The sequence below is a fragment of the Diorhabda carinulata genome, chromosome 2 (genome assembly GCF_026250575.1).
Source record: "Diorhabda carinulata isolate Delta chromosome 2, icDioCari1.1, whole genome shotgun sequence".
Classification (NCBI taxonomy): domain Eukaryota; kingdom Metazoa; phylum Arthropoda; class Insecta; order Coleoptera; family Chrysomelidae; genus Diorhabda; species Diorhabda carinulata.
The window spans coordinates 5,374,603-5,496,498 of NC_079461.1; the positions used below are offsets into that span (position 1 = coordinate 5,374,603).

The following is a 121,896-nucleotide window of genomic DNA, read 5'->3' on the forward strand; positions in this document are numbered from 1 at the left end:
AACTAAAAAAAAATGTTTGGATGCATTTTTGAAGGATATTAGATAGGTAGAACCGAATTGGAGTGCAAAAATACAAAATCACAGCCTGTGGAGAAGAATTGTGGAATCAGTTCAAGACCGATGAAAAAAGAAAAATAACTCATACACCTTAAATGCCTATAGTACTGTGAATATATTCATTGTTGAGACATTAGAAAAAAAATTTCAAAGCGGCTAGTGAGACCAACATGTGAAATTGAAGGGAAACACAAGGATAATGAACGAACAGCAAAGTGTGAAACTGAAACAGTAGAAAACGACCTTCCTTGTTCTTTCTAAAGACACCGTACATCGACATTACATTAGGGAAGGTCTATAATAGTTGACGAATAGTGCCACACGTCTTATTATATCAAATTATTTTAACGCTATATCGTGTAGTATCGATAGATTACTACCATATATTATAAGACTTGCTCGCAGAATCTGCAGTTTTCGTCATCTGCCATACCCTTCATTTTAAGGTGGTATTTGACGGATCAGTGACCTGTCAGAAGACCTACCGCCAGTTTCATGTCATTTCTGGTCATCACGAGTTGTTATTCAGACTTCTTAACTGATATGGCTTTGAATCTTTTGTATTGTCTTAGGCCTGGAGTGTTTTTCCAGTAAGACTCCTTCTGATTCTGGTCAATAGTTAAATTCGTTAGTGATGTGACACCTCATGAGGCCACAGTAGAGTTCTGGTCCAACATATAGAGTCGTTCCCCTCTAGAGTCGTTGTTCTCTTTTTGGCAAGACTATCTGTCCTGAGCACATTTGTTTATTGCTAGCAACTCTACTTGAAAAATGGTAAGTGATGTTCCTTACTATTTATTCACATCCATGCCACGGCAATAGGAGATATTAAAAATATTGAGGCTATTTCAAGGTAGACGCAACGTCAAAGCAAAAATATTGATCAAGACTGCAAAACTGCGAAAAATAATTATGTTAGTAACTCAAGTAGCTCTGTTCTTGAGACAGTGTTGTCACTGCAAGTCGGTTTGTGCGAGACAATAATGAGTTTGTAATAACCAATTAAGACTCTATCGTCTGATGGTGCTCCTAAACCTGTTTTAAAATAATCATAGTCAAAAATACTTAAAAAATTTCAGTAACACGTTTTTATTTGCTCCGGATCTTTCGCTTCTGTAGGAAAACAACAATTTTCCCATTCTCGCTTTCAAAACAACTGCAACTGACCAGCATCCACATAATTTATCTCTACCAAATATTCTGTTTTCCGTCGTACGCCCACATTTTTTTCATACAAAAGTTAAATGAAAAAAAAAAAAAAAAAAATAAAAACAATATATGCGGTTCTGGTAGCTTTCGGACTTGAAGACAACTGCGATTGCTTTTATTTTCTATCAATCTAAACATTTTTTGCGACTTTACAGGTAAAGATGCTCTTCCAAGTCACACTTATCATAATTTAAATCAAATCTTGCATCTCAAAACTTGAATTATTTTTCTAAAACGTTTTTAAGGGGTGCTATAATCAACGCAGCTTTATATTTTATATGCTTTGTGCATTTTCCTAGTATAGCCAATTAAAAAATACTCAAACAGTGTTGCACATGAGTAGAAAAAGAGCACAAACAATAATTAACGATGAGTATCTAAAAAAAACAACGGAAATAAAACTAATCCCAGGAATGTTCGGTGCAGACCTGTTAAACATAATCGTAAACAAATTAGAGACAGAAAAATATTGCATATTAATTCATATTTTGACGTAAAATACCCTGTTTGTATTTCTGTGTAAAAAATTATTATAAATTAACATTTATCAAATAATCTCCCTGTAGAATAAAACTGTGTATTTTCCAAAGCGTACAATTAAATCAGTGTTAAAAGGCTCCATGCTAGAATCTTGTTTCTGAGAATCTGCAGACGTTGATACATGGTTCGCCAACAGTCTCCTCTCTTTGATCAACAACTTATCTAAGCATTTAGCTACGATTCCACCATTCTACCTCATTAAATCACCAGATATACATGTGCTCCTTTCAGTGTCACTTCTTTTAAAAATGCACTCGTTGGTTAAAATGTTCGTAGTCTATGGTTCGGTTGCTAGGCGGTAAAAAAATTTCTATAGTAAGGGAGCTTGAGAGAATAAAATATTTAGCAAAATAATGAATCATAATCATAGATTCAATGTCTAATTAACAAAAAATGGTTCACGGTATTTAGAAGTACTTGTTTCTAGTTCGTTAATTCAAAAGAGACAAATTTTTCAATATATACTTAGGAAGAAAGTCCCTATACTGATTTTTGTTGTACGTACTCCAAAATGAGTTATAAGTCAGTAAACGTTAGTTCCATAGCAACTTTTGTTAAAAGGAAACATACATAAAAAGAAAAATCAATGTAAGCGGACATTACGGCTGAATTTTTAATATCTACGTCTTATAGAGGATGTCCCTATACAGATATAGGTTGTGGAAGTTTAACAATAAATTATCCACAAACCTTTATTATAGGAAAACATGAAAAATAGAAATGTTTCTTAAATCAAGTTCGAGAAGTGTCTCGAACTTCTCAGTTTTAGCAGAATATGCCCAATGCTTTCCACTTCAAATAGCGATCTATGTTGGATTCCACGGAATTTGTTGCTTACCAAATGTGTGGAAAAGTAAATAACTACTTTTAACGTTATCATCATCTTGACATTTATCCATGTCATCAAAAATAAGCGAGGCAAAAACCTCTATCCCCCTATAGTGCTTGCTTAATACTTAAAAGGCCCCATACACACTTACAATGAGAAACATCTACTAATGAGGTTAACAAAAGAGATATAAGACGACCTTCTTTTCAATAAAGAAATTCCAACAATCAAGAAGATGAAGACGACATAATTATCAACGAAAATTGAGAAATGCCAGAGATATGCTTTAAAATTATCATATAACGAAAGATGTTCTTGAATGTTCATCTACAATCGCCAACAAGTAAATGACATTCACTTATAGTGACTCATATAGTGACATTGGATTTCTGGAGACAAAAAAAACATCTTACCAAATCGACGAGTACCTCAAGGATATTACTGCGGATCGCTTCAAACATGTATAAAATAATATTTTGAACCGTAATCATCATAGAATATTCTAAATATTCCCGAACTGATGCTTGAAGTACAATATTTTCATGTGCCAATAATGTAGCTAATTAATTTAGTGTTCGAATGACCAATTACTAATAACAAGACGTATTATTAATCTTAGAAAATTAATTCTATCAATGTTAAGCATTTTTCTGCACCTACCTGTTTTCTAGTAAAAATAAAACATTGCAATTATGTCTATAATTGGTCACTAATGAAATCTTAGCTGACAGATCAGCTTCACAATGAGAAATAAATCAAAGATTAAACATTGTGACACCACCATATTTATATCCATGTTATTTCTCATTTAAAAGAAACCCCGCAGAGCCGAAGTGTAGGAACTACTATTGTTTTTCTTTAATGAAGAATAGTGAAAAAATTAATGAAATATGACTCTCGGAGCCGTTCAAGACGGCCATAATTATTTCTTTGGTATAAACTAAGGACTATTATATGACAGGATATCTACATCAAAGATGCACAAGCACCTTCGCCATAATTGAAGACCGTAACGTTAGATATATACAGGTTTTTCTCAGAAACCTGTTATTTCAAACATGTGCCCGCATGGAAAGATTGTTAAAACCGAACTAACCACACACCCTGATGTACCATATTTGAATCTCAAATTTTTGAGAAAAAATGGAAAATTTGAAACTCTAAAAAAACACAAGAGAAAGGCCGACTGAATAACAGCCGAAGAGAAGCGATTAAATATTGTTCCGATGCAGTTTGTTGATTTCCACTAAAGGATATCAGTTACAAGGATATATTGAGAAATTATTAGCCTACTATAGAACTAAATTTCAATGTCAAAATATTTTATTACTCAACCTATTCTCCTCTTAATTTGATACATTTATTACAGTGAACCTGTACGTCTCTAGACCTTTAAAAAAATGTTTCTTCTTGTTCTGCAAACCAGACCTCCACAGCTTTTATTACCTCCTCGTTGGAAGAAAATTCACGACCTTTTAAACCTTCTTCTCAGTTGAGGGAAGAGATGATAGTCGGATGGAGCCAAATCTGGTGAATAAGGGAGGTCTTCTAGTAATTCAAATCCTGAATCACAATTTTTATGCATGGCAACATGAGATTTGTGTGCAAGGGCGTTGTACTGCAAAATCAAAATACTTTTGGATAGCTTTCCGCATCTTTTCTCTTTAATTTTTTCTCGTAGATTGGTCAGTAATGTTGAATAGTAATCTCTAGTTATTATTCTACCCTTATCCAAAAATCAATCACGATTGGCAATCCCAAAAAACTGAAGCAAGAACTTTTCCAGCAGATTTTTGGACTCGAAACTTCTTAGGTCTTGGAGAACCAGAGTGTCGCTATTCTATTGATTGTTACTTTGTTTCTGGATCGTAGAAATGTATCGAAGTCTCATCCATAGTAACAATTCGGTTTTTAAGAAGTCTACATCGTTTTCAAATCGAGCACAGATCGATGCATCTACCCTTGCGCGCTTTTGGTCAACATTTAAATATTTGGGGATCCATTTTACAGCAATTTTTCTCAGGTCCAAATTGACTTGAACTATATGATGAACGCGTTCTTATGAAATATTAAGTGCTTCAGATATCCGTTTTAGCCCAGTTCGACGGTTTGATAAAATCATGTAATAAACTGCATCGATATTTTCGGGGACTGACAGAGAAACTGACCTTTCCGATCGGTCATCATCTTCAATGGAAAATTTACCTCTTTTGAAGCTTGCAGTCCAAGTTTTCACGGTCGCATACGAAGGACATTGATCACCAAGGGTATTAAGCATATTTGATTTATTGCGTAGCTCTGGTTTACTTTTTTGACGTCAAACTTTACACTGACACTTCTAATAAGTTATTGTTGGTTGCCATGGTAACGCAATATTTTATTTATGCATGGAACTGGTCTAGGCTAACTAGATATCAATATATTCTAGTAAATACTAACGACTGAAATGCACCGGGAGTTAATAATATCCAAAACTTCTGGTATAAGAATTTCCCGAGCGTACATAGGAAATTAGCGAACCAATTTTCTCACCACCTACTGAACCCAGAAGATATCTCAACATTTCTAGCTCTGCGTTCCACTCATTTGATTCCAAACGGATGACCCTACTCAGTACAGAAAGGTTGTAGAAGAGATAACCAAGAGTTCAAAGAATAACTTATGTAAGTGGAGTATGTAAGTGATACTACAACAAGCACCAGAATATACACAATGCTTCCGTAGATTACAAGAAAACGTTTGATAGTGTACCTCAGTCTTAGCTACTGGAGGTCTTGCAGATTTAGTCCACCCAACTATTGTAAGTTTCTTTCCAACAACGATGAAAGAATGGCGAATAAACCTACATCTGCAAATCGGTCCAAACTCCCTCAGTACTGACGAAATACACATTGATGGTGACTCCTTGAATCCGTTATAGTTCTGCCTTGCAATGAATCCCTTAACTACCTCTAAATACTTCTCTACATGGACGGTATTAAGCTATACATGATATAACACAACATTATGTAACAAAAAATCTAAAAATTGAATCATTCACATGCAAAAGTTTATTGATCTTAATGGAGAATGTTTTGAAAAAACGATAAAGCCATATCCAATTATAAATATTTGTTTTTATTTGTCTTTCTCCAATATTAAGTAGCAATCCTCGTAGTATCAATGTTGAAAACGTCAGATAAGGCAAATAAATGATAACTAATAACGCACAAGAAGAAAAAAAGAATAATTAAAAAGTGAGAGGTCCCATTAAGATTGAAATCTATTGAGATCACTGTCGTCAACATAATTGATGCTGTACAATATTCAACTCTTTGTCTGGCAGTCAGTTTCTAATTCTGTTAAACCATTAGATCTATACAATTGAATTATTAATATCAGCTGCCTGTTATGAAATTATTATACAACGGTAAGGTAGTTGTTCGAACTATATTCAACATGAGTAACGTTTAAAATATCTGGAGAAATTTCGAATTGAATTATATGTAGATTTGCAGCAACCACGCACGTTACATAAACAGTCTGTTGATCTGTCTTTTGTACAGGGTCATCCACTTCATGTCAAATGTTACAACATACTTTTAACATGAGACATTCGTTACGATATTGTGACTAATAGTTGGACGTGAAATGGTTTATACACAATGGTTCAATTAATGATTACTTCTAGTTTTGAAAACTGAGAAATTTTGGTCACACCCAACTTCTCTTAACACAATAAGACACTTCAAATGAGGTTCATATAAAATGGATAATAGATACATAAGGATTGAGTTTTAAGAGGCTTTGTTTCACTAGAAATACGAGGGGGTTAGTAAATTTTCATAAAATAATAATTTCTTCTGTTAAATTTTATCGTCGCTGTTAAATCTTTCCCCCTTAAGGATTCATTGATTTATCCAACAAAGCTTATGAAGTAAATACTGGGAGGTGAAGAATCTGGAACAGAATAGAGAATAAGTAAAATATAAATATATTATCATAACCAATTTACGAATAAAAAGGCATAATAAATGCTATGAAAAATGAAGGAATGCGGTAGTTGGAATATCTGGAATTAAAGGCTCAAATACAATGAAAGTTGGATTCAGTACCAAATGACGCAATTTTTTCACGTATCTGGGAGGACTGAAATATTTACCTTTGCTCCATAAATCTGACCAAATTATTTGAATATATAAAAAGAGGGATTACATAGAAAACTTTAATAAATCGCAAAGCTATTCGGTGAAAATGTAATCAAATTACTGACAAGCTTGTTTAATGTTATTTGAGAAACTAGTGTTGATTGAAATTCACTGTTGCGATCATTCCGAAAAAGCAAAAGGCATCAGATTGCAGAATTATGAGTCTTGTGAGCCACGTGTAAAAAATAATTTTGTTGCCGAAATGGATTGAGTACGTGAAAAGAACTGTTTACAACACAACTGCTGGTTTGAAGATGTAGAATAGAGAGATAGGATCTACGAAGTTATAATCATTGATTTTTTAAGAGGTGTAGGATTTAATTTTGGAAAAAACCACAAAAAATTTTAAAAAATTGATGAAATCTTTATTGGAATCGATAGAACGATCAGTATAATTTAATGTTTGGAAATGATTTCATGCAAATGTTGGCCGTGGCTCCGCTTTAGATAGCCCATGCGCAAGGTCCAATTTTGGCACACTCTCTCCAACATATCGGCCGGTATTTCACCAATAAATCCTTCAATTTTGGCTTCCAATGCGTCAATCGTTGCTGGTTTATCCCTGTAGACATTAGCCTTAACATAGCCCCACACGAAATAGTCCAAAGGCGTTAAATCACACTATTTAGGCGGCCAATTGACAGGCCCCAAACTGTTCATCGAGGGCGGTTCTCAATTTGGCCATTGTTTCACGTGCCGTGTGGTATGTGACACCGTCTTGTTCAAACCATATGTCAGGCATGTCAAATTCTTCCATTTTGGACAAAAAAATCGTCAATCATCACACGGTAGCGCTCGCCATTCACAGTAACGTTCCGGCCATCGTCGCTTTTGAAGAAGTACGGCCCGGTGATGCAATCGGCCCATAATCCACACCTAACAGTGACTTGTTAAGGATGCATTGGTAGCTCTTGCAATGCTTCTGGCTAGTCTTCACACCAGATGAGAGATGAGTTTCGTCGCCGAACACAATTTTACGATAAAAAAGCGGATGTCCTACCAACTTTGTCAGCCAGCGTTAGACGTTGTGGGAGATCGTGTGACTTGAATTCTTGCAACAGCCGTTTTACACCCAAATCCTTTCACAAATTTTCCACGTAGTGGAGTAACAGAGGCCCATTTGCTGAGGAAGGCGGCTAATCGACATTTCACGGTCATCAGTAACACTGGCGGAAACAGCCGCAATATTTTCTTCGGTTATCACTGTACGTTTGAGTGTTAGTGGTTTAATGTCCAATAGTATGAACTGGGTTCGAAATTTAGTCACCAACTTCCGAATAGTTCCCTCAGTAGGCCGAACAAACTGCCCAAGTGCGCGAATCACTCTCTTAACTGAGAATGAATTTGGATACTAAAATTCTTTAATTTGCAAGCGTTGTTCGTACCTTTTAAAACTCAATAAACTGAACAATTTTTCAACTTTGGACCTTATCATTTCTCAACAAAGAACCCAAACCCACTGAAAATAACAACATACTAAATGAGATATTAGCGCTGAGGTATAAGCAAGAATAGTCGAAGCGAGAGCAAGTTTTACAAATTACAATGGTAATATGATGAGCAACCCTGGAAAATACGATTTTCTACACTTCGTAATGAAGAGCAAAATAATGGGTAGGAGAAGCAGAAAATCAACAGCTCAGGTGTTCCGAGCAGTACTAAATAAAGCAAATGATAGTCAAAGTGTAAGTCAACGTAAGAGTCAAAGATCAATAACGGTAAGGAACGCGTGGAATGAGAAAATAGTCGAAACTATGATAAAAGAAAGATAAAGTGAAACAAAAGAAGTTAGAGATATTCCAAACCCGACTAGAGGGAAGCGCAATCAGCTCATTTTCAGTTGCCTTGGTAGTAGACAGATCAATTGAAGAAGTAGAGTTTTATAAATACTGACAAATAAAAAAATAGTTATACCAGAGCTTTATTACGCGTGTGAATTGGTAATAAAATGTTGAATTCATTGATATTTCAAACTATACCAATTTTTAGGCTAATATATAAAAAGCTAGAACTAGAATCATCTATTAAGCTTCTAACTATTTCACATATTTTGTTTCTCCATTCATATTTGTGTATATAATAAGTTTTTTAAACAGAGTTCATATTTTGTACAAACGAGTCACAATCTTCTGGATGGTTTTGGTGACAGTAATCTTTTAGCCCCGCCCCAGTTCTGCTTCTGCATGCATATGTATGACTTGAAAGTGTGCACACTAATATATATAATTTATATAATAGCCCTTTGTCATAGACAAGTTCAATGTCTGAGAGCAGACATGCTAAATGTTTCTTGAAGAGAGATATTGCATTCCTTTTAGTTAGTTTCTTTTGTTAAGCCACCGTTCGACGTGCATACGCACACAACAAGAAAATAATGTGTAAATAAATGAAAAGTATTTTGTAATTTAGTAGCCATATACAATGTGAAAGTTTTTATTATGCGGATAGGTACTAAGACGATTGCGGTGGCGAGATTAAAATGCAACCAGTAGAGGCACGTTGGAATGGAGAAGAAGAAGAAGAAATTTTACAAACAACGCACATAATCTACCAACAAATAATCTTTTTCAATATTTGATTTATATCCCTTGGATATAGTGAAACAATTGGAATATACAAAATATCAACTTTAGAGCTGGAAAAGGAAATTGTTGAAACTAGCTTCGACTTCAATGGATTATATCTTTCATTCATTTTGTGTTTTATAAATTATAGTTTTATTAAGGATAGCGGTTTGATAAAAAAGTGATTTTTCAATGCGAAAGTTACTTTTAATTGTTTTATTTTTGAACACACATTCTCAATTCGGTGAACCTTACAAAAAGTAATTTTTCTCAAGCTCCTCGAAATACGCGTTTATCTCTACAATCACCTATTCGTTTGTGTGAAATTATTTCTCAACAAGCCATTTATTTTAATTTTAAGAACAAAAAGTATCTAATCGGGAACAAAGACGAATATATTATAATTCATATTATGAGTTCTAAAACTGTTAGATTTTGTAAAATATTGGGAAATGGTATGTCGGAATCTGATGATATAAATTATTAATCTAATGAATCGTCAAAATCGGCGAATACAAATTCAAAAATGGTCGTTGGTAAACAAATGCTTCTTAAAGAAATGCGATTTAGTTGTTTTTTTTTTCGACTATGCAATTTTGTTTTCCGTAAGGGGCAAATAAGTCTCAAAAGCAAGTATATTATGAAAAATGAGCAGGACTCCGTCAACTCCACCTTGAGCTTTAAGCTTATCCTAATATTTCTCAGCTGCCACTAGGTTATCACTTTGGAACCTTAAAAACTACTCACTCATGTTTGATAAACTTGAACGGAACAGTGGATATTAATTTCCAAAACTTAATATTTTAAATTTTGTTCATTGCCCTAAAACTTAACGGCAAACTGACCGAAAAAACTGCAAAAATATTCGGTTTCCGCTATAATAATGTCACCGAAACAGATCTAAAAATGATGTGTGAAGTTCTAAAATGGGTATATATGAGATTTTTCACTCCAGCTGTTTTCTTAGTATTCTTATTGGAAGTAAAAACCACTGAAAAGTCACTCTTCTATCAAACTGTTCGCGTCAATGATAATGATTGTTTTTTTTTCTACAGTGATGATGGTTTCTTTCGATACTTGTACTGTAACTAGTTACTACTCGATTTTTTACAATTTCTAAAAAAATTAGTGGAGTGTTCTAGTCAGCAGTTTCTCTGCTGCTTCGAGTGCAATCTTCGGATAAATATTTTTGTTTTTAACGTTATTGACTTTCCAATCTCGAGATAGCTACTTAACAAACTAGAAGGCACAACCTTGAAAATTAGCCCCAAACAGAAAATTGGACAAAATATAGCAATTATTCATCCCCGTTCTATTTAGACGAGTTATAATTATATTAAAAGCAAAACACTGACATTCAATACTTCTGTCAAAAAGTTACTTTTGAATATCAAATATAGGAACAATTTTGATCCAGAAAAACATGAACTGATCAAAAGTACGCATTTAATCATCAACACACGGTAGATTCAAGCGGTATATTTAAAGCGTTCAATGACTATCTTGAAAAAAGAAAAATCATCAACGCTGAGTATTATGCCAACGGCCGCATTTGGCTAAGAAGAAGTGTTGTTTCATCAAGACAATGCACCAGCTCACAGATCCGTTATTACAATGGCCATTAATGAATTAAAGTTCTAATTGCTACCTCATGCACCCTATTCACCAGATTTAGCCCCGTCGGATTAGTTTCTGTTCTGTGGTAAAAGATTTTCCAACAATTAAGAGGTGATATCGGCAGTTAATGGATATTTCATGAATCTGGATGAATCTTATTATAAAAACAGTATTGAACTTATGGAACATCGATGGGAGAAGTGTATGGGGCTAAAAAAAGATTACGTTGAAAAATAAATTTATTTTTTTGTAATTGAATATGATGCGCAAAATGTAATGAACGACCGCATATTTTTAAAATAAAATTAATAATCGAATACCTCAGAGAACTTTATTCTTTATGGATATATATCCTGAGAACTATCAGTCTAAAGCAGTGATCGCCAAACAGTCGATCCACCGATGGTTTGCGGGGTAGTTTTAGGTAGCTCGCGGTGACGGGTTGGCAGCACTGAGTGTCTGGGAGCGCTGCGGTCAATTAGTTATCATCGGAATAACACGTTTTTGCCAGAGTGAGGTTATGTCTGTGTCGTATGTGTTTAATTCATGTGTACACGTTTAAGCTCTTTCCTTGATTGTTTTTACTATAATTAGTTCAAGCAAAAACCGAAAACCCTTAACTATCATGTAGAGTGGGAAATTGATTACTGTTTTATGTAAGTTAAAGATGTGTGTGTTTACTTTGTAATGTGAGTGTCACTGTTGTAAAGAAAGACAATGTAAAGCATCATTTCAAGACAGTTCACAGGGGAATTGAAAAAGATTATCCGTTGAATTCTGGCCGAACTGGAAGATTTCACATGGCTACAAGATTTTTTCTTTCTCACTGATATAACTGAAAAAATGAATGGCTTAAACTTGCAACTTCAGGGCAAGCATCGGTGGAATGATTTCAGATGTAACATCATTTTCAAAAAAGCTCGAGTTGTGGGAACAGAATATAACCCAGTTTGAAAACAAGCACTATCCTAGTTTGAAGCAGATTGTTGACAAACAAAATCCTCCACCACACCACGTGGAAATTTCAGACTTATGACTACAATTTGATCAATGATTTCAAGATTTTAAAAACATATTGATTGTAGCACAGTTCCTCTCCCTTTGTAAAGATCGATGCAGAAAATTTTTCAGCTTGTGTTGTAAAAAACATTTTGGTGGAGATCAAGCCGCCGTTGAATAGAAGTTTTGGATTTTCAGAATGACCTGTATCTAAAAACTTTCTCTACCACTGAAAATATGTGGCCCCAAGTCCCCAAAGAAAAGTATCCAATTGTGGTTCAATTGCATTGAAATTGAAAGTTATGTTCAGTTCTACATACTTGTGTGAAGCATCTATTTCGAGTATGAAATTAATAAAACACAAATATAGAAACAGACTGACTGCTGAACATTTGGACAACTGTCTCAGAACGGCGGCTACAACATACTTTCCAAAATTCAAGAGTCCATTGAAATGAACTTTTTTTTGTTACACTTCCTATATATTTTGATTAATACTAGAAAAAAATGTTCGTTTGTAATAAACTGGTTTAAATTCAATTTTGTGTACTTTCGTTGGCCCAATATTCTTAGGTGTTCACTAAAAGACTTACAAATGGTAAGATGCTTACTACCTCAAAAGTTTTTTCTTCTCCTATGTAGGATTCTACTTCACTGTTATAAGGGTATTATACTTTCCCTATGAACTTGGTTTTTTATTAGTTTTTAGTGAATATAATCATAAAGATGCAAATAAGAGAGACATGCACAACAAAATAAAATCATTACTTGTACAAAGTCTATAGAATATTCATTTTCCTTTATTTGCTGCATAGAACGTAAAGTTTTTTAATATTTGTGAAATTTCATTCATTTTTTGTATTCAGTACTGCCACGCTTGTTCTCCTGTTTCAAGTTTATTATCTTTAGAATACGAAGATGTTTGCGTTTGGGTGTCAGCTAAACATTGAGCTTGAACTCAAAACAACGCGGTCTAAATCGAGAATTGACTCTTGTACATGGAAATTTCAACTAATGAATCTGTGAAATAATTTTCCAAACTTCTAATTTGAAATACCTTATTAATTTCCATCGACTGGATTTAATCACGAACTTGAATAAGAAGTATTTACATAAAAAATGGAAAAGTTTATTGTTTGAATGAGATTTGCATCAATAATTTTGTAAGGATTCACTTCAAGATTCAGATAGAACCGCTACTGAGTTGTTGGTTATTATACCTACTTTTTAGTTGGTTCTTTCATAGTAAGGACATGTACTATACAAAGACATTGTGAATGTTAATATTTAAATTATAAAATATGCATGGAGCTATTATATACTAACGATATCATTCAAAAGAGGTTGAAATTTTATTATATATATAACTACAATCTTCTATAAATACCGGATGTATGACGAATTATAGCAGTTGATTAAATTCATTCCGGTCATCCTAGAATGACAGTTGTGCTGGAAATGTGATAATAAATGATATTGTGACTCCTGGTGATGGATGTGAATGGTTGAAGATGTGTTATCAACAAAAGAGTAGCGTTGAAAAGCATTGTTATGGAGGCCAAGACCCATGCCGGGTGTAGTTATCTTAAGTTTGACTTTTTAATAAACATCTACTTGCTTTGTTTCTTCAATATCACTGAAAAAGTAATATAATGGAACTATAAAATTCTGTATAAAATGTTTTCTGCTGCAATTTGAACTAGTCTCGTAATAATCAATACTTTGATTATAATAGTTCATATTTTGGACAGTCAAGTAGTACTTTTGTAGACTTGGAGATTGAAAAAACCTGTACCTAATTTCGTTTTCATTTTTGGTATCTCGAAAGGTGAAGATACTTTTGTGGTAATGGTTTATTTTCTTTTTTGAAGCCGAGAATTACTACACGAGGGAATTAAATATCGATGAAAAAATAAATCAATACGAAATTAACCGCATCTTGACAAGCAACGTGTAGGTTTGGTTCCTGGAAAAAATACTCTTTTAAATTCGTAATTCGACTATAGTCCGAGAGCAAAGTTCTAGCTAAACAAAAAATATCAAATGAAAAACAATTTGAACGTACTAAGAATGTTATAATAAACCTCATAAAAACACACACAAGTTGAATCACTATTATTTCCAACAACTCACGAACTTACACAAGTTGAATCAATCATTCATCGTTTCTTTTTTCCATTTCAAATATGGCTTCACCGTTCAGTTCGGTTTATTTCCCGCTTCTTGAATCCTCTTATTGTCCTCAGTTCCTCAATTCAGTATTTCCATCTTTTTCTTGGTATTTTTCCTCGTATAAATATTTCTTCTCACTTATTTTTTTTTCACGGATCTATCTCTCGTCATCTTTACCATATCTTTATCGATTCAGCTGTTTTTTTCTTATATTTTCCATGATCTATTCTTGCTTTACTGATTTTTCAACATCTCTTATGTTAATAGGTTTCTTTCTCTTTCATATTTTTATATACAGTGTATCTATAAAGTAAAATAAAATTTTTCGATTCATTCTAGATTTACAAATTTTATCAACATATTTGTTAAGCAGTGTAGATTTTCTGAGGTTTGTATGGTGTAATAAAATTATAAAAACAACGGCGAAAACCGCATCATTTTACATTCAATAACTCCAAAGTTACGATTGGATTTAAAATTTTCAAAACATTGTTTACATTAATAAAGTAACAGATTTTTCTGTCATCATGTAATTAGGTAACGGCGCTCGTAAAAAAACGTATTCAATTATACATATCCAAATCGTCTTAATACTGATCAACCAAATACCAAAACTAATGATAAAAAATTTTTGAACGTTGACCAATGTTTCATAAAAGTTCCTTATACATTCATCCAGTATCCGGCTCACAACAAGAGCCTACATCCTACTACAAAAATTCTCCAAAGATAAAACTGACTAGTTTCGTTTTAATTTTTGGTATCTCGAATGGTGAAGATACTTTTGTGGTAATAGTTTATCTTCTTTTTTAAAGCCGAGAAGTACTACACGAGGGAAATAAATATAGATGAAAAAATAAATCAATACGAAATTAACCGCATCTTGACAAGCAACGTGAAGGTTTGGTTTCTGGAAAAAATAAGTATATGGAATTTTGTCATACCATGAAGTCACGTCTATGTTAAATAATGAGTTAATAGCAACAATTGTAGATACTAAATCTCGATGGATACGGACACATTATACACGAAGCGCTTCAGTAGTTAATATTATCTTTAGATAGATTTGGTTTCTGCAGGATGATGCATCATCATACTTTATTGTTTCTGCTTGAAATTACTGAAATGAAGATTTCGAAGAGGAAGGCTCGAGAATCAAAACCAGAAATATAAGTATCTTCATTATACCGGTTCATAAAGTGATTGATTCTATTAATTAATTTTTTATTGAAGTTTAATTCTTGGTCGTGATTACGTGGTTAGCTCCCAGACTATAACTTCTGAAGTTACAACACGATCGCTGAAGCACAAGGACAAATATTTTTGTAAATCGTTTTTCAAAAGAATAAACCTCTTAGATGCAATGCATGCATAAAATGCTTTTAAAAAAATAAATGTCTTAAACTTGAAATGTTACCCATTCAACTAAAGGTTGTTCAGTTTGATGTGGTGAATTCTAAACTTAGCTGCCAGTTACTTTTTTGACATCGTTAAAATGTAGTACTAAGGTACTACGTTCGAGATGTGAAAAAGCGCGTAGGATTCTTGTATGAGCATTTAAATTAAGTTCAAAAAAAGATTTGTAACTTCAACAAATGCAAATTAATTAGATAATTATTTTTAATGTATATTTCTACTAATAGCTAATTTCCCTGCATTTGCAACCCATAATGAGGTTTTTATATTTTCCATTTCTATTCCTATCATTTTTTCTATTTCGTTATATCCCAGAATTTAAATTCGTTTTTTTAACAAGACAGGACATAGCAAACCAGACGCTTCATGTATTGAACTCTTAGCTATAGTTGTTGTTTCTGGGATCTTGTGCCAAATTATTATGTCCAGTGATCAGCCAAGTGGTTCTTTAGAGTTGCTGTTGTTTTTTCTTCGTTGATCTTTGGATATCGTGCCATCACTTAAGCAAATGCTTAATTACCGGAGAGATTTTTCGTTTTAATTACTGTTGTTTTTAAAACTGTCTGGCTATCTGTGTAAATTTTTGTGCTTCTGTTTGATTCACTATTTTCGCTTAGCAGACTATCAGCTCTCTTAATTGCGTAAATTTCCGCCCGGAGGTCAGTTTTTAGTCTGTACGATTTTTGGATCTTCAGTTCTTTTGAAAACACACTGTATTCTGTTCCACTTTGTGTTACGATGCCGAAGTCTGTTTTTGTGATCATTTAGTTCATTTTTTGAGCTAATAGATCCTATATTTTTTTTCTATTGTTTTACCCATTTTCTGCGTGGTAGTCGTATATACATAATAGTTGTTCTATCTCAACTGGAATCCGCTTTTTGAAGCTAGACCTGTTTAAACATTTTTATAGGCTGCTGCAAGCTTAAGATTGCTACTAGTGCTGCTTGTGCAGAAATTCTCATGGCTCCCGTGATTCTCAATGCTACTATCTTCTACACCTTCGTGAGGTTGTTCTTGGTCTGTTTTTTTCATGAATTACCACCGTACTACTGAGCGGTGTATCATAATAGGCCTTATAATCGCTATTTACAACCAATATATAAACTTTAGTTACAGCTCTAATTTTTTGTCCAGATGTAGGAAGGATTTTATGCATTATTTTTATCAAAAAACCTAACTTAACTTAACCTGACCTAACCTAACCTTACAAAAATTAAAAAATTCCCATTTTATCTACTGATTTTTCGTGGAAATCATGCATTTGCATACTTTTTCCACATAAACTCTGCTGTGCATATGTCAATCATCACGACTTTTCACACACACACGATAGATCTTGATAAGATGTATCGAACAAACCATCAATAGTCTATGTATAGAGTTTCATGATGATCGTTGACTTATCATACTTGCGCCAAACCTATTTACTATTTCAAAACTAAAATCAATTCTGAGCTAATACAAGTTTTCGGGATTTCATTAGTCTTTTATAACCATTAGTTGTACAGAACAATAGAAAAAGTTTTGACCTGTCAAAATAAGAAATGCTTCATCATTTTATTACTCTCTCATTCATAAAAATAGACTATAGTATAGTCAGGGTAATGAATGCTGATTCACATTACTAGAGCATGACGAGCGAATGAATTTCAAATATCTGTGGAAAGACCCATGGCACATTTTCACATATCCAGGCAAATTTTGATCCGTTATATGGTAGTGAAAAGCTGTGTTTGCAGTTTAACTGTGATAGAAGGTTTTGTATATGTAAGTAGAGCATCTAGAATCCTTTTGACACATGAACATTTTTAAAAATTCTATTATTTCGTATTGCAAGATCGACGAGCTTAACAGCTGCATACCAGGAAACTGTAAAAAACATTCGTCACAATCAGATGCGCTTATTTTATTTTTTTATTATCAAAATTACTTGAGGCAATAGAAGAAAAAAGTAAGGGGAAGTTGGTGATCTATTGCATAAGTATAACGGACCCACTTTATCTTTATAACAATCGCAATACCTGAAGCAGTCTTGAATTAGTTGAGCAGCCACTATATTTTCCAGATTTGGTCACAAACAATCACCAGCTATTTCCAAAACTGAAATAACACTTGCTTGGTAAACGGTAAATTTTCTTTTGAAACGCATTAGAAATACTAGAGCTTCGATGGAAAATTTGTCTCTGGTTTGATTGAAAATTAATTTAAAATAACGGGTAAAAATTGAGGTTACGACTTATTTCCATCTTTATCAAAATGTAATGATATATTTTTCAAATTTTCAATTAAACTGAGAATTTTTATCGACGAATACGAGACTTGTATTTCGGTATTAAAAATATCTATCTAACGAGACATGAAAAATTCGGACCTCCTATAAAGTCCTACTAATCATATCATCGCGATAACAACCAGTGACAATTATTTATTTCAAGTGCTTTCCATTAATTTCCTTTTAATTCCAATAAATACGAATCAGGTATTCATAAAAGTCGACAAATTTGAGACAACCGGTACTTCTACTTCAATTATAAACTAATTGAATCATTCAAAATCAGGAAATGGCGTTGCATTTCATATAGGTGTATAGTTCAATATCGAAATTCGATTAACATATATGAGTAAAAGTTGTGCCGTTTCATTAACATGCATAGAAACATTGATTGCGGAAGAGGCTTGGAAATACATCATCATAAAATTTGTATACTATCGTTGGATAAGTCGACTTTAACAGATACAGATAAAACATTCTAATACGGTATGTGACATCTACGATTTTATCTTTCCCGCCCATAAATGCATTTAAACGAAATCCTATTTCTCCTCCAAATATATATATATATATATATATATATATATATATATATATATATATATATATATATATATATATATATATATATATATATATATATATATATATATATATATATATATATATAAACTCCAAATTTAGACATAAAACTACCGTTAGTACGTTAAAGGCTTCTGTTAACGATCAAAGATACAGTCAGAAATGTCAGAAGAAATAAGTTTTATTTAATTATATGATATCATGATCATTTCAATAATTAAATTAATCTGTAGTTTTGTTTATTACGTTTTAAGTTGGTAAGATTTCTGATTTCCTCGTCTTAAGATTCGCCATATAACATATATTTGTGAAAAATTAACAGGGTGAGTACCAAAATCCGATTTTTCGAAACTAAAATGGAGCTACAGTCGACTCTCGTTAATTCAAATTTGCGATAATTCGAACCTCTCTATAATTCAAATTTTCCCTACAAAATCTCTTCATATTTCGAATTAAATCAATATATTTTTATGCACTTGGAAATTCGAATGAAAAAAACATAGTTATATAACGAAACGACGCGTTAATTCGAACTCATAGGCGTCCAATACTCAATTCAACAATTCAAAGAGAGAAAAAGAGACGGAAAGATTGTAAGTACATTTGGCGACAAGTTCAAACTTAACGTGCACGAACCTTTGTTTTTGTTATGATTAGTGTCTTTAATTATGATTTAGTTAATTCTACTTTTTCGTTGGTATACAGATAAAAAGTTTGTCTTAGTTATGAGCCCTAGAAAGTATAAATGTTTGACGATTGCTGTTAAGAAGAAGTTAATCGTGAAAGTAGAGGAAGATGAGAAGAAAAATGATGTTGCAAAAGCATTTAACATTTCTACGAGTACTCTCTCAACCATAATAAAGTACAAGGAGAACATTAATGCTGCTCAAACTCCTGAAGTATAGAACAGAACTACTAAAGATGAATTCCTCATCTGGTCATTTGGCTAAGACAGTGTAGAGGACAAAAAGCGTCTATTAGCGGAAACTTGTTGAAGGACAAAGCAAAAGAGTTCGTGTCTACTCTAAGCATCAAAAACTTTGCGACAAGTGAAGGGTGGCTTACAAATTCCAAAAAGAGAAATGAAGTTGTGTTTAAAAAAGTTTGTGGGGAAATTGGAAGTGTTGATGATGCATTTTGTTTAGATTAGCATCTTGATGAAAATATGGACGGATCGGAAAAACTTAACCCTTAATGGGGACATGAAACGACAAAAGCGGAAAATTTTAGTATTTTCAGACAATTGCACTGTCCACAACAGTCCTCCTACATCGTCCAACGTGAAACTCCTATCTTTATATTGGTTGGGCGAATAATCCGGTCAATTTAGACATTCGAAGTTAAATAAATTCCCATCAAGCTGAAAATCAATAAAATTGTTTAATATACAATTGAACATAAAATTTGAATGTTCCTCATCATTTCCTTATATGGAAAAAAGTTTTATTCAAGGTCAAAGATCCAAAAAATGAGTTTTTCGCAATTTTCAGCGAAACGGTGAGTTTTCTCATAAAAATACCTCAGACAAAAATTGTAGATCATAAAATTATCTATAAAAAACGGATGGATACTTTTCTCCTACGAGCCATTGTTTCTGAGATATAGTGATTCGAAAAGTTGTAAAAATCGTCGTATTTAATAATTTCACCAATATATTTTTAGATATAAACTTTTGTTACAACATTGAAATGAACCGACACAAGTTGTGAGTATTTGCAAGAAATTTCTGTTAACTGTGGTGGGAACTGTCATAAGTTCATCAAATAAATTATCAAACGACGAAGATGATGCTGAAGTTCGAGGATTACTATTTCTCGTGCAATCATTATATCTCAGAAACGGTAGCTCGTAGAAAAAAAGTATTCATACGTTTCTTGCAAATAATTTTATGATCTTCAATTTTTGTAGAAGGTGTTTTCATGATAAAACTTACCGTTTTGCTGATAATCGTAAAAAACTCATTTTTTGACCTTTGACCTTGAATAACATTTTTTTCATATACAGAAATGATGAAGAACATTCAAATTTTATTTTCAATTGTACATTAAACATTTTACTGATTTTCAGCTTGACGGGAATTTATGTAGCTTCATTCTTATTTTTTGGTCTAATTTGGACTGGACTATAAGGCCTTTCAAATAAAAGTTGTGGTGTTTTTAAACAAATACCGCCATTTATAGGTCATGCTAGATACATCTGGGACCGTCCTCGTAGCTGTACAAAATACAATAAAAATATTAATGATAATTATTTTGTCACATGAATAATTCAGTTTTTTTCCTATGGTATTTGAATTTCATCTATTGTAGCTAACAAATTTTATATTTAATTTGTTACACTATAAAGAATAGCGACTGAAACTATTAACATCTCGATTTTTTTAGTTCCCACCTCTTTCTTGTTCATACATGACATTAATTGAAGCTAAATACAATATATTTGCGGTATTCTGACATGTATGTATATGTTCAAAGAAATTCTAGTTCAAATTCCGAATAACTTTGTCTCTTCTATTGTTTATTAGTCGAACTAATTTATTGTTTCGTCGTTAAACGAGTCCGTTAATTTTTACTTGACAATAAATGACAATGTGATAGGATCATTTCAAAAAAAGAGGTTAATATATGATTAACGGTTCTTAAACAAAAATAGTTTATAGTGATTAAATCAAAATTACAAATTTTTTTCAGTATGACTGCCATTTTAATATCATTATACATATCTTTTGTTTTGTCAACCATCCAAAATCCAAAGCGACATAATCAGATTCTTAATATAATTTATTTTGTTGTTGGTTCCGAGCATCTACGTTTCAAAAACTTTCTTATTTCTGAATCAAAGTTTGTATATGTCATTACCTATCCTATAATGTTTAATTACAACTAGTGGATGCACTCGTACATATTTATGGCATCCTAAGTCCTCGGTCTCTTCTAGCAATATACTTAAAGGATACTTGAAAATAAATTTATCATATGGACTCGACTTCAGATCCCATTTTGGGTTTTAATAATTATTTATATAAATATTTCCTTGGAAATTGAAATTATCATGAAACGGGATGTTCTATACAAACGCAAGTGTATAATAAGGATTTAAATAATTACATGGGCAAGCGTATTGTCATAAAAGCTCAATATCATTCTCGCTTCATCCGTTAGGTACTCTTCCATCCTTCTAGGAGTGTTATTTCTATGCTAATTGACGGGTTCGAAGGAGCTCGAAACAATGCTGTAATGCGGCGCCTAAGTTCGTCGTGGTTATGCAAAAAATTAACTATCAAATTATAAAAACTACTATTCATCATCCCCTTGTATTTATGTATATTTTATCTTAATAATAAGCCGGCCAGTATTCATCGAGTTCAGGACCTTATAAATCATGGTTCACCAACTTTCTTTGTTGAATACGAATTCCAATTATCATATGATCGAATTGTATGAAGCATGCGGAAGATATATTATTAAGTAGGTATTACGTGTGAATATTGTAAAATCTAATTTGTACTTCTTGTTTAGTCATCCATAGCTAATTTCGATGGAAACTGTGTCCTCGCGGTCGTTGGTAATACGATGTAATATAGTTGAATCGAAAAGATTGGCAATGGTTCATTTTCTAATCCAAATTGATATGGTATAAGAACGATGAATATATACATTTTTCTTTCTAGAAGAGTTCTTAACGACACAATTATAATAATAACACAAAAAATGTAAATACACACCATAAAATTAATCTTTGATTCCATTTTCGAAATTTATAAAAAAAACTGTAACGTTTCTCGGGCAAAGATTCGTTAATAAGATTATACAAGACCTAGACCAAGAATAGTCCCGCTCTCACTAGTGCGTGGTTCAAACATATAGGCGAGCCAAGGTGCCTGATTAACTTTTTTTCAAAGTACTTCTGCTTTTGGTTGTTTCAATACCTATCAGAAGGACTATGTGCTAACTATCCCTTACAATACCCCCTAGAAATTATTTATTTCTTGCTCTGTGATGGCATGTGTTGATTTAGATTCTTTTATGACTATAATGGAAAATATCATAATTTAAGTTTATAATTGTGAACTTATGGAAATAATATCTATTGTTGTGTTGATGTGTGAGATGAATTTCTCGAATTAATAGAACACTAGCTTTTACCTGCGGCTTCGCTCGCATCATATCCATTAAATAAGTATCAGAAATCATTATAATAGAAAAGAACGAACTCTGTAGCTATATTAGAACCTGAGATATAGATCTTTGAATGTAGAAAAATTGCCAAAAACCTACAAAAATCCATAACTCCTCATTGAATGTCCGCGCCTAGCTCCTCTCCAACTCAACCGATTTAAGTGTTCAAAAACTCAAAAGAAAGAAGGTGTTTCAGCGAGTGTTCTTAACCCAAAACGAAGTCTCTATCTTGAATAGAACCTAAGATATTGAGGATAGAACGTGTGTATGTGAAAAACTCCCATAAGTAATATACAGGGGGAAATCGCTTTTGAGTATAACTTGAGAATGGTGAAAATTAGATGAAATCCGATAGTTGATGGCTGATCTGTGCATCAATACCTTTCATTGAAAAAAAAAAAATTAAGCAAATTGGTTGGGTAGAACGCCTGAACGGACTCGGAATGGAAATCTACAATTTTTTTAATGTATAAGATAACTAATTTAAATACTAAACATTTATATATATATATATATATATATATATATATATATATATATATATATATATATATATATCTAGGTACACACCATGATGAAAGCTTAAGTTTGTGTATTTTGTAAATTGAATGAATTTGTTTGCATCGAATTAATTAACACGTTCGTTAAAGACAGTCATTAAAATCCATGTCAAACATAATTGCAACAAATTGCTAGAAAACAAAACTGGTTTACCAGGATTATTAAATAAATATCGATATTTTCACAAGTAGTTCAAGTATTCAATATAAAATAACGGAAATTACTTGAATGAATTGAAGTAAATTACCTGATTATTATGACCATGATTATGGTGGGAACCAATAGAAACTTAAGATGCACTTTAAACCTGTTGGGTTAAATTCAAATGAAAAAGGAATAAATCTTTTGACAGTGTAATTGAAAACGACTACATACATACATAAAAATTGAATGTCGATGTCAAAAAAAAAATAGTTACAGAAACGTTTCCGTGAAATCAATATTCAAGTACGAGGTAGGTAGCTCTAACACATTCGCCCAAAGACTTCAATAGATTTCCTATTAGCAGAAACAGGAAGACTCTTCGTGAACACACTTCTAGGTGCTTAGTATGGCGATGAAACTCTCGGTTCCAGATTAGTCTTATAGCACTCATATTGTTAACAAGCAACGTCGGTAACCGATACAGGCTTGTTATTTTGTTCAGCAACCTACTCAGAGACACAACTTATCATTTACGATATCCAAAACCTTTTGATGCTTCAGCAGTAATGTGATTTGCAACGCGACCAGTTGCTTTGATCCTCCAGTTTCTCAATAGAAGCCTTGAAATCAAGTGATCCTGACATGATCAATATCAACTATCACACTGCTGCACACCAGTTCCCAAAACAAACTTTATTAAATTCAAATTATTCAACCCCTATAGTTCGCGTAAATTTAGGCCCATAACCTCTTGGGTTGAATTGAAATTAAAAAAAAATAGAGCTTTTGTCAGTGTGATTAAAAATGACTAAATACATACATGAATACAAACTGAACGTCAATGTCAAAAAAATAGTTACAGAAACGTTTCCGTGAAATCAATACTCAAACGGTAAGTCCATTGTTGTTGTCTTGTGTTTGAACAAGTACGAAATCATTTATAACCAAATTTTAGAAGCCAGTTAATATAGAAATGAAAATTTAGTATATTTCGAATTTGATTCGAAAGTGTGATTGAAAACTTGATGAATGAATTTTTATTCTCTCTTTCAAATACAGATTAAAATATTGAAACAGGCTTTTGACCATAGACGATTGAGCACAAATAGACAAAAAATTGTATTAGTTAAAACATACTGTAAAACAGAATCCCTGATTTTTATAAACGACGTAATAACTGCAACGGAAACGGACTACTTTGCACCATAATTTTGAAATGTGTAACATGCCAATCGACCTCTATCACCGACGCTTAAAAAGGTAAAAAAAGTGAATTTGTAGTGAAACTGTTCCTTATATAAACTGATTAGTTTCTCAAATATCTTTTTAAATGTAGTGCTTTCAAAATTTCTTTCATAATTACTGTAAAAATAATTTTAAGCAAATTTTTTGTACTCAGCTCCAGGTAAATTTTTATTTTTCATTTATATTTTAATTATATTGAGCTTAGTTTTTATATATTTTACAGCATAAGCTCTTTTATATCCAGATCTATTCTACCTACTCGTTCTTTTCTCAGTAATTTCCAAGTGAATTCTCGTTATCTTCTTCATTTTTTTCCTTATTTGCAGTCCTCAACTGGGCTCCAAGTTGTTGGAGGCTGGATCCTTGATTACAGCTAAACTTCATCTTGACAGCTACAGTTAATAGGCCCAATGGCATGTTACAAACACTCATTTTTAAGCGTGCTGATTAAGTATTCGAATTGCATATTCTTTTCATTTCGTTTCTTAGTCGAACTACTGTTGAGTGTCCAACGCAGCATGTACTCTTTCTTACTATTAACCAGAAGATCTTTTTTATTTTGGAATTCGGGATAATGAAGAAGCTGTCCAACAGGTAAAAGAAACAAGAGGAAGCGATAAGACGGTTATCGTATAATTTTACATGAAAGGAAAAGAGGTTAATTCGTGACAAAATCAGTGGCTTGATTCAAAAGAGAAGTTACATGAAGTGGAACCTTGGAATAATATAACAAGTACTGTTGACAAAATTAATGATAATTCAAGTTGACTCATCAACATCTACTTGTCAAGACTGAAATACCTGAGTATGTGTCAAGGAAATAACAGTGAGACATGTTTTATATGTTTGAGTGAGTGAGTTATATTCATTAGATGAAGTCACTGGAGTTAACTGAAAACTAATTAAAAGCTTGAATATTCTGATTGGAATTCTATTTTTTTTTTCAAGTAAATAGATCAAAGCAAATTTTTGCAAAAAATTTATAAGTTGAATTACAAAATCAAAATTTATAATAATACAACAAACATTCACACAGATATGATAATGAAACTCGAACTTTTGAATCCAGTGAATATTATTGAGTTGGAATAAACCGTTTTACCTTGTTTTCAATAAAATAATTCACCTTATTCTTTAATTAAACCTCGTAAATTTATCTAGAAGTTTATAACTACGTTCCAACTATTTATTACACTATTTATTACAAGAATCCAATTACCTATAACGAAACTGTTTCTTCTATTATTTTAATAACCACCTAGAAAACTTTTAAAATTAACAAATGGAGCATGGAGTCGATTTTTAATATAGAAGGATTAGTTAGGAGTAGATTCTAAATAAGAATAAGTAAATAACCAGCTTAATAAACGAATAAGAGATTGTTTTCACATTTTAATTATTATTTTCTATCCATATCATTCATAGTTATTAATAATTTTTGTTACCAGTTCAATATTCATATGTTGTATTATATACTTTTCTTGACTTTTCCGGCAATAAATTTAATGTGGCCACTTCAGCAGCTTCTCTAATTTCTGACGGTGTTAAAGAAAAGTTTAATTTCCTGTATTTAGTCTCAATTGTTTTTCAATAAAATTTAACACAAAACTAGCTTTTACCCGCGGCTTCGCTCGCATCGAAAAAATTAAATAAGTATCAGAAATCATTATAATAGAAAAGAACGAACTCTGTAGCTATATTAGAACCTGAGATATAGATCTTTGAATGTAGAAAAATTGCCAAAAACCTACAAAAATCCATAACTCCTCATTGAATGTCCGAGCCTAGCTCCTCTCCAACTCAACCGATTTAAGTGTTCAAAAACTCAAACAAAAGAGGGTGTTTCAGCGAGTGTTCTTAAACCAAAACGAAGTATCTATCTTGAATAGAACCTGTGATATTGAGGATAGAACGTGTGTATGTGAAAAACTCCCATAAGTAATGTACAGGGGGAAATCGCATTTGAGTATAACTTGAGAATGGTGAAAATTAGATGAAATCCGATAGTTGATGACTGATCTGTGCATCAATACCTTTCAATGAAACAAAAATTAAGCAAATCGGTTGGGTAGAACGCCTGAACGGAGTCGGAATGGAAATCATCAATTTTTTTAATATATGAGATATTAAAAAATCGAAAAATCTAAATACACAATAATATTTACAGGTTTGATTCATATTAATATTATTTGAAAGAAACTTCAATCCATGAATTGTTTCAAATCATGATATATGAATGTCGCTGTTCAGTGTTAATGCTATGAGCCTCCAAAATCCAGGTCCTGGGTTCGAATCTGATCTAGAAAATTTTTTTCATATGTGGATGTCACCAACTGTTAGAATAATTCATGTTGAAGGTTTAGGTTGATATTATGTCTGAATTTATTAAAATATGATGATAATGGATTTGAAAAATCACAGCTTATATCACAAAAGCTTCCTAATCTATGTGAGATAATAACAGTGAAATATATGTTGAGGTATACCTTATTTTAAGGAAGTCTGCGATCGGATAAATATTATACCCATTATTCCTTCTGAATAAATGATCGTACAAAAAGCTATTTCAACTTATAAACAGAAAAAGTCACTAAATAGAATTTGAAATTTGGATATTTAAGGAGTTGTCGCAAAAAATGATGTTTTCCTGGCGAAATTGTGAAAAATGACAGGTTTATCTCATTTGTCAAAGCAAACGTTTATTTTTATGACGCCATCTCATTACAGTCATTAGCTTCTGCTTCATCTGAGAGCAAAGTTAATTGAATTTAGACGCAAAGTGAAAACCTTTGTTTTTGGTAGTCCATATCATTATTATTAATATATTTCAATCTGCATATAAGTAAAATGGATACATTGTACTAAAAACCTTTGGTTCGCTAAATAAAAAAATGTTTTCTGAGCAAATTTCTCTCTGTTCATCATTTCTTCGAGGAATCAATACTTCTCTAACCTTTTTTTGGTTGATATTTCTTTCTTTTGAACCATTTTTTTGACTTAAGAATTGACAGTAATCTCTGGGAACCAAATTTGTAGAATCTGTTTGATTAAGAAGCAATTTATTTGATACTATAGTAGAATTTACGACTCGCATTTTACAGAGAGGTTTTCTGAAAAAAATTTCATTTCATTTCATTTCGTTTGAGAAGGACAAGCAAAAACGCATTTTTTACTGAGGGGTTTTAGGTGACTTTGCCTCATACACTTTTAGAAAAAAATTTCTTTTAGATGTTCAGACTTTTTGGTATACGGATAATGAATGGCACGATGTATCTTACTTTGAATTTCGCCGCTCTTTTGAGCTTTATAGAGCCTTTTTAAGAGGATCAATGTCTTCGTCTTCTCACACCTTTAGCTTGTTTACTTTCTCTTTCCATCTCTTCTTACCTATAGCCATTTGTTTCCAGTTTCTTACCATAATTCTTTTTAAATCCATCCGAACATCTCGTCCTCGGTCTTCCACTTCCTCTTCCACTCTACCACCAGTTCCAGCTTAAGGTCCGGCTCTCAATATGTCTCAGCCATATTACTATTGTGTTTTTGAATCATCTTCTCCACATTCTCTCCCTCTCGCACTACTTCTAATCCTTTATTTGTTCTTCCGTAAACGTTATTTCATTTTTACTGTCTGATAGCAGTATGCATAAGTTTTCTTTACATTCTTAGCATTATTTCGGCATTTTCCTTTATTATACTCAATGGCTCTGTGGTATAAGCCAGTCTTATTTTTTTGCTATTAAATATTTTTCAGTTTGCACCCAATGGTTTGTTCGCCACTTGCACACATACTAGTTAGAAACCCTAATAGGAGAACGGAGACACAACCACCTAAAGCTACAATAGTAAAGCAACTTCTGCGTCTGAATTAATTAAAAGTTTAAAGTAGTTCTAAATTTTATAATGAAAAGAGGACTGTAATATTTATAGCCATTGGTTTACGGAAGGTTTTTCACGTTTTAATACGAGAAGTGTTGATTATTTTTAAAAATGGAGCGGTACCTTCCATACTACGATTCTGTTTGACCACAATTAGAACAATTTATCTGGTTTCTGATTTCATTATCTATGCGCTAGTGGTTACTTCTGTGATTCTACATCGTTTTGTTCCACTGATTCGTTCTATGTGTTTACTAGTTGTTAATACAAAATTACACACAACGAAAAGTATCAATGAATATTTCATAAACAACAAACTGTTCATTAAATTGTTTCACGATGTGAAATGATTCTGAAAGTTTGAGAAAAATTGCATAATGCGTACCTTAACCTACTAGATAATCGAACAAATAAAGTTAATGAATAGTTTCTCGATAATAACAAAAAAACTTGATAGGGGTGTGGAATATTATCAATATTTTTACAATAAAATAGACTGAGATCCAATTACATAAATAGAATAATGTATGCGGGCGACCTTATATTCACCGACACAAAAGAGCTACAAAACAGAATAGAAAAGTGAAGTAATGAAACAAAACAGATGAACATATAAAAGACAGAAATAAGGAAAATATAAAACACACCATCAGAATGCAAGTACAAGAACAAGAGAAGAGAACAAGCTAAAGTATCAAGTGAAAAGGGTAAAGAAGAGAGTAGAAAGTATGATAGCAAAAAGTACAAGTTCTACTGTACTAGTGGTGATCTATTAATTCCAATCCTGTGTACTAACTAACAAATTGAAGTAGAAAACACAACCCATGAAATGAGAATACTGAGGATAATAGCGGAGGTAGAGAGACAAAAAAAATAAGAAACGGTACAATTGGACGTGAAGTGAACATTGCGAAAAACATCAGTCTATCCCTCTCGAATCTGATCCTTCCTCCTCCTTAGAGCAAAGTTTTAGCAACACCTCAGCAGCGAACGTGCTTGTTGCTATCCAAGCAGTCTATACATAGCAGGTTTTAATCTTCTTCCAAGTACCGCCTTCCAAACCTGACGATGTACGTTGCAGCGTGAGTATACGAAGAATACGAATACACTTTCTTTGATGATTGTACAGATTGTCTTCAATATAATCACTATATATCATCTCAAATGTTTCGAAATTTGATAATTGGTAGTGCGGATAGAGCCAGAGAAATTTTGCTGCAGTGTCAACCAAGAGATTCCGAACGAGAAGATACTACATTCCTCTGATGAGATTCATGACATCGGAACACGTTTTTGAATTATTAAAATACAAAAAAATGGTTGAGGAGTAATAATAGTATTCTGATATAATTTTTCTAAAAGTTTACGAGTTTACATTGCCCTATAAAATGATGATGAATACAATGCGGTCCATACGTATGGAATAAATTCAATTTTAGCGTTATCATGTACTATGTGAAAAATAACTGCTTATGATTCATAGGAAGTACTGGAGGAGGTTAATATTTTCAATAAATTGTGTATTTAAGAATAAAAATAGACGTGTTTCAGGTTTTTTTTACGTAATACGTAAAAACGCTGAATTTATTCCATACAGATGGACCGCATTCTATTGGATTAAATTATTCTAATTTAAGACATAATATATAGAAAAAGAGGTTTTTATTTATTTATTTTTTCATGTACCTCGTATATGTAAAATGTTTCTACCTCATTACATATCATGAAATATTGCATAACAACCGAATAATTAGAATGGGACGTCAGATTATAATTGTGGATAAGTCGATTTAATTCAATGCAGTAGCGATTGCATACAATTTCAAACAGACTGGTCACGCATATACGCGGTTCATGCACTTGACTGTTTCCGTAAGCATTCTCGGTTTAAATTGAAACTAAGGTTACGGCAATGAAATATATGATGTGTTCTATAGATTTAAGTCGAAATTTAGGTGGTGGACCGATCCATTTAATTACAAAAAAAGTTTCGGGTTCATGATATTTATAAGTTGGAATTTTTGGAACCGTTGGTGATATTCATACTGAACACACTGTTAAAACCATCACTACACCACTACTCACAATTACACTGTCTGACGCGCGTTTCGATAACCAAGTTATCGTCTTCAGAGACTGAAGGTGGAGTCAGACAGTGTAATTGTGTGTGTTGTTGTAGTGGTGGTGTAAACAGTGTATTCAGCATGCTATTTATCTTAGTTTGTTAGACATATTCTTTCAGAAACTTAATTTATCATTTTTCTGAAAAATACCAATTCAATCACGACTCTCAATTTACTCCGAATACATCTGAAATCGAATCCAATGTTCCCAAAGTCCCAATAATAATCTATCTCTTCAAATATTAATAAATAAACTTCAAATACATGCCGAAAAAAATTTTATCACATTTCGTCTGTCTTGGACTATTATGTCTTGGTGATTCACTATATTGTGCTTCAATAAAAATAATAGTAATTTATTCAATTATGTTTTATAGCATTCTTGAAGAATATATAATGCTACTGTTTAATATATTGCTCATATATAACGGATAGAATCCGTCAATAAGTCATGAAATTAACACCAAGAGTTATATTTAAGCTGGTCTTTTCAAACTAAATGTGTTTTATTAGACCTGCGATGAAAAATAGATTTATCGTAACAACCCGAATGTGTAAAATCAGTGGTTAAACAAAGGACAACTACCAGAACCCGTCGCAAAGAGGGATCAATTTGAACAGAAAATCTTGTGTGTCAGATGTAATTATGAAGGTTTATCGCATTTTAAAATCATTCCAGACGGACGAGCCATCAAAGACGTGGTGCCGGAAATTTATGCAAAAAATTCGGGTGGGTTGATTACGTGAAAATAATGCTCTGACATAAAAATGTTTTTCTCATACAACATAGGCATTCGAAGTTGCAAAACCAGAACTTATATTCGAACTTACATTCGAACCTTATGACTTTTCAATGGATGATTTCGTATGTATACACTACTATCTGATGGCCAGGCGCGGCCCGTGCCCAATAGTTAATTATCCGTAACTTTTATTGGTACAACCTGTACAATCTATCTATCTAATAATAGCAAAAATGAATTTTTTAATCGATTTTTTATTTTTACCCTTACTCTTAAAATTAAAAAATGCAAGCGACTTGATTTGCCATGTTTGTTTGCTGTCAATCTTTTCAATAGCGGTCATCAATAATTATCACATCGTATTTAAACTTTCAATATGATATAATTTACCTACCGACATGCATTTGATGTATGGTTTGGCTTGTGTTAACTCGTCAGAAGCCAGAAGGTTGTATACTGAATGCTTTCTGGGCAGAGCTGTACCCTATGTTCAACCAAAAAAAGGTGGAAAAGGTTAACAACAAACTATACGAACACCATATTTAGAGCAAAATACATTAAATGCAGCTGATGATGATCCCACAACTAGCATACGCAATTTAACGCATCAACGACAAATATTCATGGGAGTCTCCAAGAGCAACTTCTTTACCCCTTCCACATCCAAAAAGTGCATGCTAGTAGAGGATTGTCCAGCAAGACTGGCCTACGCTCATTTCTGGATAAACAACGAGTTGATAATACATTTGATTTCACACGAGACGGTTTTATTGAATCCCATAATTTACATTTATGGGCAGATGATAATCCTCACGATACAAATTCAAACATAGAATCAGCATCGATTTTGTGTTAATGCGTGCGCAGGAATATTGAGTAATAATTAAGTAGATCCACATTTTTTTTATAATAACCTAAATGGTCAGCGATACTTATAATTTCTCAAAAATAATTCCCCACCCATGTTATGTGATATTCCTATCGACATTCGCACGATGGAGTCCCTCCCCATTTGCTGAATCATCTCAATAACATTTTTCTTAATGGGTGAATTGGTCGGGGTCGCATGGTTACACGTTCCCCTGAATTAAGTTCAATAGATTCTGCAGAATCCAGTCTGGGAATCCCTGGTCTAATCTATCTCACTACATTCTAATTTCTTAGATTCACAATATCCTGACTTCTCATTCTATCTCTGATGCTCACTGTTTTAGCAACGTCTAAAACAGATAAAAATATTCTTGAGCGACTGCAAAAATATTTGCAAAAAAGGAGACCCAAAATTGGAGATAAACATTTTTATTTCATTATGACAACCTTTTTATTTATCAGTTTTTCACAACTAAATGGCCATCTGTTTCTGGCTAATCTAAAAAATGGGAAATATGCTAAATTGAAAATAATTTGATACAATTTTCGAAGTTGAGGAAACCATGACAGAAGTTATTCCAAAAGAATTCAGAAATCTTGCGATAAGTGCAATACTATCAATATCCTTTTAGTAATTCATAGATTATGTGCTGGTTGTAGATGAAATTTCATATAACCCTTCCTCCCTCTGTAGAGAAATAAAAAAATACACTTCATATCAAAGTTAATTCATCTGCATTTTTAAAATGTCGATGTTACTCAACAACTGTGAAAACCGTTTATCAAGTAAGCACTTGGCGACAAAAAACATTCTAAATTGATCATGTCACAAAGTAACGTTATCGTCAACCATGCTCCAGTTGTCATAACACCCAGTAGACGAAGATATATTAGTGGATTAGGACAAGATTGTGATAATAATAAATCATAAATAACCGTTAAGGTTACGATAGCAAATTTTGTATAATGATTATCAATACTTTATCTTAATTTAACGAAATGGAACCACCCATCCAAAATTCGAACTGTTTCATTAATTAAAATTTGTTATTTTTTTTCTTGTCGTAACAGGATGAAATTTCAGATGTATTCGAATTAAAACGAACAGGTTCTCATACTTGCGTCACACGCATGTGTGAATGGTTTTTTCTTGATGATGTACCGAGTTTTTCACTATTAATTAACAAATCTTCACAAGTTCAACCAAGTCAACTGATTGTTTTAAAAATTATTTCATAAACTGAAATATATTGCTCAATATGTTGAACGCATATTCATCGTTTATCTGTTACCCTACATATTTTTCTATTTTTCGATAGTTTTAATATATATGAAGGCCATTTTATATATTTTGAGATATCACGAAATTAGTAGAGTAAGAGCTAGTATACTTCTTATTTTAGTATCACCATTTTTAAGTAGCTATGATCTACTAAGATTTCAAGGTCAGTTTGATTGAACATCATAGTCTTAAATGGTTGGTGATAAAAGTCATTCACGAGCTGGATTATTGAAGGAAATCAAGCTTGACATACACTTATAGTAAACTAGTACAATTTTATTCTCAATATATTCAAGACTCTTTCTATTATTAGAGTTAATTTTCTTCTCCTGAAATGGTCAAAAGATATTTTTGAATCTGGAGTATATAAGGCCTTAGGCAGCATCTATTTTATGTTTATATGTAGTCAAACAATAAGGCAACACAAATTTATTATAAATAATGTAAGACAATGTTAACTTCCATATTATTTTGATATCCTTTAATTTTCATTGTCTTCTATATCAGTTTTTTCAACAAGTTCTTTCTCTTGAATATTTCTAAAGTGAAAATAATAATTCATTATGAAATTCAAGGCATTAGGGACTTCTTCCAATATTGACAGAATTCTACGCGTGTTATCTTTTTGCTTTCTTTATGATGTGTTTGTAGTATTTGTTTAGACTTAATTGCTTATTGAATACCTTATTTAGAATTCTTATCATGATTTTTTCATGGACATTCCTGATTTTTTGAATTATTTTTATTTCTTCTACGTTGTACGGGTGTAATCAAAATCAAAAATAACATTTAATTATAGTACCACCTTCATAATGACAATAACTCCAGTTTGTGTTTTTTATTCTTTCCAAGATTATTCTCTCAAAACTTTTACGCAATTGTGAATATTAGAAATGTATTCTTAATTGAAAGCAGCACAGTATATTACCTTTTTAAAGCTTTCTTATTTCGTGTTATAATTTCCTAAACGATCAATAAAGATTACCTTGAGAACCCCGAAACTCTGTGGTCATGACGTTATTTTCCGAAACTGGTAATTGTTTTATTAATGCACTTCCTAGATAAAGTCCATTGTTTGTGAGGCAACAATACATAAGTTTTATCTACTGTGACAGAAAATTGACTTAGATCACGTATTCAAACATTATTTTGACTATTCAATGTGTGAAATGTGCTTTTGATCAGCATTAAGTAAATCCCGGCATCCAGCTTGTACCTAGTTTTTACACATGTATAAGAACACGGATTTTATTAACTATTTTTTTATGATCGTATAACAATTTTGAAAGAAGATAAACATTTGAATATTATTTATTGGAACGAGGCACTTCCACGTATTGTTTCCTAGATTTTATTTCCACGTTAAAAATAATTTAATCAAAATTGAAATGCTTTTTTCCAATAATTATTCACAAATTAAAACAAGTTTGTGTGAAATTTTGACAGATGTATGAGGAAACACGAGAGTTAACAACAAATAACCTATTGTTGTTGACAAATATTGTATTTGAATCCATGTATTTGTAATAGAATAGTAAAAAATTATATAATTTTCTGCACCTTTCATTGATATTTTAAAAAGGTGATCATCAAGATAATGCGAATATTTTATTCACAAGATAATCCGCATTATTCAATTTCTTAACTATTAATCTTAAGCTTCATTTATGTAGAAAAATGAAAATTAACATAAAACTAAATTTTCTTCGTGTTAAATGTTTATGTAATACATCTATATGGACAGTTTCCGACTAGGTCCAGCTCGATTCTGCGCATTATCAAGCATGCGCTGTATAGATAAAGCGTCTCGAACGAGCAAGAAAATGAATATTGTCGGCACCATAACGTTGGGCCGTTTTTTCCCATACCAACTGTCCATATAGGAGTATTACTTATATAGTTTATGCTGTATTCATTATAAATTTCTGGTAAGCCAATAGAAATCACCTGTCAGTTGTTAGTTGTCATTTGAAAACTAGGTTATGTTGTGTTGTTTATATCAGTTTTATTTGATATTCTCGAATTGTTTTTCTTTTCCCTTTGGAAAATTAGCTAAATAAAAAACGGACAACAATGAGTGCTGCACTATATCAGTCTCAATGGGTCTGTTAATCAAGTTCGTGCTCAAAAAGTTTTTTCAATAATTCAATAAGCAGTATGTTTTTGAAAGATCGTGACAGCTGTTTCGATACGCAAGAATTATGCTATATGTCATTTTTCACTGCTAAAACCTCCCGTTGAAACTAGTTTACCCACATGTTTTGCCAACAATCATCCCTATGGTTATCCAGACCTTTTATTGTCTTATTCTATTTTTGTAAAATGAGTTTTTTTTGTCACACAAATGTGAAAAACTCCTGACACTGTCCATCGCCTGGACATTGCTGACTTTCAAACATTTTTGACTTTCTGACATTGCTTTTCCCTATTTTTTTGATACTAGTCTTAAAAATAAAACAAAATGGCGGAAATCGGCGCAATAACACGAATATTTTCCTAGACAAAGAACAAAAATGTTATTAACAAAAGAGTACCACATATATAGGCCGACCTGATGTACTCATAACCTCACAAAATGAACTCTCAAATTTAGTGCAAATTTTCCGCATAAACTTAGTACTAGTAATTAAATATATTAGTTTGATATTAATTTTCAATTTTGGCTACATAAACCAAGCTTTAACTATAAAAACGTGTAAATAATATAACTATCAAACAATTCCAGCTGTTGTCCTCAACAATTTCTCATCTAAATAGTATTTTTAATAAATTACACAAAAATTTGTGATTCCTAGTATTATTAATTTGAAAAACCCAGTTAAAATCACATCTTTTTCGCTGAAGTGTTTTGTGAATTGGACTTGCATTTTTCGAATCGATTCATCTCGTTTAATAAATCGCAACCAAACTGCTTAATGTTTTTCTCGGTATTCCTTACAATATCTGATATCGGAGGTGGGTCCTCAGAGTCGCCGTCGTCTCCTAAGCACAAGAAAACGACTCCGGTACAATCAGTATGGCCCAGACCGCCGTACAGTGTGCAACGGTATGCCGACAACATCTTCAACTTAAACAGTCAATTACGTACTCGCTGAAAGCGCGAACCCGCAACCATGGGTCCTAAATCTGTGTTTTTTGGTGAAAGAACTAACAGTGAAACGAATGTTAATAACGCCACTATAGCTTTAGAGCGCCGTTTAGAAATGAGTACCGAGTTTTTTTTAGTGCCAAGCAGTACTACCCCTAGTACATCAACAGTAAGTTATATTTCTAAGACAGCTTGCGCCGGGTGTCCCGTGGGAACTGAAAAACTAGTGGGTGTTTTTAGGAATGAAGTTTGGGTCATTCCAGTGCTAGCTTTATCCGCAATTACTATGGTGTTGATTTTAGGATTTGAAGTGTTTGTTTTGTGCAAAGCGTGGAGAACAACCCCCAGTAGAAGACACCTCTTCTTAGGACAAATGTTATTATTGGGGTTGTTCTGTTGCGCGGGACTTTCTGCTGTTTTCGCTGCATCCCCAACACAAGTAACTTGTGCTATAGTGCGGTTTGGTACGGGGGTAGCTTACACTATCGTTTTCGCTTCTTTACTTGTTAAGTGCGTATTTCTAATAAGTTTAAACGGGGGTGTTTATTTACCAGCACCTTATCAAGGACTCTTATTACTTTTTGCTATACTTATTCAAGTTGCCATAGGGGTTCAATGGTTGGTAACAAACCCTCCTTTCGTAGACGACGTCGCCGTGGATATGATAATAAATAAAAATAAATACAAACTTTTACTCACGGTGGAAGATATCAATACTCCCGTTATTATTCCGTTATGTCGTACCGCTTACATCGATATGCTTCTTTCGCTTATTTATGTGACATTTTTGATTTTATTCGTAACAGTTTTGGCTGTTAAATCGAGAGGAATCAGAGATAATTATCGGGAAGCTACTTATATCGCGCTTTCGGTAGGATGCAGTATTCCCACGTGGTTGATTTGGACAGTTAGTGGCTTATTAGTTAACGAACGACATAAAGATGCTTGCATAGCTTTCGGACTTGTCACTTCGTCGGTTATTATATTTCTAATAATGTTTATGCCAAAGGGGAGACAGTTAGCGGCTATTGGAAAGGAAGGAGTTTATGTGGAGGATAGAGAAGATCGTTTGAGTACTTTAAGTAGAGCATCTGGATATTCACCTTCGTTTTTCCATTTCAAACCGATTAAATATGGATTGAGCCATCATGGAACGTCACATAAGCATCATAGTTCTATTACCACTTTGGGAGGAGGTAAGGTTTCTTTTTGAAAATATATACTAGTCTTTGATTATTCATTCATTTTGATAATTATATGTTAGAACAAATATCTTACTCAACTATCATTAGACATTTCATTTTCATAGATATAGAAATATTTATGTACGGTCTACAGACTCATTTGTAATGAGAACATTATTGTCAAAATTTCACAAAAATAATATTTTAAACAAACTAACGACCATTTAATGTTAAGAAATCACCACCTACATCAATGTACTTTTGTAACCAAAGTTTAAACAACTTAAAGGTTTGCAACTGTCACTTTGTAATACTCTTGAAACTTTAAAGAATAATCAGATATCAGACATGTCAAAGTCAGGTGAATAGGGTGGACAATTGTCCGCTGTACAGTGTTTTGCAATGGATTCATTTCTTCATAATTCTTAAATCAATTACAAGTGGAGGAAAAATGTTCAAAGTAATATCAATAGTTGAGAAAAGAACCGATTTACAATAAACATTAAAATAATATTAGAAATAAATAAAAATATGATGAAAAATTTTATTTCATATTACATTATTTAGTCCAATACATATGTCTTAACGCTTACAAATATTTCAATAACATTCCCCAGTCTCGATTGACAATTCTTACGCAAATTTTGTTTTTGTCCTTCACAAAGGTTTGGTAAACTTTTTGTATGTTTAGTTTCCAGACTTCTACGGGTTTAGGTGAATTCATTCAGTTGTTTGCCTTATAGCTCTGCCGAATTAACTAATTGATACGCAAAATTCGTTTTTACAAATAAAACTTTATTTATATTCAAAGTAAAATTATCAATATTCAAAGTTACGATATTTCTAGGTTTGTGATTACTAATTTACTAAATTAATAATTACTAATTGTGGAATCATATATTCTAATACGTCGTCAAGAAGCTTAGCCCTTTTCTTTTCCTTTTCCCGAAATTTTAACCCGCGAGTTAAATCGATGGATATTGGGATACAGACAAAAGCTTCTTCTGCTATTATAATGTAAATGAATACGGTCTAAGCGTTGAGTGTATGAGATATCTTAGTTAATGGCGCAACGGAAAATCTACGTTCGAAACGTAAACTTCGATATATCCTACTAACTGCGCGATTTGATTAATAGGACGAAGTTCGTTTTCAAAAACATTTATTTATTTTTCATGTAAAGTTCTAATTCATTGATTACAAAATAATTAAGCAATAATCTTTGGAATAAAAATGTTTTTATACCACAACACCACAAGGTTGGCAACTTCTATTATCATCCAACGCGTCGACAACCAGGACTGAGAAAACACCCATCTAACTAGACAACTACATATATTTAATTGTCCATTAATTGGTAAATCATGAATGATAGATATTTCACAAACTTTTATTTGACTCCAACAAGTTTGACAGTACATTTTTGTCCTTAATAAAGGAAGAACCTTCAAATCGTTCGTTAAGTGTCATATCATGAACAACAGGCCTATCAAAAAGCCTATGTGCTTATCGGCTATTGGTTATAAAAAACATTCCTAGAAATTATTTAATTTAATGTAATAAACTGTCTTCTATAATAAAAAGTTCATCAAAGGCGCGTCCGCCATTTATAAAAAGCAAATCAAAGGCGTCGCGCGAATTTGCCGAATGTTTAAATTTAATTGTAGCTGGACAAAGCCGCCTTAAAGGACCCAGTTCACGAGCTTGTTTGCAACAGTATCAATTCTACGAGTGATGATGTGGAAACAAAACCTGAGTTTGATAGAAAAGACAACCTTTTATTGAAGAGTAGTAAATCTCCAAATCTACATAGGAGTAGACGATTGCCTGCTTACAACGGCTTCACTCAAATTTTGGATTCAATGAGACGGCTGAACATAATCCTACGTCGTGCATCAAAGAAGCTCTGGATGCAGCTAAATTATTGGAAAAGTACCAAGATGCTTCATTATAGCAAGATGTGAAAAGTAAAAAAAAAATAATAAAATTACTTGTGCAGCAAAATACGTCAAACAAAAATAATAAACTATACGCAATAACGTGCCAACATAATTATTATTACTAGTTTGAATAAACTTTTGCTATCTCTAAATTCTGATTTTTCTTCTTTCCATTCAAAGATATTTCTTTAACGCTTTAAGATGCCCAGTCCCCACAGTGTCGTTTCCAAGTGTTTAAACTGTATATTATTTTTGTGATATTTTTAATCTAAATAGTATGCTATTGTAGACTTCGAAAAATTATCGTTGAACGCCCTGAAAATTGGACAAACATTTCATATCTGATTGTCAACTAAATATTTTATTTTATATTAAAAATGGTCGGAATCCGTAAATAACTTAATAACTAAACTAAATAACTAAATAACAGATTTTAGATTTAAGATCTAAATAAATCATTCTGTATACGTCATTTCTCAATTTATTAACGAAATTTTGAATATACAAAGTAATTTTTTTGTTATCTTGAATAGTATCGGACGTTTAATTTTGAGAAATACAGTGCAAAGTTTCAATAATTACAAGACTTGCTGTTTTTAGGTTGATCGGCATTATCTGCTTTAATTTATATTTTTCATGATTTCGTTTCTGTTCAATAATGAAATGTGGACTTTGGAAGCATAAGAGGATGGTCCATGAAAAATATATATTTATTTTTCAACGTAATCTTCATACACTTTTTAAGACCATGTTCAAGAAGTTCTTTACACTTTTTAGAATAAGAATAGTCAAGTTCTTCAAAATAGCCATTAATTGCCGACATCACTTCTTCATTATTGAAAAATCTTTGACTACTGAGCCATAAATTCAAGTCTGGGAACAGATAATAACCCGAGGGTGTATAAGGTAGCAATTGAAACATTAATTCATTAATTTTGGCTATTGCAATAACGGATGTGTAAGATGGTGCATTGTCTTAATGAAACAACACCAAATGTGGGCGTTTTCGCTTGATTTCATCGCTCAAACGTTGCAATAAGTTCGTATAATAGTCGCCGTTGATATTATTCCCTTTTTCAAGATAGTCAATCAAAATTATCCCATGCGTATCCCAAAAAACCTAGTCTGCAGATGGAACGGTCTTTGCCTTCTCCCTTTTCATTACATTGTTTTGATTGTTCTCTTGTTTCATCCATGGTTATGTAGCGGCGAAAAAAAAATCGTCTTTAGTTCTCTGAAACATTGCCAAACACTCGATGGAAACATCTTCACGACGCTGTTTTTGTTCAATTGTGAGCAAACGCGGCACCCATCTTGTGCACTCATGTCAAAATTTTCAGTTAATTTTCAGCTATGTCGCACTTTTTGAAATGCCTACTATATCTACTAGCTCATGAACTTTCAGTCGACGTTCATCCAGTACCAGCTTTGTGGATTCTCTTCAACATTTATGGAGTCGTCACCTCATTTGGTTGATCACAACGATGCTGGTGGTACGTCCGCGTTTAAACTCTAGTACGCAATATTTTACTGTTGATAAAGAAGGAGCATTTTCATATTGGGCTAAGACTTTTCAAATTAAACTATTGTTTCACATAACTAATTTTTTCATGTTCACAAATTCACTGAAAATGTTCACTATTGGTGGATACTAGAGAACGCGTATTCGTGTTTTTCAAGCAAGAACCGCTATACCTAGGTCAGCCCAGGTACTTCTGGGACCATCCTCGTATATATAAAGATTTGTCTTCAGTTATTACAGGTTTTGTGCACTACTTTTTTTCCTAACATATCGACATTAGACCTTGTAATGAGTTTCCTGTAAGGATATAAATCATCATAGATTATTTCTAATTGAACGAGTTTATACATTATCTTAATGGATTATTTTAACATGGACGGATATGATGTGAATTTACATAACTGTTATATAATTGTATTTAGGTATTTTTAAGTCTAACATATACGAGGTGATTTGTCAATAAAAAGTAACTCCATTATACCGATGAATTCTATTCTAATTTTCAACATAATCTCATTTTAACTCAGCCTAGAAGGTTTCCAATTAAAAACAAATTATATTTGTATATGAGTATTGGAAATGTATTTGGTTACGGTTATCAAATTAAACAATTGAGTGGTAGTTGAACGTTTTATAAATTCGAGTCTCTCAGGTCACTCTTTGGGAAAAATTATCCCGTACGTGCCTTTACTCAAATTATCCGTCTTAAGCATCTGGCAATTTTAAGAATATAATCATGAACAATATCCTACCAGATGTGAACAAATTATGGGGAAAGAATATCAGAAGGTGTTGTAAATAATTCTAAGACTATATTTATCTTATTCATTTTCTTTTTATATTTCAACAGCAAAATATTTGTGGTACATCTTCATTTGTGTAACATCATTTTCCAACAAACCATTTTGTTATGTTTGAGAAAAGAAAGTATATTCGCAGAGCCAGTTTTGGTGAATATCTCTGATGAGGGGGAGATCGTAGCCCTGAAACATTGGAATGTACTAAACTTTTAGTATTTATTATTTAAAGTCCTGCTATTGGAAAAACTAACTCAATAGTGGTTTTGATATACAGAATATTTTGAGAGTTTCAGCTCTGTTTTCTACTTCTATCAGCACAAAGTCTTATTATTTAATATTGTGAAAAGTCAGCTCCATCAAAAGGAATCAATTGTTGTTGGTTTGCTGAATTTAAATGTGGCCGTACAAACACCGATGATGGTGAACGTTCTGGTCGTCCCATTGAGGTGGTTACTCCAGGAGACATAAAAAAAAGTCCGCAAATTGGTTATATCTAATCGTAAATTGAAATTGCATGAGATAGCCGAAGCACTGTGTTTACAATTATGTATGAATATTTTACCATGAGACAACAATAACGTGTTGATGATTCAGAGAAGTAATTGGCCATGTTTACACGTAATAAATCGAGTTTTTTGGGTCGATATGTGAGAATTGATGAAACCTAGACTCATCAATTCACTCCGGAATCGAAACGATCATCATCTGAGTGGACTGCAGCCGGTGAACCATGTCCGAAGCGTCCAAAGGCACAAAAGACAGTTGAGAAGGTTATGGGTATAGTATTTTGGGATGCGCATGGGATGTTTTTGACTATCTCTAGCTCAGTGACGAATATTACATAGAGTTGCTGGATCATTTGAATGCAAAAATCAAGAAAAAACGGCCTCATATGTCTCAGCAAGAAAATGCACACACAAGTCGATGGCAACGATGGTTAAATTTAACGAATTACACTTCGAATTGCTTCCTCATCCACCGTATAGTCCAGATCTAACCCTCAGTGACAGTATATTTTGAAGCAAAAGACAATTCTACAAGAACGGCATCGAGAAGCTAAAGAATGGAATAATTGTATTGCTCTTGAACAATACTTTATTGATGAATAAAATTGATTTGAGGCAAAAAATGTGTTTTTCTTAGTTAGTTAGTTAGTTAGTTACACATGATGTTATAAGTAAAAGGTTATTTGTTTTAATACGTTATATAAATTAATTTTTTGTTCAATTATAATTAATTTTTATATACGTCAATTTGTAATAGTTTAACTATTCGCAAAAGACGGGGAATAAACTTTTAGAAATAAATCATGTCTTTTGATTATGCCCAAGCAGCATGAGTATATTGTTATTGAAATTTGCACATTAGTATGGAGCGATTAATGAACGTTCGAAGTAACATAAACTAAGCTATAAAGTCGTTCAAAGATAAAAGTTATTTACTGAAACTCGTAGTCTATAATTTATAAATTAAACTGAAGTTATAAGCTTGCCAACCCAATCCTGTTTTCTTGTACACGCAATTTCTTTTTCATCTTGATTTATGCGCTTTTTGTTGGTCTATTGTTATTCATTGTTTGTACATATAGGGAAGGTAAAAGTACCTACCTAGGCGTGGTTTAAATGCAAACTTATTACTTTATGCTTTTTCGGTATATGCTCTTCTCTTCTCGCGGTAATCAATCTTCTCAGCATTTTCATACGAGAATTTCATTAACGGGCATTAATCACTATCACATTCTCTTGTGTTCGGTTTTTCGATCGACAGTATACTCGCGAATTTGATAATCCGAGTATGTGTAGGTAGATCCCGGATCCAATATCATTGGGTTGTTGTAAAGAAATCAAAATAAGAATTATTAGATTTATATACGAGGGTTTTTTTGCCACTTCCTGTGGGCTGTAAACACTTTCTCCACACTTTGCACTACCCTCTTCATTAAATGTAGATTGGAAGTGAGTTGTGACGGTTTCATTGAGCTCCACGTCATTTTAGAAGCCTTTTCAAACCACTAGTTCACTTCAAGAAAAATTGAAAATCACTCGGTGCTAGATCGGTACTGTAAAGTGGGTGTTAGAAATTGTTGAGGGAATATTTGGGTTACACGTGGGGTGGGGCATTGTTGAGGATCAGTACAATTCCATAAGTGGGTATACATCGTAATCACCTTTAGGCACAACACACTTTTCTCAGCCATGTTTATCAAGTTCGATACCCTTTTTATAATAAGAATCGTCGAGCTCCTCAAAATAGCCATTAACTGTCGACATCACTTCTTCATTTTTGGAAAACCTTTGACTCCCGAGCTATTTTCTCGGAACAGAAAATAATCCGAGGGGGGTGGGTCAGGCGAATAGGTTGCATGAGGTATAACGGGCATAACGAAGCATAACGGGTGTGTGAGCTGATGCATCACTTTCTTCTTAGCCAAATGCGGTCTTTGCTTTCTTTGGAGTCGGTTCTCCCTTTTAAGTCCGTTGTTTTGATTGTTCTTTTGTATGAGGTTTGAAGTGATGGACCCTCGTTTCATAAATGCTTTTACTGTTGATAAAGAAGTTAGTCTCTCTCAGAGTAGAATATCTAATCCAGCTTTTATATTATTTGTGCTAATGCAATACACATAAAAGTATTGTCTCAAATAACGATAACCAATTTTTTCAATGTTACAAATTCTTTGAAAACGTTCACTATTGATGGCTTCCTAACAAATACAGAACAACGTGGCGTCTCCAAACTTGAAACATATGCTGTATAGATTGTGTACTTTATAAGTAAGATTTATAACTCCAAGCAATATTTTTTATCAAAAAATGGCTTAAGTGAGTTCATTTTGTTCGATAAATGCTTATATCTTTATCTAGAATTGTCCACTACGACATGGATTATCTGTTGATGTATTATTCAGAAGGGATTTATGCTCACGCGAGCCGCGTGCTATGTGACTTGCAAATTGTTGTTCTTCATTCAGTCCGAGTTCGTGGAGACAAAGAAAAAAATATTTCTAAAATTTAGGAAGTAATAACTTCCCTTCTTGTATTTCAATTGTTGCCTTAATCGAATGGAGAGTTTTGAGGGTTTATATCGTTCCATTTCGACCTTCATCGCTTATCCAGAATAACTTGTGAAAGTCCTTGCCACATTCTAAACTTAAAAAAATCGTTTCAATTTAGTACCTGGCACTTGTTAGTGTGATAATATAGAACTATAGTTTATTTCAGAAAAGTATAGAGTCATAAAATGGGGAATTCCGTCCAGTTCGGCTCAATTTCGGTGTTGGACATAGGTGTAGGTCTTGAAATAGTATTGTTTGTAATATTAAAATTTCAAGTAATTGCGTAAGAGAATTAGGAAAAGTATGTTTTCTGCCCTGAAGTATCAATATCGAAATATTGTGATTACTTAGGTAATAGATTTTACAGTTACGTTTTCCGTTTAACAGGTACTGTTTACCCTTCTATTAGTGCCTCTGCCTAATTCCAACCTTATTTCAGATTCGGATTTTCTTTTTACGAGTATTCTACCGGCAGGCCTTTGGCACACTATTTTCAGTGTTTGTGAATGGATAACAATAGGCTAAACCCATAAATTGACCCCAACCCGAGTAGTACTACTTGCACTTCATAAAAAGAACGAATTTTACAATGAAATCAATGCCAAACTATGAAAGTGGCTTAAATATTCGTTGAGTCACTCTGTGATCCCTTTGCATACCTAATAAGGTTTTATTACTCTATACCTTTCTGAAATAAACTATAACTTCATCATACTTCGTAGATTCATGCAAGAAATTCTAAGTTAGTGCTACGACTGTCCACTGAATCTCCTTATAACAGCGATTTTTATGCTTTCAATTCGCACTTCTACCGTTTTCCATTCCACTGATTTTCTTCAGCGTGTTGTATCTATAACATTACCTAGTTAACAGAATGCATGGGCCGAATACGTGAGATAAAATCCCTTCACGACGATTGGCCTTTGTTGCTTGGATTCTGTTGTACCTATAGTTAATAAAATGCTTTGCAGGTGGAGTACAATGGTAAACTAGACAACCAGTCCGGCCCACTTTCTTGACTCCCATGGCAGCTTTAATTTCCGCACCCAAGTAGGTTGATAACCCCCATGATTAATTTGTTGATGTGTAACTAACTATACCATTCAGTACTCCTTGTATACAATAATGTTGAACATTTTTTATTCTTTCAACAACATAAATTTATATTATGGACATTCTTCTTTACAGGAGAACCTTGAAATTGCATCTGCATGTTATTTACATTTTTATGCCATCAATACTCTTCAACTTCTATTACAGTTGAGTGATCTACGGTCATTTAAATTCTAAAAGTGTTTCAATGCCCAATAAACGCCGCGTTTTATTCTTTATATGTATTATTCACACTTCGGAGTTGCGTGGTATTAGACGTGCGGTGCAATGCGAGGACATTGTTCATTTTTCACTCTCAATTGTACACTTAGTGGGTGTCATTTGTAATAAAAGACATAAGTATTGGCTGTTATGGTTAAGTCAACAATAATTCTAATGCTTTGAAATCGAGTAACTACAATAGAGCGCCTACGCGGAAAGTTGTTATTGATAAACTTTATGAAACATAAGCTTTCAGAAAAAGCTACGTGGTGTTTTGTTGTTGGTCATTCAATACTATATTCCATTGTCATGGGGCACTATATGAATTAATGAACAGTCTTCACTTTCATCATGATTCAGATGTAAAGATTCTAAAAAATAATGTAGCATTCCTCAATTCTCAGTTTTCTTTTTGTTTGTGATTTTGTTTGATTTCAAGTAGTGTGAAGAAGAGGGATTCTTGATAATAAACGAAACAAATATTTCAAAACGTTATTCGGTGATATGACACACAACCCTTTCATAAGGGCAGCGTAACCACATGAAATTAAATCCTCATTAAACGGTATCACTGAATCTAATTTTAATACAAAACGATCATAAAGTATATCTAACCTAACATAATATAAAGTTAAATTAAATTAATATAAAACTGACTAGAAAAATTTAATTCTATGTTGATAGTAAGAAATAAGATTTTCGAACCGTCAATCTAGGTGACCAAAACCTCTGCTCCTCGTATAATAGTCCAGGAAATAAAGCTCAAAAAAAACCTCGCAATTTTGTACAAAAAATTGGGATTAGGCTCATTTCACCCTCTAGTTCATTTTCTATATTGTGCCGTTGTACGCTTTTTGTTTTTTAAGGGTGAAAACTACACCTAATCGTAAAAAATTAGAAAATTTTAAAACTTAACATAGTCAAAATTTGGCTTAGTTAACTAAGGATTTTTATATGCTATAGGATACAATTTCATAATATTTCAACCCTTAATAACATAGCAATTTTCATAATATAATTAAATTGGTCTAAATCCACAAAACTAGAATTTAATATAAAAAGATATAGAAATTTACAGATCTGGCTGATTAATTTTATCTACATCAAAGTCGATGTCGTCTTCGGCCTCTTCATTTACTGGTGGACGATTATTGCAGTCTCTACCAGAAACATAACAAGTGAAATTGCAACATAATCCAAGTTTTCAGCACCTGCTTAAAGTGCCGCACCCTTTTTTGCATTGGCAGGCTCATCAGGTGCAGGCGGCTTTTTTTATCCGTATTTTTTATTGAGTATATTGATAATACATATATAAAGAGAATCACAGAAGGGTGAAGGTCTATTTTTATTAGGGGCGGTAGTTAGGGGGTTGATTTTACTGATTTTTTAGTAGAAAAGGGCTGGAACCGATTTTATTTTGATCATAAATTGCTCAATTTTCATGCTAGAGACTTTTTGTTTGATTTTAAAGCTGCAATTATATACTACAAAAAATATTCTATGAATTTCTTGAAAAATACAAAGTTTTCCCGTTTTTTGGCTTTGAATATTTCAAATCATGCATTTAACAAAAAAAACTAACCATTAACAAGTCGTATCTTGGTTCGTATTGATCGTAGAAAAATTATAAAAAAATGTTGTTTGTTGTTTCCGAGTTATTCGCCAAAGAACCTTAAAAAATGTCGAAAAACTATTACTTTGAACCACAAATAACTCGAAAAATATTAGTTTTACAAAGAAAACGAGAGAGAAATTTTTTTCTTTTCTCAGATTTACTTTTTCCGTTAATTCCTGTACTCAGAATGTAAAAAAAATCCACCCACGAGAAGGGGTGGCAATCACTATCAATGATTGGGAACTAATATTATTTATGAAGCATACGTTCTGATCTGGAGGCTGTTTTAAAAGGTAAAAGTAATTAATTATAGCTTTTGTTTCTTTTTTTCGGCAAAAAAGATCTTCAAACTTGACTCTTAACAAAAACAAGATCATCCAAGGAATGATCATCATTTATATTTGTTATTTGTCTTTTTAGTGAAGTTCGAGTTGAGATTTCAAAAGCTCTTTTGGTTTGTGATTCTATCCTTGTAAACGTCCGAAATCATAGTTAAATATTAATACTATAAAATTTTCTAATCACCGTTTTTCCAATATCTAAAATATATTTCTTTGTTTTATTATAATGTAAATATATGCTACTGTCAAAAACAGTACCCTTTAGAATCTAATTCTGCCACGCCACTACTTAACCTAGAAACCTTGTTGCATAATTACTCCACACTTTGTTCATTATCAACATATATAATTCTAAAATTTGGTCAGTAAGGTTCGATAAAATACCATAAAACGTAGCTGGAACACCATCTGGTAGACATCTAAGAGCTTTGTTATTTACTAACATATTCCATAATCTTGTTTTACTTTTTACTTTTTAGTCCAGTCATTATAGGGAGTTCACCTCGGAAAATCGACATACCCAGTATATTACCACGTAAAAACTTGTATTCTCAAAAGTCAGTGGTCAAAGATCGTGAAACTCGATATTTTCGCAAATATCTCGACTTCTATGAGTTTTACGCTATTTGTACTTGTTATTAATATTGTAGAGAATTAAATTCTCTACAACTCTTATGATCAACATTTTTTTATACCATGAACTGTTTTCGAGATATAGAGCGTAGAGCACGCGATCAGAGAATAATTATCTAAGGTCAACTGGTAGTATCGATCAAAAACTAATGTTAATGTTATACTTAATTGCAAAATATATAATTATTTTTTTATCAACTTTTAGATTCAATCTTTTTTTCTAATAATTCTAAAATTTATCAATTCAATAATCTCTTTCGGTAATTGAAAAATTACTAAGGGATACACTTGAATTACGTTGTAATTATATTCTCATTTACACTAATAGACTTTGAGAAAAAAATTAAGTACATCTTATTTAAAATCCATAAATTTACTGCACCATTTGAAGAAGAAAACTGTCCGGTTCAGAGATTATTTGAGAATGTAATATAACCTCATTAGCAGTTTATAAGGCTTCGAAATCTGTGGATAGTATAGATCATCTCCGTCATGCACTATACGTCAAGTCATCAAAATCGAATAAACCTGTGCAGTTATCAAAAATTCCCCCAACGAGTGGAGCAGCTAACCAATATTTCAATCGCGTTTATTATCAAATTCAAACTTGGTTAAGGCATGATTAAGAGCCCCAGGAATAGGTTTGGACAATGCGTAGCGAATTCCTGGAACCTATCATGAATATTTTACCACCTGCACCAGATGAATTTCTCAATACAATATTCTGTAAATGCAAAAGTGGCTGTGGCTCAAGATGTAGATACAGAAAAGCGGATTGCAGTTCTCTTTAGCACGCCTCCAGAGTAATGGACAAGCTCGTCTCAATGCCATACCATATCAGACCGATATTAATGATGATGGAATCTTTGACCCAGATATCATGAATGACTTGTAGACAAATGTCGTTGAAAGAGAAGAAGAGAAACTTCTGCGGCAGAGGGACGATGTCGACGATGATGAAAAAGAGGGAAAAAAAGAAGATGAAGTAGAAGAAGAAGAGAATTGAAATTAGAACTTGTTCTTAAAATTTTTATTAATTTTAACCATAATAAATCTATAAACCTTAATATTACGAGTTTTTGATCGGGACTTCCAGTTGATCTCAGATAATTCTTTGACCGCGCTCTCTACGCCCTTTATCTGGAAAGCAGTTCAAGGTATAAGAAAATAATAAATACAACAGTTGTACAGAATTAAATTCTCCACAATATCGATAATGGTCACGAATAGCGTAAAACTCATAGAAGACGAGATATTTCAAACTTTCAAACTTGCGATCATCCAATTATATGTGAATTTTGAGAGACGATGACTGGACTATTATTAAATTTAGTTTCACTCTCGTATCTCGCTGAATTGAACGTAACCATACTTTTTCAACGTTTTTTTTTATCAGACCAGCATTGCCGAAAGGGCAAATGTATGGGACCAATGACTTAAGTGACAACACATTCAAAGTAAAGTTTAAAATGTTGTTGGCCTTTCAAGTCGCCCGCGGTATTTGGACGAAAGATGCCCGTCATTATCATATCAACGATTCCATTCGTTTAAAAATTAATTGAAGTCAATAGCCAGTGATTATTATACAGGGAATATAGATGGGACCGTTGGAGCTGATATAAATATATCAATTTTTATTTTAAAAAACATATACTAAAATAACTTTTCATATCGCTGCGTGTGTTACTCTGCAGACTGAATACACTATTTACCATTGTTAGGTAGACTAATACTCAACAGGATCAGAAGCAAGTTTCAATAACCAAGTTAACGCCTTCAGACACCGAAGGTAAGCTCACAAAAAAATCCTCAACTTATAGTAAATATTAGAATAGAAGCTGATTTCTTTTGAATTCACCTTATACCAGTATTTTTACTGTAGCTGTCTCGAGTGCAGGTGCAGCTATTACTTGGTCGTCAAGAATTGGTTGCTGATTCCACCTGGGAAACAGAAATTGTCATTACAAATCTTAGTTCAAAAGAAAACCCAGAATTTTATTTTCGTACTGAAAATATCTTTTCATTCGAGATCGAGTCAAGAAAGAGATGCTAGCTATGGAGCAAATTGGAACCGAGAAACTTTGGGTCTACTTTCAGATAGCGCCAGCTATACAAATAAGAAAGAGTGTTGAAGAATCCCGACTCTACGGTTATTTTTTAGCTGCCTGCGAAAACTCCGGATTTGCGTTCAGAGTGGTTGGTGGCCCTTCTTGTGTCATGCTGTACTGTCATTTTGACTTAAGTGAACTTCATCTGTGCAATTATGTCCCCCTATTTGTTAATAACATATTATTTAATAGAAAAGTTAGTAGATGAAATGAGATTGACGAAATATGTGAAAGTTTTTGTTGCAGTTTCAACAAATACTAACATTATGTTAGTACATATCTAATCTGATTGTATTAACTAAGAAAAATCCTTCGTCTCTAATTGTGGGAAAGTTGAAATTTCTCTGTTTTTTTTTTTAATCCACTATTATGTCCAAAGATATTGTAATAGACTCAGTAATTTGTTCTACAAAATATTTATGTCTAATAATCTTTTTCATAAACTCAACCGACAGGAATTTGGTAACTTCAGGAGTGAATTTCTAAAAGAAACTGTAAATCTCCACTTCAGAAGTGTCTCTTCGAATCTGGAACTGAAAATGGATCTACGTTATCCAAACTATCCCCAATGCTTTCCCAAACCTTTCTATTTTCTCTTTTTTCTCGTTGACTCTGGGCGGAGTTTTGAGAAATGGTAGAATGTCCATTGCTGAGACAAAGTTTGTTGATAGTGGATTTTTAATTATCCACTAGATGGAAACATATATCCACAATTAGACGATTTATTTACTTATTTACACATCCACCTCAAATATTTAAAATGAAAATAGAACCGGAAGCTTACTCGAGAACACAGCGTAGATTACATAAAAATGTTTGTACTACACAACACCACCGTGGTACAATCAATATCATTAGAGTACGAAATAAAATGTATATTACAATAAATAATGTATTTTGGATTCAGCTCTATACATTTTTTCCACCGATGTTCAATAAGTTCGATACCCGATATCTTTGAGTACCGAGCCGTTTTCTCAAACTTCAATTCATCAAATGTCTTGATGAAAAAACACATTTTTTCACTTAATACTCACCGTTGATTGTGTTTCCTTTTTCAAGTTAATGAAAATTATCCTAAAAAACCGACCTTGCCTGCAGATGAAACGGTCTTTGCTTTCTTTGGAGCCGGTTCTCAATTTTCAGACTTTGATTTCGGGTGTGAAACTTTGAACCCACGTTTCATCCATGGTTATGAAACGGCAAAAAAATTCGGCTTTATTGCCAAAAACTCGATGGAAACATCTTTACGAAGCTGTTTTTGTTCTGTTCTGAGCAAACGTGGCACGCATCTGGCGCACACCTTTTTTCAAATGCCTACTATGTCTGTTGTTATGTTATTTGGTCGCGCCATTTCAATTTACGATTAGGTATAACCAATTTGTGGACTTTTTTGATGTTTTCTGGAGTAACCACCTAAATTGGACGACCAGATCGTTTACCAACATCGGTGTCTGTACGACCACATTTAATTTAGCTAACCAATAACAAATGGTTCTTTTCGATAGAGCAGAGTACGGATACCACTTTTAAAGTCATTGATGAGCTTGTACAGTATTTTCTGTTTCATCAAAAACCAATGATAAATTAACACACGAAATTGTCATGAATCCATTGTTTTGAAAATAATAAAAGTAGCTTGACTTAAATTGCTGTCTTTTTGAAAGTTGGTACTACCCAAACGTCATATGAATTTAACAATGGCAGCGCCATCTGTATGTCAGTCACACGAATTATTGAGTGATGTAATAATTTGTTCCAAATGATTATCAATGTCATTCGTGATTTTTCTATTAACTCTAAAATTTTCTATAAATTGTCAACATTATATTTCTGAATTTAATTGTGAGGATTTGTCTGCGTTTAAAATCTTCTAGTAACAATTCACTTGCATAAATTCATAACTATCTTCAATTCCATCTTAATCTCAATAACAACCCGATAAAGCACGATACACGATCTAAAATATATAATGATATGCGCGAATCAAAATGATTGAAAATTTATTCAAAACATTTCTGCTGGTTTCGATTTACTACTGAAAAAGTTCAATTTGTTGCTGGAACGGGAAACTCTTTGTTTATTATTTGAACTTGATATTGTGGTAACGCGATTTTCATAACGCGAATAATCAAGTAGTTATCAGTCTGCTGAAACAAACCTTTTGTTATATCATGCAAATTAGAATTAGTTTGACAAATAGCCTTAACTAATGCATATATTTTTTTGAAATGCGGTTTAAATCTTCATTATATTCTCGATATTTCTTGGAAACTGTTGTAAGAAAACGTTTCAGAAAAGAACTTTGAATAATGAAATTTAACGTACGCCTGATTCCTACAGAGCAGATGTTTCGAAACATTTTTTACAAGCTTAACACAATAGCCCGAGAACAAAAACGGACTTTAATTTTACGACTGCAGCAGGACTGCTAGTTAAATATTCCATTAGCGATCAACAAAAGTATGAATCCATGTTAATTTTTTTCCGTAAACGCAATTTGAAAAATAATGCACCTCATAAAATCGGCAGTAAAAGTTAACCTCGTCTGAAACATTAAAGAAAGAATGAACGTATTTATGAGTCAAGTGAAAAAGCAAAAGGTTTTGTCTTAAACGTTGTCTGCTAACTACGGGTTATTTGCCAGGAACTATGACTGCAAGCACAAACCGCGTTAGCTAGAAATATACAGGGTGTTACAAAGTTTTTATAAATTTAACATAAGGATAAACAATCATTTGTCCGAACGGAACAATCTATCGATATAACTTTATCAAAGTATCAGAGAGATTTCAAGGAATAGTGGAACAATGAAAAACTAATCAAATTTTGACATATTGGCTGTTATAAAGTGGCCTACTAGTGTCGATAAGTCACGTAATCGTCACAAATGACGTTTTTTTTAATATTGTCACCCATACTTATGAATGAGATAACAAACGACACGTATTTTGAAATAAATTAACTCAATGATACGAATATTGTTTGTGTTAATGCTAATTCAGAATAATTAAATCAAAAATTCAAGTCGAAGTTCCTCAATAATCTCACGCCGTGAGAGCTTATTTGAGTGAACTGATTTGTAAGTTTTGAAAAACAACGGATAGTATAAATGCAAAAAGATATGGCAGACCACAAATTTCTTGTAGTTAAACCTATTTATTCAATAACCCAGGTTGCGTCTACCTGTAAAGTCGGTCAAAGTACTGTTCATAGCAAGGAAAATTACATTTCTTCTCATGTAAATTTCATTTATTTTTTATCTGCATATTACCGTTAATCGAATTACACTGGTCAATATAAGATTTGACATGACTTTAATATAAATATATAACAAATAAATATGTTTGTTATATGTTATATAAACCCCAAATATAGTCACCCGTCATGTTTTCCCTTATTTGAAATTCTTAATCTCCTTATGGAAGCGTTTTCCTTGCTCTTCTATATACGCACACATGTTGTTTTCAATTGTTTCTTTTTGAGCACATGTATTTTGATGACATCCTGCATCCCATGATCCTAAAAATATGAGGGCCATTTTTTTTCAACCTCCGATAGGCTATAAATAAAAGTTATTATAAAACAATAATTTTATTACCAAAAAATTGGTACACTTAGGGTTGCTTTTCGACATAATTACCGAAGAGATTAAGACATTTATCATATCTGTGACAGCTTTTCAATATCCTCCTCAAAGAAAGTTGCCGCCAATGAATTCAAGTAGAGTACAAAACAGACTTTGAAACTTCTGGAAATTCCGTAGACAAAGCAGTAATTTGTGAATCTGCTGTTTTCTTTAACGATTCTGTCATCTCGTTAAACCAGGTCATCTGAAACGACAGATTTGCGTCCTTGGTCCCCTTCATCATGCACATCATTAAGGTTATCTTCAACTTTCGACACAGTTTTTTCTATACACACTACTCATTCTCCGATTGATTTTTGTATCCCTTTGGTCTTCAGCCTGTAGAAAACGAATCACACGTCGCAATTCACACTTGGCGGGAGTATCAATAATGGCGGACATGTTTACGTGACTGTAGCACAACGCCGACTGACGCCTGATGATAACAACGGCGGAGTGTGTAGTGCGAAAGATCGCAGTCGCTTACAGCGCAAGCCCGCTTTCTTTTGCCTGCGTAGCGTCTGCACGGAGCGATAGAAGGTTGAAAAAAACGGCCCTCGTACTTCAGCCTATCCTCAACTAACTTTCCAACTGGTTTTTTTTTAACAATTCAGCAAAGTTGTGAATATATTCCCTAAAAAATAATAATTTTATTCACTTTTGCTTTAACAAATGTCGTTTTCCAACACTAAGATCTGTTTGTACATGCCTTGACCGTTGAATATAGTACATTTGTCATTCATGTACTCGCTCCATAGACCCTGTACAAATCCCACCATTGTGAAATCTCCAATTTGCTACCAGATATATCCGCGATACAGATTTAAACAAAATTTTAACACTGTCATAAGGTGTGCTAAATCAGTGATTCGAAGAGATGGGAATTTATTTCTGTTGTGTAATAAAACATTTTTCAAACTTTTCGAAGAGCTGCCAATGAATAAACGCAATTCGCTTGGATCACAGGATACGCCAATTTCATCGAACATAGGAGGATAGTCGCAGAAGTACCTGGCTTGACTTAGAGATGGTGGTAGTTGCTTGAAAAATACCAATGTGCTAGAAAGTACACAATTCATACAGCATATGTTTTAAGTTTGAAGACCCCACCTTAATTAGTATCTGTGTGGCAGCCATCAATAGTGAACGTTTTCAGTGAATTTGTACACATGAATAAAATTGGTCATAGTTATGTTATTAACTTTAAGGTATTAACCCAAACAAGGCCGTTCGATCTGCGTAAACCAGCATCGCAGTGGTCGACTAAATGAGAGGAGAACTCAAGAAATGTTGAAGAATATCCACAAAGCGGTACTGGATGATGGTCGATTGAAGGTGTGCGAGCTAGCAGACATAGTAGGTATTTCAAAAACCGCGTCGAGAAGATGTTTTTATTGAGTGTTTGGTAATATTTCACAGAAATAAAGCAGAGTTTTTGCGCCGCTTCGTAACTATGGATGAAACTTGGGTCCATCACTTCACACCCGAAACAAAAGAACAATCAAAACAATGGACTGAAAGGCAAAGACCGTTCCATCTGCAGGCAAGGTCATGGCGTCCGTTTTTTGGGATGCGCATAGGATAGGTTTCATTGACTATCTTTAAAAAGGAAAACATATCGAACGACGAGTATTATGCAAACAAATCGAGGAAAATCGGCCGAGAAAATTTTGTTTTATCAAAACAAAACACTAGCTCACACATCCGTTATTGCAATGCACCCTATTCGCCATATTAAGTTCCCTCGGATCATTTTCCGTTCCAGGACTTTCAAAACATGACTCAGTGGTCAAATAGTTTCCAATAATGAAGAGATGATGTCGGCAATTAATGGTTATTTTGAGGAGCTTGACGATTCTTATTCTAAAAAGGGTATCGAACTTACTGAACATCGCTGGGGAAAGTGTACAGAGCTAAAAGGAGGTTACGTTGAAAAATAAATATATTTTTTTTCAAAATTTTTGTGGGGCCAGGAACTTCTGGGTCCATCGTTGTACTAATATATATTATTGCCTAGTCCGCTGATCTATGATATTAACATCTTCAATCAAATTCACGCAATATCAAACATTGACATGGTGTTTTGATTCTATCCAGATTCCTTCATATTGTAAATTCCATGGACATCTCACCTCAATATCAACCTATAATATAGAAATAAAAATTGTTGTTTATTATATTTTATTCACCATTTAATTCAAAGTTGTTTACCTTCCGAACATATTCTACTATAACTTAACACCTGAATCCCATGACTTGTCGATGTAGAACAGATAGTGAAAATATTTTTTGTAGGCTTCACATAGAACGTGAGAGATTTCATTTTTAGTCTCGAATTTATTAAATTAACAACCACATAAAGACAACAAAATGAATTTGCGTATCTACGAAGCGCGTGGTATATAATATAATCTATAAAAAAGAATATTATTATCAAATCTTTTACGTAGTAAACCAAAAAGGTTATTGCTTTCCATTTTGGTGCATAATTCACTGAAAAATCATAAAATAAACTTTACGACAAAGAATGAAATTTTTTTTGTAGAAATCTTGTTATACTTTCTAGTAGAGAAACTATTGTACAATTTATTATTAATGTAAGAGACAATTTTTATTAACAACTGTCTTGTTGACATCCCAATAACAAACGTGTATATAGGCAACAATAAAATTGCTTTGGTTTAACAAGACTCAGCTGGGAGGTCAACAAAATTACAAATTGTTTCGAGAATTACGCAATCGTGGGAATCACAGGGGTTTCACTTTTATTTACGTGTATGCATAACAATGGAACTCCTTTTAAATGCTAATTAGAGAGTCCACATGATTCTATTTACATTTTACATGTGTGTAGGATACGGTAATAAGATTATTAATTTCAATAATACAGAACAATTTCTCACAAAAAAACTATAACATTATAAGACAAGTTAACATCGTCGATCTCGAATTATCTCAACTATTTTGTTTGCTCACCTCTACTGCAAGAAAAAATTTGTATTTTTTGTAATTTACTCGTAAGATTGTGCTATATCACGTTATATGTTACAGAAAGTTCTTCTTCATATATGTAATTCCTACAATTCCTCTTACAACATTCTTTTTATAGCCAATACATCATTTTACGTCCGTGCATCATTAAAATGAATCTTTAATGTTGTATACTACCAATTTTTTACAAATTCTCCAGCACAAAACTAAGATTCGGAAAATATAGTGATTACTGGTCGATTTGAATATTTATAGCAAACATCATTGTTGTTTCAGTATTCTATCGTCTCCATCTCTTCTAATACTATATAAATAAAAATTTATTTATGTCTATTATATTTTATTAACCATTTAATTCAAAGTTGTTTACCTTCCAAACATATTTTACCATAACTTAAGGCAACACCTGAGGCCCATGCATCTAATGATACACAAATTAACAACGAATTAAATATAAGCATTTGCAGTGCCTCATAAACTCATTTTTGATCTGAAAACAAAAATTCTACGAGTATTTTATTAAAACAACTCTTATTACTTTTCAAAAACAATTTATCAAAGTATACTTCAGCAAATTATGAAAAAATCGTAACAAATATGAGAAATGTTGATCTAAAATTTTGAAAATATACAGAAAAGGAGCTTGAATAACTTATCTAGATCCACTTTGATTGTGAGGTATGTACATTCAGTAAAAGTCCAATATTTCGTGTGACTTTCAAATAGATGGCGCTGCCATTGTCAAATTGATGTGGCGTTTATGAAGTACCAACTTTCAAGAGACTATGTGTAAAACTTCATGATATTTCCATTTGTCATGTCAAAACGACCTCTTATGTCGAAGAAAAACCATTGTACGAATTCGAAAATATTTGTTTTGAAATAAAAATGCTTCATTCTCGACAGTTTAGCAGTAAATTCTCAATAGTTATATTCACTTTTCTAATTAATCTTTAATAATTTCAATAAACAAAATTGTTCGTTCTCTATGCTATCATCATACCAGGCATTCATAAAAATTCTGTCACCATTCTACCTTATACAGCATCACCGGGACAATATTTTCGGGGCTTAGGCTGCCAACAGTCTTCTCTACTTCCTGTCTCAAACCTCTCCATTGGTTACATGCGGAACTACATCCCAGAACTTCCTTTTGGTCCACAGTCCAACGTCTTTTATCAGTCGTCGCGTCAATTCACCTGATTCTTCTTCTGTCCACTGCTGTTGCTATATCTGTTTTATTCTAGTGAGTTCGACGGTTGCCGCATCCTCTGACGCTTGAAAGGCAGGAGATCCACGCGGGGCCACTACTAGAACAGCGTGAGCAGAGACAGTCCGGTAGGAGCTGACGATTCTCAGCGCATCTGCCTAGACCTCCGCCCCATACAGAAAGTCGCCATCCACAGCAAGCGGCTCAAGGATGCCGTTGTCTCGACTGCTCGTCACATTGTCCTGGCCGTGTTAAAGGCGTTCCTTGTGTCTATGTTGCCAGCAGTTCCAAAAAAGTGTCGACCACTTTCTGGAATGTTACGATTGTTGATCGGCCTTCTTTGAAGCCGACGATTACACTAATTTCAAACATTTAAAATGTGACTTCAACCGGTATATTGTATGAGTTTCATACTCACCAACTATCACTGTACTTTTTAGTTTTCTTAGAAGAGATAATAATTGAATTTGCAAGTAATTCCACCTACAAAAATTAAGATTTGGTTCTTTTGTGCTCTTCTAATTTTTTATTGAAACAATCGTTGCAAATCATCATCTACATTCTTTTCTTTAAACCACTCAAATGTTTAATAATAATTATTGTATAACGCTTATAATCAAAGAAAAAACTACCAGATAACGGAGTTTCTTTATAATATAGATTCATGAAAAACATAATGACTCAGTCTTCGAAGAATAGCTGAAGAATTACAACATGTATAGTTTTTTCTTATATCGCCAGGAGACATATTTTAATTCCTTCTTGTTTTTTTACCGATTTAATAAGTCTAAGGTCTAAGTCTAAGGTCACAGCTTCGAATTTTAAACACCCAATTTGGATGAACGTCAACACCTGATTTTGATTACATTTATTTACAGTGTGATTTAAAGAATCCGATATGCTTCAATATAATATGGGAATGTATACGACCAAATGGAATAAATTCCTTAGTAAATAAATGGGGGCGTCTGGAGGAAAATTTATCTTCAAGTTGCCGTTAAAGAAAATGGGATCTACAGTAACTTTTTCAGAATGCCGTGTATTCGATACAATACAAAGCTGTATGTAATGAATTAGAGTTTGAATTGCTACCTCATGCAGAGCTACCTTTTTGCCAGATTTAGCACCCTCGGATTATTTTCTGCTTTCAGACTTGAGAAATGGCTCGGTTAATGGCTATTTTGAGGAGCTCGATAAATATGTTTGTTTCCAGAATTTTTGTGTTTTCTTTTTTTGCCCAGGTACTTCTGAGACCATCCTCGTATATTATCCTGAAATGTGATATCCTTAATAGTAAGCAAAGGAATCCTCGTAAAATATAAAAGTGATATTGTAATTAAGTTGAGTGTTAATTTTAGTCATTTATTTTTGTTTTAATTCACAAGTTATGAGGTGACAACAATTTTATTTCTTTGTTTACAGATACTAATTTTGTAGAAAGTTATGAAAAATGTTTACATTGTTTGACCCAGAAAACTTGGAACTTATGTATGCAATATAATAATATAATAAACTCGCGTACACATTATTCTATTATTTAAATACATAATGAGATACTATAGTCTAAAAGAAAACATGAATTTGATGATTCTCTATTAGATTTAGTATTAGATACCAGGCAACCGTCCTCCATCTCAGTGGTTATTGAAGAAAAACTACAAACTACACAATAAATAACCTCCAAAATTGTCTCGAAATATAACTCGAAAATATGAACTGTTATTCCTCAAAAAAAGAAAACTACTCGCTAATACCGCTACGAATATTTAATTATTTTTATCGATATCTACATGCCTAATAATACTATTGTTAGGAGACTAGTTTTGATGTTATTGCGTCTCATCAGAGCGGTACAGCAGCCTCTTGTTGTAGAATTGGCCAGGAAAGTAGTTCCCCTTTGGGGAATGACTAAATATATCGAACTGATAATCAATGAGAGTAAAGCGCAAATCGGAGTCTACAGAAGAACAACCCACTGCTAAAATGAATATTGATAAAACACCCATTGATTTTATACCGTGGTGAAACATGGACAATGACAGTATCGTAATGTCTGTGGACCTTTCGATATCGGCACACCTAATAGCTCTCTTTTATGACGAGACTAATTTCGACGTTATTACGTGTCATCAGAGCGATACAGCAGCCTTTTTTCGCGAAATTAGCCGGGAAAGTAGTTGTTTCCCCCTTTGGGGAACGAATAGAGAGATCGGATGAGAATAAAGCCTTTAAGGGAGTAATAACCTTCAACTGTATTGTGAATCTGATAAACAAAATTCAAACTGCTCAGCATCCATCTAAGAGCGAATACAAGCTCACTATGCAAATCTGAGTATACTGAAGAGCAACCCACCACTAAAATGCAGGAGTATTCCAAAGAAAAGTCATCAGGAAAATATACGGAGATATAAAAGTGGGAGAATACTGAAGAATCCGATAACTCTGAGATGACCGCTATCCTACAAAACCAAGACATTGTTCGGTTCATCAAAAAATCCATAAAAGACTCCCGAATGCTAAAAAAGTGTTCATTATTATTTATGAAATATTATAAAAAGATTTAATCTATAAAATTTTTAATGAAATTCCATTCTCAGCGAGGTGCAATCGAAAAAATCCATTCAATTACTACGGAAAATTACTATTTGGTTTTTCAATTTCTTCTAGGTATACATTTTTATTACTTAGCTAGTAATTGTCTTCGCATACTTTTGCTGCGAATACTTTATTGTTAGACATTTTGATGCACTTGTTGTGATTGGTTTTTACTCCTTTCAACCTCAACATTATTGTTGCCTTATTCATAAAACTGCCTGATAGATTAATTGCTCATAGCAAAGACGTTGTGGTAAACGTTAATTAACAAAACAATAATTATTTATAGTCGGTTGGAAAGAGTATATATAGGGTGTCTCATAATCATAGAGGAAATTAAATCATTTTTGATTTCTCGTTTTACCAATATAAGATTTAGAATACTATCAATAGTGCAGTCTTCAAGGAAGTTTGATAAGTTTCGAGAATTCTTGTATATTTGAATCATCTATTTTAATTACACTCTAGGTAACATGTTTTCAACTAATGGTATCCGTTTTTCCAATTAGTTGAGGTACGGAAGCATTAAGAGTTGGCAAACATTACATCGTTTAATTGCGGATCTAACATCATGTTTTTTATACAGACTGTATCACGAAGAGTTTCGAACGTTGTAATGATATAAAAAAAATGGAATTTCTAAAATTTTTCATTATTATATTACAAGCGGCCAAGAATTTAACAAGAAAATATTGAAATATTTATTCCTAAACGATAAGAGGTGGCACTGTTTGTCATATATTTGGAATGCTCTTTCATTGTTAACTTTAAATTTTTACTGTAATAGCCGTGATTTTGATAACTATCCGTTGATATAGCACCGAAAAGTGATGAAACTGATGTTTATTATAAAATTAATCCGAAAATAAGAGCGCCGAAATATGAGCGCATTCAAAGTAAGTCATTAACATAGTAACACTGTAAACATTCTGAAAACCCAATTATTTGCGATGTATCGGCGCAATCTGTTGACCTTTTTCGAAATACATCAAATACTTCGCGATAAAATACTTGATGTTCATGTGAAACGAACTTATCTTATCTATCAAAGAAGCGATTGAGCATAGTTTACACTTTCGACTTGCTCATGCAAGCTTTTTTTGGGCTTGGATCATGTTGGAAAGGCATTCTATGTTGTTTTTACTTTTCTGATACGGTTTCGGAATCATTTTTAAACCGACCACTCTTATCTGCCTAATAGTGTCGCGAGTGATCTTTAGTTTGTTACTATTAGAACTTTCAATCGACAATCTTGAAGCATTAGTTCGTGCTCGTATTAGATTTTGAAGTTTTTAATTTAATAGTTATTTGTATACCAAGGACTGAAAGTGCTACTTTGTTGGACAAGTCTGACGAGTCTAACAAAGTAGAAGTAGTATTTCAGCCGCGGTGTACACAACATTTTCTATTACACTGAGGATAGAAAATAAATAATAGAGAATTATAAACATTCTATTTATTGAACAATATAATGTAATTAATGATATTTGCAATGTCATTATTTGCAAAAAGTAATGTTGATTGTACCTCCGGGACAATTATTAATATTTATTGGATTGGATGCAGATGGAATATGTATATCTCTACTAGATGTTGATGAAATCTCTGTAGATGTGTTCGTGATTTCGATACAATTCGTAGATGTGTTTGTGTCTTCGATAGAATTTGTAGATTGATTCGTATTTGGGGTGGCAGAAAGTATTCGGTTAGCAATTTCAATCTTGTTTGTTATTGAGTCATTTATATAAGCTTTAAGGTTATGCAAAATCATCGAAGTGAAACTTTCAACTGTCAAAATTGATGTGGCTACTCCAGAGCGTCCCGAAAGTGTTTTGCAGTACGGAACTGTCACTTTCACTACATAGAACACTCAAAACGCAACTTACGGTATGTAAATGAATACAAAACAAACAACTTCCAGATGGCGTCGTCTAAAAAAATGACTCCCGACTTTATATTTGTTTCAAATAGTTAGCATAGAAATCAATGATTGGGAAATCATTTAAATTCAATAAGTGTTATCCTGAATCAATAATGTATCACTTTCCACTCTTTGATATTGCCTTTTATGGTCATGCCGAAAGTTCAGTGATATGATGAGTTAAATATGTCGGTATCCATCTAATGGGCGAAGAAGGGTAGATTATAAATAGACTGTCTCAAGTTCTCTAAGAAGGATATTTATCTGGGATACTTTGTCCCACTCTCGAGGTTTGTCCTACTTTTCCGATATACTTCCGATATGGTTTACTTGCAGAATATGCAGTGGCTATCCTCTTCCACACATATCGCCTTAATGTTATATTTTACGGAACATGGACTTGCCAGATTAAAACTACCGTTTTAATGTCGTTTTTGGAAATCGCTTGAAGTTCCCCAGACTTCTTACCTAACACGATTATGAATCCTTCAGTTGTTTTTCTAGTAAGACTGATTCTTTACCTATTTGCTCATTCCGTTGTTAATGTGACAGGTGACAAGTCACTCTTTATTGGCAAGGCTTCCTCATTGTCTGGTATACCCTAGGGGTCTGGTAGCCTCATTAGGAGTACTTTGTTTCTCTTAGCTAGTAATTTTAGAGTTTGTTCATACTTCTACGCAAGCCATTTAAGGTGTGTCGGCTATCGGAAAGAATTTGAATAAACTTTCTAATGAGATTTATATGTAAACGTCCAAAGATACTTGTAAGAACTAAGATAGAATATTGAAGTGAGTATTAGGAAACAAGGTTTGATTGATCCCCTCCCGCCTTCCGTTCTCAAAGCCTCTTATATACTACAATGGAAGTACAACAACTCAAAGATTGTGATATTTATTGCGAACAACGAAATATGAAAATTAAAATTAAATATTGTTATATTGCATACTGAATTCAACATACCATTTGTATGATAATATTTATTTATTCAATAATAAAAAAATACTTAAGTTGATTTATTTTGTCTGAAAAAACTATATTTCTGCTGATAAGAATCAAGTGAGGGTGTAATATGTCATCTTCTCACTTAAGGTACACTGTATTTTTTCTACGAATGCGTTGTTTTTAACACGCTTTTATTAGTTTCACCTGTATATTTGTAACTGACTTTTTGGGTCTCGATTTTTACGTACTTTGAGCCATCAGATTCAATTTAAACGTTGAACATTTGTCAAAGACTAACAACAATGTAACATTTCCATCAAAATATCTGATTAACCTGATTAGATTCGCCAGGATTCACTTTTTATATCCTTCGCTTGAGAATAAGAAAAATCTAGATGCAACCATTAACAAATCTGTACATATTAGATGGTTTAAAATAGCAAATTGAGAAGCGAAAAAATGAAATACAAAAAAACACACTTCTAGATTTGATTATACTTAAAGGTAAAAAATAAATTATAGATTAAATCAAACACCACCGAGCCATTTCGAACTTATGTCAAGTGAATGATTTTTCGTCCTCAGACTGGAAATTACACTTAGATCTATTAAGAAAACGCAAAGTTAGTGTCAAAATGTTATACAAAGCATTGTTTTTTAGTTTGATTATTGCTAAGAGTGTGTTTTTTAAATTTTCTAAATCATGTGTTCAAAATACATATTACAATAGCTAATTGACGGTAATTGAAAACTTGACGAAAAACCGTATTGAGCTCACAAACCTTGTTGTATTCAGGTTTAAATGGTAATAAAAGCTCAATAAATCCTATTTATACTTCTTAATATTTTCATCTTGATATCAAAATTGTCCGCGTTGCGTGGTCAACATGTAAAACGTGCCATATTAATTTGACATGTAACAATTTATGATTGATTTAGATTAACATAATAGCAGTAAAATTTTATACTAAAATGGTGAATATTTGACATGATAAATTCTTTGTTTTAAACGTATGGAACCGACAAGAAAGGTGGAAACTTTTTTTCTCTAGAAATAATTCTGGACTTTTTAATATTTTTCGTCATTTTTTTTAAATCTATATTTTCCGAACGATAAAAATTTAACCAATAGTTACTGTATGAAACGATTTTTTATACGATGTTGATTTCCTTTGTGATTTGATTACGTATTACTCTTAAGTGGAACTAAAAAAGGTTTCACGGTTCATGGAGCTTAAACGTTGTTTGCAATTAAACCGCATATTTCAGGGCTATATTTAATACTCGCATTGTTTCTTGTAAAACAATTTGAATTTACTATTAATATTGATTTTTTTTTTCTAATTTTGTAATTTGTGTTGAAAAATGGTCAACAAACAATAAACTCGACTGACATCGATATTTGTAACCTTCTTCCAAATATATTAGAGCTATTTTGATACGCAATTTAAACCTATTTCGTTTTTTTATTGAAACATAAATAAATATATTGCTAGGGGCCACGTAAAAAGTAAACCTTGACAGATGTTGAGAAAACAATGGAGATTATAAATTCGTGAGAACTGAAAAACAGACACAAAAAGTTCTTACATCATGAATAAATATTGAAATTATTTAATCGTAAATATGAGCATATAATTCAAATTTTACGCTGAAATAAATAGAATAATTTTAATTATATATATTATTATAAAAAAATATTCATATATTTACAAATAAACATAAGTAATACAGGCCCTTGAGGCCTATGATATCATCGATTTATTTTTAACTGCTTTAACAATTCTGTTCTCCATCCCTAATATCTTCCGAAACTGCATCCAACCATATTTTCTTGGATCCCTCTTTTCATCTTATACATTCTTACCCTGCTTCAATTACTCTTTTTGCTACTCCACTTTCCGGCATCTTTAAAATACGATTCAATCATCCCACTGTTCAAGCTTTCAACCGTTCCGTCTGCAGGCAAGGTCATAGCGTCGGAATCTTGGAATACGCAAGGGATAATTTCCATTGACTATGTTGAAAAATTGTTAACGGCGATTATTATACGAACTTATTGCAACGTTTGAGCGAAGAAATCAAGCAAAAACGGCCGCATTTGGTTAAGAAGAAAGTATTTTTTCATAAAGACAATGCACCAGCTCACAAATCTGTTATTGCAATAACCAAAATTAATGATTTAAATTTTGAATTGCGATCTCATGCATCCTATTCCCCAAATTTAGCCCCCTTAGATTAATTTCTATTATCTCGACTCATATAGTTCGGTATTCAAGTGGATTGACGATTCTTATTATAAAAAGTTTATTGGAGAAGTGTATGCACCTTAAATGAGACCACATTGAAAAATGACCATGTTGGACCAGATACTTCTGGAACATTAAAGGTATTAAAAACAATATGTTGGACCGAATAAAGTTTCTATATCTCTAGTGACTTCTGTTTGTTTTTATTCTATTCCTGTATCATTGGTGAAATATCAGTGTCGACTATTTCAATTTACTAAACCTTATTGAACTATTTCTTCGAAAAACTGTGGTAATGATTGATATTTTCAAATTTCATACTATTTCTTTTTAAGAAATTTGGGTAATAAACAACAAGACACAAAGTGTAGCAGACAAGAAATAACTAAGAAAAAAGATAGTGAAACAAACATAAAAATAACTAAATAAAGATAAAACAAATGAAATAGAATTTCAATATACAGAATGAGACCATAATGAGTAACTAAATTATAGGTAATAGTAATAGGTAATAATTAGTAAATACATCCATAGCAAAAATTAAAACATTATGCAGCATGAACAGAATTAAATATTATTATTAGAGTAGAAGTCGTTTACAGAGTAGAAGGCACTTTCCAGTAAATATGCCCTCAAATTTCAATTGGCGAATGGTTGTGCACTTTTTGCATTGTAAAATATTGAGCCCTTAACTAATTCTGAACATGCAGTAGGTAGGTAGAGGTCGTGTTCCGTATTCCTAATGGTGGGTCCACACGATACAGAATTTTGTTCGTACAGATATCTGTACAGACTATGAAGTCGGAGTAAAGCATTTGGATAGAATGTCTGTACAGACTCTTCATTACTTCTCGTTCGAAAATACAAATTAAATTTTTTAGCTAGGATAAATACGCAGACTTACGTGTATACTCCGACTTTTGGATCGCATCGACATTTGTCTGTACTGTCTAGTTTGCACAGACAAAATTCTATAGAATTCTATGAAAGTCTGTATCGTGTGGACCCACCATAAGTGGATAGCCTGAAATTGGAGAAGCGTGCTTACGAATTAGGCAAACGGATTCAAATATGAATAAGGAAAGAAGACTTATTAATCATTTAAAGAAGTCCCCGAAGGAATTATAGTGAAGCTCAAACAGGAAACAAAATAATAGAAAGTTTTAAACTGGTACGGGAAATAACACCGCAAAGTCTGATAAGAAAAGTGACAAAATCAACAAGACTAAACAATGTAGGAAAGGATCCCGGCTAGAAGAAGTGTCACAAGAAGGAGGAGGAAAGGATAAAAACGATACGACAGGTGGAATGAATAACGAACCATCGAAAGTACCTATACTAATAAAATGATAATGGACCAAATAGAACAAACCATTTCGAACGGCTAAACATGAAATGAAAACGTGAAATTTACTAAAAAGGAATATCATGAGATAATCTGGCGATAAAATTCTTCGGCTGTCATAGAATAATTGCCAATTGATGTGATCGGATTAAAATTCATATTGAATCAATTGTTTTGTTCACTCTATATAAATGCACATTCTACGATGCCGATCGAATTAATTGCTTGATTTATTGTATAAGATTGCCGCCAGTGGTGTATAAGAATGATACTATAGTTAAGTATTTTAAAACGAGAATAATAGTCGACATCAAGTCGCTTTGTTCAGTTATAAGCGAGACTGTTATATATATAACAGTACCTATATAAATTGACCGAAGCAGAACAAAACAGAAATTACGATCAGACATAAAACTAACTATCACCTTAAACAAGATATTCAGAAAATGTCGTGCTGGAAGTTTGTTTTGTATTGATTACCGTAATAACAATGTTTAGATGGAATTTGGATACAAAACAAATTGCACATAAAATTCTTATTATAATCTTATTGAGATAGGGTCAACTGCATACTAAGAGAAGAGTTATTGGAGATATCTAATCTGTAATGAGCAAAGGCAGAGGATTTTCTGATTCTTGTTACTAAATATCATTACTGTGGTTTTTTCTGCCAAATGGTTCAACTGTTTACAAATAATTGTGATTTCGTTTCTCAAGTGTAAGAATTTGTTAAGAAACATGAAGTTTTATCAAAATTAAGAACAAAACATCGTATTATGTTGTGGCTTTTTATGGATATTGAATTCCGAAATTCCATATTTTTGTTTGGTTAGATTATAGTTTGTTTTCTCATTGTGGAGGGTCAAAAGGCTAATACTTCATTTTTACCATTTTTAGTGTAGCCACATTCCCCAAATGCAAAAATAAATACCAAACCTAAAGTATGTTTAACCCCTGGAAAGTACAAGAAGTTATTTGAAAGCAGACCTGATTTAGGATTTAAGAAAGAAAATAGAAAGGAGAAAAAAGAAACGTGAAGAGAAGAAGGTGATATAAGAATAATTACGGCTCACCAATAATCAAAATATGAATAAAACGGATTAGTTTTGTGAGGTATATCTTCAAAGATTTATAAAAGAAACGCTCTACTCTGCATTAACTACTAAAAAATGTTTCATCATTCTTGTACCTGCACACAAAGATCATACATGAAACCATAAAGATTAATATTTGTGTCATAATTGTTCCAAAGAAGACTCAGATCATAACGTAGAGGAAAGTAAGGAGACGTTGAAAATCTTTGCACGAATTTTTATACAAAAATAAACAAATATGGTTATTCATAAGTTTTTCCTTGGTTTTTTGCTTAGTTGTCTGATAATATTCCACGGATGAAGATATTCCTCTTCAATGATGAGAGTCTAGATTTACCGGCACCTTTTTGAAACTTTTAGTTTCAATGTTCCTCTTCAATGATGACCGTTAGATTTCTCTATAGCACGCTCTCGAACTTTCAATTATTCTTTATATTGACGTGATTTTTAATCTCCTTAAGTTTTCTGTTTCTTTTCAATATCTAAGAGCAGTGTGGAGTTTCATTTGAACTCGAATTGGTTTCTAAAGCCAGACATTACAGTTAATGCTCCAAATCTGGCATTTCATATTATTGTAATCATCAATTATTACGTAAGTACAACTAAAAATTTATAACAATTAGTTTAAAGTGCTTTCTCATCTACTTTTCGATACCTTGATTGTAAAATCCCTCTTGTGGCTTTGAAACTGTCACTTTAAGGATCTACAATCCTCGCGTATTATGCCCTGGACCCTGTAATGTAAGCATCACACTTTTTTGGCTCACTGAACAGGTTTGAGGTTCTTGGAATCTATCCTATGGTCATCTAGAATTAATGTTTCCTTTGTCGATGTCGGGTGTACAAATTTAATAACTAAATTCGAATAAATATAACTAGAAGGCATAATATCTATCAAACAACAAGGTGGCGCACTCATTACAAATTTGAGTATCAATTGTATGAAAACATATTTGGGTAGCTTACTGTCATATGAATGAATCACTTTCTGTTTGCCATCCTATTTTTGAAGCCGTTCAGTTTTTCAAATTCTTCTGTTAAATTTGTGTATTGTAGACAGAACAGTACCCAATGCCCTTGATTATAAGCTTTGAAACATTATCAATTTCATTCAGATCTTAGTTTTATATTTTATATTGAATGAGTCCAAGTGAAGAAACCAACACATAAGTAGAATTTAATGAAAGTATTGCAGATTGTCGACATAATGCTGTTGATGAAAACAGACTATAGCTAACGAATACAGAAAATCGCCGGACGGGAGGAGAAGTGTCGGTCGACCTCGGAAAAGATGGAGCGATAATATAACGTGAGAGCATAACAAAAGGAAGAAACAGGCAGTATTGTCTATAGAAAAGATAGAAGAAGAAGAAGAATATAGAAAATTCTATGATAAAGCTTATCCATAAAACTCACATGGAACTTCCAGTGAACGAAGATCTTTAATTTTGATAACCAAACATCTTGGATAATTTCAAAGCGTTTCAGTTTGACAGTATAATGAGGCGTTCCCTTTTTACTCTAATACACCATTTCCAGAAAGTTTACTAGGCGTTGTAACAACATTTTTGAAAAGCTATGAATAGAACCTTCCACAGCACACCACAGCTTCGGACTGACATCAGATATTGAATTTACTCTTCTAAATTTTCTGGATCCATTTGCTTGACCATGTTGTGGTTGTTATTTAGTTTGTTTTTTATCTTACGAACCGTTAATTAATGATCTCGATTCACTAGGACCCATACACGTTGCGCGTTCATGTCAGTGCTTCCATCTTTAATACTAACCATAAATAAAAGTCTCTTTACTTTGCTTGTATTTATTTTGATTCAACGCGAGTATGTTTATTGATATTGGTATTTCAAAAATAAATAAATTGTCGATGTTCAATTCTAGAAAATTTACACCCCATATTGAGAGATTTTCAATTCAATGTTTATTTTTCGCAGTTGAACTTTCGCTTGTAAGGATTGTAAATAGTTAAAATAAACAATTTCCAATGGCGTATTTATTTTTCGAACCGACCAATTAACACATCAAAAACGCATTCCGCAGATATTAGCGATACACTTTCACAATATGTTTCAGTAAATAATTCTCAGCGGTGATTTACACCCAAGTAATGGTAACTTGAGACTTATAAACATTGAGTAAATCCATTTGACGCCATAAAAACCACAAGCATGCCTATATATCCATTAGAACACACATTCATACAAGAAAGGAAATTTGTCTTTAGTTGATGTTACTTTTCATGGGATCGGGTCGTCGGAGATCGAATACAAATAGAGCAATTTACACGCGTAGTTGAAGTACTGCGAGGAATTTCAAACGAGCTACGAATGACATAATTTCCAGTTTTTTTTTCCTCATAGTTTCACTTGTACTGCGTCAATTTATAAATATTTGCAAGGTCGATATCTAGCAAAAGGATTATTTTAGTCTAGCATATTTATCGCAAAACTTGGCACGATAATTTTGAAAATAATTACTGAATAATCTTAGTATTTCTTAAATGTATCTAAGCTAATACAAGTTTTCAGTCTTCTATAACCACAACCTGTACAGAACAATAGATAAGGGTTTGGATAGCCATATCATTTTTCACAATAATTATCTATTTGAGAATAAAATACATATCGTTCTATTTTAATTCCTGGAATATCTTCCCAATAACTTTCACCGAAGATACGTTTTTCCATTTAATAAGGTCCAAGTTGTTTATTTATTGTTAACAGTTTATTAATTGCAGCTTGCAATTCTTTAAAAAAATGTCCCACAGTAGACAAAGCTCTTGTCACAGTTAGAGATGATAAATATTACTCTGAACTGAGACGAACCATGGTATGGAATCTTAAAAAAATAGGTTTTCGCTGGAAAAAGTATTTCAGAAAGTCTACGTTAACAGAAAGAAAAAAAAATTGGAATCAAAGGACATAGATCAACGAGGGAGATACATAAAATAATATATCTACTTATAATAGTACACATCGGCAGTTTAAACGGTTTGGTTACAAATATGTTTTAAGGTTTAAGTTACCCCACGAGACTTCTAGAAAAATTGTCCTCAACCAAGTGATAGGAAGAGATTTATAGAATTGGCTAATTTCAAAGATAATTAAGATCCATCCCGGTTCTGTGAGAGAAAACTTTGTTTTCTTTGTATTCCCTCTATGAAAAGATATTAAAAAAAAAAAAAAATTGATGAGTGTTGGTGAATTCACCACCGTTTCATAGCCATCTAAAACTGTTTTATTTGGAATGGGCACAGATAAAATAAGTGGTTGTTTTGTCAGTAACGTGACGCCCGAAACTGGGAATAGGATCATACTATCAAAGAAGAAGGGAAAATGTGGAATATGGACGATATTACTGATGGAATGATGGAGGCACTACTTGTAAATATTGATTGCGATAGTTGATCTCCCGATTTCGATTCGTAATGTTATTTAAAAGTTCAAGTTAAAACCTTTATACCTATCCTAACTGTATGAAGCAATATTCTTAACAAGAGTCACTTTAAATAGTTGAAAGGCTTTACGCTTTAAGCGTAGAATTCCAAGATGTTTAATTCTCTCTCATATATTTTCATTGGAATGAAAATAGAGTTCATCACAACAAAGTAATGAAAATATGATGAAATATATACTAGAATTATGAGTATTAAAAACAACAAGAAACAAGTCCACATTCCAGTGTTTGAGATAAGTATTCGAAATTGTTTGAAAAAGGAAATTTGGTTTTTATGCGGAAAATAATTAAGTTTTTATTCAGTTCAGTGCCAGTGTCAAATCGTACACCTACCTCATATACAGTTGATTCAAAATAATTAAAACTTCATGCGTGGTTAAATGCGATAACCACACAGCTTCATTGTAATTATTTTTAATTCAAATGAAAACAAATTACGGTAATTCACGATACAGTTGTTAAGTTAACACGTTTTCTTTTTGTAGGGTGACATTTGAAAACATCTACTTCAAAACTATTATATAAGAAGCCGACGAGGCGTGAAAAAAATTGTGTTCAGAATTATGATACCAATCTTTGTTTTTGATATATATTCTACTAATTTTGGGAATTTTTTATGTATTTATTGAAAACATTAAAGCCTTTATTTAACTTTTAATAGTAAATTCAGTTGATCAACTAAAATATTGAGACGGTGATACCACATAACTACTAATTAATTGAACATATGGTCTCGATATTGGGTCCATTTCAATAGATAATTGGTTTCTGCATAGAATTTATGTTTAATGTTTCTACCTTCGGTTGTTTTCAAAACATCTGACATTAACAACTCCAATAATTATATGATATCAAATAAAATATTTCTTCTAACCATATGAAGATTTTCTGTCGTTAATTAGCAAAATTCACGTTCTAATTTTGATACAAACACTTGGATTATTTTTATAATATAAGTATTTATGATTCCATAATCTATTTTCCAAATAATGAGGTCATCGTTTCATGTAAACAGCATCATAATTATTACAAAGAACTCATATATAATATGATTCCTTCAATATCAATAAATTTTGGTTTGACAACATCTAAGGATCTAATATTTGGGCTGCTCTATCAGTCAAATCATCATAGTTCAGTCATTATAGGAAAATCGGCGTATCCAATATATTACCACGTGAAAGCGTATTTTGGCATCCTGAAACTATTCTCAAAATTCACATATAATTCGATGATTAAGTGGTTAAAGGTCATGAAAATCGATTTTATATGAGTTTTACGCTATTTGTATTTATTATTAATATTGTATAGAATTCAATTTTCTATAACTTTTGTATTTAACATTTTTTATATCTTGAACTGTTTTCGAGATATAGGGCGTAGAGCACGCGGTCAGAGAATAATTGTCTAAGATCAACTGGTAGTACCAATCAAAAACTAATATTAATATTATAATTTATTGCTAAATATATAATAATCATAATAAACTTATAGATTCAATCTTTCTTTGTAATAATACTAAAATATATCAATTCAATTCAATAATCTCTTTAGGTAATTGAAAAATTACTAAGGGATACACTTGAATTACATTGTAATTATATTCTCATTTACACTAACAGCATTTGAAGTAGAAAATAATTAAGTACATATTTTTCAAAATCCGTAAACTTGCTGCAGCATTTGAAGAAGAAAACTGCAAACCTCATTAGCAGTTTATAAGGCTTCGAAATCTGTGGATAGTATAGATCATCTCCGTCATGCACTATACGTCAAGTCATCAAAATCGAATAAACCTGTGCAGTTATCAAATATTCCCCCAACGAGTGGAGCAGCTAACCAATAATATTTCAATCGCGTTTATTATCAAATTCAAACTTGGTTGAGGCATGATTCAGAATCCCAGAAATAGGTTTGGACAATGCGTAACGAATTCCTGAAACCTATCATCATTATTTTACCACCTGCACCAGATGAATTTCTCAATACAATATTCTGTAACTGCAAAAGTGGCTGTGGCTCAAGATGTAGATACAGAAAAGCGGATTACAGTTCTCTTTAGCACGCCTCCAGAGTAATGGACAAGCTCGTCTCAATGCCATACCATATCAGACCGTTATTAATGATGATGGAATCTTTGACCCAGATATCATGAATGACTTGTAGACAAATGTCGTTGAAAGAGAACTAAAGAAACTTCTGCGACAGAGGGACTATTAAGTTTAACTATAATAAATCTATAAACCTTAATATTACGAGTTTTTGATCGAGACTTCCAGTTGATCTCAGATAATTCTCTGACCGCGCGCTATACGCCCTTTATCTCGAAAACAGTTCAAGGTATAAGAACATGATGGATACAAAAGTTGTAGAGAATTAAATTCTCCACAATATCGATAACGACTACAAATAGCGTAAAACTCATAGAAGACAAGATATTTGCAAAAAATGTTAAAAAAATGGATTTTCGTGACATTTGACCCCCGATTTGCAAACTTGCAATCATCCAGTTATATGTGAATTTTAAGAATAGTTTTAGGATGCCAAAATCTTCAGTTCCAACCAACTCCTATACTGAGATGACTATGTCAAAATTTTATACCATTTCTTCATTTGTCTGATCATAGCTTTTGTAAATAAATTTTCCGTTGCGTAATTTTTAATAGACAATCATAATTTTTCAAAAAACTCCTAGACCTTTTCAATAATGTTCCTGTTAATATGAATTTCCAGTTAATCACTACCTATGCTTCTATTATTCAACACATATCTGTGAATTGCTTAATAAACTAGTTAGACTTTCAGAGTTGACAGCAGAAACGTGTAAACTTTTACATAACGCAATATGATGAACACTTCAATCAGATAAGGATAATATAAGTGAAACAACAGTAGTACTTAAATTAGCTGCGCATTTGTTTATTACTAATGCGACTGAAACGAGTGAAATTAACGACGTATCTAACAATAAATCATTATTCAAACTATCTATCTTGTTTATTATTTGACACAACTAAGATGCTTTAAAGACATTATGTAATTCCTTCTTTTAAATTAATATATTCTACACATTTTTACGTTACTTACCATACTTTCATCTACTTAAACTGAGTTAATTAACTGAATGTATGTGTAAAATGCATTTGAATTTATGTCATATATTACTGTATATTTCAAAATGTAACTATTTTTAATATCAGGATTTGATCACCGCGCATTGCTCGACACGGTCCATTTTAATACTGAGATGTGACTCTTCGAATTCGGATCTACAATCTACACTTTACACTCTACACAACAAGTTTAGACTCGAGAGTTTATACTTAATAGTTTAAAATGTAATGTGAGGATAATTGTTTTGATATATAAATGAGACAAAGTTGGGGCAAAAGTATCAACCCTCGTACTCACTGGAATATACTGTTAATATACGAGGTAGATCCACAAAATAAGTTTTATTTGGTTATATAAAATAACGTGTATAGATAAAAAAAATATATATATTGTAAAAAAATCTGGAGCTCTTAAACTAATTTTCTACATAGCTTCATACATTTTGTGAGCACTTGTAATAGCATAGCCTTCGTAGAAGATTACCACCCGTGATTTCAACCATGCTCCTTCAGCTCGTCATCATCGTTGAAATGTTGACCACCAAGTGAAAAGTTTAGTGTGAAAAGAGATGAAAGTCACTAGGAGCGAAATCCAAATTGTACGAAGTACTGAAACACGTTTCAACCAAATTCCTATAGGAGTTTTTTCGACATAATCTCGTGTCGTCGAGTATTTTCGTGTAAAAAAACAAACATTTTTGACAATAATCCTCGGCGCTTGTTCTGTATTGCGAGGCGCAGTTTTTTTATAATTTGCAGTAAACATGTGTATTGATTTTTTGGCTTCGTGGTAAGAAATCAATCGTCACAATGTCTTTCTTGCCCCAAAAAATGGTGCGCGTGAATTTTCAAGGTATCAAGATTTGCTTAGGCTTAACTTATGTTAGGAACGAAGTGTCCATCCTTTCCATCAATAAATTAGTTCAGTTTGTGGGATGTCATGATATACCATCCTTCATATCAGAGAAAGAAAATCATCACTGTCTTCATTATATCATGTTTCGCCCACACGTTGTTTTCTGTGCTAATCAGTGAGAATTTTGTATACCTAATATGACCAAAGTTTTCAAAATTTCGGTCTTTCAGTAACAATTTTATGAATTAATGCTGGTGAGCTTTGCGGAAATTCGATAGTAACTTCCAGTTTTGTTCAAGATCATCTTAAATTGCGTGAACCAATTCATTAAAAGACAGGCGTTCAGATCGTTCTAACTCGTGCACTTGATCACGTCTTCCATTGAACTATCTGACTATCTTAGAATCATTGTTTCACTAATATTTTGTCCGTAATTTCGCAGATTTTCCAGAAGATTCCACTTGATTTAATTCTCTTCGCATGTGGAAAACGAATCACAGATTTAATTTCATAAGCAAAGGCATTTTCAATGAAGACTGATGTAATAAAGAAGCACTACAAGGAACACGTCGGCAGCAGCAATTTGAAGTGTACTTTTCTTCTGTTTGAGATAAAGTAACTGCGGCGCATGATCGGAACTACCATATGAATAGATATGGAACTTACACTATGAACATACTTGGAACATTAACGTTATTGTTTTTTTCCTGTCTCATATCAATCAATTACTTTATTCTATTTTATGAAAAATATCGTTTTGTTTTTGGGATGGCCCTGACAAAGGAATAGTTTCCTCTGAAGGGATGGAAACTAGGGAAGTATTTGCTTGTTACATTTGACAGGCTGAATTGAGAGCTAGAAATTAAAGAATAGAAAATGGTTCGAAGAAAAAAGCGTTAATGAATTAGTGATAGTAGACAAAAAGATGGGTACAGCTGCAACTATTCACTAGATTACAGAAAAACTGCAGAAAACCTGTAACACTGACGAGTGGAAATTTCAAGTGAGGCAAGGGAATTTTTAAGAAGCTGTAGCACTCAAGGAATAATAGAAAATATTTTTCAAATATCGGTTATTTAAAATCGTATTTTTGTTAAAGTTGCTTTTTCACTTTACTGGAATTATTAGATTTGCTACCGATTCTACGAAAACGAAAACGTGACATTGGCAACGCTGAATGCTGCTTCTCGAATCCAGTTTTAGTCTTATTAAATATTTATTATGTGAAACAAATCCATACAATTTAAATACTGAGGTTAACTAGTATTTATAGATCCTTGACTTGCATTAGGAATATAACAAGAAGTTACTACTGGAATCAATAAATCATATTTATAGAACATGATGATCAACTTTATAGACCAGTTCTTGCAGTAAATTTTCTATTTTTCTTATTAATTGGTGTTACCTATTAAATGAATAATAATAATTATGCGAATTTGTACATCCTTTGTATCTACATTGGCCGACACATTCTTTATAATATATTTTGTCCAGACTGGACAACAAAATCGCCGTTTTTAATCTTATCACCTTGTGAAGTGATTTTGAAGAAGTATCTTTCGAACGACACTATAAAAAATTTAAAAATTAACTAACTAACAAATTAACCCTTGAATAATTCGAGTAATTTGCCAAATAAGTTATTGGGTAGTCACAAGTTTCACAATGTGACAGTAGTGACAAATAATTGAATATATAAATAGATGCTTTCGAAGATTTAGAAGATTTGTTTGATGAAGAATTAACTGAAAAAATACAGCAAATACCAGGAGAACGAACTTATTCCGTTCGACATAAAATTTATCATTACAATTTTTTGTCCACGATTTATTGTTTAAAAAATAAAACAAACTTTACAAAATCGAACAAATCGGTGAATTGATATCCTAATAAATCTTTCTATGGATATATTTTTGTAGACATTTATCAAGAGATGTCTCACCAATGAATGAATTATTGATAACTTTCAAATTTCTGGCTACAGGTAGCTTCTATTTTGTTCTTGGCGACTTTAGTGGTATTAACTAATCAACTGTTTTGAAAAATTATTAAACATTTGTTCCCGCTTTATGCTTTTTAAGAAAAAAATGTATAAAATTTTCTTCGACTAACGCGGAAAAAGTATTGAGGAAATTTATGGAATTGTGGAATTATGGAAAGTGTGAAAACTACTTACATCTTTCTTTTTAATAATCTGTGATGCTAAAGTTGAAAATATCAAGTATTGTGGCAATACGGCCAGGATCCAATCACGACAGGCACAATTTTAATAACTCACAAATAAAAATGAAGTTTGAAGCTGGCGAAAAGCGTGAAGGTATACTGCTTGGAGATAGTGGATATCCCATGCGGCCTTACTTGTAGCTCTATTTCCCAATCCACATAGAAAAATTTGTATAATAAGTCACAAATAAGTGCAAGAAACTGCATTGAATGACTCTTTGGAGTGTAGTACTACTATATTATCTACAGCCATGAGGTGCAATATTAATTAAAGAGAAGACCATGAAATAATCCAAGAAAATCATATAAACACATAAAATATTATTTGAGTAACCTTTTATTGTTTACATTGTTTTTGTTTTCAATGTCAACTCTACAAGTAAAATTTTGTTTTCGTATAAAAGCATTCTCTTTCTATATTCCCAATATACCCTCTGCCTTTCTAAAGATTACTTCTCTTCTACAAATGACAGTTCTCTCTTCTTGCAATAGCAAATTGGATATCCACCAACTTCAGTCGAGAATTGCTTATTTTCGAAGTTTTTTGTTTTTTGGGCACTTGCAGCTTTGAATTATTCGTACGACGTAAGGAAGTTGGTATCCATTTATCCCAGTTTTTAGAAGGAGTGTTAAATTACATCATATTAATTAGGATAACATTTTAATAACAAAAATTATCTTTATCTGCGATCTTGAGGGTCCATTTTCAAACCCAAGTGACAACATTAACCTTACCAAAACACTAAAGAGAATTAAGTACTGATCGTTTTCACAAACACAATTCACAAACCGCTTATTTCTTTCCTTATCAAAAGATGGATGATTGCTATACAGGCATCTTTCATAGTGTTTCCAACCATACTATTTGTTAAGCACATATAAAATCACAAATACTTAGTAGTTAGTTCAACTACTAGGGTTAAAAAACTGTAACATTTATCTAACAATTAGAAGTTTCCAGTAAAGTTTTGAGGCTAATAATTATTTGGATTAGAATGTGAAGCAACTGGCCCTGAAATATGCTTCAAAATTTACAATGGAATAGAGATATTGAGAAGATCAGTTCAGAACAATCACGAGTTTACAATTTCATTTTGTTCTATATTAATATAAAACTCTTCATCGGATGTGAAGAATAAGTAAGAAAGAAAAATAAGTATGAGTAGGTAAGATGAATGAAGTTCTTAACAGATGTTCTTCATAAACTGAATAATATTTATTTCTATAAAATTCATATAATGAATCTACAAATATTGTCGGTAGCTTAGTACCCAACTTAATTATTGTTATCCTACCAGACTATATTATAATTGCAACAAAAGAAATAAGCAGATATGTACCATCCAACCGGTCAGTACAATAAGCAAACCAATTAATTTAATCATAATAAACGCCGGAAGGAATTGTTCCGGTTCGTAATCGTAATGGGTACATTCTTGTTGTAGCTGCTACCAGTTATATGGAACCAGAAGAATTTAAAAATATTGACCAATAATAGATATTGTTGGTTTTGGAAGAGGAGGTGATTAATTTCAACGTAATGCATCACTTTTCCATCTGCTAAAACCTCAGAGTAACAACATTTATATAATTATAAACACTGTTTGGAAGTTTCTTAATAATTCAACTGCATTGTTCATTTTGTCGTAATTGTTCACTTATTTTTTCCTTATTCTTTATTTTCTTTATTTCCGATTGGTCTTAGTATTAACGTCTTTTGGCGTTTTGTACTTGTACAATATACATTATCACAACCATCTTATTTTCAATTTTTAGATATTTGTATCTACTGTTTACTCTTAAATCTTCTTAGGTGTTTTTGTTCTCATATTCATTCTTTTTCAATACTCTCTTTGCTTTCGTGAATAGAAGGTGTTTATATAAAAAAAGGACCGAAAAATTATGTCGCATTCCTAAATGAATTCCAAACGGTTGACAAGTTTTTATTTCTAGTTCATTATTAACAATATATTTGCATCTGGGATATAGAGTTTCAGTATCAGCTGATAAAAATCGATTATCTTTTGAGTAAATTATCTTGAGATAACATTTTGGACATGATCACAATTTTCAAATCTCTTATTACTGAGAAAATATTATAGCGATAAGAATTAATAGAAATCTAACGATGTGATATGGGGCGAGTATGGAGGGTGAAGCAGTACCTCCCACCCCAATTCAGTTATTTGTTTCAAGGTTCGTTTTGCATTGTCGTGGTACAGAATAACACCGTTTCTATTCACTAATATTTTCGATTCGAACAGTTTGTCCATCCAAGTTTGAAAACTTCAAAATGTCCAATTCCGCGTATATTCTACCAATCACAGAAATGCGCCATATTGAGATGTAATCCTGGCTTCATAGTACTTCGTGGTGATTTATTTATTCATTTGGAAGTTTAGAGTATGATATAGGATTCATTTTTCGTCTCCAGTTATAGAAAAAGGTTCTTAATGGTGTTATTAAAGCAATTGCTGCAATTACTTGTGGTTAAACTTGTATTGACACCCCTACATATTCCACAAATAAAAATGCGTCTTCTAAAAAATATTGCACCGGAAAAAAAAGGAAAATGATTCCTTCTCCAGTTGTTTCAAATCTTAGTTCTGAAAAGCTGACATTTCACTGTAATTTCCTTCTTGGTTTAATATTTCGTACCGTCTATGTAGCACATCAAAAGTGAAATAATAAACCTCTGGCGATACTATTTTTTTTTTATATTATACAATTATTCTTGATGCTTGAAGATTATTTATAAATTATCGAATTAATTATTACAGACAACTATCATTTAAAATATAAACTGGTCAAACACGTTTCCATAAAAAAACTTCAACCTAGAAGCTTCTCTGTCGCTCCAAATCAACTTGACAAAATCTAAGAATCCAAAGAGAAAAAATATTTATACCTGACTTGTTTAGACCAAGAAATTGCAATAATTTCCTTATAAAACTGTTGATGCGTGTAATAATTACTGCACGCGATAATTATGGACATTTTAGAGAAAAAGATATCGCGTGAAAGTAACACTTTAGATGTTATTGATAAGAAATACTTACGCTAGGAAATATTTCAATACATAAATTTTTTCAATTTCTTATTTATAGACCTTTTGGATATGTTTATGCTTTTAAAAGTTCTGGATTTTAGGACTCTACTGATTCAAAATTAGTTTCTTTCATAATTTTTTAAAGGCAGATAAAAATTCAACGTTTCGACTTCTTTTAGTCTTTATCAAAATATAACCCAACCAATGCAACTTTCAATAGAACATTGAATTAATTTGTTCTTCAAAAAAATTGGTAAAGAAAACATGATCGTAATAAATTATGATTATTTTGTCCTTTAATTTGTTAATATTAGTAGATTTTTCAGAGGCAAATCTGATGTGTAATGATATTTTTATTACTTTTTTTATAATACTATTTTTCTCATAATTTGTTTGTTCACATTTCTTGAAATTAACATATTTCTGGTTGGGCGCAGATGTAAATGAACAACCATCAAAAGCGAGCTTAACTTAAACATTTTCACTACTTTCTAGTATAGTGAAGAGAGAATTTACTACCAACGTTGGTATGTTGGAATTGATTTGGTTAAACTGTTCAAAATTATATCATTTTAATCAAAATTCTTCATTTAATATTTTATTTGATAATTCACAAAAATCACATCGAAGAAATGTAGAAAAATCTGAGTTCCTCTCTTATTCAAAAGCAGATCTTTTCACCTTGGAACTAAGTAATGGTATGAGGAAACCTGATTTCTTTTCTTTATTTATGCTGAGGATTTTTTGAGGTTGCTCTTAATATATCAGACTTGATTTGAAACGTGAAACATTTTCAACCGATCTGTTTTGTTCTGAAGCAAAAACGAATATTCATGAGTGTCTTTCTCTTATTATAAGTTTTGTTCTTATTTTCTTATTTAATCCAGCTTTAATCTTAATTAATACAGCTTTCAATACCGAATTACAACCTTTACAACCACCGAATATTCGACAATATCCATCATCATATACTTCGTTCTTAACCACTCGATCACTGTTATCACGTTTGCAGCTAGTAAGTCTTCCTTTCATTATCTATCACTAGCCAAATAATTTCCTTCTTTCTTTCAATTTGTTCCGTTTATTTTTTTTTTGTTTTGAAAATGTGTAAAGGATTAAGTAAGATCTTCAGTTTCGAATTAACAATATTACTGTTTATATTTTCATATCACTTCCCAAAAGTCCATAATCGTTCTGATTTATAAATGTACTTCAACTTCAACATATTCAGCAATTTTTTTGGCCCTGATTAGTTGCAATTAAATCGTCTACTCGCCGTATCGAACTACTGGCTATAGGTAATTGTAATGTTACTAGATGACATATTAATTAGCACAAATATCGAAATATTTATTTGTACAAACCTTAGGCATTCGGTGATTTATGATGTAGCTATCACATCTTCAACATTATTTAATTTCTTATATTTTGAGTTAGGTTTCAATTATTGTTTTCAATGCAATTCCAAATTAAAAGTGCTATAAAACTACATGTCTTCTGAAGCTGTATTCCAGGACAAAGTTTTGGCAAACTTGTTTCGAAGTGTGGATATTTCTAGATTTAACTAGTTTTATGTTATTTTTCAAATTATATAATCAGATTTATGAAAAATTTGATACCCAATTAAGGATTATTATACATCTGTTCAAAGGCTCGATCTCTTTGAACATGTACGCCAGGTATGTTCGTCCTTGTATCCATGTGATATAAAAATGCTAATAAATGAACCATCATTATTCTGCCGCTGAAAAAACCCATAAAAGTTCTTATATACGGTCTATGAGCGTAAATTGAGTTTATCCATTCGAAACAATCCATACTAGCATGACAAAACATAAGTGATCCCAAAACACCGAATGCTATTCTATTTACTGGAGATATGGGTCTCATAGATGGTCTGGAAGATATCAGTATCGCTATTCCATACAACATAGTAACCCAAATATAATAATAAGGATCAATATGAAATATCGACCTCAGTATGTGTGGATTCACTGCATGTACTGACATCAAGAGGTAAGCCACACCACCTTGAAAGGATGCCGCAACACAGAACACTTTCAAGAAGTCTTCTCGGAAAATTGAGTATGATGCGTTGGTATCATTATTTGACGTCGTTACTGTCTCACTCATTATTACATAGGTTGAGCTTTTCACCAAAAGTGTTTTGAATTTTATCACACAAACAGAATTTGGACTTGAAACATGACATTTAGAAAAACGTTTCCTTCAAAATCACGCGTGCCATAACGGTCAAATTAGAATTATAATAATCACTGTTATTACCAACTTAACGGATAGAAAAATTACAATTATTTATTATGGTTTCAACTCCATAGAAATCAACACAACTCGTGGTGTCACCCAGGAATCAGTTCTTATCAGTCGTTATTACCTCCAATATTTTAAATGACATTGTCTTGAGGTTACATTATAATATAAATATATAAATATAAATGTCATTTACTTCAATCTGATTTAGATTCAATGTATGAGAGGTAGTATATAAATGCACTCAACATTTCAAAATCTAATACTAATATCTCCCACTAAAAAACTTCTCCCCATCCTTGAAATATCTGCAACATCCAAAGATTTTATAAGAAATTCAACTTTGTTGAGCATATTAATATTATCCTTGATGATGCCTTTAGAAACCTGGAATTTGTACTTAGAAACTCAGGCAGTTTACTGAAGTTAAAACCGCATCTTCGATTTCTAATGCATTCGTTTTTCCAAAACTAGAATATGCCAATCTTATAAAGTACCTAGCTACCAAACTCATAGAAAAAATGTTGAGTATATGGTGGTTCAGGTCTGATAATATTTATCATCTACAGATTTGAGTCACATCCGACTCACATCTTTCTAAATTTTGATTTTAATCCTAAGCAGTAAGAGCGGTAGTTCCTTGATGTTTCGTAAAATAATGAATGGGAAAGCAACAAATTCATTTAGTTTGTTGGTGTTCTAGTTCACAATTTATTTGAACGGATAAGTATTGTGTCATGGACGTTCACAAAAAGGCTTAGAAGGTGAGAGGTCAATACGATCTAATAATTTAGATTATATCAAGTGAGTAATTATTTAATACGTTTATTTTGATCAATTAAATGACCTTTAACCGGATACCATATACAACAAACAAGCGGATAGAATAAAAACAGTTGAAAATTAAAACCAAGTAGCTACTATTACATCGTTAATGAAAATATTTTCTTTAATTATATATTCCGAATAAGTGTTTTATGAATATGGAATTTTTTCTCAAAGTTTTGTATCAAATATTGTACTTTAAATCTTGTATAATTAAATCGCAAGGCATGGGTTTTTTGTAAAGTTGATACAAGCCGTTAATTTCCAAATGAATATTGACTTAACATATCTGACGAAACATTACAATAATCAGATACGTCGATTTACAAACATTTTATTAAAAATATTGATAACAATAATATTCAAGGGATAAATCCAGGCAATAGAAATTGTCACTATGGTGTAGTTGGAGTGTAAGACCAGGAAGGATTGGACCGAAGTGAGGTTAGGTCGTGTTAGGCTAGTCCGCGATTTTCTGATTCCTGCCTTTTGAAGTACTGAAAGAGTTTACTAAGTATTTAGTAATTATAGAAAACTCCTTGAGTTCCCATTGAAATTGTGCTGGGAAAATGAGATTATTCGAAAAAAACAAAAGTGTCCTGATGCCACTTTGTAAAGAAAATCTCATTTTATCTGGAAAACGTCAATGTAATCCCAAGGATTTTTGTGTCGCAAACTAAGTTCAGAACTGGATCCAACTGACATCCAAAATTGGAAATACACCTCTCGGAAAGCAATGGTAAATCAACGACATTATAATGCCTTGATAGCCTCCCAACATATTAGGTGCGCTGAAAAATTCGTAAATATTTTTAGACCTGTTTCATTGGACCCAATACAGCTGATACTAAGTATTTTTGCAGTATTCTTAGTCAGTCTGTAAGTATGCTCTCAAGCAATTCACAATTCTATTGGGGATTAATTTCCATTGGTGCAATGAAGTTTATCAAACTTTTTAAGGTTGTTAAATGATGAACCAATCAGATCACAAAGGTACAAGGATAACCTTATAGCTTTACCTGAGTTTAAGTTAACCTATTTTCATTAGATGAAAAGAGCTTGGTCAGACTTCACTAATTTCCAATAAACTTCCTTTCCAGGCTAAATCAACTGTTTACCTACAAAATACTGTCTACTCGAGAAAAAAAACGTGCTTCTTTGAGGATATTTCGCAAGTTTTCGGAAAACATGTTTCTTCGACGGACATTTTCCTATCTGCTCTTCATAAATACAGTTTTCTTGAGAGTTGTTAATCCGCAAATGATTTATACTCAATACATTGGTCAAAATAAAATCCGCATTGTTTATTGACCAATTTGACGTATTTTTAGCGATAAATCCAATACTGATACGACGTCCCAATTTAAAAAAGAGCAGCAGCTCTGACATGGTATGAAATTTTTGCTAAACTTACTTACTAAAAAATGAAAACGTGGTAAAAAATTGATGAACAGCATAGAACATATAAAAATTCTTTTAAAATAAACCAGATGATAATAGCAGCTTTGGTTTCCTATACGAAACAGGTAGACTTCACGCACAAGAGGTGCGTGTAGTTGCACCACAAGTATTGGTTCCAAATTCGTTTCAATGCGGGTAAAATAACGATTTTAATGCATTGGAAGCATCGTGTGGTAGCGGCTTTAGCAAGTCAGATACTGATATGTCGTGGTAATTACTTTGTAAAAGTTATTCAGTAAATTTATAATCATAGTGGTGAAGTGACATTTCTATATAGTAAATAGCAGCGCTTTTATAACCTAATTTATATTTCTAAGCCCTCGTCTACATGATTACTGTATTCGACATTTTTATTTCATTATAATTTATTAAATGCAATATAACTGCTTCCAGTATATTTATTGAATCTGTCTGGAAACAGATTATCATATCATAAATCTATTTTTTCAATAATAAATATTGACAGATTTTAATTGCTTCTGTATTGATCGTATGTCTATAGGTTGATTGTATTCTCAGCGGTACTTCAATTTGAACGTGTAAAGAAAGCTCCAGTTACCTAGTTCTTTATTAGTGCAGTTATTTGTCAATAAGAAATATTGTTTGCATATTTGAAAGTTCAATATGATTTGTGTGCTATTGAAAGTAAAACAATATAATTATTAAAAGTCTATTAATTTAAAAAATCTATAATAAATTGTACGGTTTCTTCGAATGATTTGACATTCTGTATACGAAGTATTTCCACTCTCTCCTCCTGCTTCCAGATATTTCTTTTATTTCTTCCCTTTTGTTTTAGTAGATTATAGTACAAGGGTCAATCGAATATAACAAATTATCCAAAATACGAGTTGGTTAAAGTTTTCATCCTCACTAGGTACTTTGTATGTTTGGAAATAGTTTTGAAGCTTTAACGTTTGAAAAATTATCTTCCTCATAAATATTTTCCAAATTATTTGATGTGATAAAACACAAAAATTATCACTAGGCATAAATCTATAAAATAAAAGAGGATATAATGATATAATCAGGAAACTTAATGCAGAAAAACAAAAACAAATATGAGTAAATGAATAATAATTATTTAAAATATTGTATAGAGGCAATAATATTCTGACATTCAATGTCTTTATCAATATTCTACATACTCCATACTCCATAAATGATTTGATTATTTCTTAATTACACACATCACTAAACCGCAATCAATGAAATGGAGCGACACTTCGTTCCTAACGAAAGTTGAGCATAAACTAAACTTGACACCTCAAAAATTCTTGTGCACCGTTTTTATTTTGCTGATTGGTTTCCTACCACAAAGCAAAACAATCAATGCACATGTTGACTGCGAGAGCTTTAAGAAATTGCGTCGCTAATACAAAACAAGCACTAATTAAATGGAGGGACACTTCGTTCTTAACGAAAGTTGAGCATAAACTAAACTTGACACCTCAAAAATTCTTGTGCACCGTTTTTTTTTGCTGATTGGTTTCCTACCACAAAGCAAAACAATCAATGCACATGGTTGTTGAAAAGTCGATACATCCACCAAGAGTGACTGTTTGGTGCGATTTATTGGCCTGCGACGTCATCCTTCGAAAATGAGGTCGGCCAAGCAGTTACCGTGAATGGTGTTCGCTATCACGAGATGATAACGGTCTTCTTGTGACTGGAAACTGTGGATATGGACCCGGACGGTATGTGGTTTCAACAGGATGGTGCCTCTTGCCACACAGCCAACGAAATTCAATGGTCGTGTTATCTCACGTCGTGGCGATGTTATTTGGCCGCCACGATCATGTGATTTGACATCGTTGGACTCCTTTCTTTGGGGATATTTGAAAGAAAAAGTCTACGTCAATAAGCCAAGAATAATTCAAGAGCTAAAGGATGAAATAATTCGGCATATTAACGATATTGAACCTCAATTATATCTCAGAATCATTGAAAATATGGACCATCGGATAGAGGTATGCCACCGAAGCCGTGGCGAGCATTTGGCCGATATTTTATTTCACACATAATTGTCATACATCTTTCTATCATTATAAAAAATATTAAGATAATTCTCTGAAAGCTTTTTGTTTTATTTACAATTAACATCGTGCGTTTTGGTTGGATCACCCTTTAGCTTTGTTTTCGCGACCTGTCTAGTTCTTTAGGACTATTTGAACATAATAACAATATACTGTAATATAATCAAACTTTTACTAGGTATGTTTTTAAAGGAAATATCACAAAACATTTAAAATTTTTCACCACGAGTTGCCACTGTTAGCGATACTACCGGTAATATAAAATGGTAAAAGAATATTTTATAAGTGCGTGCTCCTTATTTTACCTTCACCTTGATATTAATATGATTACAAAATATATGCATGTAAAAGTTCATTCTAACGTCTTATATTGGATTATAACGGAGAAAGTAACGTTAACGAGACGTTTAAAATAAATTAAAATCATGTAGCGAAATATGAGCACCAAAAAACCAAAATCTGTGTACCTGTCAACCTAAAACTTGTCTAGAATTCACTGTATTTTTATTTTATTATGCAACTAAATGATAACTAAATGATTGATACGGTATTTATTGATGATATCTACGAATTTTGGTTACTTAATATGGACAGTGCTGGTGGTAAATTGTTTTCAAGTTAATTGCCTATGGCTGAAATTAGTTTATGTGGCAGTTATGATAATACATTTGAATTATAAATCTTTCGTTAGATATTAGCTGCAGGATAAGTTGTGCATCTCTAGCAGGTTAATTATTAGTTACTAATTTTGGAGAATATTTATTCTCTAATCAATGAACATTCTATACGTCAATAGTGGGACGTATAATGAGAGGCGAAAAATATGAATTATTGACGATAATAATGCAAGGTAAAACAAGTTGCTAAACAACATTCGGTATTTTACGATTCAAAGCTCTTAAAAACTCACATTAATGAGTTTCATAGTATTGAATTATTTTCAGACTGTAAGAGAAATTTATTTAGAATATATACTTGACGCCTATCAAAACAAAATTTGTCGTCACATCAAAATTGGGTAATTTTGCAAAACAACCGTCGACGTTTATTTTTTCAGTTCGTATTGTCTGTCAGACAGTCAGTGTAAATGTGAGTGTCGGCGTAGTGTTAATGAACAGTGTGCGTTCACAAATAATTTCTCGATTGAGCAATCTGCGGACGTCGTGGATGCAACTCCAAACATCGGAAATTCAGTTAGTGAAGTGAAAAAATTCATTGTAGCGTAAAGCCATTGAAATAATAAACACTTAATACTCAACAGACCAAAACACACTTGAGTTTAAACTGATGAAAACCACCTGTAAGAATAAACAGATTCAACAAAAACCAAAACAGTATAAGTAACCAGATCAAATAAAAAAATATTTTTTCATTTTATTGTTTGTTGTTGTGTGGTAATTTGGTTAAGATAATTACGGACACACCGCGCAATCTGGATTACTGTGACACTTTCTATCGAGGAGGAAAATTCATTCGAACGTTTTAAACTTTCACTTTATGTTTCTATATTAGAACGTATTTATTATATTTAAATATCCAATGATACTAATAAATATCTATCCACTGAGAAAGTGGTATACATTCGCATAATGTGAATACGTTTTTTATTTTAAATATTCCATTTACGAGACATTTATTCACACGATATCTTACTATAGCATAAGTACATCATATAGACTAGTAACGCCTTCATTTAAAGCATTCCATGCTTTTCATATACACAGATTGTTCTCCTTCTTTCTACCCTCAATACAATTGTGAAGACGATTCGTTGTGTAGATATTTCTAAAAATAAGAAAAAAATAATATGGGGTTGGAGTTAAATTTTTAATCTTAAATTCGAAACGCCTTTGTAATGGGTAATGCGGGTGCGAGCCCCACACAGCCCATGACAGCATTGCACATCCCAGCTGTCGTTGACACCCGGGGAAAAAATACTCCTATGCAAATTGAAGAGGAATGAGACACATCACTAAATGAGTCGTGTGACTCTACCCAACTCAACTAAGAAAAACAATCGATTCTATCCATCAATGTAATCTCCTTCAAGAGCAATGCAATCATTCCAACGCTTCCCTAACTTCTCGATGCCGTGCTTGTAGAAGGTTTTGTCTTTTGCCTCATAAAAGCCTTCAGTTTCGGCGAATGCTACTTCATTTGAGCTGAATTTCTTACCGGCGAGCATATTTTTTAACACCAGTATCTAGCCAGTACTCTCTGAGGACCAGATCTCTATCTTTTGGATTAATTGTCTCTACCTTTTGGAGATATTTAATGAACAATATTCCATGCGTATCCCAAAATACTGAAGCCATAACCTACTATTGTGCCTTTGGATGCTTTGGACGTATTTCACCGGCTGCAGTCCACTCAGATGATGATCGTTTTGATTCCGGAGTGAAGTGATGGATCCATGTTTCATCCATTGTCACATATCGACGCCAAAAATCTGATTTATTACGTGTAAACACGGCCAAACATTGCACTGATCATCAATACGTTGTGGTTTTTGATCGACTGTGAGTAAACGCTGTCTTTTGAAAGTTGGTACTTCATAAACATCACATGGAATTTACAATGGCAGCGCCATCTGTGTGTCAGTCACACGATTTATTGAATGACGTGAAACGGAGAGTCAAATGAATATTTTCCATGCTTTATTGGCGCAGTTTAAGGGAAATGAATGAAACCTGGATCTACCACTATACTCATCAAATGAGAAAACAGTCAGTAGATTGCAAATAGTGATCATGCTCCGAAAAAAGCGGTTTCATCGCCCAGAAAAAGTGTAGTCATGGGAATATGCTATCTCAAAGTAAAACAATAACAGGAGAGCGACTGCATTTTGAAAAAAAGTGATTTTCCTTCAGGATAACGCACCTATTCTTACTTCTGTGAACGTTATGGCTATAATTCCCAAATTGCACTTCAAGTTGTTTGAACATCCACCTTATTCACTAGAAGTTCTACTCGCCACCAACATTTTCCTGCTCCACAACCATGAAGTTTAACTTGCAGGAGAGATATTTTCATAAAACAAGGACGTCAGCCCCTATTTTGACGGAGAAATTGGCAAATCTTATTGGGCTTAAGGGTTTAAAAGATTATAACATCATTGGACTAAGTATTAAGACTCAAAAGGAGACTATGCTGGAAAATAGAAATTATTATGAAGAAAAATGTCTTGTTTTCTTGTTAAGTAGAAGCTTTTAAGACAACCCTCGTATACGCACATTTAAGAACGTATAAATACTCAGAAATACTGAAAATTTGATGAATAATTATCATTTGTTAATTTCATATTACTCTCTGATCTTCTAAAATAACGAGAGTTTATTTTTTGCCAACTATTATTATTGAGAAAAAAAAACAATTTTGTCTGCATCCGGATAAAATCTATTATAAAATATATATGTGTATAAAACCTTATTTGCATATTATACTATACCACATTGTATATAGTCTGCACAATGCTGTATATATTTCAGATCTGGCGACGTATCCTCCTGCCCCGCCGAGTTATACTCGTCTGTATCAGTACCATTGCTACCCGCCGGGGTACTACTCTACACGGTACCTACCAGGTCTGTAACATATGCATGTTCATTGTTATGCATGAAATCAAGTACCATTTTTTAACTTTAGTTTTGTTGTACATATTAAAAACTTTATATTTGACAGTAGGTACTTTTATCCTTTACATCTATCTTTCAAACATTTTATTTATACATGTTGTTGAGCTCTTTGAGATTCATAGATAAATTTAATGAGAACATTTAACGCCCTTTCCTGACAGAAATCTCCTTTTCTGTGACCTATGATTTAAAAATATATTGGGATATGAATATTTGCAACGCCAAAACTATAGCCTATAGAAATTGTAATCTGTATATAAACTTTACCAGGAGGTTGCTAAATAATAAGGAAGACTTGAAAAAGCAATATACCACTCAATATTTCTAAGGAAACACTAATACTTGGTATACAGACGGTTCTAATACCACCACCGAAGCTCAAGCTGGAATTTGGGGCTTCACTGCTAGGATTATGTACAAGCATTTATTCTGTGTTTCTGATCAAACAGAAATAACCGAGAAAGAAGCAAGCAAAACTAATGAACTTATTGGCCCTGAATCTTTCTGTGATGTAGAAAAATGTTGCTAGAAGAAAGTGGAAGATGAGATGGAACAAATCGAAAGACATCCACTCTGACGGAGATTACGAAAAGTTCCTCCGGCTCATTGATAACTCTAGATTCAAAAACTATTTGGAACTTAGTAGAGGTAAGCTATACTCCTCACTAGTTTCCGTACAGGGCTGTGTAGTAATTAATAATATAGGGTGGGGCAGAAGCTATGCAATTTAACTCTTGATCTACATCAATAAACACTACAATAGTGGATTATAAAAAACGTTGGGTTTCCTGGATCAATAAGAGAGGCTGAGATACAATGAGATTTCGAAAAATTAATCCAGTGTGAATAAAAAACTATTACTTTATGTATTGTACACGTTCTATTTGTAGCATATTTTTACATACAGGTCTTGAAACGAAGGTAGGGGGGGTGGCTTAGTTAACTCATTCTGTGGCCACCAGGTCGACATTGTGATCGCGGGATAGGAAAATTGGATAATCAACTTCAAATGACTTATAATAAATATGAAAAACACGAAATAACTTACTCAGGTGACGTTCTCCGATTTTAGGTTGTATGCTCTATATCCAAATTCCTATCTCTACCCTACCAACACCCATCCATAGATAACAGCACCGCGCAATGGTTGTTTCAAACACTAAAAAACTGGACAACATGAAAACGACGCTGCTCTTTAGAAATTAGTGTCGGTTTCAAGACCTGTTTGTAAAACCGTGATTTGTAAAAATTAAATTTCCTACAAAAAATTATACAACATCAAAAGAACGACGCAAATGAATTTCAGAAAAAGGAAAAGTTCTTGCCACCCTCCATCGGTTTATGGCTGCTTAAGACGACTTCGTACATGTATCAAGCTCATTCGAAAGAGCTGTTGCCTGATTTTAATTTAAAACTCTACTTATTTTATTTATCTGTGTATTAAAATTTGATCGATTAATCATATCATCAATTGATTCAAAATTGATTATTTACTTCCCTGTTACTGTCCTAACTCATACACGAACGTAAATCTACGACTTCCCTAATATCTTCATCTTCCAACAAAGCAGCTCGTTTTTCAACTATCTCCTCAGATACTTGTCTAGAATTATTTTTTCTTCATATGAACTATTTTTCTTTCTTTTATAATTTTGTTGGTATAGGTAATGGTGAAGAATTTTCAAATCTCGGGAATATTTTCTTTAATGAGGAAATAATTAGACTAAAATTGGGTTTGTTAAGCAGCTTCATAAAAATCTCAGTTTGACGATTTCTAAAAACATTGTTAACTACTTTGAAATAATGTGGATTTCCGTTATGCCGGGAATTCAATGGCTTTGGTTTTCATCGGTAATATATTTCAAAGAACTATTTTTCTGACCAATTTTTTAGAGCCGATGATAACAATAAAGTAGCTTATCAGCTTTATTTAGATTGATTTAAGGTCTTTTCAGTGAGCTCATATTGTTTGCTAATGTGAAAAACAAGCAAAGCATATATTAGCAAATATTGAAGTTAATTTAATAATAATTTGGGTGAAAAAACAGTTTTATTTCTATGGGATGAGCACCCCTTCAATAACCTCATAGTGCTTACGAATACAAAAAGCAGCAATGGACTTTATCTATACCGAATATCGAGGTTAATATAAAAATATACTTATGATAAAATCTTTTGCTCAAAATAAATCCAACAATCATATACAAGAAGTAATAATAAACTACGTGTTTTACAGTTATCATTAGCTAATTTGTAGCATATTTTCTTTATAATAATATTATTCAATAATTTGAGCTGGATTATGTTTTAAAATAACTTGAACTTATTCCATGAACGTGTTTTTTATTGGTGCACATTAAAACAAAGAACATTTCATCATAATAATCCGCTGGTCAATTATATTTTATATCCTGCTCTGATCTTTTGTTGTTATCACCAATAAAACTACCTTAATCAAATAAGTGTCAAATTACTAGGTTTATTATCTATGAACCAGTAACTGCGCTGACTTGAAGCATGTTGTCCCTAAGTCCCTACAGATCTCTAACCGTAATCGTTCCTTGGATATGCTTGTGACGATAAAACATTCTAAAAGTAGATGAAATTAGTTTTTTCTCCACTAGATAAAATCTTCACTCATAAACAAGATTCTAAAAAGGCAATTTTAAAGTGTTAGCCTGGTTCCACTGAAATTCAAATGCTTTACAGTAATTTTGTTCAAGTTGTGAAAGGAAAACTTTTTGCAGTGGAATGAACCTTCAGAGGGTTTTGGTTTACCAATTCTGTTTCCTACACTTTTCTTCCTTCATCATCGATATATTTTTCAAACAATTCGATATTTGAATAAACTATTGTTATAACAATTCAAACTAAACTAAGTGTAAAATTACTTCATAATTCCGATTGAAAAAATATCTAAAGGAGCAGCTGGTGTTTTGCTGTGCCTACATAATTATTGGTTCATAAAAATTACACTCTCGAATCTGCCGTTTCACTCCTTCGCTATAAAATCCATAAACTTTCGAAAAATGTTTATTTGTTTAACCATATATCGGTTTTAATTTCGTTCTAGTGAATCATAAAATAATTGCATTAATGAATTAGATTTTATTTGCAATTATGCAGGTGCGTATTTAAATCTATAAACAATGCCTCTTTAATAATCACTTAAATTATTGTTTGTTCTATTAAAGTTTCAAAAATATTCATAAAATGAAATGATAATTTATTCGAATTATTCTACTAAATTTTCCCGCACATGAAATGGTAATTTTTACTAATTTTAAATAATAAACAATGACGAAAAAGTCTTCTGGTTTATGTATTTATTAGTCGGTGTCACAGAAAATGTTTTTAATTTAAAAAAATTCAAACCGAAATAATTCAAATCATTTAACTGCTTTTCACAATTGAAAATTCGAGGTTTTCGATATTATTTTCTTAAGAAATTAAAGGAAACTATAGAAAATGCTAGCTTTTAGTTTTCTAAATTATAATCTACTTCAAAATCCCCTTAATTCGATTCTGCTTTTATGTGGTTACCAGTTCATTCACCATAGTAATTTATGTATTAAAGAGCTATTTAAATAATTGTACAACCCGCTGAGATTAAAAATACAAGACAAATTAAATAACGTACCTTGTAAAATAAAATTTGAAAACGAAACATAACTCATAATTCAAATTGCCATTATTCAGAATGGCAATTATTACTTTCTAAACAAATTAAAAGAGTACAAAAAAGTATTGATTGGATAATTTATTGGTGGCGATGTACGCCAATTTCCAGATTCCGTAAAGTTTTTTCTATAAACTCCCGTATTTCTAAAACTACATTTTCAGTATATATTATTATAGTTGGCAACAAAGTAATTTCGATTTTGTAGTATAAAATAGAACATTTTTTTTAAACAAGGAATAGTTTTTAATCAATTATATATTTTCCATTTTGCTCAATGACTTTCTGCCATCTTTCTTTCAGCTTCATGATTCCGCGCTTATAAAATTTCTGGTCCTTATCAGCAGAAAACTGAACTAGATTGAAGGTCATCGTCATTTGTAAAAGTTTCACCAATCAAAGAATTCTGCAAACTTCGAAATAAATGGGAATCAGATGGTGCCAAATCAGGGCTGTATTGGAGATGTGGTATTACTGTCAAGCCAAGCTTCAATAGTTTCTTAAGAGTTGCCAAAGGTGTGTGAGGACTTAAACCTTTCTGATTTCACAATTCTGGCCGTTTTTCTTGGATTGCTTCATCCAGTTTCTTTAATTGTTGACAGTAAACATCAGAATTGATCGTTTGGTTCCTTTGAAATAGCTCAAGAAACACAACATCTTTGTAGTCCCACCAAACTGACAGCATGTGCTTTTTTTGTTGTTTTTCAACTTTCGATGTGGCTTGTGCTGGTTCATCGTGTTTGCTCCATGGTCGTTTTCGAACTATGTTACTGTATAGGACCTATTTTCCACCACCAGTGAGAATTATTTTCAAGAAAGGGAGGGTTGGTTTCATTTCGCTTAAGGTGCATCAAATGTTGATTCTTTGTATTGAATGAATTTCTTTCAATTCGTGAGGTATTCAAATATCTAGCTTATTAACTAGCCCAAGATATTTTAAGTGTTTTCAATTATTGTGTGCGATACAGTTATATATCTATCCTCTTCAATTGTGTCTTTGATATGGTCATCATCCACTTCAGTAGGCCGTCCAGAACGTTGCTCATCTTTAAGGGGAAAAACTCCAGAACGGAATTTTTTATACCAATTCTGACACAATTCTGTTGAGCAATCAGTTCTTGACGGTGACCAAGATTGCGGCTATTCTGCTAATATGTAATTAAAAAACCAAACGGAATTTTAATCTTCATATTAAAGATTAGCAATTGAGCTAAAGTGAGTTCGGAATAACAAAAATTGACTTTTCTTACACTTTTGAAAATTATATTATATTTATTCCTCATTTTTTCGCTCGTAGTTAAAAATACTTGAAGCAATCATGATATTCATAGTTCAATCACTGACTCAAAATATAATAATGACATAAAAGATGCTGTATAAATATCGTGGTCACCGCTTGGCAAAATAGTTTTACGAGAATAACATTTGAAAGTTCGCGCATGTGATTTATACTAGAAATTTCATCTCACCGTAAATCGTCTATGCCTGGATCATACAGTAGGCATTCATGTTCTTCTTGGAAGTCACGCGAGCGGCTTCTTCTTTTTTTTTCGCGATTTGGACCTGTTTTACATCACTCATGCGTCTGAACAGTCGACCCGAGAGCTATCACGCTGTTAAACGTATCCTTTAGCTTGTTGGCAGATTTTCACTCTCACGGTTCCCAAGGTCTTCAAAATAAATTTGAATCCTTTTAGACAGCAATGAACGTGGTGATTTCAACCACTTTTGGCCCAGAATAGAGGTGCTTCGGAGCAAAAGTATAAATTAACGAATTGAGCGACTCAGTCAGTAATTATTGTGAGTTTCCGCTCTCAGACATCTGCTTAACAATTATTCTTTGGATACGCCTTTATAAATTAGTTTTATAACTTTTTGAACTGCTTCAGACAGAGGCGGTTTATTGTGTTTAAATTGTTCAGCCTCTCCGAAAGACTCAACTTTGCGCCGTTTGTACCACCAATCTCCAGCGACTTTTTCTTGTCTCCTAACCTCAAAGTTTTACTTACAAGTAATCGTATACGTAAACGGCTATTTTGATGAAATAGGCGGCAATTATTATTCAGAAAGATTAAAGCATTGCTGGACAAAGTTTATGGACTATGTTGAAAATTCAAAATGATTATTGTAAAGAATGTCCTCATTCCTTGTTCGATCGAAAACTTTTAAAAGAAGCCTCGTAGACACCATAATGATAAAATCTCGTTAAAAATTGTTTATAGATAGCACGTAATACATTTCTTATAATTCCAGTTAGTTCTCATCCCACATATTTCTCGAATTTGCAACTAAGTAGTAATTTTTATAGACTTAACTACGTAGAAGGAGATAGCGTGAGGGAGACACATAAATTGAGTTTTTTATAGATTATTTGTTGAAACATGTATATTCAATGAATATTTCTTTTCCATTCTAATTATAAACAAAATTACTATGAGATAAATAACTTATTATTACTGGTTATAACCTAACATGGTCCACTAGAAAAATATTAATGAAAATCATAATTCAAAATTATTATCACGTTAACTAAACGGTAAAGTTAATTTTTCATAATATTTTATCTGCTGATTAAACTTAGACACGTTCACACGACCGTGACTAGAAGGACAAATTGATTCATTACAATTTTCTGCTCAAAAAGTAGGAAATAAAAATTATTTTCTAATAGAGTATATTTTTTGTCTACTTAAAAAATTAAGTAAATACTCGAGTATTCACAATATTGATAGTTTAGTGTAAATATGTGATAAAATTGCTGATCGTAACCCTCAACTTAAATATGCCATATACATCGGATTACCTAATTTCTGTCTTATATTAATGTGACTGTGAAGAATCATAAACCTAATTACTTACCCTCAGTTTTGTATTGATGTTACTCTAACGACCATAAATTAATTTTAGCTTTTGTATTCAATAGGATTAGTATTTAAAATAGCATATATACGCCTAGTGTGTTCTTAATAGTCTTAACATCCAACGAGAACAGTAGTTATTGAAACCACTTTTATGTTTTACTATAAATTACTCATACACTAATAAATAATTTTTATATAAATTTCCAAAAAAGAAACGTGGCAAAATATATGGTAAAGTCATTTTGATTGAAATCGTAGTAAAAGTTCTCTCATAAAATTACTGTCTTTGTCTTTGGTCTTTCTTCGCACATCTGCTTGGACAAACAAAATTTTCCGTTTTCCCAACATTTGTTATTAAGTTAGAATCATGCTACTATCGTTTTTCAAACTTAACTGAATCATTTCTACTTTTAAATCGCTGAAATCATGCGATTGTCTCACGACAGACACAATCCTACTAAATCGGTTATAGTAGCAGACAGACAATTCCAAATAAGATCAAACTAGCTTCTCATAATTTTAACACTTCAGGATATGAAACATACTATTCATGAAGTACGTGGAGTGATAAAGGAAAACATTGTAGCACGGCACGTTAACACAATGCAGAAACAACCGTTGGGCCCTTGGTCTGGTCTCTTTTTTCGCACATCTGTTGAACAAACAAGATTTTCTGCTTTCGTCACTTTTGTATATGAGTTAGAAGGACGTTCCCGACCATTCCTTTAGCTTAACTGAATCATTTCTAGTTTTAAGTCGCTCAAACCACTAAGACAGTTATTACACCATCACCATAGCCAGGTTTTAGCATGTTTCCAGCTACTTCTTGCATGTTCACTCAATTGAAAACAAAACTGGATGTGTTGTTCAAAATTCATGTCTCACGACAAACACGATGTTACTAAATCGGTTACAGTAGCAGACAGACAATTCCAAATAAGATCAAACTAGCTTCTCATAATTTTAACACTTCAGGATATGAGACATACTATTCATAAAGTAAGTCGAGTGTTAAAGGGAAGCATTGTAGCAAGGCACGTTAACACAATGCAGAAACAACCGTTGGGCCCTTGGTCTGGTCTCTTTTTTCGCACATCTGTTGAACAAACAAGATTTTCTGCTTTCCTCACTTTTGTATATGAGTTAGAAGGACGTTCCCAACCATTCCTTTAGCTTAACTGAATCATTTCTAGTTTTAAGTCGCTCAAACCACTAAGACAGTTATTACACCATCACCATAGCCAGGTTTTAGCATGTTTCCAGCTACTTCTTGCATGTTCACTCAATTGAAAACAAAACTGGATGTGTTGTTCAAAATTCATGTCTCACGACAAACACGATGTTACTAAATCGGTTACAGTAGCAGACAGACAATTCCAAATAAGATCAAACTAGCTTCTCATAATTTTAACACTTCAGGATATGAGACATACTATTCATAAAGTAAGTCGAGTGTTAAAGGGAAGCATTGTAGCACGGCGCGTTAGCATAATGAAGAAACAACCGTTGAGCTCTTGGTCTGGTCTCTTTTTTCGCACATCTGTTGAACAAACAAAATTTTCTGCTTTCCTCACTTTTGTATATGAGTTAGAAGGACGTTCCCGACCATTCCTTTAGCTTAACTGAATCATTTCTAGTTTTAAGTCGCTCAAACCACTAAGACAGTTATTACACCATCACCATAGCCAGGTTTTAGCATGTTTCCAGCTACTTCTTGCATGTTCACTCATTTGAAAACAAAACTGGATGTGTTGTTCAAAATTCATGTCTCACGACAGACACGATGTTACTTAATCGATTATAAAAGCAGACGGACAATCCGAAACGGGCTGAAACTTGTCATTTATTATCTTAACACTTCAGGGTATGGGACAACAATGCAGGGTTTGAAGACGCACTCAAAGATTTTCAAAATTACTTATTTTGTTCAAAGGCGTGTACTCGTACGTAGTGGTATATTTAGTATTGTGCTTATACAGGACATTTTATCAGTGCCTTTGATAAAGGATCAGATTATTGATAAAGATTTATAAAGAGAAACTCCAGATGGACTTGTATTTATGAGTCATCTCCTGAATACATCAGATTCATTTTGTTTCTATTTTCGAAAATTTAGTTTAGCACTCGTATTATTATAACCACAAAATGGATCCGATAATATTAGATAAGCTTTCTATTTAACCCGTATATATTAACTTCAAGCAACTTTAATAAGTAGTTGATTTATTGATGAAAATTCAATGGTATTTCTCTATTTGGTACGACTATCATAATCGACAATATTTATATTAATTATTATTTATGGATCGCAGGTATGACATATTGTAATGTAGTTTGTCTCTAAAATAGTTGCATATAGTTAACTTATAACGGTATAAATGTTTGGGTCAATGGTCATCTTCCTGATAATTAGTAACGTGTTAAATAGCCTTTGTCACGATGCATCAATACCGAAAACATACGTACCCACATGCCTTTGTGATTTTTACGCATACAAATGTCTTATGCTGTTTACGTAAAAGGTAATTCAATAAAATCTGCAAATAGAGGAGTGTCCGGAACGGTTTGAACGATTTTATCTATCACGAGATACTGATTTTATAGGTTAAGTATATTCTGAAACAACATCCGTGTGAACTAATATTAATAATCAATAATAACTTCATTGCTCTGATATAATTATTACGTGTTGTAAAGATACATCTTTCTAATTCAATTCAGTTCCAAAATTACATGAGGCAATAGAAGAAAACGTTGGGGGAATTTGTGCAATTGCAACTTCCCCAGCTATAACCGAAACCGACTGTTTTCAAAATTCGAAGAACACTGAGATAAATCATTGGTTATCAGATGTGTAACAATCTTTCTTTCGAAGCGTATTGAAATTCGTTCGATGAAAATATTTATCAATTTATTACTGTGAGACAGGGATCAGCCCTCGAAAAGGATTATGAAAAAACCTGATGGCAAAAATCTTCTCATTTTCAATAGACGTAAAACTTCTTTTTAATGATTGTTCATCATTCTTCTAATGTCTTCTTACATTTAGATTTTCGTTTACTTTTCTACTTATGGTATCCATTCTGTTTTTTTCCTCACCATTGTATTACTCTGCTTTATAAATATATATGCCTATAATATCTAATTCCTGGTGTCTTAAATTTTCTGTATTTACTAAATGGTGAGTTTCTTGGTTCATCAACGGTTGTCTTTCTTTTCAAACTAATTTCAGTATTTCAGTATATATTTCCATTTTGTTGTTTGCGCTCATCTTTGAATATATTGGGGTAAAATGCTTCTTCATATTGATTGATTTTTTCCTAAAACAAAACCTCAAATTTCACTGCATCACGATACAACTTCAATCGTAGGACCAGGAAATAAAAAGTTTTCTAGAAGACGTTTCCAGCGGAATAAAAATAATTTTTAGGAAATACGAAAGTCCATTTAGATATACGGGGGGCGTTCCGGGACTTGATGCAAAAAATTCGGGAGTGAGTAGATGACGTGAAAATAATACTGCGACATAAAAAAATGTTTAAGGTTTCGTAGCGTAGTGGCTAGAGTCTAAGGCTCACATGCGAGAGGTCCCAGGTTCAAGTCGCGTTCATTCCGATTTTTATGCGATGAGCCTATAAGGCCTGTTGTGCTGTTTTATATATCTAGAAAAAATTTTGTCATTAGACCCAACATTTCTGAGTTATAGGCGTTTAAAGTTGCGAAATTACAACGTATATTCAAGTATATTTTCCTAATTATACATTCGTAAGTTTTTAATTTTAAATAGATGATTATGTAGTATGTTTGACAAAATAAATAATTCTACACTACTATCTGAAGGCCAGGGGCAGTTCATGTCCAATGGTTAACAATAACGTAACTTTTACAGTACAATCTAAATATAGCAAAAATGAGGTTTTCAATTGATAAACTTTATGGTTTCGAAGATTTATAGATAGTTGTACATGTCAAGGAAACCGTTCGCCATAATGAGACATTCTGAAAAACATTATCAATAATTGTAATTATTTATTGGTACGGGAGGTATTAAAACACGGAAATATCTCAGGAAAAATTTGAAATGTAGAAAAATTTAGTTTGTTAGCCTACAACTTATCAAATGAAAACAAATAAAAAACTATAATAAATGTTCGTACTTTTACCCACTTTCAGAGTCTACGGGCGATATTTCTTCCATTTTGGAAGAGCATTCTAAGATTCTACCTTATAGCGTCACAATGGAAGTGTATTCTAACGATAATTAGTAATTTGATTTTCGACAGTATGTAGTACAAATGTTTATTTATTTATTCATTAGTTCTCCAAGATTGTGTTCTAATACCTCTTGTAAGTATTTTCAATAAATAATCACAATTTATGATAAGTTTTGTCAGAATGTCTCTTTATGGCAAACGGTCCTCTTAGCATGTACAACGATCTAAAAATCTATGTATCTTCTAAACCATAAATTTTATAGAGATTAACAGAGAGTACATTTTTGTTGAAAAATCGATTGGAAAATAATTTTTGCTATCTTTAGATTGTACAGGTTGTCTTTGTCAAAGTTTTTTCGATTTTTAACTATGAATACTGATTTCGCAGCCTCGGAAATAAGGGATCGTATGACAAAATTTTCTTCATGTCACAACATTATTCTCAACTCAATTACCCACTTTTTTTTACGAATTTTTTTGCAGTCCTCGAATACAGTATTCAATTATTTGAAAGAAGTAAACTGTTTCGAGCATGCTCTCATTTATAGAAGTGTAACATTCGAAAATCCCTTATATTCATCAAATTTCAGTTACACCAAATTACCAGTAAAATATGTGTTCATTACTTAAGCTATTGATGGAAACTTGTAAGCATAGCTGCACTTTTGAACTATTTATACGGTTCACGTATATTATTAATATGAACGGTAACTCGTGCGCGAGGGTACCTACCTACCAGTTAAAAAGGTATTAAATCCGCTATTCAAGGAAGCTACTCACACGAAACGCCAATTATTTAAGTAATCTGGGTTTTTGATACACTGGGTGATGTTAGAGCAGTACATCGAGCACGATGGCGCTGACTTATTAACCAACCTAACGGTAGAACAAAGAATTGGTAATTTAGAATCTTTTTTAACAGATTTATGAAGAGAGGTATCGATACTTTCAATGCTAGTTAGGTCGTACCAACATTAATAATAAATGCGGAAGCCTTATAACTAGTTGTTAATGGTTAAGAAGATTTTTGAAAGTCTAACGTTATTTATGAAATTCTATCAAGTATACAAATGAATTTCATGCATAATTTAATTTTCAAATTGATGAAAAATTCATTTAAACATCGTTTAATAGATTTATTTTTGCTTGAAATAAAGATCAAACGACTCTAAAGGTCTGCAAATAGAAATCGTAACTATTCAAAATCCAACTCCTCCAGCTACAAGTTAACAATAAACAAATATTTATCTTCAAACACAGCCACTTAACGAAGAGAATCAAGTGAACAGAAGTGCTCTATGTATAGGGAAAGGTTTTGAGATAAAATTGCGTATTTTTGGTTCCATTCATTTATTGTTCATAAGATCTATTCACAATCCATATTACACACAATCTCTAAGTTATTAAATGTTGTCTCCTGTACTTTCAGTAAAGTATCATGTTGAAAAGCGAGTTTTAAGTAACCCTTAATTGGCGCAGTCATTAGGATTTTACAGAGTTAACTCGAAAGGATGAATCATTTGATATTCAAAAATTATACGAACAAATAATCAGAAAGCTCTGAAGTTGATCCAATAGTTATTGAAATTAAAATCACATCATTGTAAGAATCATAAAAGGAGTTAAAAAGAAAAGAAAAAATTTTGGAAAATGAGTGATATTAATTCAAACGTTTGAGAAAAAAAAGACTTGAAGTGAAGAGACCAGTAGAAAGATGGGAATTGGAAAAACTAGGGACCGTATTGCGCTTTGGCTTACATGATTAAATAATGGTTCCCTATCCAGCTCAAGAACAACTTCTATTTAAACCTAAGACAATATCAGAAGATATTTCTGCCATAATCAATTATACTTTTCAGCATAATCCTTCCAAATCTTTACACTTAATCCAGTCTATACCTTTTAAACCTTCAAAATAATAGTTGTAAAACTTTGAAGCTAGGAAACAGGAAAAAGTTATTGGTGGTCTGATCTGGTGGATACGTCCAAAGTGAACAAACACGCGTATACGTACAGAATTCTTCAATTTGTAAATGACAAATGTTTTATTTTGATATAATAATAGCCTGCTAGTTACTGGGAAGTACCTATTTCTGATTAGTCTATTTACATTGGTGTGTCTTTATATATAGTTTCTTCAGGTTTTAATTAAAGGAATTGTTTTTAACAATTGTTTCACTTTATTGTACGATTCCCTATCTGAAAAGCTTTGTAAGGAGCATCAACAGCAAATACCCAGGTTATCAATCCAGAAGAGCAAGTAAAATCAGTTCAACTGGCATCAGCGTATTCGTAATAACCACATTTTCCCTTGGAGCATTATATTTTCTTCACAGACACTGCCCGAAGCATACCATGATAGAAGCTTGGCTCCCGAGGTAGCCTGATAACTGATATTTGGCGTCAAACCGGTACGTAACGACGAAACATCGTTATAGTGCTGACATCTTCAGGTTGAGGTCGGAAACTTGTCTTTCACGACTTTATAGAGTTTGAGTTTGAGTTTACTCTCAGTAATGTCAACGTAAATATAAATTTGATCGAATATATACATATTTTCGCGCATGTTACGTATTCAGAAGCTAACGCGATATATTAAATTTTATTAAGCATTTACTCTTCTCGATACAGCTACAAGTATCCAATTTTAACGTGTAACATTGCAATGAAGTATTTCTGAACGGTTCTTTGTAGTTTCCTATAGTTGTCTTTTCCATTTTAAAATATTTCTTTCAAAGAATTTAGTGACTGAAATGTCATCGGAATATTTATGATTTTTCATGGTGTTTTCTCTTTACCTTAAAAGATGTAATCGTGACAATTGAAATGGTACAGTTTATCGGAATGTTTTTATAACGGATTTTGTGTTAGGCAAATATCCTTGAGGAAAACAGGACGGTAAACAATAAAAAAATGCCCGCTCTACAAAATTTTAATAAGCATAAAATTTGGATAAATAAGTTCTCAATTATTATTTAGTTTGCTGCGTAAATTATGTATTTTCATAGAACTATTGTTTTATATTTAATTTTATTTAATTCTCCATAACTGATCTTTCAATTATACGGGGCGTGACAAGTGGAAAAATGCAAACAAACCTAAATTCAACATCTAAGCATAGCGCTTTGTTCACTGAAATTTAATTCCGAAATATCACATATGGTTGATCTCTCAGATCAGCTACGTGTTCCGGAAGGTTAATTATTTTTCCACGCACTACAACCATTTTTCAACTTTATTTCCTTGTACGTTAGCAGACAAACGCCAAAAAGTTTATTTGAATTGAGGTTTTAAATAAAGAGTGCTTATTTAGAAAAATTTCTCATTTTTTTTGTTTTAAGAAAATGTCATGGTATGACATGAATGAAATTTTAAAAACCGATCTACACAAATTTATTTTAAATTCTCGTCGTTTTATTCTAAAGTTTTGTTCTATGCTCAAGACCTTTTCTAACATATTTTTATCTTTTGCAGCCGGCATATTATTACGACCCGATGACGGAAATGTGTACACAACACTAGAACCCACACTTAGCAGCAATCCGAACGTATACTTTCAAAGAGGAAATGGAATGCATCCTGGAATGATGTACTGAATTAAAAACTACATTGACAACAACGACAATCAGTATCTAGTTACTTAGTATTTATAGCGCTTCACAATTATTTATTAGTTGAACTAGAGTGTGTGAAAGAAGGGTCAACGAAAAGACCGCTATCTTACAATTGAAGAGAATCAATGATTTTCTTCAAATATAAATTTAAGTTGAGCTATATTGGAAATTCACAAATAAAAATGTCATTCTTAACATTTTTTATATTGATAAATCCAAGATGATGAAATATGTGTAGGCGCGTGCAATACGTATATTTCAGTAGCTCTGTTTAGTGATTTAGTTAAGTACTTAAATTTTTTTTCAATAAATACACAAATTTATTTCATAAACAAGTGTTGTACAACATTTAGCATAAATAATTTTAGCTATTTATATGGATATTAAACGTGAAATTAATAAATCCGATGAGTATTCGTTTTCTTTTCAATATATATTAAAAAAATATCATATTTCCTTTCAACATACATTGCATGTTATACCATGCTTCTTAACCTCCAAATTTTTTACTGTGGTAACTAGTTTGAAGTATAATAATAAATTTCGACAAGCAATTAACTATCCGAACTGAAAGCCTTGTATCTATCTGCTATATCGTGACCTTCTCAATGTCAGAACTAGTGTCAACATGTTTGCTTTTACACATGGTGTGACTTTACAGCTATATACATAGTTTTTAAACAATTGTTGCAGCGAAATTCCGATCTGAAACGCATTACTGAAAACAAAAATCTGAATTCCAACTCAGTGTTGAACCTTATGCAATGGTGTGTTGATCCACAAGAAAGCAAATTTACAGAGAGCGATTTAAAGATTTGCTCGGAATTTATGACCACTGGACCTTCAATTTTGCAGCCAGGATATATTCATTTGATCTGGTTGATCAGCAGTTTATCTTAGCCCTTGAACAAAAATTGTATGTTTTTTATTTCTGTAAATTCTTACTGAATAATGTATCACTCAGTACATAAAGAAACTTCTGGCAATGGAAAACTTTTGGAAAACATTTAACACAAGCTTGATTACTAGTAATAATAGTAAGGTTAGGTAAGTAAGTAGTAAGGTTTTTAAATGGAAATCCTTATTTGTTTTTATCCAATTCCAGCTCTGGATCAAAGTCTACCATAAAGGCCATTGTTGTCGTTTTCAAATTCGGCCACCAAGACCGTTCTTAAGAATCGGTAATAATCCTTAGCGTCTATGAGGACAAGTATCACAAATATCACCACCGAAATATCTGTGTATCGCCTTCTAAATTTGATTTCATTTATATAAACTGCGGATCTTCTTTTTTTAATTATGTCTCTAATGTATCAAGCCAATTTATTTTGTTCTGAACAAATACTTTTCTGTTAGTCTTTTTTTCAAGCTTTCCCACTAATTGAAAGTGAATGTTATTCTCATCATAGTAATTATTATGAGTTTTTAAAGCACGCTTCAAACATCCAATTTCCAGTCATTTGAAAGCGGCGTATGACCGTCAAACCCAACTTAATACCGTGGTTTTGACCGCGAGTATCTGCGTGAATTTCCGGTTATAGAGGTTAGGTTTATAGTTTACAATGCTAGTCGATAATAATGGTAAAGGATGAGATTTTTGTAAATCGAATGTGAGAGTTCTAATGCTCTAGTCTTCTCAAGATAACGCTAAGTCCTTTTAGTACACAAAAAATTACATTGACAACAAGTTCTTTCTGACTTGATTCCAATTCTGTTTCTGTTAAAATTATTCTTTTCGAAGCTTGTAACCATTTGGGAGATTTTCCGTTTTTTTCCTATACACACCTGCAGCACTTTTATCGTTCCAGTCATCCTAAGAATAAAATTTCTGCTAAAACACATTGTCGCCAAAGACCAAATTTGATTGATATCGGTCTAAAAGCTTAGTCCCTAGGTCCTGTAGCACACAAAATGTTTTTACTCTAACATTAACTAAAATTGATTTAAGAAGCTTATTGTCAAATTTTTATGTAATAATAATAAAAGCCAAACTACAATCTAATGTTAGGTTAACAGAGAATACAAGCTTTATAAGACGGGAAGTTTGAAGAATAGACTTTATACCAGGACCAAGGCTACTAATATACAGTATATTTTGTAAGCAACAACTAACAAAATACACAGAACACACAATTTTAGCTAGGGTGTTAGAAACTGTGGCAGTTTGGGACTATATAAACAATATAATAGGTATAGTGAAAACAAATACTAACCTTGTAAGCCAGTGCTGCGCATGACAAGCACTGAATAAGGGTAACCATGTAATTTGTATTTTTACTTGAATAATTTTTGCCAAATGTGGGAAGGAAGCTTATAAATAGTTTTGCAATAAAAAGTAAATGTTAAAAATTTTGTGGGTTTCCACACCATTTCAAAACAGGCTCCACTTTACTGAATAAATTCAAATAAAACATTTTGCCTTGCACTAACAAACTCAAAAAACTTTAAAACAGAAAGGGACTATTGAAGTAAGCAAGTAATTACTGAAAACAGGGTGAGTAATGGGGTACTTTGATTACTACTACCATATGTAGCAGCTCACTACTATTAACTTAACCTAACCTAATAAAGAATCCGATTGGTATTAGCAAAACTTCGAAATTCTAGGACCGGCGTAACAGAAAAAAAAAATGTATTCTACACATAAATAATGGTCAATAATAACAATAACGACAATAGGAAACAGTTAACACCAATCTTGAGTTGTTCGTTATTTTTATTATAAACCTAACCTAACCTAACCTAACGTAACCTAACCTTACCTTAACTTACCTAACCTAACTTAACAAATCGTAACTTGTTCGTTATTTTTATTTGGGAAAATTGAAACAATGTATTATTATCTGACACAAAATGTTAATGAGTTACAATCAACACATATTAAAGCATATAAGAAATTTGACATTTAAATAAATTTGATTCATTATTTATCATAAATAAAGCCCCAATGCGATTTTTGCCTTGATTGAAAAACGACTCTGTAATTAGAGATTGGAAATAAAGATGTAGTTGAGTTCATACTTACATATTAGATTATATTGTACGTTGTAGTTTTAGTTAAAACAATGGAAATATATAAAATTTGTTTAAATTAATATTATATTATGTGATACGTCATTTTTGTTGATCTATTTTTTGAACAATCACAGAAGTGCGACAACATTGTCATATATGCCGTTTTCATCAGTTATTTATGTTGTTTGGAAATCAGTTATTGCATTTAAAAAAACTGCAATATTTTTCCAAAGCCCGTCCTGGAATTTCTAAGTTTAGCTGGTCGAAAGCTTGATAGTTCTGTACTACATGATGAAAAATTTTTGAAATGAGCTGTGTAAACACTAGATCCAATTAAAATTTATTTTAAATCTCATTAATAACCCTGTAAATTTATCCTAAGCTCTACATGTGGTAATAGTATGTAACGTTCCACCCTGTATAATATATACACAAAAATAGTTAATAATTCAAAAATCTAAAATTTGAGAACTACAGATCTTTTTAGTATTCTACTAGTGTCATCAAATCTAGTTATTACTAGTTTGAGCAAATTGCCACAGAAATGAAAAAAACCATTATCACCGAAAATTCTGGAATTTTTAGTGCCAACTTATGAGGTAGAAAACATCTGTGAATAAATTATTTTCTCCATGGAAGAAGAAAGTTCAACTGAACTCATAACAAGTGATAGCGGCGATAGTTTATAATGTATATAAAAAAAACACAAACAAATTTTGATAAATTATTGTTATTTCAATTTATATTTCAAAAAACTGTTTTTAACAAACTTTACATATACTTTTGACCCCGTTTTGATGTTATCGGTCTCACTGTGCTGTGTTAAGTTGAATAACGTCATGCCTCAATGAAACAATTCACAGTAATTGAATTAATAACAACGATTTTTTTAAATCTATAAGTTAATTGAGTTTCCAATAGAAATTGCTGCAATTATGGAGTAAAATATCATCTTTTGAAGTAGTTTTTAAGTTTTGGTGAAAATAAAATTTCACAATTAATTTTCAAGGTCTATTAATCGATTCTAACTAACAGGTGTTAATTTTTAAATTATATTTTAATGTTATGCGTTGAATTTGAGTTGATATAAAACGGTTAGATATAATGAGCAGGCTATTATTATAAATAATAATACAGCTTTTGTTTGAAATTGGTCTATTTAATGATTTTCTATTCAAACCACTCGGTATTCACCTAAGAATACTTTTGAGTCTATTAGTTTTTGATTCGAAAATGGCAGCTTCGTTAAAATAATATTTTACGTAATGTTTTTTTGTATCGACTAAACTTTTATAAAAACCGTTTATCTTTTTGTAAGCTAACACAGACTAGATAAATATATTCATACTCAGTACATTAGTTTTATTATTCTCCGGCAAATTAAATTTATCTGGGGGCATGGCAATTCCCTTCCAAGTCGAGCAAAAAAGCGACACGCCCGTACCATCGTTTTTCGAAACAGTTCAGCCCAATTTCGACTCCCTAGAACTTCGTTGTGGGTTAAACTTGAAACCTGTATTTCTAGTAACCAAGCAATCATTACATAAACACGGTATATTTCAAATTTCAACCAGTAGTTGAATAATTATAACTAATCAAAGATATTAATTTTGTCACTCAGTGACTGACCGATCATCAAAACTCCAGACACAAATGCTTCAAATTTTATTAGTGTTTAATGAATGGATCAAGGAAAAATTGAAATATTTTGCAATTTCAGTCTTGTTTTCTAGATACACCGACGGCACAAATAACTTTCTTATCTCTCAGATAGAGTTTAGAGACAAGAAAAATCATACAAAAGTACAAAACTCTACAACAACCTTAGAATTGACTAGGAAATTACAAAAAACTAACAAGAAAAAAATGTCTTTCACAAAAGTTATGTCATACATAAATTTACAACTACAAACGTAAAATTTGCGAGTATATTACAAAAAGTATTTTTTTTCATCTTTAGCATATTTTTTAACAGGCAGTTTTTCAAATATTTATTTTAAATCTGAAAGTGAGCTTTGAGATTTAAAAAATAATTTTTTTTCGATTGAAAGAATAGCAATTCGAAGACACCTTTAAAATATTTGAAACCCTAAAAAGGCTCGTACAAGAATGAGATGATATTTTAAAAAATATATTCAAAAAACTTAAAAGCTAGAAAATAAATTCACCAATGAAATCCACAGACAAAAATATAGGAAGTACTAGTATATTGGGTGTGCTTTTTTGCTTGGCGGCCAATAGTTTTTTCAATCAAATATTTCAAAAATGAATTTTGATTAAAAAAAAAACGGTTTTTCATTTAAAAAACGGCATCTAGGTTGAACAAACCAAATTTATTTTAAAATGAAAATCAAAAACAATAAATATACAAACGAATTCTAGAGAAAATAACAATATAAAAAGTATTAATATTTTAAGGGAGTTTTTGCATGTAACATATTTTTTTAATGAAAAAATAAATAAGTGTCAAAACAAGATTATATTTAAAAAAAATTAGCTTAAAAAAATATTTTGACAAAGTTTGAACAAAATTTAATTCTAACTTTTGTATAATGTATATCAATGTATATGTACTTGTTCAGACTGCCTTAATAAGTTTCAGCAGTAAAATTGTAGGTTAGATTTTTTTGCCTTTTTTTCATATCTCGCTTTCTCAATAATAAATAAGATTTGTATCCATTACTGAAGAAATAGATTTAAGTGAAAAGGATGTATATATTTATTTTTGAATTTGTAAAATAAAAATCAGAGCAAATGTTGTTTTATTATTGTGAAATAGACTTTTTAAGCTAAACAAACAAATTATTGGGAAGATAATTTCAATTCAAAAATATTTACAAATAAAAATAAATTGTTCACATCTGGACATGATAACATATAAAATAAACATACTAAAGAGAGTTTTGAATTAAAAATTGCGGAATTAAAGTAGCATACGCTGATAAGCACAATTTTCTCCTCATTTTAAATTCTGTTTCAAATAATTCCTTTTAATAGAACCGTTTTTTTTTTCCAATGATTCAGTACAATTCCAGTTGTATAAGTTTGATAAATTATTCTTCTTTGATAACAAATCATTCATAATGTTTAAGCCTGTGAGTATATACATTGGGATTTTTTGATAGTATTAATTTCATGGTAACCAACAAAAAAAACGTTTTCTTTTAAGTGTTTGAAGAATAATAAATATCACCACAATAAATTCGATCTTTTATCCCTTCACCCTCAATTCTAGTACCAATATTTTCAGTACGAGTTATTCTACATTGGACATTCTATGATGCTTGCAGTTTTTTTCTCGAGATGCTCAGTGATTGTATACTGTCGTCACAGATCACAAAACTCCTAAATAACCCTCAATTTTCATAAATATTCAATATACTTCCACATACCTCATTTCTCTGTAAAGGTAACGTCTTCCAAGCTCTCTAAAATTGGTCATTACAATTCTTAGAGACAATAATATGAAATAGACTGGAGATTGGAAGTCTGGGTGAATTATTTTTATGAAATAACTTCGTTTGCAACCAATTTGTAATCATATACATTATGGTTCCAGTAGTCGAGTTTGAGGAGTGACATAATTAATGAAAACTTTGTTGATATATCAAAATAAGTGCATTTTAACACTATAATTGGAAAAATATCTTCCAGAACTTCACAAACCTCAACTTCTAAAGAAATTCAATAATTTCTACAAGATGCACCAGATGAAAAATAATTGCTAATCTGTTCGAAAAATCTCATGGTTGGATTGCAATATTCTCACAGAAGAGCTCTACCAAAGCTTAGTCCATGCGCTATTTTCTTTAAATAGGTAACCAAAATAGCAATTTTCAAATAAATTTGGCACCATGACAAAATGAAGGGAAATTTTTAACAACAACCGAATATGGAATTCATATACAGTAGTTTCGCGATAATTTAAGAGGTGTACGATAATCCATAACGTATCTTGAAGGGTTGATAACCCTGATGAGTGGCTGAGCAATGATGAGAAAATAAAAATGACTAATTCTGCTATCATAGAAACGGTAGCTGAGTTAAACGAAAGAAGTGATGACGATGACGAAAATAGTATTGTATCAGTGATGATTTCCACTAGAAGCAACCCCACGCGATACTTGTCTACTAAGACGAAGACGTGACTTGGCTACTATCTTTGCATTTGCATTTGTGATATCTATATTTGACTTCATTTCAAATACAAATGTACTATTTTCCCAACCCTATTTAGTTTGGGAAATTAGGCATTTCTTCATCAACCATGCTATGGCAAAAAAAATGAGAAGATCATAAAGTGTAGTCGTATCTATTCAGCCTCCAGCCCCGGTAGAACCTGGACACAACAATGCTTTGAAAACTGAGTACGTTTTCCCATCAACTTCAACTTCGATTTCAGCTAATAACTATTTCAATTTCCGATGTGTTCAACCGAAACAACTACAAGGATCTAAAATTTGAAAATTATTCAGTTGCATTTTTAAGTATAGTATAAAAATGATTTTAACATGTCAAAATAGCGTATCCGTAGAAAACTTATAGTGTACGACTCTTGATATATTTTCCCTTCAAAAACTTGAGCGCTCAGGTGATATACATAATTTTACCGCTGGTTGTAGTATATTTGACTTTAATTTTAAGCTGTGATTATTTATTAATCATACTAACATTGCAGGATTTCAAAAAAGCGTTCGATAAAGAAAAATTTCTACTTCAAACTTTTGGAGTGTACCCACTAGTTGATCCAAAAATTAGGTTTCAACGACTGCGTTGTTTCCTGTGTTACAGTATTAACGTATTGAATTTATGTTTAACTATGATGTTGCCGTTCGTCAATGATATGAAAAAATTTTTGGACGCTTCTCATTTCATCGTGATCAGCTTTACGTTCTTGTGCAAGTTTCCCTTGTTTGTATTTTCAAAGGTTATGAAAAGCATCGAGAACCATATAAATTCAATCGATGTAGCAAATATTCCGATGGAAATAATGGAGCATGTGAAAAAAGAGGAGAACCGCAGAAGCTGGATATATTTCCCACAAAGGTATATCCACTTTTTGTTCCCTAAATTGAAATATATATTATCTCATTCGTTTACTATATAATACGCATGGATTTAATGATAAATATATTCATTAACCAAGTGAATTATAGAAATCTAAAAGCTCATTGAGCAGCTGTTTGTAGTTTTCATCCATATTGTAGCTCGAAAATCCCCTCACGACACATACAAATACAATACAAAACAACAAACTTTTGTATAGGATTAAAAGTGCCCAGCAATTTTCTTATTTGTGGCCCAATAAAACTACCCTCTTTTAACTTGGCGTTACTGGACTGGGGAAAGATCTGTCTAAGGTATTTAAATTCTTCATCGTGTTTATTCATAGCCTTCACAAAGTCATAATTTATTGAAAGTTATTTTGACAAAACGACTATCAGAGAAAAAATGTTGAGTAGGTGCAAAAAAACTTCAATCTAATAGAGCAATCGCAATTATTTGTAGAAAATGAAAGTATTTATAACTTAAAATATTTTTTTAAACCAATTAATCATCATTTATTAACAATATAGGCCAGAAATTCGACTACTATATTGCTTGGCAATAGGGGGTATTTGCATGGATTAAGAAAAATAGTTTTGAATAGTTTATATACAATTATAAGTTTTTTCAATTCTTTGATCAATATTTATAGAGAAAAGATTTATAGAGAAAAGAAATACGACAGTTGTTTTCTCGGTTATTCAAAAAAAAAACCTTATTATTAAACTTTGATTAATCTGAAAAATACCACAACTTTACATCACCTAATAAAGTTTTTTTATGATTCCAAGAAGTTCGAATATACAACAAAAATGGTTTCATAGTGTTGGTGGTCGTTTTGACAACTTGGCGAGATGTAATTATTTTTGATGCCAGGATCATTTTAATTTAAGTGAGATTCCAATCCAACTTTTTTCAATATTCAAAGTAATTAAGTTTATTATGCTTTTAACTTTTAACGTTGGTTATGTAATGATGTAAGAACTTAACCTATAAAGGGTTTATTCATTTTATTCCTATATATAGAAAAATGTTTTATTTATACGTAACTAATAAATAAAAACTGTATTATAACGGCACATGCTACGTTGCCAGCAACGATAACCTTGTGATCATCATACAGACAACTGCTCTCAATGTTTTTATTAAATCTATGAGCTCTCACAAATGACTAAAATATTTATATTAATACTTTTGTTGAAGGTATGCAGTTCTAGGAAATTTAGTTCATATATTGTTTTCTTGCTTGCGACACTCAAACGAAAGAACTCTTGTTCTTATTAGCTGGTCTCCTTTTAACCTGCAGGATCCCAAATATTACTATTCCACGTTAGTTTTTCAATCAATTGCATACCTGGCAAGCGGATTACCAAATGGATCCATTGATATTACATACTATATTTTAGTAGATATAGCATGCTGTCAAATGGACATATTAGTGTTCAACCTGGCCAATTTGGATAATTCGAAAGGAGATATTCAACTATATCGGAACTTGAATAAGAATATATTGAATCATATCGAAATTATAAGGTTGGTATTAGAAATTCTCACATTCTAGAACTTATTTTTTTTTAATTTTTAATTTAATAAAAGTAAATGTTGTAAAGGCAGAAAGCAAATCTGCGCGTGGTACAATTTCGCTGTTTATCACTAGTGCTGACTTCATTCCATCGGACACCAAGGCCAAACACCTGGTTTGCAAGCTGGATCAAGAAATAACATTCAAAGACCTCATCGACTAACTAGTAGACTAGACAAGAAAACAAAAGGGCTAACATGACTCATCGGAAGACGATCCAAGCTAGATCGGAAGACAAAGCTCCACTTCATCAAGGCTAACCTTATCTCTATCAATCAGAATGCATGGGGGAACATTGCTTAAAGGTTTGAACCAATTGTGTGAATTCAATCCTTGATTTGTTGAAGAATGTAATACTGCATTCACTGCAGAATCATTGCTAGTGAGTGCAGTAAGTTGAGGGTATAGAAATTTGTCAAAGGCAAATAAGTGTTTCGACGATGAATAGGGTGGCCAAGGACGCATTTCGCTACTACAAGCTAACTTAACTGAAAAAGCTATTAAATCCGGCTAGACGACTTAGCTAGTAAAGTAGACGTTAACTGAGAATGTTTATTATTGTTTCTCGTAATTTGGCAGTTGTCAAATGTCCCAAGTATAAACATTACGTCTGCTAAGAACCTAAAAATTTAAAAAGAAACGAATAACGTAGAATAATTACCAAGTTTTATGAGCAAAATCAAGATCTGAAGAAAGCTAAAAAAAAACAACTCAATATATCTCGGCGTGTTGAGAAAGATATTTCGATTGAAAGAAAATCAGGATCAAAGTAAAAAAAGGCAAAAAAGAGAGAAGTTTTGATAAAATCGGTTCACGGAAAACTGGGAGTCAGTTTCCGAAAATTGGGAAGAAAGTTGAAAATCGATAAGAAAAATATAACATTCCAAAAGAGACAGAATATAGTTCAAAAATGGAAAAAAAATCGAGTCTCAGTGACGTGTTTTCACTCACTAACCGTTTGGAAATTATAATTGTTGGTTAATTACAAGTATAATCAGACACTTGATTGATGCAATTTTGGAAATTCTTCAAAGATTTACAAATTGTAAAAAATTTAACCACTATTTAGCACTAATATACTAGTAACATAAGTATTGCCGTCTCACGGCATCTTAGGTATTATAAAATGTCAATAGTTGACAAGTTGATGTATGTATTATATTTGTACTCACCGGTGTAAAATAGAATAAAAAGTTAAATTAGTTTCTAAAAGATCTGTTTTTAACAGTAAATGAAAGTTCAATTCAAAAACTCGCTGAAAACAACACAGTAAACTTGTCTTGTAGTTGGTCTTCTGAGAGAGACAATCGATTTTAGGTTAATATGTTTGATTTCATAGAAGATATTATGTAGAAATATGTGTTTCTAGACGACGCCATCTGAAAGTTATTCGTTCTGTTTACATTTACATACCGAAAGTTGTGTTTTGAGTGTTTCATGTAGTGAAAATGACAGTTCCGTGCAGCAAAACACTTTCGGGTCGCTCTGGAGTAGACAACATTAACTTCCTTAAATGTGACTCTAGCCACTTCAATGTTGACAGTTGACAGTTTTACCTCGATGATTTTGCATAACCCTAACCATACCCAAGCCAATAAATATTAAGGTACAATCAACATTACTTTTTGCAAATAATTAATAAATTAATATTGACATTGCAAATATCATTAACTACATTATACTGTTCGATAAATAAAATGTTTATAATTCTCTGTTATTTATTTTCTTTCCTCAGTGTAATTGAAAAAGTTTTGGATCTTATGCGTCGTCTAAAAAATGTTGTGTACGCCGCGGCTAAAATACTACGTTGTAGCACTTTCAGTCCTTGGCATACAAATAACTATTCATAATCCATAGTTTGAGTCACGTGATGGAAGACTTCCACCGGTCCTAGTATGAGTTCAACTATCTGGGGACTTGGTTATGTGAAGACTGTTATTACGTATATAAATATTACGTATTGTCTATGTTATTGTACGATATGGAAGGCTGGACACTGGAAGTTAACACCATTAATAGATTGGAGGCATTTGAGATATGAACCTACCTAAGAATTCTGAGAGTTCGATGAACGACAGAAAAAACCAATAGAGAAATTCTGAGGAGAATAAAAAGTGAACGTGGATTGCTGGGCACGATAAAACAGCATACCTGGGACATGTGGTACGGAACGAGAACTTCAACTCTTGATATGAGAAAAGATAGAAGGAAAAAGAGGATTGGGCAGAAAGAGGTTGTGGTAGCTCCATAATATCAAACATTGGACATGGTTAAAAACCATTATTTCATACAATAAGATACAGGATAAAATGGTCAGAGATGATCGCAAACATCCATTAATGGACAGCAGAAGAATAAGAAGAAGAAAAAGCCTGCTATTCTTTATCTGTATAAGATCAATTGCAAGTTGAATAATTATAATCTATATAGAACTTATTATATTGTCCATTTACTCCACTTAGTGGTTTCAACAATTCAAATTTTGTCTAAACGAATCCCATTTTACTTTTCTATCTACCAATCTACTATGAGCATAAGAAGAAAAACATGAGAATCAAACATTTATTGTTAGCCACCATTTAGCCCTGACACGCCATTCAATTGCGTACATTAGAAAGCAACTTCTTGATCTAACAAGTTTTAGAGAAGCCACTATATATTGTAATTTTTCTCCTACTTTATTTAAACGTTTTTTAACGGTGAAGTGAATTTATATACACGATGTTTATTACATACTTACTTACTTACATATATACACTAACACGAAATACACTAAACTATGCACTAACACTAGCACCATTCACTAAATTATCCGCAAAGACATAACTATTCACTAACTTATTACTAAACACCTAAATAATTTATTTAAATTTACCTTTTATTTGTCTATACCGATGTGTTCGGGATGATATCAGATCAATTAATGACCTAGTGGCTAACAAACAAGCACAACGAATTTCTCGAAAATGCAATTACAATTCTAGATTGTTAACAAAAAGACCCTCTTAGAAATTGATTTCAAAAATACGACCACAACATACTTTAAGCAGGTTATAAAAATACAATTAAAAAATTCGCCGTCTTGTAACAGTTTTTGGAAATTGTGCCTGGCGGATCCTCTAAATTTTGGATTCTATTAACATGGTCGAACAGGACCGGCTTCATTTACCTCTCTCTATTGTACAATGACTATAGATTTTTATATTAATATTTCAGGTTTGTAAGGAATTTTCACAAAATGTATTCCACTCTCATCTTCGTGCAATGTATTGGAAGTGTAATGGTCATTTGCGTTTTAGGATTTCAATTGAGTGTTACTGTAAGACAGACAATTGTTCACTTATTTTGTAAATAAATATTTTATTTTTAGATACCATTTCCTTCTGAAACATTTTTTATACAATCTATTTACTTGTTTTCCATGATTTTTCAAATATTCTGTTACACATGGTTCGGTCAAAAATTGATGATTAAGGTAAAGGTATTTCGATAATACAAGCCTGCATTTTTTAACACTTCGAAAGTTGATTAAAAAATTTTATTTTTCAAAACAGCAAAATATATAGAAATATACGAAATATATATGCAGAAACTGTTAGAAATATTCTGTTTTTACTTACGCTTTGCAAAATCACCTTTTCTTTGTTGAAGGAAACTTTTTTATGAGCATATTACAAGCAACAATCCTGAATTTTTCCACACATTATCAACATAGTTTAAATACAACTTCCATTTTTCTCTATATCTTCAATTATATTTGCAAATTCCGTATTTTTCATGAAATTTCGAATTAAAATAAAGATGTTCCGTCCTTTTATTTTGCCTCTGATAGATCCGGAAATATTTAACCGATATATTTAAAACAACACCTTAACAAATTGTTTCTCAAGTTTAATTTGAAATAATGAAAGTGAAAAAGTCAATAGGACTTTGATGTATTACATTTTCAATTACAGCTTCTGAAGCGAGCAATTTTTTCTGCTTCCACCTTGACGGCATTAATTCAGAGAGGTTTTTCTAAAACTCCAAATCTCTTACTACAACATTCAGTGCGATTTGTGAAAATAGTTATAGCTGGTTTTGACCTGAAGTTGATGGTTCACATCTAGGTAGCTGAAAGATGAGTAGTTTTCAATATTTTGCTGGGTATAGTATCTATACTACGAGGAACTGGTCTGATAGCTGATTTGATATTGCTTCGGTACAAAATATGTTTCAAGTTTTTCTGTTATGCCTCCTAATATGACAAAGACAGAAGTAGGAATCATCATAATAATCCAGTGGTTCTCTTCAGACCATTGGCATTCCAAATAGAGAGCTGTTAGTATTATCTTGATACCTTTGAATGTGAATTTGACACCAGCATAATATGTATTTCTCATGAATTCACTTTTTTAAAAGGGAGTTTATTGTTTATTTTTTCAACACCGGATAGAATTAGTTTATATCAAATGGTAGGCACCAAACTTAACTGACGACTTTTTACGAAAAATTCATTCTTCTTGTTTACTGATAAGGAGAAGACTGAACCAAGAGACAAATGACAAAAAATAAAAATATAAATAAATAAAATATGGAAATATAAAGAAAAATGAAAATCATTTGATATCCAGTTAAGGATCGCGGTTATGCGCAAGCGCATTCAGAATTCAGTGACTTACAAACACGGAATTGTTACTAAAAATTCAGAACTGGATGAAGCACGAACGACAAGTGCGCATGCCATCCATCCCTAAACTGTTTGGAGGTGTGTCTTCTGATAACTGGTATTATAATTCTTTTGGAATTAGGAATCCTGTGGGATCCATTACATTAGTTTTTTTTGAGATATTTCCTTCTCGTTGCCTTGACGTTCTATTTGTTCTATGTATTTGTTAAAATTAACTCCTAGCTCTCCCAACTCGCTATAATTTAGTTGCTTTCAGTTTTATCGGATCATCTACAAACTATAGATTGTTTAAACGGGTGTCATCGTCGATTTTGAACCTCATTCCTTTGATCTTTTCTTCCAAGCTGTTAGAGCTGTCGAAACATATCTTTTGAAATGTATAGGGGAGTTGCAGCGCCCTTTTTCCAGGCCTTTCTTGACTGTGAAAGACTCTGATACATTATTACTTAATTTTACTGCTGATTTCAAATTATATAAGCTCTTGACAGCCTTTGGTGGGTATGATTCATGTTCGTATTTTCGCTAACTTCATATAATTTTGATATTGTTAGATATGCTATCATATATTGGGTGAATTGGTCTTTGTATATTCACAAGAAAATTAGTATACAATACTCAGGATGTAGGTATTCACTAAATAAAACCAGATATTCTAAAATATGAATTATGCTTTCTACTTTACAGAGTGAAAGAGTGACCGAGGCGTGTTATTTGTCCAAATGGTACGAATTCGACTTTAAAGTAAAAAAGTCTTTATTAATTTTGATGACAAGATGCTCGAAAGCAATTGTTTTATCGGCTGGAATATTCGATCTCACCCTAGAAACATTTACAATGGTAAACATTATCTTACTTTATTTCACTCGTAATGTTTAAAACATTATTTTCTAGATCCTGAGAACGTCCTATTCTTACATGGCTGTTATAAGAACAGTATTCGGTGATTATATGACAAAAAAACAATCAACCCCTTGAATAAAAATTTTAGATAGACATATGTAGATACACACTGTTTAAATAAATTTTCAGCACAATAAAATGATCCGAACATATTAATTCATTTTATTAATAAAAGAGTGTAAGAACCAATTATTTATTAACTATATCCAGCTTTCTACTGAGTATTTTGATAGAAACCGTAAAAATACTTTTCTGTCGGCTTTCCAGGGATCAACAAAACCAAAAACTTATTCTGGGTGTCGACGAGTTCTGAAAAACAACCACTATTATC

At 32.2% G+C, this 121,896-nt stretch overlaps 2 protein-coding genes across 3 annotated transcripts; both read left to right on the top strand.

Moving 5' to 3' along the window:
* The first annotated feature begins 36,390 nt into the window (after positions 1 to 36,390).
* Positions 36,391 to 106,769, top strand: LOC130904190 (uncharacterized). 2 transcript variants are annotated; one of them, XM_057816812.1, is made up of 3 exons: positions 36,391 to 37,751; positions 91,839 to 91,934; positions 106,214 to 106,769. In XM_057816812.1, the coding sequence occupies exons 1-3, from the start codon at positions 36,581 to 36,583 to the stop codon at positions 106,333 to 106,335; spliced, it is 1,389 nt and encodes a 462-aa protein (XP_057672795.1). In that variant the 5' UTR covers positions 36,391 to 36,580; the 3' UTR covers positions 106,336 to 106,769. The 2 variants fall into 2 exon arrangements, with proteins under 2 accessions (XP_057672795.1, XP_057672796.1); XM_057816813.1 differs by lacking the exon at positions 91,839 to 91,934.
* Positions 106,770 to 113,375: 6,606 nt separating this feature from the next.
* Positions 113,376 to 121,691, top strand: LOC130903680 (uncharacterized). Its single transcript, XM_057815906.1, has 6 exons — positions 113,376 to 113,456; positions 114,047 to 114,414; positions 115,618 to 115,947; positions 119,222 to 119,315; positions 121,350 to 121,502; positions 121,557 to 121,691. Exons 1-6 carry the CDS (start codon positions 113,376 to 113,378, stop codon positions 121,638 to 121,640), a joined length of 1,110 nt encoding a protein of 369 aa, XP_057671889.1. The 3' UTR covers positions 121,641 to 121,691.
* The last annotated feature ends 205 nt before the right edge of the window (positions 121,692 to 121,896 follow it).

What these genes read in the sequence shown, in the direction of transcription:
- LOC130904190 (XM_057816812.1), top strand. Translation starts at nt 36,581, where the DNA reads ATGGGTCCTAAATCTGTGTTTTTTGGTGAAAGAACTAACAGTGAAACG. An exon ending in TATTACCACTTTGGGAGGAG is followed by an intron (nt 37,752 to 91,838) that starts GTAAGGTTTCTT and finishes TATATATTTCAG; the next exon opens with ATCTGGCGACGTATCCTCCT. An exon ending in CTCTACACGGTACCTACCAG is followed by an intron (nt 91,935 to 106,213) that starts GTCTGTAACATA and finishes TATCTTTTGCAG; the next exon opens with CCGGCATATTATTACGACCC.
- LOC130903680 (XM_057815906.1), top strand. Translation starts at nt 113,376, where the DNA reads ATGACTAATTCTGCTATCATAGAAACGGTAGCTGAGTTAAACGAAAGA. An exon ending in TGGATATATTTCCCACAAAG is followed by an intron (nt 114,415 to 115,617) that starts GTATATCCACTT and finishes CTTTTGTTGAAG; the next exon opens with GTATGCAGTTCTAGGAAATT. An exon ending in CCCTAGAAACATTTACAATG is followed by an intron (nt 121,503 to 121,556) that starts GTAAACATTATC and finishes ATTATTTTCTAG; the next exon opens with ATCCTGAGAACGTCCTATTC.